This window comes from Notolepis coatsorum (assembly GCF_963971535.1).
Source record: "Notolepis coatsorum genome assembly, chromosome: 9".
NCBI lineage: Eukaryota > Metazoa > Chordata > Actinopteri > Aulopiformes > Paralepididae > Notolepis > Notolepis coatsorum.
Genome location: NC_140173.1, coordinates 49,534,896 through 49,656,791, shown reverse-complemented (window position 1 = coordinate 49,656,791; position 121,896 = coordinate 49,534,896). Strand labels below are relative to the sequence as shown.

The 121,896-nt window shown below is 41.9% G+C and overlaps 4 protein-coding genes across 5 annotated transcripts; 2 read left to right on the top strand and 2 right to left on the bottom strand.

Moving 5' to 3' along the window:
• The first annotated feature begins 306 nt into the window (after nucleotides 1–306).
• Nucleotides 307–38,030, top strand: paox (polyamine oxidase). The gene is made up of 10 exons (XM_084321375.1): nucleotides 307–549; nucleotides 7,471–7,647; nucleotides 13,722–13,852; nucleotides 16,231–16,418; nucleotides 19,832–20,013; nucleotides 20,473–20,642; nucleotides 22,290–22,375; nucleotides 26,387–26,499; nucleotides 29,582–29,736; nucleotides 37,695–38,030. The coding sequence occupies exons 1-10, from the start codon at nucleotides 390–392 to the stop codon at nucleotides 37,848–37,850; spliced, it is 1,518 nt and encodes a 505-aa protein (XP_084177501.1). The 5' UTR covers nucleotides 307–389; the 3' UTR covers nucleotides 37,851–38,030.
• Nucleotides 38,031–41,511: 3,481 nt separating this feature from the next.
• mtg1 (mitochondrial ribosome-associated GTPase 1) lies at nucleotides 41,512–63,954 on the top strand. Of its 2 annotated transcripts, none has more exons than XM_084321167.1 (11): nucleotides 41,512–41,782; nucleotides 48,206–48,272; nucleotides 48,743–48,845; nucleotides 52,354–52,440; nucleotides 52,551–52,607; nucleotides 56,627–56,717; nucleotides 56,814–56,875; nucleotides 58,492–58,588; nucleotides 59,276–59,357; nucleotides 60,166–60,274; nucleotides 61,910–63,954. In XM_084321167.1, the coding sequence occupies exons 1-11, from the start codon at nucleotides 41,680–41,682 to the stop codon at nucleotides 62,117–62,119; spliced, it is 1,068 nt and encodes a 355-aa protein (XP_084177293.1). In that variant the 5' UTR covers nucleotides 41,512–41,679; the 3' UTR covers nucleotides 62,120–63,954. The 2 variants fall into 2 exon arrangements, with proteins under 2 accessions (XP_084177293.1, XP_084177294.1); XM_084321168.1 differs by having other exon boundaries at nucleotides 60,166–60,278.
• A 2,668-nt stretch (nucleotides 63,955–66,622) lies between these two features.
• sprn (shadow of prion protein) lies at nucleotides 66,623–76,232 on the bottom strand. Its single transcript, XM_084321778.1, has 2 exons — nucleotides 76,103–76,232; nucleotides 66,623–67,460 (listed from the first exon to the last, which is right to left on the bottom strand). Exon 2 carries the CDS (start codon nucleotides 67,446–67,448, stop codon nucleotides 66,978–66,980), a length of 471 nt encoding a protein of 156 aa, XP_084177904.1. The 5' UTR covers nucleotides 67,449–67,460; nucleotides 76,103–76,232; the 3' UTR covers nucleotides 66,623–66,977.
• Nucleotides 76,233–94,838: 18,606 nt separating this feature from the next.
• LOC311234279 (uncharacterized protein) lies at nucleotides 94,839–99,596 on the bottom strand. Its single transcript, XM_084321413.1, has 2 exons — nucleotides 99,150–99,596; nucleotides 94,839–95,434 (listed from the first exon to the last, which is right to left on the bottom strand). The coding sequence occupies exons 1-2, from the start codon at nucleotides 99,409–99,411 to the stop codon at nucleotides 95,103–95,105; spliced, it is 594 nt and encodes a 197-aa protein (XP_084177539.1). The 5' UTR covers nucleotides 99,412–99,596; the 3' UTR covers nucleotides 94,839–95,102.
• Nucleotides 99,597–121,896: the final 22,300 nt, after the last annotated feature.

Sequence of the window (121,896 nt, the reverse complement as noted above, 5' to 3'; positions counted from 1 at the left end):
GGGTACACTACAATACAGTACAGCTCAATACACACAATTGTTAAGGGGATGCAGAACAGAGAAAGACTTTCGTCTTGTTTACATCAGGGTCCCCCATTTTCAATTCATAGTGCCTGCTGTATGAAGCACATTGGCAGGGAGTTTATACAGAACCAAGCATTTCACTGTAATGTACATATTATTTTATGTGACAAATAAAACAAAACTTGAACGTGTACCAGCCTGCAAGCCGGCTAGAGGGCGCCTTCAGCATAAAGAACCCAGGAACACAACACGGAAGTAACGGAAACGCACGGTCCAAAGTGATAGAAGTGAGTGCAGACCTGATACCAACATGAGTCCACGGTGGTCAGTCTGATCTAGTTATAGACCGGAGTGAGACATCAGGTATGGGTTTGCGACGGGGTCTAGACTCTCAAATAGTAATCATAGGATGTGGCATATCCGGTATTGGAGCGGCACAGAAACGTATTAAACATGGATTTCGCAATGTGCGGATCCTCGAGGCGACGGCGAGAAGCGGCGGCAGGATCAAAACGGGCAGAATGGGTAAGATTCAAGAAGGAGTTCGCCTGAGGTGAAACGGTTGTGTTGGTCGCCAATATATCTGGTTTCAAACATGATGACAGGGACCCTTAGTTAATAGAGAGATGTACGTACCCCATTAACCCAATGTAATGCGATTGTATCCCAGGATGAACCCACACACGTGAGAAGATGTGTGTGATGAATTCATGGTTAGCTGTCATCAGGCGAGGGAGGTAATGGATATTATAAAGTAGCCTCTGGCCAGAACAAACAGTACACCTACACTGCTATTTAGCTCATTTATATTTCGCACTGACTCGCGGCAAAATGACATTTTAATTTGAAACAACTGTTAGTCAGGAGTGCTATGCATATGGTTTCTCTATTATTCTATAGAGCCCCATAATTTGTACTGTTTTTTTTCCCATCTTCTTTTTTAGCGCCGCAGCTCGCGCACGTGACGTAGGCGGCTACTCGGTCACGTGATTCAGCGGGTGTTGCTGATTGGCTCGAACATTGATCGATTGATTGAAAATTGTAGAATGGGTACAATATAAAGTACAGCCGGATGCAGACCAGAGAGACCTTCGTCTTGTTTACATCAGGGTCCCCACTCCCCACTGTTTGTTTATAAACAAGAAACCCGTCTATAATGCTTCACAAGACAAACGCGTGCACCTAAAGAAAAGTCAACACAAACTATCTGGATCAATTCCTGAATTAGCCTAATTTGAGACAAGAAAATGTTTAGGCTAAGTCTTCCTGGAACTAACAAACAAGATCATTAGCGACCTTCTTGTCTCCAGTTATGTTTCTGAATTTCAGTTTAAGTAGCTTACAGTTGTTTTGTTGAAGCTGAAGCCGTAGCCTATAGCACTCCGTGGCACTGAGTGAGAATGCCAGTCAGACAGGGCTGGGAGAGGCATACTGTCAAGTCAAGTGTACCTTTATTAATCCCATTGGGGAAATTCAAGTGTCATAGCAGCATGGGGGGCGGGTGTACAGGTAGAATATGTACATAGATAATGGAATAATAGAACAAACTAATCATAGCCCCATTACTTTGCATTCATTTTGTGGCAAACCAGCCAGAGCTGCGATATGAAGAGCAGCAGATTTATATGCTCAGAAAGGACTCTTAGATCTAAACTCACAAGTTCAAATATTGGTGAATATTCAGCTGTCAGTTTAATATTATACAGTAGTGTAACTGAGGGGTACAATTCCCTGACTGTATTGTTAAGTATGGTATTAAACCACTACCTCTTGTACTTTAACTTCTGGCCATCCAGTACATGATATAGATATGATGAACACTTTCCCACCTGATGAAACGAAGTCCACACAAATGTACAAATCGAATATTTAATATAGCAAAAGGTATATACAACGTTCACTTGTTTACACTTATGATTTGAAATGCACTTGTATGGCAAATGAGTATTCGTAGGTAAATCAACATTGAATGTCCAATCTCTGGTTACGCAGGGAGTAAGTATACAACCTGGTTCTCTAGGGAACTATAGCGATGGTACTTAAATGATTATAGCTGGATACACTAAGGGGGGGGGGGGGTCCCGCTGGTTGTAAGACAGTAGGAGGGGGGGGTTAGAGAAGCCGCTGGCGGTATCCCATCTGGCCGACGATTTCTTGGGAGAATTCAAAGTCTTGAACACGGTGCCCACAGAACCTCGGTCCGCAGATGAATACAGCTGGACCCTCTGGTGGACGGTAGCTGCCGGTCCACAACGGAGAGACGTGAGGCGACCTCACTGGTGTAGAGCGCCGTCTCACCTGGACTCCTCTCCGGGGGGTAGTTCCAACACTCAGGAGTGTTGGCCGAACCGGGCTTGCCACGACATGTTGGGCGGCACGATTGAACTTGAACCTAGGGGTATGGCTGCTGGCGCCAGGTTCTCGTCCAATGGTAGAATGAAACTATTATGGGCTGTTTAGTAGACTAAAGGGATATTCAGTGCATATTGTACAAGGAATATACAGGGGATATCAAACGATATACAAATACTATTTAAATATATATATATAAATAAATATATATATTCGGTTTAATCTGATCCTTCACAACAAGTAGCCTACATCCAACATTCAATGAATGATTAACTTCTGTGGTCACATTGTGCTCGATGCAGATTAGAGTGCCTTTGATTGATTGATTGATTGAAAACTTTATTAACAGATTGCAGAATGGGTACAATACAGTACAGCTCAATACACACAATTGTTAAGGGGATGCAGACCAGAGAAAGACTTTCGTCTTGTTTACATCAGGGTCCCCCATTTTCAATTCATCAGGACATACATGACATACAGATAGTCAGTACTGCTACATCTATACATTTATGACATACCAGATTTGCAAATACAGTACTGTTTGTGATACAGAAGGAGTCAGGAAAAGGGAGTATATACATTTGACGTAGAAACTGTACATTGGAGGAGGTTGGGTGGGGGGGGGTTGGGTACACTGGGATATTGACAACCATACTGGGTAATCTACATTGGAGGTGGTCAACTTCGATGCCCAGGGAACTATGGTAACCATATGATTGTTTTAAGTTGTTCATTCAAAGGTAGCTTATACGCTGCAGTATATATTTTAAGTGCCGGACCAGCACTCTCAGATTCAAAGTTTTAATTGCAGCCTGGAACATACATGTTTCGGAACCAATGTGTTCCTTCGTCAGTGTTGATGGCTAGCAGTGTTCAATTAGAAAAAATTGTGGTTATATAACAGGGTAGGCAGGAAATGACATCGAACACAGGTGTGCCTGGGATTGCTGGTCAACTTTGACCCTAGGAAGGACATTTAAATATAGAGTAAATTCCTAAATCCAAAAAATACATAAATACCAGAAACAAAATACATCTTGCCCCTAGTTTCTAGGGCTAAATAGATGAGCCCATTGCCGTGTTTACAAAACGAAAATTCTCTTATGAGCAACCTTAGAAAACAATACCTCATACATAACACTTTCTCTGCCACGCTTATATCCATCAATGTTTGATCTCTGCCAGCACTGTAAGTCTATGGAGATGTTCACCTTCTTTGCAGGGCTATAACTTTTTAAATTGTATTGCTAAATTGACATTACTATGGCCCATTCAACATCGATTATCTATCGTTCAGGATGTAGGAACGTTTAACTTTTTCATTCACACATTCATACGAAAATACCGTCTAGAATATAAATATGTTTTTATCGTTTTCTGCAGTAATTCCTAGAACGTGAGATATAGGCAAATGCATATATTAGATGATCAAATGCCATTTGATACCGATCGACGCTATATTAAAATTTTCAACTGTACATGGTCCTAAACGTTATGACTGATCATGTGCGGGTGAACGGGGGGGGGGGGGGGGTCGTTTATAATTCCGTGATCGTCGTTAAATGCTTCATGTAGTATGGGTGATATATAGATCAGAGCAGTTTGTATGGATCATAATAATCAAAAACGCTGAAACTCACGGCAGCTTCCTCTTAGCGATGGGGGATGATACTGGAGCAAACAGATCCCAGTTATGTGATGTGATGGGGATCGAGGCGATCCATTTCCGGTTTGTATAATACTAATATACGCCCAAATCATGTCGACTATTGAGTTATGGCAACGATCCATATCCACGGTGTGTGTCTTGAGTCCCGTGACTAGGCCTGCCGCGATAAGCAATAAATCGATTAATTGCCGCGATAATTAAAATGAATGCAATGATTTTGACGGGCGCGATTAATTGCTATTTGCGCGTTTGTTTTAATGAGGCGGAACCAGTGCCCCTTGTCAGTCACTCTCCGTGTGGGTTGGCCGCTGGCGTTACTACAGAGCACAGCACGGGATTGATTGATTGATTGAAAAGTTTATTAACAGATTGCAGAATGGGTACAGTACAGCTCAATACATACAATTGTTAAGGGGATGCAGACCAGAGAAAGACTTTCGTCTTGTTTACATCAGGGTCCCCCATTTTCAATTCATCATTGAAAGAGCTCCGTGGGGCAGTAGCAACGCCACATATTTAGCTTACCTACATTTCTCAATAGTGTTGCTCCTTTTAACCAAGTAGCGTTATTTGTAGTGTAACGTTAGAATAACACAGAATAACGTTAATACAATTACATGCATCATTGTTTACAATGAACGGGTGGGGCTAGTCAAAGCACTGGAGACGGGGACAAGTTAAACATGAATTAATTTATTATAACGGGTCGTTTTCGAGTCGTGCTGCAGTGCCTACGCACCACAGCTATTCTATTATATACGGCTTTGACGCTTCCTCCTCATCGTTGATTGCCTGTAGTAGCTGCATCTAACGTTAGTAGCTAACGTTAAAACTAAAAAACACAACCAGACGAGACAAGTTGTCGGCTAGGATAATCGCAACAATACTTCCGGTCCGGTCGGTGGGCTTCAAAATAAAAGTCTTAAACCGGAAAAGACGGAGCGGTGGGCTTCAAAATAAAAGTTTTGGGAAATAAATTTCTCAATTTTTTTTTAACCGGTCGCAATAATATCGCTTATCGCGATATTTTCGGGGGCAATTAATCGCCCAGCAAAATTTGTTATCGTGGCAGGCCTACCCGTGACGATAAACGAGTGGCCGGACGGATTTAGGGGACGGACCGAGCTCAACGGGCATATCCGGTTTGGCAACTCGCCGATCAGCCACCAGGTGGCAGTATTGAAGCGTTGCAGAGTTGTGCTGGCTCAGACAGCATCAGACCAGCCTCCGTGATGGAAATATGAATACCATGGCGAAAATATGAAATATGATCAGAATAACGTCATACGCCGTGATCTGGCAGAATTCGCATGAACTTGAAACACGTCGTAAGCCGTTTCCGGTGGAGAAAGTGTTAACACTTTGATTGCCCAAGGTTAAATTCATGATATACCATCCCTTGCCAGCTCTATTTAACATGGAGAAGTTCCCCTTCTTTGCAGGGCTATAACTTTTTAAATTCTATTGCTAGATTGCCATTATTAGGGCCCATTCAATGTCCTATATGTATTGTTCATGGTGTAGCAACGTTAAACTTTTTCATTCACATATTCATACTAAAATATGGTCTAAAGTATAAGTATGTTTTCATCTCTTTCTGCAGCTTTCTCCAGAACGTGATTTATAGCCCCAAATGCATTATATTGATAATGAAATACAGTTTGATAGCGATCTGTGCCAGATAATAAATTTCAACTGGACGTGGTTCTGGAAGTTACTACACGTCATCTGATGTTGACCGGATGGGCGAGGGGGCATTTATAATTCCGTGGGCAACGTTATACCATTCATCTAATGTGGGTCATATGTTCATCATAGCAGTTTATATCGAACACGGTAATACTACACGCTAAAACTCACCCCAGTCTCCTCGGGCCGTTGGGCGATCAGCGTGGAGTAGACAGTTTTCGATTATGGGATGTTGAAATGCCAGATCTATTTCCAGGTTGTATAATAGTATATACGTCCAAATCATGTTGTTTTTTCGAGTTATTTCCACCGATCGATGTTCACTGTGTGAAGACGGAGTCTCTCTAACATTAGCGAGTGCCCGGACCACATATGGAGTGAGTCCTGCCGGTTCAAAGGTTGACATCCGGTTTCGATCTGCCGATCGGCCACCAGATGGCGCTCTTGAACCGCTAGAGGGTTGAGAGGAGATCAGCAGTGTGTCTCAAGGCTGCAAAGGGGAAATATGATTCCGATCACAGATTTTTGAAATATTGATATCAAAGACGATTTACGGCGTCCTCTGCAACTTGAGCATGGCTAGGAAAGACGCCTAAACACGTTCCCGGCAGTTAAAGTGTTAATCATGAAATCATAATAATGGGAACTCGAGTCCCATGTATTTGTCCGTGTAATTTTTCTTATGTGGGTAAAACAACTAGAGCCTTTAAATCGAGAATTAGTGAACATAAATGTTCAGTTAGAAATTCATGTCAAGTCTTCGGTAGCTAGACATTTTTCTAAATGCAAACATGCCGTTAATGATCTTAAATACATGGGACTCGAGTTAGTCCACAGGCCCTTAGTCTAGAGGGGGTGACAGGCATAAGTTATTATTGCAACGTGAATGTTATTATATTCATTTGTTCAATTGCATTGAACCAAGGGGAATGAATGAAGAGAACGTGTTAACCTGTTTCCTATAAGTGCCTTTCACCACCATTATTATGATTTCATGATTAATGATTGTTTTTATGTATGAGGTATTGTTTTCTAAGGTTGCTCATAAGAGAATTTTCGTTTTGTAAACACGGCAATGGGCTCATCTATTTAGCCCTAGAAACTAGGGGCAAGATGTATTTTGTTTCTGGTATTTTTGTAATTTTGGTATTTATGTATTTTTTGGATTTAGGAATTGACTCTATATTTAAATGTCCTTCCTAGGGTCAAAGTTGACCAGCAATCCCAGGCACACCTGTGTTCGATGTCATTTCCTGCCTACCCTGTTATATAACCACAATTTTTTCTAATTGAACACTGCTAGCCATCAACACTGATGAAGGAACACATTGGTTCCGAAACATGTATGTTCCAGGCTGCAATTAAAACTTTGAATCTGAGAGTGCTGGTCCGGCTTCCTGCTTTCTTCTACTTAATCTTCGGGATTTCAGCATCCAGTGTCAGACATTGTGAGCGCGGCCTAACTCGACTTTAAGTAACAAGACTAACAATGGTAATATAATATGCCCACTTATGAGTTACCATTGACTGTGTTGTATTGTAGGGTCACGGGGTAAACCCACCTTCTCTCGGCAGTAGGCTACTACTCATCTCCTCATTTACCATTGTGACATTTTCTTCTTCTTCTTCTTCTTCTTCTTCTTCTTCTTCTTCTTCTTCTTCTTCTTCTTCTTCTTCTTCTTCTTCTTCTTCTTCTTCTTCTTCTTCTTCTTCTTCTTCTTCTTCTCCTGTAGGGAACAACATCATTGAGATTGGCGCTAACTGGATCCATGGTCCGTCTGAGGAGAACCCAGTGTTTTGTCTGGCCCGTCAGTACGGCCTCCTGGAGCCAGCCGCTCTCACCCCGGAGAACCAGGCCATGGACATCGGAGGACATCCTCCCTGGCTCCCCAACTGGTTCAGCAGTTCAGGTCCGCTGATATCTGACTCGGTTCAGTTTCAAATGATATATCACCAAAAGGTTACATCAATGTTGAACTTTGGTAGAACTTGCTTCTTTGTCACAATATAAGTATATACTACTGGCACTCACCTTCATCAGTTCCTCTTGTGTGGGGAACAGAGATTAGCATTTCCCCTCTCCCCATTCAGAGGGCTTTCTCACTAGCCATCCGGGGTCGAATCCGAGCACGATCGCCCCAAAATTAGTGTGATGAGAACGCTCCGTTCCGTCACCGGGGACGCTGATTCGCTCCATGCCGGGACCACTTGAAAGGGTGGTTTTGGGTGCGAATCAGCGTCGCCGGCGACGGAACGATCGCAGATGTGCAAACACACTACCAAAACACGGAAGAGGCTTGCTGTAACAAGTGGTTATGTTGGTGCTAACCTGTTTGCCCAGAATAGAGTTGTATTCATACTTCAATTTAAAAAATATTATTTAGGTCTGTTTGGGATTGTAGTGTAAAATCTGCTCCAACGAGGGAAGCTGTGTTGCAATTCAGCCGAGCGCTCTCTCTCTACTCCCCTCGACAGCAGCCTGCAGCCCTGCACCCTTAAGGTGGTATAGAGAGAGCACATTATATCTTATCATAAGATATAATGTGCCCTCTCAATACCACCTTAAGGCTCTCTTCACTTCTCACATGCTTCTCCGTCTGTGTGTATGCGTGTGCCTGTTGGGCGAGTGTGTGTCTGAGAGGGAGAGACGATGGCGCTGCCAGTAAAGCACGTCATTCTATCTCATTTGATCCCGAAATGCTTTATCCGAGTGCAAGAAGGGTTGAAACGCCAGCTATAGCAAACCAACTAGGTGCATCCGCCACCTGCTGTATTGGAGTGTTGCTCTCCTCTTGTGCTTGGGAACAAAACGAGATTGTAGTGTGAAAGCAGGCCAGAGGGGGGAGTGGGAGGGGGGGCTATTGCTCTCGAGGACGGAGCGAGGACGGAGCGGACCAACCGTTTCTAATGAGAAAACGCCCTCACTATAGATATATACCCATCCATTGACAAAATTGTGTAAAAAAATTACAAGAGTCTTAAGAAGGTAATATCTGACGAGTTAAACCGTTGGTCACTATTATTAATTCCATTTTCAGACAGGCTTTCAGTAGTCAAGACCCATATTCTCCCTAAGATCAATTTTCTGGTAAGCATGATTCACTTACCGCCACCTCCAGGATTTTGGGAGAAGCTACAGGGGCTAGTATTCAAATGTATATGGCGTGAACAACATCCACGAATCAGCAATTCCACACTCCAAAACAGTAGGAAAGCAGGAGGGCTATCGGTTCCTAATTTCGAACAGTACTATTTCTCTTTTTATGCTCAGGCCGTTGCTAAGATGGTTCAATAATGATTCTGACATACCATGGGTGAATATGGAGAAGCACATTGTATCTCCATATACACTCAAAGATATCCTCTTTTCTGGTCTATCCCAAAGCTTTTGCCGAACTAAATTCGGCCCAATTATAGCACATTCAATTTATGTTTGGAAATATATTGCCGAAATGGGACAGTGGGACACAAAATGGCACCTAGATACCCCTATTTTTTTATAACAACTTCTTACTGTTGGGAGGGAAACCAGCTACATTTCCCAATTGGCAAAGACAAGGTATTCACAAACTATCTGACATATACAGTGAATACGGTCTCAGATCCTTTCAAGACATCTATAATGTCCCTAGTACATCCTTCTTTTTTTACTTACAGTTGCGCACTGCAATGCGCACTTATGGTGTCCCATGGAATCAGCCTTTACCAGTTCATCCTTTAATGATTATAGTGAGTGGCATAAATGTTAAAAATGGTTTTGTTTCTGGGTTATATAATAAAATACAAGGAAAACTAAACAGAACTACAGGTAATACCACTGTCTGGAACATAGATTTAAAGGATTACAACGCCTGCATAAATTGGCAGAATGTATGGGATAATCCGTTAACCTCTCATAATTATAATAATCAATTAACTCATTACAAACTGATACAAAGATTTTATCTGTCACCCAGGAAACTCTGTCAAATAAAAATTTTACAAAGTCCCCTATGTACTTTATGTCCGCAAAAAGTCATATGAACATACATACATATGATGTGGGAATGTCCCGGAGTTAGGGCTGCAACTAACGATTCTTTTGGTAGTCGACTAATCTGTCGATTATTTTTTCGATTAGTCGACTAATCTAACGATTATTTCTGTCACACCCTCCATCTCTGCTTCCTGTGGGCGCGGCTCCTTTTCCGGGCTCTTAGCAGACTTCTTAGCTTAACATAACAGACCGACTAAGTTTGGGGGAACTAATGGGATGACTGGGGTTGCAACAAAAGTGCAACTAGGGCTAAAAACACAATGAATGCATTTTTTTAAATTAATTTATTATACAATGCATTGACGCAAAAATTCGGCGTCGACGAGTTTTTATGATCGTCGTCGTCGACTAATCGTTGCAGCCCTACCCGGAGTACTAGCTTTTTGGGCCAAGGTTGCATTATTTCTCACTAATATAACGGAGATAAACATACCTTGTTTGCCACACATTTTATTATTAAACGATGATTCATCTCTAAAATTAACACCTCACAAAAAGAGTGTTTCTGGCCGGTTTAACGGCAGCAAAGAAAATGCTCGTAATGAGATGGAAACCACCTCATAGTCTCAATATTTACTGTTGGAAACTGTCCTTCTACGAAGTATTGAGATTAGAGGCATCCAGTGCTAGAGCACAGGGCGCAAGGACAGAATCGATCCAAATATTACTTACTGCGGCCCAGAAGGTAAAATCAGTACTCCACTAGGTTGAACACTTGTACCTTGACACCAGAGAATGAACAAAAAGCATGTTTTTTTTTGTTTTGTTTGTTTGTTTACTGTTATTGTATTTTTCCCTATTACTTTGTAACAGGATTAGAGGTTATCTAACAAACACAATTATGATTTATTTGTATTTAATTTGGGGATGTCCGATATTATCGGCCTACCGATATTATCGGCCGATATTGGCATAAAAATGTGATATCGGAAAATATCGGTTGATATCGGTTGATATCGGTATCGGAAATTAAGAGTTGAACAATATAGGTATATCGGTAAAAAAGCCAATATCGAGCATCCCTAATTTTTATTATATCCTATACATGTATGCATCATCGTTTCCCCCTTCCCCTAAAATGTCTATGTAAACCCGGGGGGCTGGGAGGGGGGTTAACTCATTTAATATATAGTGCAAATTAAGTGTTCAAATGAAGGCATCCAATAATAGATTAACCATTGTCTTACCTTAATGCAGCAAAATTTGATGAACTCTGACTCTCATCATGTCCTCTTACACTTAGAGCAAGCCCTTGTATGCCAAGATAAAGCAACATACAGCCTCAGGTGATCCGTAGTTATGCCCAGGGGCAGCCCGGTGCAGCTTCTAAATTACTTTGTTTATATGCCTTGGAAAAATACCGTATATCCATTTTGCTTTTTGAAATTTGACTCAAAATAGTGCGCTGGTGTTCGCTACAAAGGATCGGCGGGCGGAGATTCGGAACGCAGATGTTTGCTTTACTCGGCCTGCGGGATCAGGATGATCATGTGAATGATGTGATTGGCTACATTATTTAACCTGAGCCTATGCGTGATTGGTTACTGCTTGTACCTGGAATGTTAAACACCGCCACCTAGCCGACTGACACCTTCGTCGTTGACACCTTGGCCAGCGGGCTGCAGCACAAGACACACACAATAGCCAGCAGCCTGCGCACATATATTATATACCGTACTTTTCGCACTATAAGCCGCACCTGACTATAAGCCGCAGCAGCTAAATTGAATGATGTATACATATATAAGCCGCACTGGACTATAAGCCGCAGGTGTTTTAATGTTTAATTACCATATGTAATTAGCATTGGGACACAATACTGTTGGACAAATAACAAGAATTAACTCATTTACAAGTTGTATTAAGTTTAGCAAATAAGGGAACAGATAAATAACATTTCAATGCAGTCAAAAAAGCAATATTTAGATTTTTACATTTTCGGGTTTGGTCACGTCGAGTCACATATAAGCCGCACCGTTATATAAGCCGCAGGGTCGAAAAATGGGGGAAAAAGCCGCGGCTTATAGTCCGAAAAGTACGGTATACATTTCAAGATTCCCAGCATAACGATTTGTAGGGATGCACCGATATGAAAATTGGCCACCGATACCGATTGTTCAACTAACACAATCGGCCGATACCGATACCGATACTTGTGGCAAAAAATAAGTATTTGTAATATATATTTTTTTTTAATATATTTTTTTTTTAATGAAACTACTGTATATTTGTATGTGTATGTTTGTATTTGTAGGCCTCTTTACTTACTTAAAAAAAGGAAACATCAAGAAATATGTTTATGGTATTAATTCCACCATGCCATGTATCACTATCCCTCTCCCAGTATCGTCTGGCGGCCTGCAGATGGATACTATTCTCTCAACCAGAGCTTTCAACCAATGCAATAGAACCATTTTGATTGACAGTCGATTCGGCCAATTACGCCACACCGCTAGCACCCACCTCCTGCTGTTCTTACCACCAATCGGCAAGCGTTTATTCATTTTCTACTTCCGGGCATGCCGCCATTGATCTGCTTGCGAGAGCACAACAAACTTAACGTAGCTAATATGTTAGCTGCCCGCCGACCATTGCTCCACAGGATGACCAAACGAGACACAATGATTTTACTGCAACAAATGTTATAATAAAACAAAGCCTTTCTATACATTTGTCTGGTTGAAAACTTTATTAACAGATTGCAGAATGGGTAGTTGGGTACGGAATGAGCAACGGAATGGAACTGAGCTATGAACGGAGTAATGCCTTGCTTGCTTGCTATCTTCGGGTAAATAATATGCTGATGTTATTGAACGTGTAAAACTAACTATATAACGTTAATGCCACAAAACGAATGTTTGTGTCATTTTAACAGCAGATACTTTCTTAAATGCCATCTTCCCGAGAGAGGGGTGTTGACGGGGAGCTGTGATGGGTTTGCTTGGTTGTGTTATTAATAGCATTGAACAGCTAACCGAAAGCTAGCGTTAACTAACGTTAAAGGTTTAGCCATAACGTTACATTGGCTAAAGTTGGGGCTATTCATAATCCAGCAATAATGGATGCAGACCTGCAAGCAAAGTACAGCAAGTTGGCAAAGGAGTATTCCAACGTAAATCACATTTTCACCAGTAACGTTAGTCTTCTATCTCCCGGTAGCTCATGCTAGCTAACCTAGCTCATGTTAGCGTCGTCACTGAGCGACCACCTCGCGTACACAATTAATGACATGTTGCAGACGGCCATATCGGTGACAATGTTTAGCTTTTAGTGCCAAATGATAAGAGTCTGAAGCGGAGTCTCAAAAGAGAATGTTGAATATTTAGTAGTAACTTTGATGCAGTAGCTTGTGTGGGGGACTGGGGGCGGCGCCGTTGGCAGGACGCGACTGAATTTATCGGCTACTGTCATCGGCACATTCAAGCTTATAGGCCGATTGCAGTCAACAAGGCACTTATTGGCCGATACCGATACCCGACCGATACATCGGTGCACCCCTAACGATTTGGGTAGCCCTAGCCCTGGGCCTTATATACCCGCCGCCTATGGCTACACAGTATATGACTATACTGACGGACAATCTATATACTGAAAAGACACTTTTTTATGCCACTGTGGGAATTAATACGAAATGCTGATGTGAATGTCTCTTTCCTCTGAACTTGTTAAAAAAAAATAAAAAAAAATAAAAATAAAAGTTGGTAAATTTTTTTTTAAATAAAACGCCCTCACTTGCATATGTATTGGGGAACCTAGTCTACTCTAATCCTACTTCCAACACTGCAGATCCTGCTAGTATATGAAACAAGTTGTGGCTCTGTGACTTTAGCCTAATTCCTGGGAGACAAATATTGAGTAAATTGTTGTTGTTGTTGTTGCTTACTTACTTACAAGCTGGTATTGCTGAACACATGTTCCTGGTGAGAATCCTGTGTCTGCTGTGTGCAGGTCGGAAGCTGTGTGCTGAGGACATGACTCCTGCTGTGGGGCTGTTTTCTGAGCTGATGGAGGAGAGCGCAGACTTCCTGACAAAGGGAGGGGAACCCTGGCCCAGTTTGGGAGATTACATACGGGCGGAGGTACGTCCATTTCTGTGTCTCAATGGGTAGAACCGTCTATCTGAAGTACAGATCTAAGAAATGCTTACTGTATCTGGCAAAGGGCCTGTAGGATCCCAAAGTTCTTGTTGATAAACTGCATCTCATGGGGAAAATTGTGTGTCTGACTGAGAGTTAGTGGTTCTCCTGTGTAGCTGCATCCCACGGACGTTGCTAGTCTTAAGGTGCTCCCATAGTCGAGCGGACCGTACTCAGAGCGGACTCCACGGAGGTCCGCACGGACTCAAAGCGGACTCCCAAGTGCGAAGCTCTCAATTTTCTAATGCGCGGACGTCCACACCGCTCACTTGGTGTCACACAAAAAACGCAGCTCTGCGTTTTGGTTGACATCGACCTGCATTTAATGTGACGCCGATCTGCATTTTACTCTGAACACTTGCTCCGTGCCAAGTGAGAGTAGGGCAGGATCATGGTTAAATGGGTAGGATTGGTCCAGTAAAACATCGGCAGGTAGATGACGCCAGGGCTTTTTTTGCCCCCCCTTAATAGATTTTCGGGGGCTTTTTTTGTATTTCGGGGGCACCGAATTTTTTTGATAAATTAACAAAGATTATAAAACATTATCGACACTTTTTTTTACAGTCTTCGTCCCTATGTTTGATAACGTAATGTTAATGTCTCCATATATAGGGCTCTACGCTAACCTTTTCCCCAAGGAGCACATGTGCTCCTAAATAAAATCTAAATAAAAATTTAGGAGCACACAAAGAAATTTAGGAGCACAGTGAAAATTGTTCAAGTAACAGAGTTTATTAACAAACTATTTATTACATGCATATTATACTGTGCGTGTGCATACTAGGGATGGGCGTGAGTAATCGTGAGGAAAATCTGAGGGAAAAAAAATCTAAATTATTAATATTTTTTATGAAAAAAATATATAAATTATTTTCTTTTTTTTTACATATTTTTTCACATGTATATGTAAGATTATAACTGTTTGTTGGTTTCCTTAAACATATATACGTGAATGAACAAAAATAAGTAAAAAAAATATATATATATATAATAAATAAAAATCAAATATAATTTTTTTTTCTTTTTTCTTTTCTTTTTTGAGTAATACACGATCACTCGAGTATAGCATGCGATCAATCGATCTGGATTTTTCTTTAAAATGCACGTTCCTAGTGCATACTAAGGGATAAACATCTGTGCAAAGTGTCTGGGGCTTTTCTTGCCCCCCTTAACTGATTTTCGAGGGCATTTTGTAAATTTTCTAGGGCATTTTGCCCCAAGCCCCCCTTAATTTCTAACCCTGGATGACGCTAAATTTAGTTTTACTATCGCTAATAGTCACCCATTCCAATTCATATACATTTGGACCATGTCTTTTTTCATCATCTGAAGAAACTTGAGATGTTTGAATGGCTTTTCTAAATGAAGTGTGTAAAACTGCCAGTTTTATTTGTAAATATTGGAAACAGAGATAACATAGACTCTTCATTTTGACATCGGATGACGACGACATGACAGAAGTTGAACAGCGTGGGAAAAATTGTGTAAACTGGCGCGAGACATTGGTCCGCGGGTCCACGGAGGTCGCTCGACTATGAAAGCTCAAAGTGTCCACGCGGACCTCCGCGGAGTCCGCTCCGAGTACGGTCCGCTCGACCATGGGAGCACCAGATCCTCACTGTGGAAGACTATGCAACAGTTTAATGTGCTCATCATGCTGTGGTCCTTTGAATAAAAGCATCCACCGAAGTCTGTGTGGGCGTGTCTAAACAAACGGCAAGACTGCTTATTATATATATAATAATTAGTGCTGTCAATAGATTTAATAAATCTAAAAAAAATATTTTTACTAATTAATCTCACAATTTTCTGTAATTAATCTAGATAAAAAATTGCATTTTTCTACTTAAGACCGAAGCTTGTAACAGATATTTACTCGAGTAAAATCATGGAATTAATGTAAAATCAACACAAAGAAAGTATATTTAGATTCAAATACTATTTGAATAGCTTTCTTTGAATACAGTTTCTCTCCTGTGAAATACAAATGTTCAACAAAACCATCAACATTGACTCAGCTAGACCTATTTCTTGTATCCGCGGCGCTAAGATTGAAGATTTTTCACTCCATAGATTAATCTAGATTAATTTATTTTAATGCTTTAAATAATTTAAATTAATCTCATTTAAAGCATACATTTTGACAGCCCTAATAATAATATATATTATATTATAATTTGTTTTGCTGTATTCAAATAAACCATTTAAAATGTGTGTGTCTCCTGTGTGTGTGTGTGTGTGTGTGTGTGTGTGTATGTCTCCTGTGTGTGTGTGTGTGTGTGTGTGTGTGTGTGTGTGTGTGTGTGTGTGTGTGTGTGTAGGTGCCGCGGCGAGCAGCAGAGCGGTGGAATGCTGATGACCCCTCTGTGAGGGACCAGAAGCTGTCTCTGGTCAGTACCCTCCTGAAGGTGGAGTGCTGCGTCAATGGAACTCACAGCTTGGATCGGTTGGGACTGGGAGCCTTCGGCCTGTATAAGTGTCTCCCCGGACTAGACTGCACGTTCGCGGGGTCAGTACGCACACACACGCCAGACCGCATGGGATTCTAGTGCTTTGTGTTTTGTTTAAAGGAACATGCCAACATTTTGGGAAATTAGCTTACCTTCTCCAGAGAGAGACAAGAAGATAGACACCAGTTTCCTCTCTGTGCGTTCAGTAGAAAGCTATCTGGCTGCACGTTAGCCTAGCTTAGCACAATGAATGGAAGCGGACAGTGCCGGTTAGCCTAGGCATTGTCCAACTAACACCTCTCCCGAAGGCTAACCGTCACTGTCCGCTTCCTTCTGCTAACATGCAGCCAGATAGCTTTCTACTGAACGCACAGAGAGGAAACTGGTATCTTATCTTCTTGTCTCTCTCTGGAGAAGACGGTAAGCTAATTTCCCAAAATGTTGGCGTGTTCCTTTTTAAAGTGACTTGCAGTAACAGATGGGTGGGCTTTGCTTCCACGTCGGTATCAGTGGTCTGGTGTTCAACAAAACTACATATCGATATCTCGGAGTCCGTGGGGTCAATTTGACAAAAATTGCCGGAAATGCTTTAAAAATGTTTGACCCATCAACATCAGTCTTACTACATACTGTAGCCTAAGAAGACAGATACACTACACATATTCTACATTCGGTACTCAATACAACGCTGTATTCTTTTGGTGATTGGTCCAAAGATCATATCATTTGTGGGGGATGATATGTTTACTGTTACTGTGGTAAAAAACAATCCATCTGGTTCTCGGAGTAGTTTAAAGCAAACAAAGCTTCCTGTGTGGCAGGAGACAAACCTCTCATTCATTCACTGTGTGGCGAAGCCGTACGACTGAAGTCCACGAGAACCCGTACGACTGAAGTCAACAGAGAGACTTCTGCACACTTTGAACCCGTACGACTGAAGTCCACAGAGAGAGACTTTTGAACACTTTGAACCCGTACGACTGAAGTCCACAGAGAGACTTCTGAACACTCCGAACCCGTACGACTGAAGTCCACAGAGAGAGACTTCTGCACACTTTGAACCCGTACGACTGAAGTCCACAGAGAGAGACTTCTGCACACTTTGAACATGTACGACTGAAGTCCACAGAGAGACTTCTGAACACTTCGAACCCGTACAACTGAAGTCCACAGAGAGAGACTTCTGAACACTTTGAACCCGTACGACTGAAGTCCACAGAGAGAGACTTCTGAACACTTTGAACCTGTATGACTGAAGTCCACAGAGAGAGACTTCTGCACACTTTGAACCCGTACGACTGAAGTCCACAGAGAGAAGAGACTTCTGAACACTTTGAACCTGTACGACTGAAGTCCACAGAGAGAGACTTCTGCACACTTTGAACCTGTACGACTGAAGTCCACAGAGAGAGACTTCTGAACACTTTGAACCTCTACGACTGAAGTCCACAGAGAGAGACTTCTGCACACTTTGAACCCGTACGACTGAAGTCCACAGAGAGAAGTTTCTTTAATAGTTGTCATACAGAAGTACAGAATACTTTCATACAAAATGCTTCTTACTGTTACGCTCCAGAGACTGTGCTAGACAAGATAGTATCAAATAACATAGTATAGCATGTAAATTAGAAGTAGAAAATGAGGTCACAGTGTTCAGTATAGACATATGTACAATGTTCGATGCAGAATAGACGTAACTGAGTTACCATATAATATACAATACTATGCAGTGTACTAATGTACAATACTATATAGTGCAAAGCAGAAATGGGATGAGGTACAATTTAGGTACAATTTACAGTAAGGTGTACGAGTTGTAGTGCAATCCTTCATCAATAAATATAAAGTGTGGGGAGTGGGTGCTACAGTGTGTTTGTTTAAAGTGAGTGTGTGCTATAAAGTGTGGGGAGTGGGTGCTACAGTGTGTTTGTTTAAAGTGAGTGTGTGTGCGTGTGGATGTGTGTGCTATGTGCGTTTTTGATGGTTGTTGTTGTGTAGTGTTCATTGTTCGTTGAGCAGCCTGATGGCCTGGGGATAGAAGCTTCTTCTGAGTCTTTCTGTGCTCGCCTTGAGACTCCGGTATCGCTTGCCTGACCGCAGCAGTTCAAAGAGGCAGTTGTTCGGGTGACTGGAGTCTTTAATGATTCTCTTAGCCTTGCCCCTGCACCGCTTGTTGTAAATGTTCTGGAGGGTGGGGAGCCCCCCTCCAATTGTGCGTTCGGCTGAACGTGTCACTCTTTGTAGTCTGCTTCGGTCTTGTGCAGTGCTATTCCCAAACCAGGAGGTGATGTTGCCAGTCAGGATGCTCTCTATTGTACATGAGTAGAAGTTCTTAAGGATCTTCTGACTGACTTGGAACTTCCTTAGGCGCCTGAGGAAGTAGAGGCGTTGTCGTGCCTTCTTCACAACACTGTCAATGTGTGTGGTCCATGTCAAGTCCTCGGATATGTAGGCTCCGAGGTACTTAAAGCTGTTGACTCTCTCAACCGGTGCCCCGTCGATGCTGAGGGGGCTGTAGTCCTTGACCCCGACCTCCTGAAGTCCACAATCATCTCCTTTGTTTTGCTGACGTTCAGGGAGATGCTGTTTTCCTGGCACCATCCCGCCAGGACCTTGACCTCTTCCAGGTAGGCCCTCTCGTCGTTGGCAGAGATCAGGCCCACCACCACTGTGTCGTCAGCAAATTTGATGATTGTGTTGCTACTCCGCTGAGCCACACAGTCGTGTGTGTACAGGGAGTAGAGGAGGGGACTCAGAACACAGCCCTGGGGGGCCCCTATGTTGAACACTTCTGAACACTTTGAACCTCTACGACTGAAGTCCACAGAGACTTCTGCACACTTTGAACCCGTACGACTGAAGTCCAGAGAGAGAAGACACTTCTGCACACTTGGATCCATGCAATTTTCAGTTTAGCATTTAAATGATATTCCATATTACAATGTCTAATACAGTTCTCTTGATTGGTTGAGAGCCATAGTGTAAATACCATTTATAGGCTACCGTGTCTTACTAAGGCCACGGCCTATCACTGCTAGATGTTGCCAAAACAAACAAAAAAAGAGGATTTGGGGGATTTCAAATGAAAATGACATGGATCCTAAATGTGGAAGACTGCTCCTTTAGCTGTTCTCTCACTTCGGTCAGTGGCATAGAATGAATTGCATGAGACATTGATTTCCCTCAACATATAGTCATTGGCGACAGTGGCTCAGTAGGTAGAGCGGTCATCTGGTAATCAGAAGGTTCCCAGTTTGATTCCGGCTCCTCCCGGCAGCGTGTTGAAGTGTCCTTGAGCAAGACACTTAACCCCTAAACTGCTCCCGGTGAGCCGGTTGGCACCTTGCATTGCCTCCGCTGTGTGAATGTGAATGTGAATGTGAAGCACAAGTTGTAAAGCGCCTTGTATAAAAGCTGCTATATAAATGCAGCCATTTACCATCCATCACTCGTCTCTGTGACTCTCTTGCAGGGGCTATGAAGGCCTAATCCACAACTTGATGTCGGAGCTGCCCGCGGACATGGTGTCCTACGGAAGACCTGTGCGATGTGTCCACTGGAACAGGACCGGGAAGGAGGGTGTCCCTGTGACTGTGGAGTGTGAGGACGGAGAGAAGATCTCTGCCGACCACGTCATCCTAACCGTGCCTCTAGGTAGAGAGACAAACACACATTCAGCAGAGCACTGTGTGGCAACAGTGACTCTTGAAAACACACACACACCCTCTTTGCCCCGTTTCTCAAGTGTGTGTGTGTGTGTGTGTGTGTGTGTGTGTGTGTGTGTGTGTGTGTGTGTGTGTGTGTGTGTGTGTGTGTGTGTGTGTGTGTGTGTGTGTGTGTGTGTGTGTGTGTGTGTGTGTGTGTGTGTGTGTGTGTGTGTGTGTGTGTGTGTGTGTGTGTGTGTGTGTGTGTGTGTGTTGAAACTGGGACATATTTGTGGCTCGGATTCAAGATCAACTTATTGTTACGTGATGTGTGATATTTTATGACATCTCATTTCAAAGTTCAAGATTTAATCGGTTGCTTTGCGAACGTTTATTGTGCAACAATTAACCCAGTATGTACAGTATACAAACATACTGTAACCTGTTCTGTTCTATTCTATTCTGTCAGGGTATCTAAAGAGGCATTACTCTACTCTGCTCAGTCCTCCTCTCCCACTACACAAGCTGCATTCTGTCCAGAGATTGGGTTTTGGGACCAACAACAAGATCTTTGTGGAGTTTGACTCACCGTGGTGGGATGCAGACTGTGAGGCTATTTACCTGGTGTGGGAGGATGAGGTGTGTCTTGTAACATTTTATTTATTTAACCAGGCAGGTCAATTAAGAACAGATTCTTATTTACAATGACGGACCTGGTGAGGACAAATGGGCCTCTCAAAGGGTAACAGGGAAAGGGGACAAAAATAAAATGGAAAAGAGACGGATGATACTGTGCATACAACACAGAGGTAAGGGAAGTAATTCAAACTCACATCAAACAAACAACCAGATAAAAGTACAAGCTATGTAATACATGAAGCAGAACAAAAGACAAATTACAGTTAAAAGGCCGGGTGACCGTTGCAGGTGTGCATTTTTAAAGTATTTTGCATCTCGTTCCAACAGCTGGGGGCAGCAAATTGAAAGGAGGGTTGACCAAAGGAAGTGTGGTTCTGGAAAAATGATGGTCGGTTACCTTTCCTGCCAAAAGCGGAGAGTGTCCTTGGTCTTTGTTGTCTTTGTTGAACCGTGGCCTTGTGATATTTAAGCTCCATACTAATACACAGGGGTACAATCTGGATAGCTGCCGCACAGAGTGGTGAGCCAAGGGGCAGAACCGTCCATGTCAATGTACTTATTTGAGCCAGAAAGTGCCTGAGGGTGAACAAAATGTACCAAATACAGACAGGATTTATCAGCATCTGGCATGGTTTAAATCCCTGTCCTGCATTTAACCTAGGTCCTAGAGGAACATTTCAATACGTGACTGCATAGTACAGACTGACATTTACGTACACACCAAGGTTAGATTCCAATTCATTGTCATTATACAGCGCAAGTACAGTACAACCATCCCCTATATGCATCCAACCAGAGTGCAAATCTAATAGTAAAGTGCAATAGTAATATCCAATTAAATTGGGTATAAAATATATAAATTGGTACTACTGAATATAGTGCTAATCGGATGTATGTATAGAGTTGTAGTATTAATTAATATGTACAGTGATGCAGGTATAAAGACACTATGGTAGTAAGCAGTGTTGTCACGATACTGGAATTTCGAACTTCGATACGATACCTTGAAAAGTATCGATATTCGATACCATTTTCGATACCACGGGGGAAAGGTTCAATCTTAAAATGTAAAAAAAAATTATTCTCCTCAGCTTCTCTCTGGTACTATAAGAGAAGATAAATATAACACTTTTAAAACCCTTTGTTTATCTTTAGATCACACATATAAAAATAACTGTTCATCTCACTTCAATCATTTTTATTGCAGAACATGGTATTTTCTCAAGCAGACAGATGTAAACACTGTAATCTGTGTTGCATGTACCTGACAAACTTAACTGTTTGTATTAGTCATATTCCGACTTAACTGAATGCACGTGTGTGTGGACTACTGTATTATACTATTACAGGTATTGAAATGAACAATGCAACTTCCTTATACACATTTATTTTTATGAATAATTAAATATCGATATTTCGGGAAATGAGTATTGAAACCGTTTTAAATATTCAGAATCGATATGTATCGATTTTTCGATATTTTTGACAACACTAGTAGTAAGTCATACTGGCCAGCAGCGTAACTAGTAAGAGTAGGTAAGGGTATAGATATAGTATCTACAGACATGTAAAAAGGATTATATGCAGGTATGTACAGACAGACATGTAAACACCGAACACTTAAACTGTTCCGTTATGTCTCTGCAGGTGAATCTGGTGGACCAGGTGTCAGACGTGGAGAGGTTCTGGATGAAGAAGCTCTTTGGCTTCACTGTGCTCAAACCCACTGAAAGGTCAGATGTCATGCTTACCTATGTTGTGTCTGCCCTATCTAAACAAAGTAAACACTAAGTAAACACTACTTTACTCTTATTTTCATCTTTTATTATTCAAGAATGTCTGCGCTTCTTGGCAGTGCCTGCATCACATGTGTACAATTATTCAACTGTATTACTCTTTTAACCTGAAGAGTGTAACAAACTCTCTATTTTAAATGATTGCCTGGGGGCCATAAAAGAATGGATGACTTAACAACTTTCTTTAGCTGAATGCTGAAAAAACTGAAACCCTGATAATTGCCCCTGATAACCTAATCCCCAGCATCAAGCACTCCATTGGGTCTTTAAGCGTATGTACTCGGCATAAGCTAACGAATTTAGGTGTTACTTTTGACCAAACTTTGTCTTTTAAATATCATGTTAGTCAACTCGTTCCTGCTTCTTCCAACTGAGGAACATCGTTCAATTAAGATCTGTCGTATCCAAGGCAGAGCTGGAGATGGTCATCCATGCTTTTATTTCCACCCATTTGGATTATTGTATTAAATAAGTTTGATTGATTGAAAACTTTATTACAGGGTTCGCACAAGGTCCTTGAGGTGCTTAAAGTGCTTGATTTTTTACAAAGAAAATTCAAGGGCTGGAATTCCTTGAAAACACCAAATTTTTTAACAAGGTGCTTAAAAATATTTGAAATTCAAATCAACCATTCGCATTGAATGTTTTATTCATCCATGATCAAATTGAATCTGAATCAAGAAATGTTTTTTATTTTATTTATTTTTTAAATCTGACGACTCGCTGTCTCGCACGCTCCAACTGCTTTTCCTAATTTCTTCGCGTGTGATGCTCTAGCTGACAAGCAGGCCAAGAAGATGCTTAAAAAAACAGCATTTAAAAGTGAATTGTATCCTTCGAGTGACATCCTTGAAAATGAAAAATAGTCCGTAAAAGTCTTTGAATTTCATTTTGCAATGTCTGTGGGAACCCTGTTATTAACAGATTGCAGAATAGGTACAATACAGTACAGCTCAATACACACAATTGTTAACACATTGGGCGCCAGCCATTACCCTTATCCTTGTAGCTAATGTGCCAGGTTTCCATAGCATATTTTCACTGTGCGTCACTATGTTTGGAGAGCTATATCTATATTCTATATTATAGCTATGGAGACAATACTATGGTCATTTGACAGTGACTTTCTTCCGTCGAACATGCAAAAAAGAGATACTTTTTTCATGTATACGTTTGCGCGTTATCCCGTGGTGAATATTGTATAGTTTAGGAGTTATCCGGGCTAATTCCTGAAAAGCTGAGTTATAGGGCGCTACGTGAATTCTGCTATAAGCATTGGCGTTTCTTGCCTGGACACGCTACTATTTCCAAATCAAATGTATATAATAGGTAGGGGTGTAACGGTACACAGAAGCCACGGTTCGGTACGTACCTCGGTATTGAGGTCATGGTTCGGTACGATTTCGGTACAACAGGAAAAAAATATTTATAATTATTATTATATATTTATAATAATTATTATTATTATTAAATATAATAATATTCTATAGGCTTGCCGTAGTAGTCAGTGATACTGGTGTAATTCTGTGTTCAGGCATCCACTGAGTAAATTAATTGCCTACTGCACCTTTAACAACAACCTAGTTTCACTTTCACTTACAGTATAGAGAGAATTTAACTTCACGTGAAGCCGAGACTGAAGAAGACTAGAGAACAGATGACATGTTGTTACACAACAATGGCAGAGGATTATCAATATTTTGGATTTAATAGCAGCAACTGGAGAGGAGCTCAGATGATCTGGTGGTATGTTATGCTTTTATTTTTTCTCCGTTCAGCTGTGAGACTCCGCAGTCCGCCGGCAAAAGGTTGACGTGTGTGTTTTGGTTAACATTATTGGGCGAACAAGAAAACTAAGAAAACTGCAAAATTGTAATAACCCTGCTGTGTTAAACATTTAATTAATTCATCATGGTTTTGTTTTAGGGACAAATAGGCTGTAGTAAACAGGAGAGGAGGAGGGAGAGCCGAGTGCAGATGTCAGTGTGCGCTGTTGTTATTCTGTCCGCTTGTCATCTGAGATGTATTCACCGTATGGCTGGATGTACCGCACCGTGACGGCCGTACCGTAAATTCGCGGGACGAATACACGTACCTTTACACCCCTAATAATAGGTATTATGTTTCATCATGAATGCATGAAAGGGTGGGGGTGGGAGGTCATCGTTTTTGATGTAACATCAAATGTAACATGAATCAAGATAACATCTTTTTGTCTCATCTGACCTTTTAGCTTTGCTAGCTAACGCAAGTTAGTAATTTCATTGAACCACAGGAGTCGGTCACATCCGTGATGCAAAAGGCAAACATAATGCTACGTTAGCTGCATTGGAAATGAGTGGCTTGGGAAACGCAAGGGAACTATAAAAGAAGGAAGGGTCATCACATTTGAACCGATACCGGTAGCAGTTCCTGGAATTCGGTATCGGTACCCAACCAACGGTACCTTTTTTCTATACTTAACTCTCTCTAATAACAACAAATGGAATTTCAGTTGTAAAAAGTAGTCCAAACTTTTCAGTTTCAACATTGTTAATTATTTAGAACATTTTGTTATTTGTTTCATGTATTATGTTTACATTTCAACATTATCTGGCCATCCTCAGTAAATATTATTAAACTCCTCCGACCTCGTCTGGTCTTTCCAAAGACACAAGAGATGGGACAGTAATATATATATATATATTTGCAGGGGAAAGGCTCCCTCTTAGTCTAGTATATTATACTCTTATACTAAACATGTAAAAGTACCGATTGATCTAGCGTGAATCGGTACTCTGTAGTACTGATGTAATTTGGTCGGTACCCTTAAAAGCACTGAGTTCGGTACCCAACCCTAGCCATCACGTCAGAATACCAGCGTTCTATGCTCTGCTTGGTGTCCGACTTTGGTGCCAGTTCTATTGAAGCCTATGGGAGATAATACAAGAAATATACCAGCTGGGTGGCGCAGCGGATATTGCACTCGTCACCAACGCAAGAGATACCGAGTTCAAATCCGGCTGTCGGCGTTGCCTGCGGCCGTCATACTGGCTCAATTGGCAGAGTCAGCGGGTGGAAGTCGATGGGTGGTAATCTGGATGTTTTGGACAGCGACTCCTACAGGTCGGTTGGGGACGCCTGCACAGCAGAGACGGGGAATGGCGGGGGTAGTGTGAGCCTCCCACACGTTACACCTCGCCAATGAGAGTCCGCGCTGGCAGGTGAAAAGATGTGACAGGCTGCCTCCTCGTGTACCGGAGGGGACACGTGATGCAAGGCTTCTATCCTCCCTACGACCGACCTGTGGGGGGCATATGCGAGCAACTTTCAAGACAGGGGAGGGGAGAATTGGAAACAGCAAAATTGGGATGGGAGAAAAATAGAAAATAAGGAGAAAAAGTGGATAAGAAAATAAAGTATATATATACCAGCTATCTGAGGAAACGCACATCAACCAATATTGCTAGTGTCACAGCATTATAAACACACCCCGTATGGTTCTCCTCTCAGGTATGGTTCTCCTCTCAGGTATGGTTCTCCTCTCAGGTATGGTTCTCCTCACCCGGTATGGTTCTCCTCTCAGGTATGGTTCTCCTCTCAGGTATGGTTCTCCTCTCAGGTATGGTTCTCCTCTCGGGTATGGTTCTCCTCTCAGGTATGGTTCGTATGGTTCTCCTCTCAGGTATGGTTCTCCTCTCAGGTATGGTTCTCCTCTCAGGTATGGTTCTCCTCACCCGGTATGGTTCTCCTCTCAGGTATGGTTCTCACCGGGTATGGTTCTCCTCTCAGGTATGGTTCTCCTCTCAGGTATGGTTCTCCTCTCAGGTATGGTTCTCACCGGGTATGGTTCTCCTCTCAGGTATGGTTCTCCTCTCAGGTATGGTTCTCACCCGGTATGGTTCTCCTCTCAGGTATGGTTCTCCTCTCAGGTATGGTTCTCCTCACCCGGTATGGTTCTCCTCTCAGGTATGGCCACGTCCTGTGTGGTTGGATTGCTGGTCATGAGTCGGAGTACATGGAGAGCCTGCCTGAACAGGCCGTCACACACTCCATCACACAGCTCATCCGCAGGTTCACAGGTGAGCCTCACGTTCAAGTTTCAAGTTTTGTTTTATTTGTCACATATAAGGTACAAGGTACACTGTCTGTTAGGGTAGCGTTTAACTTGAGCCCAAGAGCAGAACACAGGGAGAGGAGAATGGAGCGGTTTAGGTTGTTTAATCCAAAAAGGTACCATGCAGACAGGGTTATGAATGTACAGGAATGTGCGACAGGTGCGAGCAGGAGCACTCCTCGAGATTACAGGAACGTCCAGGCGGGTGGTGTCTTGGGAGACAGCGTAGGCCGAGCGGCAGGCGATCCTGGGCACAGGGAGACAGGGTTAGGATCAGGCAGAGAAACAGACAGAGCAGCAGGTAGGTTACGTCCTCGTACCTAGGTAGGTAGGTGTAGCAACACTCGGACAGGGAGTGGCAGGAAACCTATATTACTACCTACTATGCTAATATGTCTACTACTATGCACTCAAGACTGTAGCACTCAAGTTCGACACTGTGGATAAAAGCCTCAGCTAAATGACTAAATATTAGGAATGTCCGATATTATCAGCCTACCGATATTGGCATTAAAATGTAATATCGGAAATGATCGGTATCGGTTTAAAAAAAAAATATATATATATATATATATATATATATATATTAAGGCTGTCAAATATATCGCGTTAATATCGCGTTAACACTTTGGGTGCCGGGAGCCGTCTTTAGACGTCTTTGCTGGCCATGCTAAAGTTGCCGGGGGACGCTGTACGTCGTCTTTATATCAATATTTCAAAAATCTGCGATCGGATTCATAATGTCCCTCCGCTGGCCTGAGATCCATCAGCAGGACCCACTGAGCTCTCTGGCGGTTCAGGAGCGCCATCTGGTGGCCGATCGGCGCAAGCGCTTAACAGGAAGCGCACTAGAGGTTTTGCTAGACGTCCGTATTGCTTCCGGCCACTCGGTACATGTCCCGTGACTCTAGCTCGTCACTCTACATAGCGATCGATTGCCAATAACTCGATAAACAACATGATTTGGACGTATATACGATTATACAAGCTGGAGATGGACCGGGTAATAATATATCCCATAATGATAAAATTTCTACTCGACGATGATCGCCCAACGGCGCGCGGAGACTGGGGTGAGTTTCAGCGTGTAACGTTACCGTCTTCGATAATAACTGATATTATCAACATTTGACCCACATTAGATGATTGGTATAACGCTGCCCACGGAATTATAAACGCCCCCTCGCCCATCCGGTCAACATCAGATGACGTGTAGTAACTTCTAGAAGTACGTCTAGTTGGAATTTTTTATATCGCGCTGATTGCCATCAAACTGTATTTCATCATCAATATAATGCATTTGGGGCTATATATCACGTTCTGGAGAAAGCTGCAGAAAGAGATGAAAACATACTTATACATTAGACCATACTTTACTATGAATATGTGAATGAAAAAGTTTAACGTTGCTACACAATGAACAATACATATAGGACTTTGAATGGGCCCTAATAATGGCAATGTAGCAATAGAATTTAAAAAGTTATAGCCCTGCAAAGAAGGGGACTTTCTCCATAGACAAATAGCGCTGGCAATCTATGGTATATCATTAATTTAACCTTAGGCAACCAAAGTGTTAACTCCCGATTCTATTAATGCCACTAATTTTTTTAACTCAAGATTAACTAAAAAAAAAAAAAAAAAAAACATTTTTTTTACTAGACTTCACTCAGGTGTATTATTGATGCTCTCATTGATACTATGTTTGTTTCTGAAGTGTGTGTGTATGTGTGTGTGTGTGTGTGAGATATAGAGAGAGAGGGGGGTGAGAGAGATGAGGAAGGGGCAAAAGACACACACACTGGGAGAGTGTGTGTGTGAGGGAGAGGGGGGTGTGTGATTAATCAGCCCTTGTGTGTGTGAATGTAACAAGTTCCTAACGTTTTCTTTCCCCTATTATTTCATGCACACTTTATTCATTGTTTTAAATTATTATTTTCTTTTAAGTTATTTTGTGCATCACTCTGTTTTGAATTTGATGCAAATTTGCAATGCATGAGGGTCATCCTTTTGTGTTAAATGGCTGCACAAAGCAAGCATTTGTTGACTCGCATGTTGATAAGAGTATTAGAACTTGAAAAAGATCTGTTTAAGGTAAAAAAAAAAAAAAATGCGATTAATTTGCGATTAATCGCGAGTTAACTATGGACAATCATGCGATTAATCGAGTTAAATATTTTAATCGTTTGACAGCACTAATATATATATATATATATATATACCGTACTTTTCGCACTATAAGCCGCACCTGACTATAAGCCGCAGCAGCTAAATTGAATGATGTGTACATATATAAGCCGCACTGGACTATAAGCCGCAGGTGTTTTAATGTTTAATTACCATATGTAATTAGCATTGGGACACAATACTGTCAGACAAATAACAAGAATTAACTCATTTACAAGTTGTATTAAGTTTAGCAAATAAGGGAACAGATAAATAACATTTCAATGCAGTCAAAAAAGCAATATTTAGATTTTTACATTTTCGGGTTTGGTCACGTCGAGTCACATATAAGCCGCACTGTTATATAAGCCGCAGGGTCGAAAAATGGGGGAAAAAGCCGCGGCTTATAGTCCGAAAAGTACGGTATATATATATATATATATATATATATATATATATATATATATATATTTTTTTTTTACCTTTATTTACCCAGGCAAGTAAGAACAAATTCTTATTTTATCTATTGTCAAAAGTATGCATAATGTTGTGTTAATTCCACAACAAGAGATATGTAATGTTAATTACCTGAAATTATTCCGTTTTTGGGGGGGGGGAAACCCTGCATATATCGGTATCGGTTGATATCGGTATCGGAAATTAAGAGTTGGACAAATCGGTATATCGGATATCGGTAAAAAAGCCAATATCGAACATCCCTACTAAATATAGAAATATAACTGCTTCAATACGGATTCACTAGTTATGTCTGGCTCAATTATGATATACTTGTGATATATATGTGATATATTTAGCTTTTACGAAGCTATGGTACATGTGTTTATGAACCAGGCGTTGAAGTAGAATGTGACTGTGTTTAGGGAACGCCACCATCACTCCAAGGAGAACCCTTCGCTCCCAGTGGTACCATGACCCCTGGACCTGTGGTTCATACAGCTATGTAGCAACAGGCTGTTCTATACAGGACATCAACAACTTGGCAGAACCCCTGCCAACACAAGGGGCAAAGTCACAGGTACACACACACAGGACATTTACCAACACACTTATCTCTTTCTAACACACACACATGCACAATCGCATCACTCCCAGGCATACATACTGTATCTACACACACTACCTGCCTCTCTCTCTCCACACATACTGTACTACCTCTCTCTCTCTCTCCACACATACTACCTGCCTCTCTCTCCACACATACTACCTCTCTCTCTCTCTCCACACACACTACCTCTCTCTCTCTCTCTCTCTCTCTCCACACACACTACCTCTCTCTCTCTCTCTCTCTCTCTCCACACACTACCTCTCTCTCTCTCTCTCTCTCCACACACACTACCTCTCTCTCTCTCTCTCTCCACACACACTACCTCTCTCTCTCTCCACACACACTACCTCTCTCTCTCTCCACACACACTACCTCTCTCTCTCTCTCTCCACACACACTACCTCTCTCTCTCCACACACACTACCTCTCTCTCTCTCTCCACACATACTACCTGCCTCTCTCTCCACACACACTACCTCTCTCTCTCTCTCTCTCTACACACACTACCTCTCTCTCTCTCTCCACACACACTACCTCTCTCTCTCCACACACACTACCTCTCTCTCTCTCCACACACACTACCTCTCTCTCTCTCTCTCTCTCTCTACACACACTACCTCTCTCTCTCTCTCCACACACACTACCTCTCTCTCTCTCCACACACACTACCTCTCTCTCTCTCTCTCTCTCTCCACACACACTACCCCTCTCTCTCTCTCTCTCTACACACACTACCTCTCTCTCTCTCTCTCTCTCTACACACACTACCTCTCTCTCTCTCTCCACACACACTACCTCTCTCTCTCTCTCTCCACACACACTACCTGCCTCTCTCCACACACACTACCTCTCTCTCTCTCTCCACACACACTACCTCTCTCTCTCTCTCTCTCTCCACACACACTACCTCTCTCTCTCTCTCTCTCTACACACACTACCTCTCTCTCTCTCTCCACACACACTACCTCTCTCTCTCCACACACACTACCTCTCTCTCTCTCTCTCTCTCTCTCTCTACACACACTACCTCTCTCTCTCTCTCCACACACACTACCTCTCTCTCTCCACACACACTACCTCTCTCTCTCTCTCTCTCTCTCTCTACACACACTACCTCTCTCTCTCTCTCCACACACACTACCTCTCTCTCTCTCTCTACACACACTACCTCTCTCTCTCTCCACACACACTACCTCTCTCTCTCTCTCTCTCTCTCTCTCTCTCTACACACACTACCTCTCTCTCTCCACACACACTACCTCTCTCTCTCTCTCTCTCTCTCTCTCTCTCTACACACACTACCTCTCTCTCTCTCTCCACACACACTACCTCTCTCTCGCTCCACACACACTACCTCTCTCTCTCCACACACACTACCTCTCTCTCTCTCTCTCCACACACACTACCTCTCTCTCTCCACACACACTACCTCTCTCTCTCTCTCTCTCTCTCCACACACACTACCTCTCTCTCTCCACACACACTACCTCTCTCTCTCTCTCTCCACACACACTACCTCTCTCTCTCCACACACACTACCTCTCTCTCTCTCTCCACACACACTACCTCTCTCTCTCCACACACACTACCTCCCTCTCTCTCTCCACACACACTACCTCTCTCTCTCTCTCTACACACACTACCTCTCTCTCGCTCCACACACACTACCTCTCTCTCTCCACACACACTACCTCTCTCTCTCTCTCCACACACACTACCTCTCTCTCTCCACACACACTACCTCTCTCTCTCTCTCTCTCTCTCTACACACACTACCTCTCTCTCTCTCTCCACACACACTACCTCTCTCTCTCCACACACACTACCTCTCTCTCTCTCTCTCTCTCTCCACACACACTACCTGCCTCTCTCTCCACACACTACCTCTCTCTCTCTCCACACTACCTCTCTCTCTCCACACACACTACCTGCCTCTCTCTCCACACACACTACCTGCCTCTCTCTCTCCATACACACTACCTGCCTCTCTCTCTCCATACACACTACCTGCCTCTTTCTCTCCATACACACTACCTGCCTCTCTCTCTCCATACACACTACCTGCCTCTTTCTCCACACACTACCTCTCTCTCTCCATACACACTACCTGCCTCTCTCTCTCCATACACACTACCTGCCTCTCTCTCTCCACACACACTACATGCCTCTCTCCACACACACACTACCTCTCTCTCTCTCTCCACACACACTACCTCTCTCTCTCCACACACACTACCTCTCTCTCTCTCTCTCTCTCTCTCTCTCCACACACTACCTCTCTCTCTCTCCACACACACTACCTCCCTCTCTCTCTCTCCACACACACTACCTCCCTCTCTCTCTCTCCCCACACATACTACCTGTGTGGAATAATACATTGATTCCCAAACTCTCATGTAAAGACACCCCCCTCCCCTCCCCTTTGTCCCCTATACTATGTCCCCCCCTCACCCAGTTGACCTAATGGGACCCCCTCCTCCCCCTTTATCACTATATAGGGCTCCTCCGACAGCATTCTGGGTCTCTACCTGGGTCATTTCAGCTGATCACCTAGGGCGAGAGCCTCAGCCATTCTCTCTAAATACTATGTGTATATTTCTATCTGTCTGGCTAATAAACCTTGTTATTAACTGGACCTCGGTTGACTGAGAACGTTCTTCAGGATATCCACAATATCCCACACCGGCCTCTCTCTCTCTCTCCACACACACTACCTGCCTCTCTCTCTCCACACACACTACCTGCCTCTCTCTCCACACACACTACCTGCCTCTCTCTCTCTCTCCACACACACTACCTGCCTCTCTCTCCACACACACTACCTCTCTCTCTCTCTCCACACACACTACCTCTCTCTCTCTCTCCACACACACTACCTCTCTCTCTCTCCACACACACTACCTCTCTCTCTCTCCACACACACTACCTCTCTCTCTCCACACACACTACCTCTCTCTCTCTCTCCACACACACACTACCTCTCTCTCTCTCTCTCCACACACACTACCTCTCTCTCTCTCCACACTACCTGCCTCTCTCTCTCTCAACACACTACCTGCCTCTCTCTCTCTCTCTCTCAACACACTACCTGCCTCTCTCTCTCTCTCTCTCTCTCTCTCTCAACACACTACCTGCCTCTCTCTCTCTCAACACACTACCTGCCTCTCTCTCTCTCTCTCAACACACTACCTGCCTCTCTCTCTCTCTCTCAACACACTACCTGCCTCTCTCTCTCAACACACTACCTGCCTCTCTCTCTCAACACACTACCTGCCTCTCTCTCTCAACACACTACCTGCCTCTCTCTCCACACACTACCTGCCTCTCTCTCTCTCTCTCTCTCTCTCTCTCTCAACACACTACCTGCCTCTCTCTCTCTCTCTCAACACACTACCTGCCTCTCTCTCCACACACTACCTGCCTCTCTCTCCACACACTACCTGCCTCTCTCTCTCTCTCTCAACACACTACCTGCCTCTCTCTCCACACACTACCTGCCTCTCTCTCTCTCTCTCTCTCTCTCTCTCTCAACACACTACCTGCCTCTCTCTCTCTCTCAACACACTACCTGCCTCTCTCTCTCTCTCTCAACACACTACCTGCCTCTCTCTCTCTACACACTACCTACCTCTCTCTCTCAACACACTACCTGCCTCTCTCTCTCAACACACTACCTGCCTCTCTCTCCACACACTACCTGCCTCTCTCTCTCAACACACTACCTGCCTCTCTCTCCCCACACACACTCAATCAATGCTCCACATGTTTAGTCTACTCTGCTGTATAAATACTTTGTTTGTTCACCATTCAACAGATATGTGAGCTAGAGCCATTGCTGTAACCTAGGTCTCTCCAGGTTGCAACATTTCATTCTGTCAGTAAACTATCCTTAACACTTTCCGTGCCGGCCGTGTTTTCCTTTTTACCCCCTTGAATGCCGCCACCCACTTCAATGATAGCGCTCTCATATTTGTGAACGCATAATCTATGTCTAAAATATAAAGATTCCGTGATAAACAGCCTTTACTGGAATATTCTGGAATACACAAAAAACTGTTATTTTTCTGCCTATTTATGAATAGTTTTCAAATAAACGCTGGATTATCAATAGTATATGATTGTGTACTTATGCACGCTAGAGAAGCGAGCTGAAAATCGAATCTCTCATTTCCTGATCAGCACACACACACACACACACATAGGGCAAACGCTGATATCTCTGTGAAAACAGCTCTGATTATCCCAAGACTGGTAAAATAGATTCCTTACCTCAGATCAGATGTTCCCCAAAAAGATTATTCCAATTCGTGATCGCCATTCCAAATATCGATCGCGTTTATTGATCCAACACTGCATACTGGAAATATGTGTTCCACGCTGTTCTGATAGTCCACAATGAGTCCGATGGGCTCGGATTACTTGCCTGAGAAGTAAAATGTGGATTCCGGATTTTTCTTCTCATCAATTTTCATTGAGTCCATTCCAAAATGGTGCATTACCATCCGGGAGACGATAGGGGGCGGTATTTTCCCAATGGAGCTCGGAGAGAGTTTGCAGCACTGACGTGATACTAGATTGATGAAATATGAATTAAAATCGCTAATAATAATTTTAAAAAAAAGCGCTATATCGCGTCGTTGGCAATAAACGGTCGGCATGAACAAACGACAAAGCGTTGTTGGCATTGAAAGTGTTAATCAAAGATAATATCTGGTCAAATGATCCACATCAAACACACACACACACCTTGGTATTGACAGGCCACAGTAGGCCACACCCATTTGATACAATTCTGTCCCTGGAATTATTAGGTTTAATTTATTACAGAATTTCCCTATTTCACTTTGGCAGAGGGAGGTTAACAAGTCACAATCAGGGTTTTGCAATTTGTAGCTAATTCTTTATAATTGCCTATTTACAAAGTGTAATTTCAATACAGCTCTTGTTTTTTTAATGAGAGCAATTACCCCCCCCCCCCCCCCCCACACACACACACACACAACAGCCATGTAAGATCAAACATGAAAAGAATCAAAATAGTCATTATTATGCAATAAGAAAGGGGTTCTTAAACAGTAATGCCAATAAATGTTCTTGGGGCTTTTAATGCATTTTTATTCTGTCCAGCAGCACCTACCATTTAATAGCTTAATAATAATAATAATAATAATAATAATAATAATAATAATTATTATTATTATTATTATTATTATTGTAGTGGCTATTTGTCAACAACAAACAATAAAACTAAAATCCACTGAGGCACCAGGCAGCGAATCTTACGCAGATCAGGAAGGAAGTCCATTGTCCAGACAGGCATTGACGGTTTTGTGGCATTTATTGTGATTAAAGAATATACAGCAAAAAGATGTAGAACATTTTTGTTTTCTTGTCTCTCCCTGACGCTGGTAAAAAAAAACATACACCTTCCCTGGTGCCCACTGATTGCTGTTGTCCTCTAATCACCTAAATACACCCAGCTGTGCTCCCCAATTACCCAAACCCCTTCAAAATAAAACAACTTAAATAATATGGCTGTAAACAAATTAACTCTACAAAACCACATAACAAATAAATATATTAACACTTTAACTGCCGAAAACGCCGGAACTCGTCATTCCCCGTCATGCTCAAGTTGCCGAGGCCGCCGTAACTCGTCTTTGATATCAATATTTCTAAAATCTGTGATCGAAATCATATTTTCGTTCCGGAGCCTTGACACACAGTGCTGATCTCCTCTCAACCCTCTAGCGGTTCAAGAGCGCCATCTGGTGGCCGATCGGCAGATCGAAACCGGATGTCAACCTTTGAACCGGCAGGACTCACTCCATATGGGGTCCGGGCACTCGCTAATGTTAGAGAGACTCTGTCTTCACACAGTGAACATCGATCGGTGGAAATAACTCGAAAAAACAACATGATTTGGACGTATATACTATTATACAACCTGGAAGGGGATTTCAACATCCCATAATCGAAAACTGTCTACTCCACGCTGATCGCCCAACGGCCCGAGGAGACTGGGGTGAGTTTTAGCGTGTAGTATTACCGTGTTCGATATAAACTGCTATGATGAACATATGACCCACATTAGATGAATGGTATAACGTTGCCCACGGAATTATAAACGTAGAAACTTCTAGAAGCACGTCCATTTGAAATTTTTCATCTGGCACCGATCGCTACCAAACTGTATTTGATCATCAATATAATGCATTTGGGGCTATAAATCACGTTCTGGAGAAACCTGCAGAAAGAGATGAAAACATACTTATACTTTAGACCATATTTTAGTATGAATATGTGAATGAAAAAGTTTAACGTTGCTACACCATGAACAATACATATAGGACATTGAATGGGCCCTAATAATGGCAATCTAGCAATAGAATTTAAAAAGTTATAGCCCTGCAAAGAAGGGGAACTTCTCCATGTTAAATAGAGCTGGCAAGGGATGGTATATCATGAACTTAACCTTGGGCAATCAAAGTGTTAAATAAATGTGAAAATACGGAATAGCTCCCACAATAATAATGAACGTTATTTGTATAGCACCTTTTAGGCTTGGGCGGTATTACGGTATACCGGGGTATTTAGAGATACCGACGGTATTGAAAATCAATACCGTCTAAACGGAGTTTTGTTGTAGTGCACACACGCGCCAGCAGAGGGCGAGACCAGTCCTCACTAATGGAGCGAGCCATGCAGAGCTGGTTGTCTTCTACACACAGGAGGAGGAGGAGGGGAACCCCGCTTCAGTGGGTGAAATTAAATGACACACGCTTACCGTTGCTGGTGCTGCGGGCTAACTGGCTATTCTGAGAGCTAACTGTAGTGTTGTGTACGATCACAACGGTGTTCACGCTTTACGGTAATGTTGCGACAGTGCTGTGAAAATACCGTAAAGCGTTGTGGTAACGAGAGTGTGTGTTGTTGTTGTGTGTAGGATGCTGCGGGCGAGCTGCTACCATTCTGAGAGCTTAACGTTAGCACTAGAGCTGTGGGCGAGCTGCTACCATTCTGAGAGCTTAACGTTAGCACTAGAGCTGCGGGCGAGCTGCTACCATTCTGAGAGCTTAACGTTAGCACTAGAGCTGCGGGCGAGCTGCTACCATTCTGAGAGCTTAACGTTAGCACTAGAGCTGTGGGCGAGCTGCTACCATTCTGAGAGCTTAACGTTGGCACTAGAGCTGCGGGCGAGCTGCTACCATTCTGAGAGCTTAACGTTAGCACTAGAGCTACGGGCGAGCTGCTACCATTCTGAGAGCTTAACGTTAGCACTAGAGCTGCGGGCGAGCTGCTACCATTCTGAGAGCTTAACGTTAGCACTAGAGCTGCGGGCGAGCTGCTACCATTCTGAGAGCTTAACGTTAGCACTAGAGCTGTGGGCGAGCTGCTACCATTCTGAGAGCTTAACGTTAGCACTAGAGCTGCGGGCGAGCTGCTACCATTCTGAGAGCTTAACGTTAGCACTAGATTGCTGCGGGCGAACTGGCCATCTCCGTGATTTGTTTACTTGGTAACACGGGTTGCCACCCCCCCCCCCCCCCCCCCCCCGCTGATGATAATGAAAGTCATACCGTCATATACCATATACCGGGGTATTAGGTAATCAAGGTATAACGGTATGAAAAAAGTCATACCGCCCAAGCCTAGCACCTTTCATACAAGAATTGCCACCCAAAGTGCTGGACAGCAGTGATATACACACAAAATAGACATAGGCATTTGCATAAAATTAGCAGAGAATTGATAAAAAAAAAAAAGCCCCCGGAAAATGTTTAATAGATTCCTGTCATTAAAATGTATGAAGAAAAAACAATAATAGATTTGTAAATAAATATGCATGCTTTTGTATTCAAGTATATATACCCCCCCCCTGGGTCTGGGAACCACTGTTGTATCTCCTCTTGTCTTGTCTGCTGCAGGCTCTACAGGTGCTGTTTGCTGGAGAGGCCACTCATCCCTGCTTCTACTCTACCGTCCATGGAGCCCTGCTGACCGGCTGGAGGGAAGCGGACCGGCTCATCTCTCACTACTCCTCCTCCTCCATGCCGTCCGCTCATCTCACTGCAAAACTCTGAACGCAGATGGTTTCAACAATACTGGGATTCTGATGTCCTGCGGTCAGTTATGTCTGAATAATGACCGCCGTGGACAATAACGGACCGCTGTCGAGCATTTTATTTACGCTGCCAAGGCGATGATCGCAGTTCTGTGGGACTATTTGGCGAAAGTTTGTAATAAAATTATTTTGAAATCAATATTTTGTGTAAAATTATTGTTGTCTTTGGTAGGTAGCTGTGTAATAAGTGGGATAATCCTAGATATGTCCGCTTCACGTCAGGGTGATCCTAGATCCCTCCACCTCACGTCAGGGTGATCCTAGATCCCTCCACCTCACGTCAGGGTGATCCTAGATCCCTCCACCTCACGTCAGGGTGTTTAGATCCCTCCACCTCACGTCAGGGTGATTCTAGATCCCTCCACCTCACGTCAGGGTGATCCTAGATCCCTCCACCTCACGTCAGGGTGATCCTAGATCCCTCCACCTCACGTCAGGGTGATCCTAGATCCCTCCGCTTCACGTCAGGGTGATCCTAGATCCCTCTGCTTCACGTCAGGGATTATTTTGCAGTAATGACCGGCATGCTGTACAACATTATCCTTACTGCACTCTTGTTATAAAGGGATTTTATATTTTATTGAATGTGTGTTGATTCTCACTGAACGTGTTGATTTTCACTGAATGTGTGGATTCAAACTCATGACCCGATTCCTCCTCCACTGGTATTTTTGTAAGTGATTTGAAAAAAGTGGATCTCTGTTAATCATTTAATATTTGTTTGTATGCCTTTCCTGTGAAAAGGTTTTCAAAGTGAATTAATTTATCTTTACACAAATTCTTACAATGTCAAATGCCTCCGCTTCCAAAACATAAAGTGTTCTCAAGACGGATGCCATATCCTCGTGTTTGTTTTTTAGTCAATATGTCATTACTGTATTGTGCAGTTTTATGGTATGCTGCATTAAATCATTTAAATGGCTAATATATTATATATATATATATATATATATATATATATATATATATATATATATATATATATAATATTTCAAGGCCGAGAGGGAGACAGAGGAGACATGCAGAACAGACATCTGGCAGAATGCGATCTCATGCCACCACTCAAAAGTCATGGAAAAAATAGTATACGAACAGGTCGAAAAGTACCTTGTGGAAAAAAGTCTAATCTACGAATTCCAATCTGGCTCAGAACATCCCACTCCACTGACACATGCCTTCTCTATTTAAACGACTACATCAAACAAGAGGTGGACGCGGGCAAATACTGTGGCATGGTCATACTGGACCTACAAAAGGCCTTCGACACTGTCAATCACTCCATTCTGATTGACAAGCTAAAAGCAATTGGTTTTGATAGTCTTATCAGTGAGCTGGATGCAATCCTACCTGGAGGGGAGAGAACAGATGGTGGAGGTAAACGGTACTCTACCCCCCCCCCCCCTCACAGTGAGCTGTGGTGTTCCACAAGGAAGCATACTAGGACCGCTACTGTTCCTAATTTATGCAAATGAAATGTCGTCAGCTTGTGACTGCAACTTGTTCCTGTTCGCGGATGACTCAGCCCTGCTGGTCTCTGACAAGAACAAGTTACAGGTTGAAAAAACCCTCAGCTCGGAACTAGGCAAAATCTGCATCTGGCTCGCTGATAACAAACTATCATTACACCTGGGTAAAACGGAGTCCATTCTCTTCGGTTCAAATAACAACTCAGCAAGACCGACGGCTTCTCAGTTACAGTGGGTGACAATATTGTCACAAGGAAATATGAAATTACATACCTAGGTTCCATCCTAGAGGCAAATCTTTCCTGTGACAAAATGGCATCCAATGTAATTAAAAAAAAAGTCAACCAACGAACTTGATTCTTGTACCGGATCTCCTCTCTGGTAAACAAGAATACCCTGAAGACTCTGGCAGGAGCACTCATTCAAGGGTACTATGACTATGCTTGCACCTCATGCTACCAAAGCACCTCAAAGGCACTAAAAACAAGACTACAAACATCTCAAAACAAACTGGTCAGACTACTGCTTGACCTTACTCCTAGAACCCACCTCACCCCTGCCCACTTTGACAACCTAGGTTGGCTTAGAGTAGACGACAGAGTACAGCAACTTGCAATGGGCCTGGTCTACAAGATACACTACACAACTAAGGTACCCATCATGTACATGTCAAAATACTTCCCAAAGGTCAGTGAATACCACGATCACAACACCAGGAATGTGAATCACTACCCACTTTCAAAACCACTCTCAAAGAACACCTACGGGAGACTGCAATTCGAAACTGGCCCCTGTAAATGTCCTAACCCAACCCCCTATGGTTTCGTCAATATTCCAATGTGCAGTTTTGCTTGTACAGTTGTACAGTTTCCCCTACCCAACCCACCCAACCACCTCCAATGTACAGTCCAACCCCCCACCCCACCTACCCAACCTCCTCCAATGTACAGTTTCTACGTCAAATGTATATACTCTCTTTTTGTATCACAAACAGTACTGTATTTGCAAATCTGGTATGTCATAAATGTATAGATGTAGCAGTACTGTCTATCTGTATGTCATACGATGAATTGAAAATGGGGGACCCTGATGTAAACAAGACGAAAGCCCATTCTGCAACCTGTTAATAAAGTTTTCAATCAATCAATCAATCAATCACTGGTACCCGAGACGGACTACGGGCTACGGTCCATTACATCTCCTGGCACAATTTCCTTAATTTGACATTGTGCAGTGAATGAATGAATGAATGAAAACTTTATTTAACAGATTGCAGAATGGGTACAATACAGTACGGCTCAATACATACAATTGTTAAGGGGATGCAGACCTGAGAAAGACGTTTGTCTTGTTTCCATCAGGGTCCCCCATTTTCAATTCATATAGACATATATGACATACATGACATACAGATAGTCAGTACTGCTACATCTATACATTTATGACATACCAGATTTGCAAATACAGTACTGTTTGTGATACAGAAGGAGTCAAGAAAAGGGAGTATATACATTTGACGTAGAAACTGTACATTGGAGGAGGTTGGGTGGGGGGGGTTGGGTACATTGGGATATTGACAACCATACTGGGTAATTTACATTGGAGGTGGTTGGGGGGGGGGGGGCGGGGGGCACACTGTATAAACAAGTAACACTGTACATTGAGGGGGGGGGGAGGAGACACTGTACAAACAAACACAATTGTACATTGAACTATTGACAAAACCATACTAGGTAAATGACTGTACATTGGAGGGGGTTGGGTTAGGACATGCAAAACAGCAGCTGTTTGGTTGATGTTTATCTCGCAAAGCCAAATCTCTGGTTAACTTATATCCCGAATTTCCACCGGGATAAATAAAGTATTTCTATTCTAATCTGGTGTAGTGACTACAGTATTGGTTCGTGTTCATCTTCTGACTATGTTGTGTAGTGGGAGGGAACTAATGATCTGGCACCGCGGCCAGAGGGGACATCTATTGCGGTTGCACTGGCTGTGATTCATTCATTACTGTGCTGGCGATTCATGTGCTTGTGTTCTTGTTTACTGACGTGGCTTTGTACATTAAACAAACATTACGTTACCTCCGTTTATTCCTCTTTCCTCCGGGCACTACACTATTCTATTTGCGAGAACCAGCGGAACGTAATCTGTGTGACTACAGGTTCCGGTCGGCGTGTAAACAATGTAACGCACAGCATGGGCATGGCTGTACAGCAAGACATAGATATATATATATATCTATGCAGCAAGAATCCAAATAATAGCGCAAAGTCTTGAACTCGTGAAAGGAAAGTGCACTTCGTTGTTATAACAGGAACTATGAAACTTTACCATGCACTCCGCAATGCAGAGAAATTTCGAAGCTTTTTCGACTTTGGTGGACGCGACATTGCACATTGGTTCCCCGGACATATGGCTAGAGGTGAGCCCACTAGAATCTGTCACGCTGTCAAACAGTGACCTCTGGGCAAGAGAGCCAACTGATTCAATGTGCGTTCCTCCAGACCTCTCTCTGCAGAGCCTCCCAAGTCCAACCTACACATTAAGATGTAAACGACGCAATACCAAGAGAGTGACTCTTGCTTAGAGGTCGCGGTTTGATGACGACATTACAGATTCTACCTTAACATTATATTTTAAGATAAGATGATTCGGGTGTTATTTGAGGACACATGATGGTTGTGTGTGTGTGTGTGTGTGTGAGTGAGTGAGTGATTGATTGATTGATTGATTGATTGATTGATTTGGTCCAGTAGTTTTAACGTGCTTCCCATGGGTCTCTAGCCAAATGAAAAATAGATTCATTTAACTATAATTTCATCTACAAGGAACAACATGGCTTAATATGAATGAATGAAAACTATATTTAACAGATTGCAGAATGGGTACAATACAGTACAGCTCAATATACACAATTGTTAAGGGGATGCAGACCAGAAGCATGTTCCCCGTACCTGGCTAACTGAGTTAGCCGGATAATTTCCAGCATAGCTTGACTTAAGCCAGACCTTTCTGTTCCCCGAAGTCGGATTTTCTAAATCACCATGGTAACGGATCAGAAAGTTTGAACCTGGTCCGGAGCAGGGTTAAGTTCAGTTAGTTAGTTATATTTCTCACAGTCTAGATCCCATTATACCATTCTGAATTATGTTGTTGTGCTTCGTTTTCCTAGAGGGGGCTTTTGAAATGTATAATAATAGAACTAAATGCTGATAATAAATCCTATTCAGCCTATAGATTTACTTTGTCCTAAATAAAATAATGCACGTCATATACGGCGCTCGGAGTCGCGATACACGCTGCATGTGGTTATTTTAATAACGGCGCATTGCAAATGTGAATCCCGTGGGGATAAATGAATGAAATAGGGATGCCCCGATCGATCGGCCACCGATCGTTATCGGCCGATAATCAGTATAAATATGCGATCGGGGAATTCCGATAATTAGTCATATTCGCCGATCGCAGAAACTGATCAAGTGGATATCTCACTCGCTTGTCTCAGACGCACAGGACCTGCAAACTGCTCCTCCTCCCTAGCCCCGCCCGTACCCGTGTAGAGTTTGTAAACACAGAGGAGGCGGACCTCCTCTGCTGAGTCTAGATAGTGCATTCGACCTGAGCTAACGTTAGCTACCTAGCTATCGTTACTGTTTAAAGGATAACTCCACTATTTTGGGAAATTAGCTTATTTAACATCTTCCCTGGAGTTAGACAAGAATATGCATACCTTTTTTGTCTCTGTGCGTGCATTTTAGCTTTGGGAATAGATGCTCCGTTAGCATAGCTTAGCTTCATCACTGGAAGTGAGGCAGGACAGTAGCCTTACAGTGCCTTACAGTGTATTGCAAGGTCTGACATTGACCAAACTTGATATGCATGACCTTGGTGGGCTCTAGGTCAACTCCTGAAAAGGGGGTCAATGTCAGACTTTGCAATCAAAAGTTAGGGGGCTAATAACCCTTGCCATAATTTCAGTGCGCCCCTAACTTTTGATTGCAAGGTCTGACATTGACCCCCTTTTCAGGAGTTGACCTAGAGCCCACCAAGGTCATGCATATCAAGTTTGGTCAATGTCAGACCTTGCAATACACTGTAAGGCACTGTAAGGCTACTGTCCTGCCTCACTTCCAGTGATGAAGCTAAGCTATGCTAACGGAGCATCTATTCCCAAAGCTAAAATGCACGCACAGAGACAAAAAAGGTATGCATCTTCTTGTCTAACTCCAGGGAAGATGTTAAATAAGCTAATTTCCCAAAATAGTGGAGTTATCCTTTAAACAAAATTACCCAGTCAACTATTCACTTTTAGTAGGCATTGTCTAACGGTATTTAGCCGGCTAGCTACTGATAGCTCCGGATATCAACAAATGCCCCAGGAAGTCTAGTAGTCCATGTTGATATCTCCGTTAGCTTGCGTTAGCTGACGTTAGTTAACAGTTCAAAACGAAATGTCCGATTGAACTAAATAGTTGTCTTAACGTCATCTAGCCGGCTAGCAGTAGCTACAGATAGCTCCTGATATCAATGTCTTATAACATTGATTGAATGCGTATTCGAGCTGAGGGCTTGCTGAATGTGAAATGACCAAAGCATAACGTTACCAATAGGGTCCCGCTGCAGCGTCGGAGAATCCTTTTTGGAGCTGGAGGCTACTAGAGTACACACAGACAGTGGAGCTGTTTGCAGATAGCAAGCATTTTGACTTGTTGCGTGGTGGCGATGTCTCGCAGATAATACAAGTACAAGTCTAATTATATAATATATATATTTTATAAAAAAAAAAAAAAAAAACTTTTTATATAAAATAATTTTTAATTTCTTTTTAATCAAAAACGATCGGTATCGGATCGGTATCGGCCGATATGGCTCACGACGATCGGTGATCGGTATCGGTGGCAAAAAACGTGATCGGGGCATCCCTAGAATGTCGGGGCATCCCTAGAATGAAACCTATCGGCCGTTTGGCTCTGATTAGTTTCATATATTCTCTGCTGTAGATTTGCTTAACGGAGCGCCCGGATTGTGTTTCATTCAAGCATAAAATTGAAGTGTCTATGCGTGGATTGTGGTGTTTGTGGATTATGAATTACGAGGAATCTGAGGATTGTTGAATTGTATCATCACTCACATGTTATTGTGATATTGTAACTGGGATTAAAATGTCTGATGAGAATGAGATGCGCTGTTTGACGGATTTGAGCAATTGAATGAGCCGTTGACATCACATTAATGCATTTGAGAATAAAGAGATAAAACTTCATTCAAAAGAAAAATATTCGAAACATGGGTCTCTTGTATTGATGGATACACAATGGATATATCTCGTCTGGCACAGTGGTGCAACGGCTAGTGCTCACTCCTGTCAAGCGAACGACCCTAGTTCGAAACCCCGCGTTTCCAATATAATTTTTTTGGAATATAATATTAATGACTATATATAGAGCTGCCGCGATAACCGCATTACCGCGGTATCGCTGTTGCATCACGCTCACCGCAGAGTTAGGCTGAATACCGCGTCACCGCTGTTTTTTATCATAATAATAAAGTTGGCTTGCGGCTCTGCAGATATACCCTACTCGGTTCCAAGCGACCCTATTGGGTAGAAGTGGTACCAGAAAAGTCATGTGAAACATTGCAGACCACTGACTGGTCAGAAGAGAGACGCGTCACACTTTGTAGCCTCTGAACGAAAACAGAACGCCGGCGCCGCCATCTTTACTGCCTCGCTAAGGATGCATTTCATTCAGGATTTGTTTGCGACAGAACCAAGCAATAAACAAAAAAGAATGGATTCACTGTGTATTCTGCCTTATTTATTGATGAAACAAAACCGACATCAACCCAATTTACCACCGAGCGGAGAGTTTAGTGTCACAACAAGATCGCTGATGTGTTAAGTTTGTTGTTGTTATTAGCCTAATACTATCGTCAGCCGATATACACGAGAGGTAACGTTAAACCCGGGTTTGCTTGGTAGAATACACAATGAGAGGTAACGTTAGCTTTGGCAGAATAGACGCAACGAGAGTCTGGTTAATGTTGTTATTGATTGATTGATTGATTGATTGAAACTGTGTTAAACTCTGGCTTGCTGCAAGCCCTCGGACATCTATGCCCACGGAGCTTTCAGTGTACACAAGCGAGCGGCCCCGCCTGCATCCCCACACAGAGACAAACGGAGTAGTACCTGGCTGCAGTGGAAAAGGAACGAAGTACCAGGTGCCTAAAGCGGGTCGAGTCGAGTAGGTACTATGCAGTGGAAAAGCGCCATTAGACTAGAGGCAGGCTATAAGAGTAGACTACTAAAAAAAAAAAAAATGCATTCAAACTTATTTTTTTTTGTGCGCACTGTGCGGTAATAACCGCGGCGGTAGGAAATATTTCGCAAATTCGTGCGGTAAGGAAAATATCAATACCGCGGCAGCTCTAACTATATACGCAAAAGTAGCCTAGTTTTAAGTTAAAATATTATAAATCTACATGCATTGAGGATGTCATTCTTTATATAGCTCTCAAAGTGCACCAAATTGAAGCATTTACATTGCAAAAAGAAGCAAATAAATTAGAAAAGACGGGGATTCGAACGCGGGTCGACTGCGTGAGAGGCATAAGGACGATCCATCACACCACGGTGCCAGACAAATAAAACATCCACCATACATCCATCAATGGATAAGAGAGCTGTATCCTTATTCTGAAAGATATTTCGATAGCAAGATCTCATTTGATTATTCAATCCATAAACCTACTGCCAGCAGGCACGTTTAAAGAAATATAATCTGATTGATTGGGGTAATGAGGGACTTAAAATTAGCCTATAGATTATGCATTTAACTTGTCGGCGAGGCTATTGAGCCGTACTGCATTACTGTACCCATTCTGCAATCTGTTAATAAAGTTTTAAATCAATCAATCAATGCCGTTAGGAAATCAGGATTTCTGCTATCGACACCTGCTGTCTTTTGCAATTATCCTGAGTCTCAAGTCTGGTTCGAATGAACGAGACTGAATCCACCTTCGAGGAACAGGAAAATCCCGGATTCAAACATCGGGTTAATTGAATCTGGATAATGGGACTCTTGATCGACTTAGTTGAACCAGGTACGGGGAATAGGGCCAGAGAAAGACGTGTCTTGTTTACATCAGGGTCCCCCATTTTCAATTCATAGTGTATTGTACCCATTCTGCAATCTGTTAAATAAAGTATTCATTAATTAATTCATTCATGAATGAATGATGAGCACGAACAACCTTCCCAAAGCTCATGGAACAGATTTTACATAGTGTTGTGAAGGGCCAGATTAAAAGCTGAGAATCTACATTTATTGTTTTATATACCTTGTATATTATTTATATATACACGTTATATCCCTTTAAGCCTGCGTGTAAATCCTAGTAATATTCACTTTCCTTATGGATAATGCCCCCTGACGGTGGCGCCAGGCAGTCTCGCGCTCAGACAGGTTCAAGGGCGAGTCTGGGCTAGTCAGGACATGCCCTTGGCAGCGCATTGATTCCGGGCAAGTGGTTAGGTTTTGGCACTAGAAAGCCACTTAAGTATATATATGGCGGCAGGTGCGAACAGTAGCAGTTCATCGAGTCGTTCATCACGCAGTGTGATTCTAATGTAGTGAGAAGTAGTTCGTCTAACAGAGCGTTGAGAACCACGTGCGAAGTGAATAGTAAAAGTGTCAGATTTAATGCAGTAACGTCAAGTTCGACTTAGCTTAATGTGAAGTAAAGAGTCGTTAATTATTGTGTATCGTGCCAACAGCAGTTCGTTCGTGTGCAGCATTACCCAGCAGTTCGTTCGTTTAGCTAGTGGACCTTAGCCAGTGCGCGTGGACTAAATACATTGGTACCAGCACACGAGGAGGCCTAGTCGGAGAACCTACTGGACATGTGCACAGGAGAACCGACGGCGGCGATTGCAGAACCAGTATTGGTTGGATTATATTGATTGTGGAACGTACTACCTGGAGAAGAGCATCGTTAATCTCCACTGTCGTTTGGATTTAACCACCTTGAGGATCTACATTCGGGCTGGCCTCATGGACCGAGGCTAGCTGGCTATCGTCATTGCTATCGTGCAATTGGATTACAGTTATTGCTTTTGATGCTGAGCTTTGGATTACAAGGACTGGCTTCTGTACGTGAATCCCCTTCTTCTTCAATTGATCAGACTGAGTATCCGAACATTCCTCTCTCCTCCAGAGCTTACAACTCTGGGAGGAACCCATTGTCTCCAGCTGTACCAGCGTTGCCCTCTATAATTGCCATTCTACGCCAGGCGGCGTTAGCCTAGTACCCCATCGTAGGAATTATTCTATTCCCATTGACTTATGCTACTGACTGACTTTATGCCTATTCTTCGCCATACAAGCGCGACCCTAATTCTCATATCTGTAACATTTACTGCATAATAATAAATACCCTCAAATGATATTTCTTTGTCAGTGCCGTGTTATTATGAGTGTCTGCCATATATTAGATGTACTGTCTGGCCAGTAATACTAAGTACATACCTAGCAGTGGTTTAATCTATCACAATCTTTAATACAGTCAGGGTTTTGTAACCCCTCAGTTACACATAGTGTTCACATCACATGGTAAAGGCTAGTTATCTGGGTTGGTGATAGTGTTGGTGATAATGTTCACAATTATTGACTGGGCTGCCATTGGTGATAGTAATAGCATAGTTTATATGGAATCCATTCTTAAATTAGGTGGTATTCCATGAGACATTTTCATCCTTAATTGCCAAGCCAGACTGAGCCGGTATAATATAACCTAGCCTAATCCGCTACGATTCCTCAGAATTCTCTCACATCTCTCTTTGCAGGACTCAAGCAAATGAAAGCCAGCCTCAAGAATGTGGACTGCATCATAGAAATCCATGATGCCAGAATATCCTTTTCATCTGTGGCTGTATTATTTAGAGTGGGGAAATATCATGTTACCTTTTGGCAAGTTCAGTGAATCTGCAACCAGATCTGTGGAAGCTGTATATCATTTAGTCAAATACTGTCTGTTTCCGAGGATGTTTGTGGTGATGGTGGTTGTTGGGGAATGACAGGCCAGGCACGATACACTCAAGCAGTGAAAATAACTATTGCATGCAAGACAAGACAACCATTGTTAATTAGTTGCTGTATCAGTGTGGTAAATATATTTGTAGTGGGCCTGTATTGTGGGATGCTGGAAATAAATATCTAGTAAATCTTGTTAAGTGTCTATTTTGATGGGAATCATCAGTCTTATCAATTCAAGTGTCTGGTATCAGGGTGTTACTGCCATGAGGAGACCATTGCACTACAGAGGTGAGGAGAATGATGATTGCTTTTGTTTCTGACATGTTTCTTTAACGTTAGCAGAACATCCCTGTCTCAGGAAGAAACCCTCAATTTCAGGAGAATCTAGATGTCAGACCTCACCTACTAGTTCTCAACAAGATGGACCTGGCTGATCTATCCAGCAAGAAGGTACAGTAAACCTGCTACTACTACTAGGGGTGGGGGGGACATCGATACGTAGTAGTATTGCGATACTTTGCGTGGCGATACTGTATCGATACAGGGACGCCAAGTATTGATATTTAATTTTTATTTAAATTTTTTGTATAAGGAAGTTGCATTGTTCATTTCAATACCTGTAATAGTACAGTAGTCCACACACACACACAGGGACCGAAACTAGAGAGCGCCATTGGCGCTCAGTTTTTACGTTTGGCGCCTCCCACTGAGAGGTCTGACCGCCGTGTGGCGGGCAATCAAATAGTCATGTGAAAATCATGATCCAATTCTTTAGCGGAGTTCTCACTCGCTGTCTCAGCACAGACATGCAGCGCACCGCGCACTGCTGCTGCTGCTGCTGCTCCTACCCCTCCCCACCTGTTTCTGTATGCCTGCATGTAAACAGAGGCTATTGCCTCCGACAGTCTCCGTGACGTTAGTCTAGTCAGTGTGGGACCTTCGTGAGATAACGTTAGCTACCGTTACAAAATGACCCAGTCAACTATTCACTTAGTTTAATACATGAGGCATTGTGTAACGTTATCCAGCCGGCTAGCTACTGATAGCTCCCGACATCAACAAATGCTCCAGCAATAGTCCAGTGCATAATACCTCCGTTGGCTAGGTAGCTCACTAGTCACTACGAGATGTCGCAGTAAACTAAATAGTTCACTGAGGCGTTGTCCCAACGCCATCCAGCAGTAGCTACAGATAGCTTCTGACATCAATGTCCTACAACAACATGCGTATTCGAGTCCCTGGCTTACATCGCATGAGTGAGGGCTGCTGAATAGGGCCCAGCTGTAGCTCAGGAGAATCCTTTTGCATGCTGAATGTAGCGTTTAGGGTCCAGCTGCAGCGCCGGAGAATCCTTGCTGGAGCTGGAGGCCACTCGAGTATACACACAGACAGTGGAGCTGTTTGCAGACAGCGAGGTGGCGATGTCTCGCAGATAACACAATCACAAGTATGATTATATAATATATATATTTTATTTAAAAAAAATTATATAAAATAATAATACATTTTTTTTTATCAAAAAAAGGTTGGCAGGTAAGAAATATGCTTGGCGGGTAGATTCTTCCCATCTACCCGCCACTGGCCGCCGGCCGGTGAGTCAAAAAGTTAATTTCGCTCCCTGCACACACACGCATGTGCATTCAGTTAAGTTGGAATATGACTGTAATACAAACAGTTCAGTTTGTCAGGTACATGCAACACAGATTACAGTGTTTACATCTGTCTGCTTGAGAAAATACCATGTTCTGCAATAAAAATGATTGAACAGATGAACAGACTGCTTTATTTTATTAGATAAAACATGTTGACAGTTTTACTTTGCAGTTGAAAAAAGGTAATACAATTTTTTATTTTATTTTTTAAGAATATCGCAATATTAATATCACAATACTCAGCATATCGCGATACTATCGTACCGTGACGCAAGTATCGCGATAGTATCGTATCGTGAGGTCTCTGGCAATTCCCACCCCTAATTACTACTGCACCCTAGCACATTGTAGCCTGCTACTACTACACCCTAGCATATTGTATCCCAACACCTAGCAAGTACAGTAAGCCTGCTACTACTACACCCTAGCACAGTGGTTCTCAAACTACGGGTCGCAACCCAAAGTGGGGTCGCGCATTGGCAAGTAAATAATTTCTTTTTTAATGTTCTGGCGACATATTTTGGCTCGTTTTATAAATGTGTATTGATAACATAGTGCTGTAATTCAAATAAATATGCATGATCAAGTGCAACAACGTGTGCTTTTATTTTGATATTCCTTAGTTCCACATTGAAATTACATAATACATTAAGTGTGGGGTCCCCAAAGAAAAATCCTAAATAAAATAGGGTCGTGGTATGAAAAAGTTTGAGAATCCCTGCCCTAGCACATTGTAGCCTGCTGGTCCCCGGGGCGCGGCTCACGTTGACGCCCTATCTGCTCCCGGCTGCCCATGGGGGGAAGGACAACGGGATGGGAAAAGTGCAGAGACATTTCATCTGCGACTCAGTGCATGTGTGTGTGTGTTCCTGTGGGTCGCCCATCTCGCGTGTGTGTTAAAAACTGCATGACAAATAAAGACTTCTAGTCTAACAATTATATTATTATTAGCACATTGTAGCTTGCCTCTACTACACCCTAGCACATTGTAGCCTGCTACTACTACACCCTAGCACATTGTAGCCTGCTACTATTACACCCTAGCACATTCTAGCCTGCTGCTACTACACCCTAGCACATTGTAGCCTGCTACTATTACACCCTAGCACATTGTAGCCTGCTACTATTACACCCTAGCACATTGTAGCCTGCTACTACTACACCCTAGCACATTGTAGCCTGCTACTATTACACCCTAGCACATTCTAGCCTGCTGCTACTACACCCTAGCACATTGTAGCCTGCTGCTATTACTGCTGCTATTATTCGATTCAGACTCAGATGAGGAGAAAAATGATGCCCACATGGAGATGTTTGCGCCTATAGAGTCTGACTTGGACAGCAGCATAGACTCATCATCAGAACAACAGGTTTTGCGGTAGGGCAGGGTCACGCCGATGGTCATTTTGTCGTCTTTCCGCACAGAGACCCCCTGTGAACAGAAAGTACAAAATGGAACTTTCTCTGACCAGTTCAAGTACCAACTGAAACAAAACCAAAAGCCATTTAAAACAACCCAAGCCAGTAGATGTGATGAACATTGTTACTCAGCTGATAGAGTTGTGCCCTTCCTGATGACTTGTCGTACAAAACTTGTAAGTCGCTTTGGATAAAAGCGTCAGTTAAATGACTAAATGTAAATGTATTACACACCCTAGCACATTGTAGCCTGCTACTACTACACCCTAGAACATTGTAGTCTGCTACTATTACACCCTAGCACATTGTAGTCTGCTACTATTACACCCTAGCACATGGTATCCCAACACCTAGGTCAGGTCTGTGAGTGGGGCTCACTGACGAGGAAATGAGGTCCTTGGAAAAATCCTAATCAAACTAGGATTACAGCAATAATGTCTCCTTGTTAATTATTATGAAATAAAAGCTTTTGGGTGGCACAGGGCAAAGGCCACACAATAATAATAATAATAACTTCGTTTTTTATAGCGCCTTTCAGAAGACCCAAGGTCGCTTTACATGGGGGGGGGGGGGGGATGACAAATTAACAAACATAGTGGACAGACACAACATATACATATAAAGTGATATAAATGGTTGTCATTGACAACCTCACGAGCAGTTAGACTTTTATGTCACTCTTTTCTGTCACTCTTGAGGCATGAAATAGTGTTGGTGCTTTGTCGTGTTAAAAAAAATAAACAGTACGGGATCACCTGTCAAGGAACCTCTGCTCTAGCGTGTCACATTGTTTCGCCTCATTGTTCTGCCAACCGGGACACCGTCTTGAGTTTATTGCTTTTCTGACATGACGTCCCAAAAATAAACATCTTTCACTGTCCTTGCAGAGGATCCTGAAGGAGCTGGAGAGAAGTGGGGTCAGAAACGTCATGTTCACAGACTGTCTCAAACAGAGCGACGACAATGTCAAAAAGGTGAGAGAGAGGGAGACAAAGGATTTGAGGGTTCAGAGGGACTTCAGACGAAGGTAAACTAAACAGACTGTTGTAATGTCACTAATTCTGTCAGTCGACTCTGTTTTTAGTTAATTCCAAATGTGATGAAGCTGATTGAGAGCCAACCGCGCTTCAACAGAGAAGAGGTGAGATGACCACAGATCTGAACAAGTAACCTCTGTAACGACATGGGTGCAGACAGAGACATATCAACAGCATATGTAATTTTATTTTGCACATTCTGACACGCAGCACAACACGGTGTGTTGGCCTACTGTTGTCCTATTCTCTGAATGTACTGTCTTGTCCTGCTGTGCCTTTTTGTATTTTTGTATTTTATATTATGACATTTTATGCTTTGATTGTACAGCACTGGTTGGCTCTTGAGTTCTTAAACGTGCTTTATAAATAAATGACTTGACTTGACTATAAGATAAGATATTCCTTTATTGATCCCCTCTGGGAAATGGGGGCATCATAGCAACATGGGGAGGGGAGGTAAAGTTATGGGCAGGGTAATAGTAGAAAGACATAAATATAGGAAATAAAAATAGTCTTATATATGAATATAAAAATATGAGGAAAAAATAAACGGTGTAAACAATATAATTAACTCTGAATATAGAAATATGAAAAATGTGTAAACAGTTACATTTCACCCTATTTCACTATGACGCTCCTATGTAGCTGAACAGAACGCCTACTTCTGTCTCATGCAAGAGGTAATTGCCACTTGCTCTCGTAAACAACAAGAGATGAAAGACCACGAGATTAAACATTAAAGAACTCAACTTCGGCTGTGAATGCTGAACACAGCATGATGTCAAGATTCATGTAAGATGAATAAGAAGTGCTGTGTGATGTGGTGGGTCGTGATCTGAGACTAGAGCTTCAGAGAGCCTCATCATAGATACTAGGGGTGGGGGAAAAAATCGATACGTAGTACTTGGGCTGGGCGATAAAACGATAACTATCGCGATAAATTATTTCCTCGAAATAAACATGAAACGTGGTCGCAAAGTTTCGATATATCGATTTTCCAAGCTTGGATATGAGCACACGCACTAACAACCAATCAGTGAAGGAGATGGCCGACAGTGAAGGAGACCCGCGGTGCACCTCTGGGTAGAGAGGTAGGACTCTAGTAGTAAACAAGGCTGGCTAGGATAACTAGCTTGCACGGCGCTATTCTATATATTTACGTGCCGAGTATGTGTGTGGGCGTGAATTCTGAGGCCACGTTTATAGTAGTGTGGGGTATACAGTGGACGTCGTTTCAATATATTGGGGCGGAAGAGAGTATTTTAGGGTAATATTTAGTACATTGTCATGGAATACACCGCTTAGAAACAACAGGCTGGCTAGGATAACTAGCTTGCACGGCGCTATTTTATATATTTACGTGCAGAGTATGTGTGTGGCGTGAATTCTGAGGCCACGTTTATAGTAGTGTGGGGTATACAGTGGACGTCGTTTCAATATATTGGGGCGGAAGAGAGTATTTTAGGGTAATATTTAGTACATTGTCATGAGATAGTCCGCTTGTCGGCTAACTGCTAACGTGCGCGGACTGATGACGACATCAACATTCGCAGCAGCAAAACAAGTCTATTATATATATCTATGCTATTAATAGCCCGTCCATCGCTGCCGGGCATAAGAAGTTAATTAAACTTGACAGACATTATATCGACGATAATTATCGATATCGAGTTACCGTACTTTTCGCACTATAAGCCGCACCTGAATATAAGCCGCAGCAGCTAAATTGAATGATGTGTACATATATAAGGTGCACTGGACTATAAGCCGCAGGTGTTTTAATGTTTAATTACCATATGTAATTAGCATTGGGACACAATACTGTCGGAAAAATAACAAGAATTAACTCATTTACAAGTTGTATTAAGTTTAGCAAATAAGGGAACAGATGAATAACATTTCAATGCAGTCAAAAAAGCAATATTTAGATTTTTACATTTTCGGGTTTGGTCACGTCGAGTCACATATAAGCCGCACCGTTATATAAGCCGCAGGGTAGAAAAATGGGGGGAAAAGCCGCGGCTTATAGTCCGAAAAGTACGGTATATGAAAATAATTTTATAATTTTATCGCAATAACGTTTTTGGCCATATCGCCCAGCCCTACGTAGTAGTATCGCGATACTTTGCGTGGCGATACTGTATCGATACAGTATCGATGTTTAATTATTCATAAAAAAAATATATATATATATATATATATATATTTATTTATTTTATAAGGAAGTTGCATTGTTCATTTCAATACCTGTAATAGTCAGTGTTGGGAAAGTTCACTTTCTACATGAACTAGTTCAGTTCACAGTTCACACATTTTAAAATACTAGTTCAGTTCATAATTCAAAATTTTGAACTAAAGTTCATGGTTTCAAAAATGAACTAATTTATAGTTTATAGTTCTTTTTTCAATACGTTGCTGCGAGCTATTGTCAAATGTATTGCCACAACCCATAGAACCACAGAATACTGGCATTTCCATAACGCTTTGCTGCCGCCCATTCAGTCCACACTAGTAGCAGCTACAGCTTTCATCTCTACAGTATATTTAAAAAAAAACATGAGGAAAGACGTGCTGCTTGAATGGTCTTTATTAAGTATAATAATCTAAATATACTTAAAGTACCAAAAGTGAAAGTAGTCATTGTGCAAACATATAACATATAAACATGTGCCGACATAACTATGTACTAACACAACACGAGGTAGGAACCAGGCTGAGGTATGAAACTAAGGTTGTACCTCAAAGTTCAATATTCAAAGTGCAAAACATTTACTGACTTTAACTAAAACTCTTTTAAATGTTCATACGTCATAGAGTCTGACTCTGAGCGAGTGCAGAGCCTTCTGAAAGTGCGAGTGCTGCTGCTTTACTACCAGACTCCCCGAAGCCCCGCCCAGAGCGGTTGCCAGATTGGGTGGCTTTCCGCATTATTTTGAAGCCTGTTTACGGTGTGTTTTAACTGGGTTTTCGGCTGAAAGGCATATGAAATCTGGCACACTTTTGAACGCTGTTATAATATAGTGCTGAGAATGAACGCACTTTTGAACGCCGTTATACAGCGCTGAGAATTAACGCATTCTCAATTACGTTCATTCTAGCGGAAATACAGTACGTTCAGTTCACGTTCGCCCAAAATACGAACGCGTTCACGAACGATCGTTCATTGAACGCGTTCAGGTACATCACTGGTAATAGTACAGTAGTCCACACACACATGTGCATTCAGTTAAGTTGGAATATGACTGTAATACAAACAGTTCAGTTTGTCAGGTACATGCAACACAGATTACAGTGTTTACATCTGTCTGCTTGAGAAAATACCATGTTCTGCAATAAAAATGATTGAAGTGAGATGAACAGACTGAACTTTATTTTATTAGATAAAACATGTTGACAAAGTTTTACTTTGCAGTTGAAAAAAGGTAATAAATTAAATGTGATAAAAAAAATATATATATATATAATTCTTTCGCAATACTCAGCGTATAGCGATATATTTAGTATCGCGATACTATCGTATCATGACGCAAGTATCGCGATAGTATCGTATCGTGAGGTCTCTGGCGATTCCCACCCCTTATAGATACAGTGCATGATTATTCAATGGAGGTCTCCACTCATCAAATTCCATATCTGCAAAAACACCTCCCATGAGTGCCAAACATCTGGCATTTATCATTTTCATTTGTCATGGTCAAATCAACTAATAATTCAAATTAAACATTTTGTATTGACATTGACTGTATAGTATAATTATTATGGGCATACATACCCTCATCTGCACCTTTGTTTACACAGTTTATTTTCTTCATATTTTTACATTCCAAGTTAATTATATTGTTTACACTGTTTATTTGTTCATATTTTTATATTCAGATCTAATTGTATTTCCTATATTTATGTCTTTATGTCTACTAATACCCTGCCCATACCTGTACCTCCCCTCCCCATGCCGCTATGACGCCCGAATTCCCCCCCAAGGGGATCAGTAAAGGAATTTCTCCTCTTATCTTAATTCAATTTAGAATTATCTTGTTACCTTGGCTGGGAAAAGACTTTTGAACATGTCGTCAGTGAGTTGAGAAACAGCTTGATTTCTTTCCCTCTCTAACTAAACCTTCAGGACACGCAGTACTGCCTGATGGCCATCGGGGTTCCCAACGTGGGGAAGTCGTCTCTCATCAACTCCTTACGGAGAACAAATTTGAAAAAAGGTGCACAGTCCTTTGCATCTTTGAGTTCCTATATCGAGTGTCATTCACGTTCTCCTCTCTCTAACGAGTATAGTTTTGATTTGTCTCTGTCTCCAGGTCGTGCTTCTAGAGTGGGCGGAGAGCCGGGTATAACCAGAGCTGTGCTGACTAGAATTCAGGTTGGTGCTTGTGTGGCGTGGCTTTTTATTTCAGTTCAGTTTTGACTATTGGTCAAAGAGATTTTGTGGGCATGCGCATGTGTGCGATATTGTATGTAGGTGTGTATCTGTTTGTAGAATTTTGGAACCTATGGGACCCGTTCTAGTGACTGGCTGGTCCTTAACACTTTGCCGCCCGACCATGAGTTTATACGGGTTTCGAATCCATGCGTTGTGGACAGAATCACGTATATAGCCGTGGCAAGTTGTTATTGCTTTTATTCCATTTTATTAACCGGGTCAAGGTCGCGGAGCGGCACTGCATATTCCCTAGTCTGTGAATTCGAGAAGATGCAATACCGGCCATATCCTCTTAGGGGCGCCATTGTGCTACTGCAATGTGCCCTGTGGGCGAACGGATGACTTTATTTTTTTTTCTTTCAATGGAGATTTTTAGTACCCGGATTCTGAATCAGCATCATGTACCGTGGATTACGTTTAGAATCGTAGATTTCACCATGGAATAAGGGGATTTATCATCAGCCAATGGACATATCGATCTACCAGATGCTGATCGATAACGGGGAAATGCTCGGGGGTATCCCACCGGCTCATGGTAAGATCTTTTTCACATAAATTACAGCCAGATCAGAGCTTGCTATGATACGCAACCAGCCGAGCAGCGTATGTGGCTAGTTACACAAACACTGTTATTGGTAATCAATAATAATAAACAACGTCCCCCGCCCCCCCCCCCCCCCCCTTTTGATGCATACATGCTTTGGGACTGTCCCGATGATATGCAGTTTGAGTTATTTCTTTAGCATCTATAAAACGGAAATGCCGTTGGATATAACGTTAGCAGCTATTAGCCATTTATCTAGCCTCCCAGTAAATATACGAGACAAAATCCGCTATAATGCTTATATTCATGGCGCTATAAAATGACAACCTATTGATGCATTTTTTTTCTTTATGCCATTATGAAGGGACGGTTTATGAACTCAATTGACAATGAGAATGGACAGATAGCAATACTATAACGTATAGATTTAGCTCTACAAAAAGACACAGGTCTGTTTACAAAAGCTGGTCCTCAACCACTATATTAGACGGGTCCCAGCGGTCGCCAATGTGTTAAGGTCCCCAGAGTTTGCTCTGAACAGGGTAAATCTGCATTTCGTTATGATGCCCCTCTAGCTCATGGAATGAACTCCAACAGTCCTTAAAGCTTGATATTCTACACTCTGTTGCAGAGTTTAAAGCCTTGATCTCCAACCTCTGTCAATCAAGTTGTACATGTTTTAATTGATTTGTTATCCTTGCTCTTTGTCTTGTCTTGTTGTCTTATTGTTATGATTTTATATGCTGTGTGATTTTTATATGCTTTAAAAAAAATTAAACTTATTTCTGTATGTACACATGATGTGCCTGTAAACATCCGACTGTCGGGCTACTACACATTATGTACTTGGAGAGGTCTAGTGCCTGTATTATTGACTTATCCCAAACCACACACCCTTTTCTTGATCATCCAATCACAACTGCTGCATCAAGGGAAGCAACAGTTGTGATTGGAGGATCAAGATAAAAGAGGGCGGGGTTTGATATAGTTCAGTGTGGTACCTTTCCCCCAGGTGTGTGTGAGGCCCATCATGTTCCTATTGGACACGCCAGGAGTCCTGCCTCCTAAAATTCCAGACCTTGAGACAGGAATGAAGCTGGCTTTATGTGGTAAGTGGATTCAATGGAGATCTCCACTCATCAAATTCCATATCTGCAAAAACACCTTCCATGAGTGCCAAACCTCTGGCATTTATAATTTTCATTTGTCAGGGTAAAATCAATGAATAATTATATTATAATTCATTATAATATATATATATATATATATATATATATATATATATATATATATATATATATATATATATATATATATATATATATATATATATATTATTAATAGCAGAACTGTATATTTGTATATTCTTATAACTTTTTTATCATGTCTAAAACCATAAACAAGGTGGCCTGTTGGGATGTTAGATCCTAATGTGAAAAACGGTGATTTTATATGTCTGCACTTTATGTGCAAATTCTTTACCTGTCTTTTTTCTGTTGTGAAGCACTTTGAGCTGCAGTTTCTGTATGAAAGATGCTATACAAATAAAGATTATTATTATTATTATTATTATTATTATTATTATTATTATTATTATTATTATTATTCTATTGTATTATTTGTATGTTTGCACACTCGAGGCGGCATGGCCACCTACATTTCACGACATGTCTTGTGTCGTATGTGACAAATAAAACTAGTGTGATCTAGCATCAACCCTGTGTCATTATGCATGAATATTGGTGTCCCTTCTTTTTGGGAGACGTCATGTGTAATTGTTTTTTGTGTCTCTTCAGGAACTATTCTGGACCATTTAGTGGGTGAAGAGGTTATTGCTGACTACTTACTCTACTCCCTCAACAGACTAGAGAAGTTTAGGTGAGAACGAAGATCCTCCACCACATTATAACTCCCGCTATCTTTATCTAGTATTATACGTGTGAAAGCAGGATATCCCCTCCAATACAGAACACAAGCAGGGCTTTCCCCCGGATCTTTAAACAAGATGGTGCTGAGTTGCGATTAGGGGGTGGTCCATGGATTCCATGGAATGTTCATATTGTTGTCATGGAAATGAAACATTGGACACAGTGCTGTGAATCAGAAAGTTGGAATAATGTTTATCAAAACTGCCACCAGAAGAGAGTCTCCTGCACCAAAACTTGATTTCCATGACAACCTAGGGCTGGACGATTAATCTGGTTTAATTTTCAATTTAAATGACAATTTTTATAATAAAAAAAAAAATGACAATTTTGGCTTTGCACGATCATGACAACAAGATAATCGAGATAAGAAGGTTATTGTGCCGCGTGCCAGTGTGTGCTACCCCCCGTCCGGGAGGCAAATACATTTGCAATAAAGAAATCCATTTGCTGTAATTTGTTTCCTGCAACTTAAGGATAGTATATAAGGTTGCACAAAACACGTATGCATACACACACACACACACACACACACAGAACCAAGCAATAACGTATTAGACAATGAGTCTGTTTCTAAGCTGGCCCCAAGATTTCACTGCAAAAGAATATTTTTCTTTTTCTTTTAATGTGCACACATTTGTGACAACGGGCTACCCCGTTCCCATACAGAAGCACTGATGATGGTTATTGTGTGTGTGTGTGCGTGCGTGTGTGCGTGTGTGTGTGTGTGTGTGTGTGTGTGTGTGTGTGTGTGTGTGTAGTTACGTGGAGAAGTATAACCTCACAGAGCCCAGTGACAACATCCAGCACGTCCTCAAGAGAATCGCTGTGAAACTGGGGAAGACTCAACGCGTCAAAGCCATCACTGGAGTGGGTGAGGAACGGTTCATATAGTCATGTTGCATCACAGTAACGCTACACACCATCACTGGAGTGGGTGAGGAACAGTTCATATAGTCATGTTGCATCACAGTAACGCTACACACCATCACTCAAATAATTGCCAACCATCAGCTTGAGTGTATTTATGCCCCGTCTAGTCTGAAAATCAACTCTTGATTCCTGAAAAACGGCTATTGATGTTCCTTTGAGCAAGGCACCGCCGACTTCTCCATTGGACTTACTCAATGGCCAAGAATGCAAGGTGTGGAACTATTTCACGTAATGATGATCGGCATTCAAGGGCTTGTTCTGTCGATGGTGCTGCTGCTGTGTGATCACGATTATAGGAGACAATGATCATTATTTTGCATTGTTTTAGGTCTTGATCATTACTTAGATTCAGATCAGCCTGCAGGTTAAATCCCATTGCAATACAGCACATTAAGCAACATCCATCTCGTTGTACGACTGATCTGGGTACTGCAAATCCAATTATTTGTCAGACGATAATCAGTCATTACAAGATTTATGTACAGCGACCTTATTACTTTCTGTAAAAAAAAATCTTTTTAAATAATAACTTTCGTACTGTCTTTTACTATCATGCACTTTGCTACTAAGTAATCTACCTTGCCTATATTACTACCTACTATGCTAATATGTCTTTACTACTATGCACACTAAGACTCAAGTTCAAAACTGTTTGACGAACAATCAGCTGCCAGAGTTGTACCCTTCCTGCTGACTTGTTGTACAGAACCTGTAAGTCATTTGGGATAGAAGTGTTGGCTAAATGTACATGTTGTAATGCGAGAAGTGTGCCTGTTTTGAGGAAGCACCACCCTTATCCCTTATCTTGACCTAGTCGTCTGCATCTTCCCAACAACATGACGGGAACCTTTGAAAAGAAGGTCGTTAAGGAACACCCTTCATTTTCACAATTGCGTATATCTTTAAAATCACTGTAGTCTGTCTCAAGAGTATCACACAGGCCCGGAGCATCGGGAGTTTTCCCGGTGGCCTGGCCTGCACAGATTAAAAAAAAAAAAAAAATATATATATATATATATATATTATTCTTATTAATATTGTTTTTGCCCGCAGTCAGGCCACTGAACTTAGAAGCAGGCCAGTGTTTCTAGTTGCGGCGGTGTGAGTTAAGATAACCTAGGTGGGGAACAACCGCGACAGAGGGTAACGCAGTCTAAACTCACACAAGTTGGAGAACTATCTAAAACAGAAAATCCATCGAAATCAGTGTTGCTAATCATTGACACATGCTAGCCTGTAATAATCCCCCCCAGAAAAATCCACTTTGCATTTGATATATTGAAAATATTTAAATTTGTTTGTTTTTTTAACAATTATTTGTAATGCCATCCCAAACACTGGCATTTAAATGGTACAAATTCTAAAATTCCTGCACCAGAATGCAGGAAATTAAGTCTTTGTAACTAAAATGTTCCTGGTGGGGGACCCCCAGACCCCCCATTTAAAAAGTGGCCTGACTGGGGCTATATTTCGCACTATATTTCCTGGCCTGAATGATTTCCCCAGTCCGGCCCTGGGCTCACACGTCAGTATAGTATAGTAATGACATGTCCTGCTCTCGTCTCCCACCAGGTAACATCACCATCACCATCCCCAACTACAGCGCGGCTGCCTACGACTTCATCAGATGCTTCAGGAAAGGAGAGCTGGGAAAAGTCATGCTCGACTGAAGTGAGCCAACATGGACAATCAGAGTGTCTTAAACAACGTATCCGGCACCTGGAAGCAGGGTTAGAAATGAAGGAGGTCCAGGGGGACGGTGTCCAGCCTGGAAGCTGTTAGACACGACCCAAAACTGTATGCTAGTATGCTAGTACAAACGCAAAGGAAGAAGCACTGCTTGGGACTACTGTATATAGTTCAGACGGGTGCTCTTCGCGGAACAGGCAGGCTTGACAACAAACAAACAACCAGAGCCAGACCCCTGACTGATATATCACAGAATGTCTTCGCTGGGAAATAACTGCTTCTTATAATGATTGGGATGAACCCCCAAACCCCCCCCCAGAAATGATAGACTCAAAAGCACGCCAAAGTAGAAAACCATATTTATCGAAGAGTCGGCACATAAGACAGCCACAGCCAGCTGTCAAACAAATGCGCTGTCAAACCTGAGGCAGATGCCAGAACATTGTATCCCTCCTACAAGTCTTTAGGTTGAATAAAGTGTCATCACCTAATTCTGCCTTGAGTTATTCTATCGCAGGCAACATGGTCAACAACATGTATCACAATGTGTTGTTTTAGTTTTCAGCTCTATGATGATGATGATGATGATGGTGTGTCATTTTCCCAATAGACACGATGACACCGCGATGACGGGACGTTTTTCTTACTTTGTAGCTGAATCGTCATACCGGCCCAAATTCAAAATATTCTGTTGTCGTTCAATTAAAACTGTATCTCAAGCCCCGCCCTATTTTTCTCCGCCCTCGTTGAGCAACAGTTGTGATTGGATGATCAAGAAAAGAGGACAGAGTTTGAGATTTCCCTTATACATTCTTTATAAAACTGCTGTAATTTAAAACATTTAGCAGATAAAAGATACAGTTGTGTGTGTGTGAGAGAGAGAGAGAGATGTGTGTATATATATACACAAACATCCCAGCCCTAGTCTTACTCTCCAGAATGAAGGAAGCAGACATGTGACACAGTTTGTACAAGGGATGTGTTTATTAGCATAAAGACAGTGTGGTAATAAAACCTGTATTTATTCTGTGGAGAATCTTGTTTTCAGTACAGCATTGTACAGTATGTAAGTATATATAATAGTTATATATAATTAATAATATAATTATAATAGAGTAGTGCACATACAGATAAGAACAGTCTGGACCCTGAGCGTCTACTGGAAGTGGAAAGCTGCTCTGTGATTGGTGGATTGACTCAAGAGACCCTGCATAACAGTCATGGGTGGCGAGGAGTGTGGTCACATGTATATTTACATCCCATTTTGTTTGTGGAGTGATTCCATTTTTGATTTCTTCCATGTAAACTTCACATGGCTTGTTTACAATAACCCAGATAACATTATATCTGGAGCATGAGAAACCCCAATATGATAGCCAGCATATGCCGATATTAGCCAGGATACGTTTTCACTACGATGCGTTTATCTTTAAATACTATAATGTGAACACACTGGGTGAGAGCAGCAGCTTGTTTTACAGTTATGTCTCTTGACACATAAACCATCCAGTGAGTTCAGGCCATAATACCAACACCATAACACCACAATACCAAGGACAACTGGTTTTCATGTAACATGTACATATGACACTCGTGGTTACCCCCGCGCTTCATTTCCCCTTTCCCCCGCCCTCTATTCTAGAAAGGGCCTATACTCGTGATAATCGACCTATCTCAAGCTCCACCCTGCTTTCTTGATCCTCCAATCAAAACATTGGACACAGTGCTGTGAATCAGAAAGTTGGAATAATGATTTATCAAAACTGCCACCAGAAGAGTCTCCTGCACCAAAACTTGATTTCCATGACAACCTAGGGCTGGACGATTAATCAGGTTTAATTTTCAATTTAAATGACAATTTTGGCTTTGCACGATCATGACAACAAGATAATCGAGATAAGGTTATTGTGCCGCATGCTGGTGTGTGCCCCCCCCCCCCCCCCCCCCCAGCCCAAAGTTTCAGCTTGTGTTGACTTGAGAGGAAGGAGGGTGTTTCTCCAGTTATTTTTAAATGTCTTTGGTAACTTGTAGAAGATGACAGAAAGGTAGCCTTTGGTCAAGAAGAAAGGCAAAACTTAATTCAGTCGTAGTCATGTGATGTTTTCAAATCAACGAGTAATCGTGTATAATGATCGTGATTTCAATATCAATCAAAATATTCGTGATTATGATTTTTGCCATAATCGAGCAGCCCTATGACAACATTATTAAACACGTGTACGGCGGCCATCACAAGGAACGGCTCTTCTACCAGTTCAGTTTCTACTGTGTTTCCAAATGTTTTAAATTCACACTTTTCCTTCCTCAACAGTTGAGACACTTGACACTAAAAGAGAGTTATACCAACAATACATGTAATTAATAGGTACCTGTATTTTTATGACATGTATTTTATTATAGCCTACATCTACCACTGCACATAAATCAGGTATTCACTTTGTTTTGTTGTGATTCTTCCCAACATGGGGGTGCGTAACCATTGGATACCACTCCCAAAACATTCCGTGGAACAGACAAATAAGTCAGTTATAACAGTGTTGACCACATAGGCACAATACAGCTGGTGTTGACATGTGGGATGGAGTCCTGTTAAAAGCATTTGACTCTGCTATTTAAACTTAAAGGGAAGATCCACCCTAAAACTGAATTTACATCATCTTGAATGATCTTGGGACAGTTAAACCTGCAGTAGGTAACTTCTAATTAACATTTTGTTTGAATTCTGACACACACAAATAAATCTTAAAAACATTGTTACCGATGGGTAACATGAAACAAGCCTTGATACTGACTAATCAAATGCCTCCTGAGCATTTTAAGCGTGGCTCTGGCTTCTGGCCAATCAAGGGAGGTGTCAGGGAAAGGCAGAATATCATTGGCCACAGTGGTCGTCAATCACACTGATGTGAGGGGCTAGAAGAAACATGGTGGGCGAACTTAATGCGGAGTGGCATAAATAAGATATGAAAACAGCTTGTGTTGTGGATATTTTTCATCTAAATATATTTTCAGACATGTACCACAAGACAACGTTTCTATGTTAAAAAGGACATAATTGTGTCATTTGACAGTAACCATGGATTGTTATTGGATTCCTCACCATTTTTCAAGTTACCCACAGAAGTCCCAATCTTTAATGTTTCTGACCGTACTGTATGAATGTGAGGTAGAATCACATACATTCTTGAAGTCTTTTACAGCCACAAAATACAGCGAATACAATTCATAAACTCATATTGACCTGTGAATTTGTCTATTGACAATTAATTTGTGTCAGACTTTGAGGGCTCATAAAAGGTTTTGTTTGAGCTATTACGTCCAACTGAGTTTCATTTAAATGTAGGGCCTACACCTCGGAATCAGAAGCTGTATCCATATCCCCTTAAAATCACCATGGTTACTGTTCTAGAGTCCTGGGAGTTCCATTATTCACAGCCTGTGGAGCAGCTCTAGGATTTCTCTCTTGATAACATCATCACTAGAGTCTCACTGGTGTTCAGTTTAACCCGTTCACGGCCACACTGCAAAGGGTTAACCCTTGCACGACCACACTGCAAAGGGTTAACGCTTTAACTACCACACTACAGAAGGTTAGCGCTTTCACTACCACACTACAAAGGGTTAACCCTTACACGACCACACTGCAAAGGGTTAACGCTTTAACTACCACACTACCGAAGGTTAACCCTTTCACTACCACACTGCAAAGGGCTAACGCTTTCACTACCACAACTACAGAAGGTTAACCCTTTCACTACCACACTACAAAGTGTTGACGCTTTCACTACCACACTACAGAAGGTTAACCCTTTCACTACCACACTACAAAGGGTTAACGCTTTCACTACCACACTACAGAAGGTTAAACGTCTTTAGTGTGGTAGTGAAAGGGTTAAGAAGAGACTTGTTCATCTTTGCAAATCGAAACGGAGCTGCGCAGTATTAACATGTGAATTATATTTCAGGGTGGAGCTTCCTTTAAAGGAATGGATAGTCATCTGCGGTGAAATACTTCTGTACTGTAAACAAAGGTAAAACAGCCTCTTTGGGTGCGTCCATATAGGGCTAGATCTAAGCTTTAACTCTTTCACTACCACACTACAGGTTAACCTTTCACTACCACACTACAGATGGTTAACCATCTGTAGTGAAAGGTTAACCTTCTGTATTGTCGCAGTGAAAGGGTTAACCCTTTGGTAGTATGGTAGTGAAAGGGTTAAGCCTCCAACAAGTATTTACACACGGCATGAATACATTAATAACAGTGAGTCGTGTGATGCTGGCAGTATAGCTTGCGTTTTCTCAGCATATGAAAATAAAGCCTTTTATAATATAGATTTTGGCATCACCATTGTGTTTGCTTCACACACACTAGAGAGAGATGACTGATTTGTCAGCTTATTATGTCCTATTATCGCTGGGGTGGCAACCTATAAGCTAAGAAGATATCTGTGACAATGAATTATGTAATATGGCCCCCAGAATTCTATTAGACTAAAGTGGATGAAGAAATCTGGTAATGAAGAAAATCTCACCATGAATCTTAATCCTTATATTGGCACCATGGATGGGCTAAATGTAAGGACTTAGGTCTACAGTACATTGAGGTGTTCAAGTTTGTGTGATTTTTCAATCCCTACATGCTGCATTACTGACCTTCACAATCCTGGACTCTAGCCAGACCTGTGCATCGGTCCAGGGTGATAAATCAATACCAGCCACTTGCTTCTCAAATTTGATTGTGGCTGTTAAGTTTGTCTGCTCTCTCAGCCATTTGGCAAGAAACCCAATATCTTTTGGAGGTTATTTTCTATTACAAAAAAATTGAACGTTTAATTTGTGGCTGGTAAACAAATTTTTTAACGCATCGGTGTGGCTGGTGTGCGCCGACCATACCCACTGTAGTAGGTTAATCCTATAGAAAAGCCCAACATCACAACGTCAGACTCATCTACCATATACTGTCCAATAGGTATCCATATTTGGGAGAAAACGTTGCAATGATGATAGAAAACACTTGTGTGAGCGATGACACATTTTTAGTTGATCGTGACATCTGGGCATCAAAGTAATTGGTCCTGTTGGAGTAGTCCAGGTCTTCCTCCGAGCTGTCGGCGTTGCTACGGCGGAAGGCGGACGCGTACCATCGATCCGCGGTGAGCGCCACCGCCACCGCCGCGCCTGCAGCCGCCGCACTCGCCACACGCACCGCGGATGAGCGCCCCCGCGAGCGGGTCGCGCCGTAGGCTCCCCCGCGGTTATTGTTCCCCCGGCTGGAGGAGCTTCGGGAGGAGGTGCCGCGCGAGGACCCGCGGGCTCCTCCACGGCCACCACCCTTGGAGAGCACCGGCTCACACAGGAAGGCGGAGAGGAGGAGACACGTCCAGCATGTTGCGACCACCGGGTTCATCATCACTGCCATCTATCGTACGCCCTGTGGGTGGGACGGAGAATTGATTGATTGATTGATTGATTGATTGATTGAACATTTTATTAACAGATTGCAGAATGGGTACAATACAGTATGGCTCAATAGTCAATACACACAATTGTTTAAGGGGATGCAGACCAGAGAAAGACTTTCGTCTTGTTTACATCAGGGTCCCCCATTTTCAATTCATCATAACACCAGGGCCGGATTAACGACCGGGCCGGCCGCGGCGCGGCCTGTGGGCCTCTAGTGATGAGGGGCCTCCAAAAATAAATCTTAAATTTAAAAAAAAAAAATGGAGACCCCTCGTCACTAGAGGCCCCAACATTTAAAAAAAAAATTTAACTTTAATTTTTAATTTTTTTGAAGGCCCCTCATCACTAGAGGCCTTTTGGAGGCCCCTCGTCACAAGAGGCCCCAAATTAGTATTATTTTTTTTTTTAACTTTTACTTTAAATTTTTTTGGAGGCCCCTCGTCACTCGAGGCCTTTTGGAGGCCTTTTGGAGGCCCCTCGTCACTAGAGGCCCCAAATTATTATAATTTTATTTTTACTTTTATTTAATTTTTTTTGAGGCCCCTCGTCACTAGAGGCCCCAAATATTTGTTTATTTTTTTTTAACTTTTATTTTAAAATCTTTTTGGAGGCCCCCGTCACTAGAGGCCCCACATTCTATTTTTTTTTGTTTTCTTATTTTGGAGATCGATGTCATACTGTGACACTGAAATTAAAACATATTTCATCAACTAAAATATTTAGTCAACAAAAATATTTCATCAACTAAAATATACAGTACGTCACACCCTGCCGTCTGCAAGTGGCTAATCTTGAGTATTTTTTCTCCTCTTCATAAGAGTTTGAGGTTTTCCGTTTGAGGTAAAAACAGCAATAAAAAGTCAAAACTTGCATCTCCACATCCCAGCCCCGACGCCTGAATACTTTTACCAACGGATTTCCAGTTCCGCGTTCGCGTTCTGTGCTCTGATTGGCCACCGACGTTTCTGGTAGCGCCAATCGTGTGACGCCTCTTTCTTTCACCGGTTAAGCTTAGGCACTCTTTCGAAGTTGGTTAAGGTTAGAGTTTGTCTTAGAGCAGGGCGATAGAACACCAGCCCTGATTCCATACTCTAACCTTAACCAACTTCGAAAGAGTTGCCTAAGAAACGTCAGTCAATATTTCTATTGTATTTTTTTTCTTTTATACATACATACATACATACATACATACATACATACATACATACATACATACATACATACATACATACATACATACATACATACATACATACATACATACATACATACATACAGCCCCACCCCCACCTAATAGACAGTCCCCTCCCCACCGTATGTAATGTATAATATTCTCTCCCCACCGTATGTATATTTCTCTCCCACCCACCCACCCCCTCCTAATGTACAGTCCCCTCCCCATTATATGTATATACTCTCTGTCAGGATCTATGGGTAACAGTACTGTATATTTGCATATCATATATGTCACAAATGTAACAGTACTATATACCTGTATGTCATGTATGTCCCTATGCCATAAATGTCATGATGTCATATATGTTGTGCATGTCATACATGTCACTATGAATTGAAAATGGGGGACCCTGATGTAAACAAGACAAACGTCTTTCTCTGGTCTGCATCCCCTTAACAATTGTGTGTATTGAGCCGTACTGTATTATTTGTACCCATTCTGCAATCTGTTAAATACAATTTTCATTAATTCATTAATTCACAGATAGTAACACAGGACAAAAACACATTTCAACCCCCTCCCTTCCCTAATTATAATTTAAATTGACATTCACGTAAAAGTAAGCTTACTATTCTAATATTATATTCTTGTCTCCAAAGTGTGTGCATGTTTTTTTTCTTCCTGAGGATGGCGCCATCTCCCATCTAAACATGATGTGTTTCTTTTCTCTTCTTGATTGATTGATTGAAAACTTTATTAACAGATTGTAGAATGGTACAGTACAGTACAGTACAGTACAGCTCAATAATTGTTAAGGGGATGCAGACCAGAGAAAGACTTTTTTCTTGTTTACATCAGGGTCCCCCATTTTCAATTCATCATAACATATATGACATACATGACATACAGATAGACAGTACTGCTACATCTATACATTTATGACATACCAGATTTGCAAATACAGTACTGTTTGTGATACGAAAAGAGTCCAGAAAAGAGAGTATATACATTTGACGTAGAAACTGTACATTGGAGGAGGTTGGGTAGGTGGGGGGGACTGTACATTGGAGGTGGTTCTGTAAGGTTTGGCTCTTTCCCCACCACGGGCTTCTTGAAGTACTGTGATGATTGGTCCGCTGCTCTCCCACTCGCTCTGTCCCTTTAAGTTTTCTGTTAATCATTTCATTCCCCTATTCACACGCTTCTTCCCAGAGACGTCGTTGATTGGTTCTCTCCTGTCCACACGCTTTTCAATCACCTCCCCCAGCTGTCACTGCTTGTCAATCAATCAATCCCGTATTATTTATACCCCGTTTCCCCACTCTAGTTTTGTTGGATCGTTTTGATATTTCTCTGTTTGCATTCTCCGTTCCTGCTGCTGCTGCTGTTTTGCTCTCTGTGCTTTACCTCCAGGATATTCCAAGAAGCCTTCCTCTTGGACACCTTTTCCCCGTGGCGACGCGCTCGCTCCGCTGCTGTTCCAGCACTCATTACGCACTACGTCTGGGTGAGTTTTTTACTGACTGTCTTGATCTAATTCCGTTTTCGTGTGTTTCTATAACACTGAAGATTACCACCTTTTTTATCAGACAGTCACTCACCCAGCGATCGCCTTTTTGTTGTTCTCACTGGGATAATATTTTTGGGACTTTACATCTCCCACTGTGTGTTGTTCACACCGAAGATATTATTCACATTGGATTGTTTTTTGGACTTCACTCTCAGTGTCTATTTTTGCACCGAAGATTTTCACTTGGGATTGTGTTTTGGAACAGTGCTCACTGTGTGTATTTACACGAAGAGATTCACTTGGGATTGTGTTTTGGAACTTTGCTCACTGTGTGTATTTACACAAAGATTAGTTCACTTGGATAACTTTTGTATTTGGGTACAAGTCACCTCTCCTGTTCTCCTGCTCGTTCCACCTGCACCCTTGTTGACTCGCTCCCTCTCTCTCTCTCTCGGTCCCGCAACACTTCGGAGATTCTGCCGAGAGAAGTCTGCAGAGCGGCTCAGACGTCAGCATCTGCTACCCCCTACTACCACCACGGGAGAAGCTGCAGAGCAGCAGAACATTTTCCCCCTTGCTTGTGTACCTGTCTTGTTTGACTTGACTATTCTGTGCTCATTAATTAGTCTCAATAAACAAGCCCTTGTTTTTGGCAACTCTGAATTCCTACTCTCTTGTGTCGTGCGTTTGGGGTCGGTGTCAAACCATAACAGGTTCGGTGGGTGGGAGGGGTGGGTGGGTGGGGAACACTGTACAACTGTACAAGCAAAACTGTACATTGGAATATTGACAACCATACTTGGTCATTTACTGTACATTGGAGGTACATTGTTGTGTTAGCACATTTACAGGGGCCAGTTTTGAATTGCAGTCTCCTGTAGGTGTTCTTTGAGAGTGTTTTTGAAAGTGGGTAGTGATTCACATTCCTTTACAGCTTTGGGTAGGGCGTTCCACATTGATGTGGCATAATTGCAAAACGTGCTTAGTCCCTTGTTTGAGCCGAATCTGGGTTTAACATGATTTGTGGAGCTCCCTCTGGTGTTGTGATCGTGGTATTCACTGACCTTTGGGAAGTATTTTGACATGTACATGGGTACCTTGGTCGTGTAGTGTATCTTGTAGACCAGGCCCATTGCAAGTTGCTGTACTCTGTCGTCTACTCTAAGCCATCCTAGGTTGTCAAAGTGGGCAGGGGTGAGGTGGGTTCTAGGAGTCAGGTCAAGCAGTAGTCTGATCAGTTTGTTTTGTGATGTTTGTAATCTTGTTTTTAGCGCCTTTGAGGTGCTTTGGTACCATGAGGTGCAAGCATAGTCGTAGTACCCTTGAATGAGTGCTCCTGCCAGAGTCTTCAGGGTATTCTTGTTTACCAGTGAGGAGATCCGGTACAAGAATCGAGTTTGTTGGTTGACCTGGGCTTGAACTATGACCTCTGCCAGTGGGTCTTGGACTTCCTGACGGGCAGACCCCAGGTGGTAAGAGCAGGCAACTGCACCTCCTCATCCATCACGCTCAACATAGGGGCCCCCCAGGGCTGTGTTCTGAGCCCCCTCCTCTACTCCCTGTACACACATGACTGCGTGGCACAGCGGAACAACAACACAATCATCAAATTTGCTGATGACACAGTAGTGGTGGGCCTGATCTCTGCCAACGACGAGAGGGCCTACCTGGAAGAGGTAGCGAATCTGTCACAGTGGTGTCAGGAGAACTGCCTCTCCCTGAACGTCAGCAAAACAAAAGAGATGATTGTGGACTTCAGGAGGTCGGGGGTCAAGGACTACAGCCCCCTCAGCATCGACGGGGCACCGGTTGAGAGAGTGAACAGTTTCAAGTACCTCGGAGCCCACATATCCGAGGACTTGACATGGACCACACACATTGACAGTGTTGTGAAGAAGGCACGACAACGCCTCTACTTCCTCAGGCGCCTAAGGAAGTTCCAAGTCAGTCAGAAGATCCTTAGGAACTTCTACTCATGTACAATAGAGAGCATCCTGACTGGCAACATCACCTCCTGGTTTGGGAATAGCACTGCACAAGACCGTAGCAGACTACAAAGAGTGACACGTTCAGCCGAACGCACAATTGGAGGGGGGCTTCCCACCCTCCAGAACATTTACAACAAGCGGTGCAGGGGGAAGGCTAAGAGAATTATTAAGGACTCGAGCCACCCGAACAACTGCCTCTTTGAACTGCTGCGGTCAGGCAAGCGATACCGGAGTCTTAAGGCAAGCACAGAAAGACTCAGAAGAAGCTTCTATCCCCAGGCCATCAGGCTGCTAAACGAACAATAAACACTATGCAACAACCATCAAATGCACACAGCACACACACCCACACGCACACACTCACTTAAACAAACAACACACTGCAGCACCCACTCTCCACACTTTAGATCACACAAACACACTTTATATTTATTGATAAAGGATTTGCACTACAACTCGTACACCTACTGTAAATTGTACCTAAATTGCACCTCATCCCATTTCTGCCTTGCACTATATAGTATTGTATATTAGTACACTGCATAGTATTGTATATTATATGGTAACTCAGTTACGTCTATTCTGCATCGAACATTGTACATATGTCTATACTGAACACTGTGACCTCATTTTTTTTACTTCTAATTTACATGCTATACTATGTTATTTTATTTCATACTTATCTTGTCTTGCACAGTCTCTGGAGCGTAACAGTAAGAAGCATTTTGTATAAAAGTATTCTGTACTTCTGTTTCAAGTTTCAAGTTTCTTTAATAGTTGTCATACAGAAGTACAGAATACTTTTGTACAAAATGCTTCTTACTGTTGCGCTCCAGAGACTGTGCATGACAAGATAAGTATGAAATAAAAACATAGTAAAAATTAGAAGTAAAAAAAGAGGTCACAGTGTTCAGTTTAGACATATGTACAATGTTCGTAGACGTAGTTACCATACAATATACAATACTGTGCAGTGTACTAATATACAATACTATATAGTGCAAGGCATAAATGGACGAGGTGCAGTTTAGGTACAATTCACAGTAGGTGTACGAGTTGTAGTGCAAATCCTTTATCAATAAATATAAAGTGTAAGTGTGTTTGTGTGATCTAAAGTGTGGAGAGTGGGTGCTGCAGTGTGTTGTTTGTTTGAGTGAGTGTGTGCGTGTGGGTGCTGTGTGCATTTGATGGTTGTTGCATAGTGATTATTGTTCGTTTAGCGATTATTGTTCGTTTAGCAGCCTGATGGCCTGGGGATAGAAGCTCCTTCTGAGTCTTTCTGTGCTCGCCATAAGACTCCGGTATCGCTTGCCTGACGGCAGCAGTTCAAAGAGGCAGTTGTTCGGGTGGCTCGAGTCCTTAATAATTCTCTTAGCCTTCCCCTTGCACCGCTTGTTGTAAATGTTCTGGAGGGTGGGAAGCCCCCCTCTAATTGTGCGTTCGGCTGAACGTGTCACTCTTTGTAGTCTGCTACGGTCTTTTGCAGTGCTATTCCCAAACCAGGAGGTGATGTTGCCGGTCAGGATGCTCTCTATTGTACATGAGTAGAAGTTCCTAAGGATCTTCTGACTGACTTGGAACTTCCTTAGGCGCCTGAGGAAGTAGAGGCGTTGTCGTGCCTTCTTCACAACACTGTCAATGTGTGTGGTCCATGTCAAGTCCTCGGATATGTGGGCTCCGAGGTACTTGAAACTGTTCACTCTCTCAACTGGTGCCCCGTCGATGCTGAGGGGGCTGTAGTCCTTGACCCCCGACCTCCTGAAGTCCACAATCATCTCTTTTGTTTTGCTGACGTTCAGGGAGAGGCAGTTCTCCTGACACCACTGTGACAGGTTCTCTACCTCTTCCAGGTAGGCCCTTTCGTCGTTGGCAGAGATCAGGCCCACCACTACTGTGTCATCAGCAAATTTGATGATGGTGTTGTTGTTCCGCTGTGCTACGCTGTTCCGCTGTGCTGTATGACAACTATTAAAGAAACTTGAAACTTGAAACTTGAAACTTGACTTTTTTTATTACATTGGATGCCATTTTGTCACAGGAAAGATTTGCCTCTAGGATGGAACCCAGGTAGGTAATATCTTCTTTCCTTGTGACAATATTGTCACCCACTGTAACTGAGAAGCCGTCGGTCTTGCTGAGTTTGTTATTTGAACCAAAGAGAATGGACTCTGTTTTGCCCATGTGTAATGATAGTTTGTTATCAGCGAGCCATATGCAGATTTTGCCTAGTTCTGAGCTGAGGGTTTTTTCAACCTGTAACTTGTTCTTGTCAGAGACCAGCAGGGCTGAGTCGTCCGCAAACAGGAACAAGTTGCAGTCACAAGCTGACGACAAATATTTGCATAAATTAGGAACAGTAGCGGACCTAGTATGCTTCCTTGTGGAACACCACAGCTCACTGTGAGGGGGGGGATAGGGTACCGTTTACCTCCACCATCTGCTCTCTCCCCTCCAGGTAGGATTGCATCCAGCTCACTGATAGACTATCAAAACCAATTGCTTTTAGCTTGTCAATCAGAATGGTGTGATTGACAGTGTCGAAGGCCTTTTGTAGGTCCAGCATGACCATGCCGCAGTATTTGCCCGCGTCCACCTCTTGTTTGATGTGGTTGTTTAAATAGAGAAGGCATGTGTCAGTGGAGTGGGATGTTCTGAAGCCAGATTGGAATTCGTAGATTAGATTTTTTACATGATGACATACAGATACTAGACAGTACTGCTACATCTATACATTTATGACATACCAGATCTACAAATACAGTACTGTTTATGAGTACAAAAATTGTCTAAAAAAGAGAGTATACATTTGACGAAGAAACAACATTGGAGGAGGTTGGGTAGGGGGGGTAGGTGGGGGAACGCAACGTATCCGTGTCAGTCAAAGTCAAGGTCTATTGTGAAAGTTGAAATTACGTGTCCCTCATTTATCCCGGTGTATATAAAAATACATAGACAATGTAAACAAAAGTAAAATATACAATATACAAACACACAATATACTGAATATACACAATATACGTATATATATATGTTTGGCCATCTTTTATCAATGAATGAATAATGGAAATAATTTCAGTCAAAACCACAGAAAATAGGGTTTCCCCTCAAACATGAAGCAATAATATGGATGTCTGAGAGAGGGCTGTTGGTGGAGGCTTAAGTATTCCTTCAGTTTGCATAGTTGTGGTAAAACATAATAATAATAATAATAATAATAATAATAATAATAATAATAATAATAATAATAATAATAATAATAATAATAATAATAATAATAATAATAATAATAATAATAATAATAATAATAATAATATCGTAATTAATCCTAAAGTATGATTCACAGTTCACGATTTCTAAACCAGATGTTTAGGGCCTGTTTTGGCTGAAGAGGTGCGTGAATGCATCATAGATTGTTTGACATCTCTTAGGACTTAGGTGACCATGAAGGGTACAGAATAGTATAGAGATCGTGTCTGTTATCTCGTTAATAAAGGGAAAATGGCTCCTATTCTGCTATTGGTTCATGCTCTTCTAAGCAATCGAAGTAGGTCAATTTAAAAATAAAGAACCAGCAGAGGCTGCTCTTTCTGCGGCGATGATCTGTCGACATATAGGCTACAGATGATGAATAAACGGAAGATCATGGGATCGAGCATATAATTTTTATGAACATATTCGAATAAGATTCACAACTGAAAAATGTAGGCCTACTCGCGCATTAAGTTCACGAATGTGAAGAAAATATCCTTGAAAAAAAATGCATGCATTGATATAGCACAAAAGATGCCGTCGCACGCTCAATTCACCGTGCATAAATTAGCCTATATAGGTAGCCTATATACATCAATAAATAAACACACGAATCACGCCATGGTACAACAACAACATACACGGTACACCTACAAATGAACAACATTATACTGATGCAAGCTTACCTTTTAAAGCAACAGCAATTGTCTTTGTTTTCGGTTATTTCCCCCCAATCTTTCTTGATTGTGTTGTTCTGTCATTCATTCGGGTTTAATGGAAATCACGCACCGGCACCGACGATGGAGGCGCGCTCACAGTCGCACACAACTGTCTGCTTGAGCGCGCGGCTCGCCCCACAGCCTGCACGCGGCTCGTTGCCATGCAAAGGTCCTGCTCCTCCTGGGAGAAATTATGCAACAGAATTTTGACTCAAATTAATATGAGATTCAAAAACTGAGCCTATTCAAATGATAGCAGGAACGTACATGCCTGCACATGATGAATTGAAAATGGGGGACCCTGATGTAAACAAGACGAAAGTCTTCCCCTGTACCCATTCTGCAATCTGTTAAAAATAACATTTTCAATCAATCAATCAATCAATCAATCACAGATTGAAAGCAGCCATTCGTTGGCTGATAAGCAGATAGATTTCTGTCCCCTGATAAATGTAATGCCATCTGTCATATAGGCGTTTCTCGTGCAGTAAACAAACATGTTCATATTTTCAAAATGGGGGCGACAGGCTGGGAACTATAGATTCGAGCTTCAAACATTTACCAACAATATTCTGTTTGAATTTGTGTTTGAATTCATATAGGTGATAATGTATAGTCGATAAGGAAAATGGAGATTTGGAACAAATTTGTCAATAACTTATGTAAACCTTTGTATACCAAGAGAAAATATTTAATGCGCATGCAGCTAGCCTATGCTATTTTTTCAGAAACCCCCTGCACTCACTAGTTGCACACGTGCACAACTGCACACTTGGTGGTGCCTTGCTCAATGGCACTTCAACAGTAGTTGGGGAGGGGAGAGCCTTCTGGCCACGAGCAAACTTATCTATCTTAGGCTACTACTATACTGACCCTTAACAGGCCTTCAAGGAACATTTTTATCTTTAAACATAGGGCTGTCAAAGTTAATGCTAAGATTAATTTAAATTATTTAAAGCATTAAAATAAATTAATCTAGATTAATCTATGGAGTGAAATTTTTTCAATATAATATAAGAAAGCGGTCTAGCTGAGTCAATACAGGAGATAAACTGTATTCAAAGAAAGCTATTAAAATAGTCTTTGAATCTTTTTTTTTATATTTTATTTTTTTATTATTTTTTAAACAAACACATAAACATAAACATGACAACATAAAATTAGATATACAAGCATTAATTAACAGTGCACATCCAATGAAATGACCATTTAAATAAATTTAATATACAAGGTATACACCTAATACTTGCTATACCCTATACATATATGCTCTCGCTCGCTCGCTTCCCCCCCCCCCCCCCCCCCCCCCCGGGACCCCCCCTTGGATAATCCATCCATCATCATTCGCTCCTAACCAGGCACTACCATTCAAATGCTAGTTTTTATTCTCTCAGACTCCACCACTTCTAACCACCTTGTAATTTTGGATTCACTGAGACCCAAAATTCTTGCTGTAGATATTGCTAGATAAATCACTTCGAGATATGTAAGAATCCAGACCTTCCGGAAATTTTTTTCCGGTTGAAACCATCGTGATGCTATCAGCTTTTTAGCCACTGTGATACCAGATAAAACCAATCTCTTTAGCTGTATAGGGACTGCAAACTCGAAAACATCATTCAACGGTAATACCAGGTCTGGTATATCCCTCCTCCAGACTGAGTCTAGGTGGAGGATTTCATACGAGGACGTTAGTAATTGATGATAAAAATCTGATACAAAACCTCTCAATGTCTCTCTTTCATAGAAGAATTTGTGGTATCTGTGGTGTTCAATTGGTATCCTTAATGGGACACCATGAGCCTTCAAACATAACAATAACTGTGCGTAAAAATAATATGTGGAACTGGTGAGATAAACATTTTTGTGTATTTCCTCATAACTACAAAAACCCTGTTTGTTGAAAACATCTCCTAATGTGTGTATGCCTTGCTTTTCCCATCTAGGGAATCTTATAGGTCGTTTTCCAATCAGGAGTGCATTGTTATTGAATAAGGGAGTATGATTATGCCATTTATGTGGGTTAGAATATTTTTTGTGTGTTTCACGCCATATCCGGATCGCATGAGTAATAATGGGGCCAAATTCCAGTTCGCATTGCTTAATTGATAATTTGGTGTATACTATGTCCTGCAGTCTATGTGGTGCTACTATATTTACTTCTAAATTTCTCCAGGATACTGATGCTTGGGGATCAAACCAGGTTGTCAGTGGTCTTAAAGTGTACGCCTTAAAGTAGTGGAAAAAATCTGGAAATGCCATACCTCCGTCGGCTTTATTTCTCTGTGCGGTGGATCTTTTTATACGTGGTGGTTTGTTATTCCAAATAAATTTGTATGCGGAAGAGTGTAATTTTTTCCAGTAACCATCTGGAGGGGGTAACGGTAGCATTGAGCTGATGAAGTTGATTCTAGGTAAGACATCCATCTTAACTATTGAAACCCGTGCCTGTACTGAGTTTTTAAGTTTTGACCACCTGTCAAAGTCGTATTTTATTTTATTTTGGATTTCTATGTAATTGTGCTTCACCGTTTGGCTTATGGTAGGGAATACTTCAACTCCCAAACATCTAAAGTGTTTATCCATTGGTATTTCTACTGGAAGGAGTATATTTTTTGCAGGGGTGTTAAGTGGAAGGAAAGCCGACTTTGGCCAATTTATCTTAAATCCCGATAGATTGCCAAAGTCATCAATCAACTTGAGAAGATGAGGCATTGCGGTGTTAGGGTTTTGCATGAACAGTATTACGTTGTCCGCATATAAACAAATTTTGTGTTGTGTGCCCTTGATTACGATTGGTTCTATGAATTGGGATTGTCTTATATATTGTGCTAAAGGCTCTAATGATAAATCGAATAGTCCGGGACTAAGAGGGCAACCCTGTCTAGAAGAGCGTGATACCGGAAAGATTTCGGAGGTGATTATACCTGTTGTAATCATGGCCGATGGGTCTTTGTATAATACTTTAATCATATCAATGAATCCTTTTCAGGGGCGGCTAGGTGGTGTAGTGGGCAAGGCACTCGCCACCAGTGTGGAGACGCTAGGATTCGCGTGTTCGAATCCAGCTCTCCACATTGTTTTCAGTTTAGCTGGTCGTCCGCAGTAATACACATTGGCCGTATTACGGGGAGGGAAAACTGAAGGGTGGGGATCGAACGTTGTGAACAAGCGACTCCTACAAGTCGGTTGGTGCGCCTGCGCAGTAGAATCAGGAAGTGTCGGGGGCAGCGTGAGCCTCCCACGCGTTACTCCTCGACACTGAGAGATCGAGCTGCGCAGGTGAAAAGATGCGACTGCTGTTACCTCAAGTACCGGAGGGGACTTGTGCTATGTATGACTTAGTCCACATTGCAGCCGGCTTGTGGGAGGCAAGAAACAGCGTTCGTGACAGGGGAGGGTTGAATTGGATGATACGAAATTGGGATGGGAGGAAATATAGAAAAATGGGAGAAAAAGTGGATAAAAAAAAAATCAATGAATCCTTTTCCTAACCCCATCCTTTCTAATACTGCCCATAGATACGACCATTCCAACCTATCAAAAGCTTTCATCGTATCCAGGGACAGCATCGCCTTAGGTGTGGTGTCGTCCTTGCTGGCATCTAGTATGTGTAGTAATCGTCTTATGTTATCCGTGATCAAATGAAGCCAGTCTGATCCGGATGAACCAAAGACGTCATATGCTTTTGAAGTCTGATGGCTAATACCTTAGAGTACAGTTTGATATCGGTTCCGAGGAGGCTTAAGGGTCTATAACTACCGCACTCGTGGGGTCTTTGTCTTTTTTAAGGAGGACTGTTATGATTGCAATATTGTCGTTCTTATGGAAGTTCCCCTCCTTGATTGAGTATAAAATCATATTAAGTAATAGGGGTCCAATTACGTCCCAACATGAGAGGTATACATTTCTGGTGGGATACCGTCTCTTCCTGGAGCCCTACCACTTTTCATTTCAGATATGGCCTCCCTGAGTTCATCTAGTGTGATGGGTGTTTCTAACTGTTTAGCGTCATCCTCTGATAGTTTAGGGAGTTTAATTTGATTAAGATATTTGTCCATTTTGTTTTGATCGAAGGTCGTTTCTGATTTATACAAGTTGGAGTAGAACTCTTTGAATGTCTTTTTAGTGTCTGTAACAAGTCCTTGTTGTGCTTTAATTGTAGTTATATCTGCAAATTTTGCGTTGACTCTTAATCGCATAGCTAGTAGGTGACTTGGTTTAGAACCTTGAGAATAATTTTGTTGTCTTGTGCTACGTATTTGTACTTCAGATTGTTGTTTATAAATAGCATTAATCTCTTTTTTTACCACATTAATTTGATTTTCCAGTCGATCCGAGTAGTTATATTGTAAGGAAGAAAATAACGTAGAGTAAAGCGTTTCCAGCCCTGCCAGTTTTGAGCAACGATTTTGTTTGCGTAATTTGGAAGAAAAGCACCCGGTAAAATCCTTGATCATTCCCTTTACCGACATCCATAATATTCTGGGGTCCGGCACCGATTTCGCATTCTCTAGTAGGAATACTGAAAGAGCTTTTTTGAGTTGTGTAATGAATTCCTTGTTATTCAGCAGTATCGTGTTAAATCGCCATCTTGGGGCTCGGGATGACAGTATACCAAATGATCCTTTTAGGAGTAAAGAACAGTGATCTGATAATGCATTGGGTACCATTTCCACTTCATAGTTAACTTGACTATATCACTTCATAGTTATCAAATAGTCTCGGGGTTGCAAAAACATAATCTATTCTGGAAAGTGTGTTATGTCTTGCAGATCGACAAGAGTACTTCCGGGTTGTGGGGTTGAGTGATCGCCATAGATCATTTACACCTGTATTCTTCGACCAATCCTTTAACGCATTAGATGCATTTTTTTGTTCGTTGGAAAAGGTGGGATAAGATTTATCCAACCCAGGATCCCAAATAGCATTAAAATCTGCACCAATTATAAATGAGTATTCTGGAAGGTCTAACATTGTTCTGGTAAGTGTAGTGTAGAAATTAGCTTCGTATAGATTTGGGGCATATACCGCTACTAATGCTATTTTCCTATTCCTGTGTACAATCTTAGCTATGGTTATCCGACCATCTGCATCAGACCATACTCCCTTCAATTGAATATTCAACTTCCGTTTCACGACTATAGCAACTCCACGGGTTCTCGTTCCAAAGGAAGAGTGACTAATGTTATGGTATATGTTGTCCGCTAACGTAGCTTTGTCTTTCACTAAAATGTGCGTTTCGCTTAAAAGAGCCACATCAACCTGTTTGTTTTTCATCAGTGTGAGCACGCTTTTGCGTTTATGTTGATTATTTATTCCCCCAGTATTCCAGATCATTATATTCAAACTAGCCATAATCTATACATATTGTTTTGTATTTGTTGGTAATACTTCTGGAGTGCGAATTCACAATGGATTTACATCCTACTATTGAGGTCCCGTTGAGAGCCGAGCATAAAAACATACATATATACAAATAAACCCCTGATCCCCCCTCCCTTACAGAGCCGTACAAGGTACCTATTTGATACCTCCTTCGCGTACAACTTCTTCCTATCCTGCACCTCCGGTCAGCCCAGAATGAGCAATTTATCCTGAACTTTCCTATGTATACCATAGAATCTATACTTTTAATTCTAATTTAATAGAATGTCACCTGTGGCCAAGCCACTCTCCCGTCAATGTAATTAAACAAAATGAAAAATATACCTCAATTAGTATACTCATTTAAACCTATTTTTTTTAAACCTTCTACTAACATGTATTGGTTAGAACATTTCAGAATAAAGAAATAAAGAATAAGAAATAATGATGTTTAGAATTAACTATCGAAACCCATAAAGTCAGGGAATAACTACTTAAAATTTCCCTTTTTTTTTTTAAATAACTTTGCATGTTTACACATCTAAATGACAAGGAGATTTTTAAATACTTGTATGCAGATCGTCCCCCGTCAAGAGTGATCATTAATCTGTTATGGTGGTCGTTGTTCTTCACATCTATTTCATGACCAAGTCTCATATCGTTGTTATTTTCCGGGGCCATCATTGAAAAAGGCATTGTATTCCAGGATGCTGTCAGCCGCTCATGACTTGCAGATTGTTGTTGTAATGTTCCAGTACATTCCTCGTGTCATAGAACAATAATAATCCAGTGTATTCCAGTATATTCCATTATGACTCATAGCCTTCAAGTAAAAAAAAGAAAATAGAAAATTCTAGAATGTTCCAAAATAGTCAAATCAAATCATGACCTGCATATTACCATGAATCTATATGGTGTTTAGCGTTTTATATTAAATTACTTATCCCTCAATGTTGTCAAAAGCTTGTATGATGCCGTTTTTGATGTCCATGCGATTGTAAAGCTATCCAGAAAAGATGAATCTTGTCATCCACTTTTTATATTCTTCATGTAATCTTCTGCCGCCTCAAGCAAACGTAGCACGAATCTCTTTCCATCTCCCTCCACAATGGAAAGAATAGCTGGATACCGTAGGACGGGGTGTCTACCTTTCTCATATCTGATGTACTACATCCTTGTACCGGGCCCGTAGAGTTATGGCTTCTTTGCACATGTCCTCATAGAACCACACTTTTTCCCCTTTGTATATCAGTTTTCCCCATTTCTTGCGTGATTCCCTGATGATCGTGTCTCTTGTTCCAGTTTCCCGTAGGCTAGCAATGATCACTCTTTATTTGTTGTTGTTGTAATTTACGGTGCCTATTCTGTAGCGTTTGTCCACTATCGGTTCTGTAGGTAGGATTTCAGGACCTAGAATTTCGACTAGCACTGCAGCAAACGTGGCATCTGTGCATTTGACTGATTCATCCAAACCCACTATACGGAGGTTAAATCTGCGGGCGTGACGTTCGATTTCGAGCAATCTGACCGTGTTTTCCTCTTTGTTGTCCTGGATCATCTGCCAAAGCTGTTTGTCCCCCACTTGCATCTCCTTCGATACTTTGGCGATATTCTCAAATAATTCCTTATTCTTCTCCTCTTGTTTCAGTGAGTATTCGATCCCAGTATTTGCAACCGCCGTTATGCGATCAGATTGTACTACAGCCTGTGCATTGATGTCTTCAAGTTTAGCCTCTATAGCTAACTTAAATGCGATAGCATTAGCTTCGGCTCTCTCCACAGCTCTAGCTATATCACCAGCCTTGGCATCAACTTTATCAACCTTGTCGGTTAAGATCTTTATCAGAGTATATAGTGCAAGGCAGAAATGGGATGAGGTGCAATTTAGGTACAATTTACAGTAGGTGTACGAGTTGTAGTGCAAATCCTTTATCAATAAATATAAAGTGTGTTTGTGTGATCTAAAGTGTGGAGAGTGGGTGCTGCAGCGTGTTGTTTGTTTAAGTGAGTGTGTGCGTGTGGGTGTGTGTGCTGTGTGCATTTGATGGTTGTTGCATATTGTTTATTGTTCGTTTAGCAGCCTGATGGCCTGGGGATAGAAGCTTTTTCGGAGTCTTTCTGTGCTCGCCTTAAGACTCCGGTATCGCTTGCCTGACCGCAGCAGTTCAAAGAGGCAGTTGTTCGGGTGGCTCGAGTCCTTAATAATTCTCTTAGCCTTCCCCCTGCACCGCTTGTTGTAAATGTTCTGGAGGGTGGGAAGCCCCCCTCCAATTGTGCGTTCGGCTGAACGTGTCACTCTTTGTAGTCTGCTACGGTCTTGTGCAGTGCTATTCCCAAACCAGGAGGTGATGTTGCCAGTCAGGATGCTCTCTATTGTACATGAGTAGAAGTTCCTAAGGATCTTCTGACTGACTTGGAACTTCCTTAGGCGCCTGAGGAAGTAGAGGCGTTGTCGTGCCTTCTTCACAACACTGTCAATGTGTGTGGTCCATGTCAAGTCCTCGGATATGTGGGCTCCGAGGTACTTGAAACTGTTCACTCTCTCAACCGGTGCCCCGTCGATGCTGAGGGGGCTGTAGTCCTTGACCCCCGACCTCCTGAAGTCCACAATCATCTCTTTTGTTTTGCTGACGTTCAGGGAGAGGCAGTTCTCCTGACACCACTGTGACAGATTCGCTACCTCTTCCAGGTAGGCCCTCTCGTCGTTGGCAGAGATCAGGCCCACCACTACTGTGTCATCAGCAAATTTGATGATTGTGTTGTTGTTCCGCTGTGCCACGCAGTCATGTGTGTACAGGGAGTAGAGGAGGGGGCTCAGAACACAGCCCTGGGGGGCCCCTATGTTGAGCGTGATGGATGAGGTGCGTGATGGATGAGAGCTGTCAGCGTTTTGAAATCGGGTGAAGTACTCTCCATGTCTGTCTCGGATGACGTCGTAGGAATGTTAGAATCCATGAGATTGTCGAGCTTTTTATTCTCTATAGCTTCTGCTTTCTCCTTCACAATAGAGCGCGTCACCGCAACGTCTACCGTTGGAGTATCTGCTTCACGGCTCTTTGTATTATCTTTCTTTGCTGGCATGTTAATTTTCCCTGTTGATATAGTTAGTTGAAGGTCTTAGTTAATATATACGTCGAGGTTTAAACACATTAGTGTTGTATAAAGTAGGTTTTTAAGCGAAATTAACAAAAACTGGAGCGGAGCTTGTGACCAATGCGACTGTCGCATACTGTTGTCAAACCGGAAGTTAGTCTTTCAAATAGTCTTTGAATCTAAATATACTTTCTTTGTGTTGATTTTACATTAATTCCATGATTTTACTCAAGTAAATATCTGTTACAAGCTTCGGTCTTAAGTAGAAAAATGCTATTTTTAATCTAGATTAATCTAGATTAATTACAGAAAATTGTGCGATTAATTAGTTAATTCTTTTTAATCTATTGACAGCACTACTTTACACTGAAAGCTGAAGCAGGCTAAGGAGAACTATAAAAAGAAGGTGTAGAGGAAGCTGCAGCACAACAATACCAGAGAGGTGTGGAGGGGAATGAAACCCATCACTATAAGCAGGTAAACTGCCAGGCAGAGGGTGATGTGGACAAGGCCAACGAGTTTAACCATGCAGTTCTGGTTCGCTCTGTCCCTGTTGTCCATGCCCGCACCAACCCCCCCCCCCTCCCACCTCTCCAGCAGCAGCCCCTCCCCCTGCACCATCTCCTCCTCACTGCTGCAACCCCAACTCTGCAGTCTCACCCCCTTATCCACCTAGTCCCCCCCCTGTCACCTAGCCACCCCCTGTCACCTGCCCCCCCCTGTCACCTAGTTTTCCCCCCCTGTCACCTAGCCCCCCCCCCCCCCCCTGTCACCTGCCCCCCGTCACCTAGTTTCCCCCCCTGTCACCTAGCCCCCCCCTCTGTCACCTAGTTCACCCCCCCCTGTCACCTAGTTCCCCCCCCCCCCTGTCACCTGCCCCCCCTCCTGTCACCTAGCCCCCCCCCCGTCCCTCACAGTAGATGAGGTGAGGGTGGAACTGAGGAGACTGCGACCAGGAAAGGCGGCTGGGCCAGGATGGCGTGTGTTCGAGGCTCCAGAAGCTCTGTGCAGACCAACTGGCTGAGCCGCTCCAGAAGCTGTGTGCAGACCAACTGGCTGAGCCGCTCCAGAAGCTGTGTGCAGACCAACTGGCTGAGCCGCTCCAGAAGCTGTGTGCAGACCAACTGGCTGAGCCGCTCCAGAAGCTCTGTGCAGACCAACTGGCTGAGCCGCTCCAGAAGCTCTGTGCAGACCAACTGGCTGAGCCGCTCCAGAAGCTGTGTGCAGACCAACTGGCTGAGCCGCTCCAGAAGCTCTGTGCAGACCAACTGGCTGAGCCGCTCCAGAAGCTCTGTGCAGACCAACTGGCTGAGCCGCTCCAGAAGCTCTGTGCAGACCAACTGGCTGAGCCGCTCCAGAAGCTCTGTGCAGACCAACTGGCTGAGCCGCTCCAGAAGCTCTGTGCAGACCAACTGGCTGAGCCGCTCCAGAAGCTCTTCAGTCAGAGCCTGCGGGTCATGAGGGTGCTGGTCCTGTGGAAAACATCATGCCTCGTGCCGGTACCCGCAGCTGGGCGCCCGGCCGAGCTCAACGCCTGCAGACCGGTGGCCCTCACGTCACACATCATGAAGACACTGGAGAGGCTGCTTCTTCATCACCTGAGGCCACAGACCGAACACACCCTTGACCCCCTGCAGTTCGGGTATCGGGAGCACACCGGGGTGGAGGACGCTGTCCTCTACATGCCCCACCGGGCCTACTCCTACCTGGATGAACCGGGGAGTTATGTGAGGATCATGTTTTTAGATTTGTAGTCTAGTGGTGCATTTAACACCATCCAGCCTGCCCCTCCACAGGGGACTGTTCTTGCTCCGTACCTGTTTACCCTCTACACGGCAGACTTTAACTACAACACGGAGTCCTGCCACATCCAGAAATATTCGGATGACACAGCGATTGTGGCATGTGTGAGGAAGGGACAGGAGGGGGAGTACAGGGACCTGGTGGGAGCCTTCAGCGACTGGAGTGAACAGAACGGCCTTCTCCTGAACGCAACCAAGACCAAGGAGATGGTACTGGACTTCCGCAGGTCGCAGCGGACGGCTTATCTCCCTGCACTCGCGGACTGAGCGGCACAGGAGGTCCTTTGTCCCCACAGCCATCAGACTGTTCAACAACTCAGTCTAGTGCGGGGGACCTTGACCTGTGGCTGTTGGTTGGTTGTTTCCTGTTCCCCACACCTGTTTTATACACCTGTTTTTATACACCCGTTTTTATACATCCGTTTTTATACACCCGTTTTTATACACCTGTTTTATTTATCACGTTTTTCATTATTATTACTGGTAGATCTGATGTACTTGAATTTTATCATGTGCTTACTTTTTAATTCATGATGCGGACATAGTTGGTGATTGAGAAACTGTCTTTGTCTTTTTCATTGTCTGTATTTGTCTATTGTTGTGTGAGCTATGAGACCCTGAATTTCCCCTATGGGATGAATAAAGTATCTATCTATCTATCTATCTATCTATCTAGTTTCAAGTTTCTTTAATAGTTGTCATACAGAAGTACAGAATACTTTCATACAAAATGCTTCTTACTGTTACGCTCCAGAGACTGTGCTAGACAAGATAGTATCAAATAACATAGTATAGCATGTAATTTAGAAGAAGAAAATGAGGTCACAGTGTTCGGTATAGACATATGTACAATGTTCGATGCAGAATAGACGTAACTGAGTTACCATATAATATACAATACTATGCAGTGTACTAATGTACAGTACTATATAGTGCAAAGCAGAAATGGGATGAGGTACAATTTAGGTACAATTTACAGTAAGGTGTACGAGTTGTAGTGCAATCCTTCATCAATAAATATAAAGTGTGGGGAGTGGGTGCTACAGTGTGTTTCTATCTATCTATCTATCTATCTATCTATCTATCTATCTATCTATCTATCTATCTATCTATCTATCTATCTATCTATCTATCTATCTATCTATCTATCTATCTATCTATCTATCTATCTATCTATCTATCTATCTATCTATCTATCTATCTATCTATCTATCTATCTATCTATCTATCTATCTATCTATCTATCTATCTATCTATCTACCTATCTATCTATCTATCTATCTATCTATCTATCTATCTATTTTCTGTGTATTGCATGAGGGCCTAAACCTAACCAGTGTTGCGTTGCTGATATCAAAACTGGTTGCACGCACGCTAATGATGCCACGTGCATGCGCGCTACTGTTACCTAACCCTTAAGAGAAACTTCCGCTCTCTGTGGCTGCCACAGCGTCTAGTGAGGGGCTTGCTCCGCGGTTGCAGCTGGAGGCTATTGTGCTAAGCACTACTGTGCATGAGGATGAGGGGGGTGGGGGCTCTCTCTCTCTCTCTCTCTCTCTCTCTCTCTCTCTCTCTCTCTCTCTCTCTCTCTCTCTCTCTACGTTCAATGATTAGATTTAAAGTATCCAAACGTTGTGGATGAGGGGAGGGGGGGGGGGGGTACGGAAGCCCTAAGAGGCCATACATTCATACATTTTATTTACTCCATTTTCCCATGATAACGAGTTAATTGAATTTGTTTTCTCGAGATCTCGAGTTATTTATGTCATTATCTCGAATATACTGTGAGGCGCGACAGACCCAAAAAAAACAGTCATCAGAAGCACAGAACGGCATGAGGTGGATTTAATTAGAAGATCTGATTCTGTGCTTCTTTAGCGAACATTTAATAGCAACAACATGCTTACAATCAGACAACCGGTATTTCACAAAGCTGGCTAACTGAGTAAGCCTGACTTCTGCACTGAGTAAAACCTGGAACCTCTTCAAATCTGGAACATGGAACATTTCAGTCTATTGCTGCTTCCTCTCTGCAGATGGCAGACTGCATCCAAGTACAGTCTTTTCAGGACAGAGGAGATTCAGTCTTCTTAACCTTCAAGTTCTGATGGTTGAGTAGGTATTTTTTGGAACCCCTTCAGTAATATTCTGTATATTATATATATGCTATATATTATATATCTACCCTCAGATTTCTCACAAATGATATACAACATCATTGTGTCCTTTATGAGAAGGTTGGTTGGTCCTTGCTGATGGAGAGGTGCAACAAACTCAAAATTTTGGAACTTATGAAGCCTGACTGGCTGGCTTTTTGTAAGCTTCTTTCTGTATGTACACTCGATGCGATTTTAAGTTGCCTGGTTTGAACATTTAAAATATTAACATCACCGGAAGTCTACCATCTTCTGGGTTTTATTGAATATGCTTAACATGGTTATTTACTCAGGAAGTGGATTCATACTTTACTCCCAAAAACTACAACAGAAGGCGTGACTTCACTTACGTTCTCTACGACCAAAACAATCACGAAAGCGGTCATTTTAAATCCCAATGCTGACAATGGGCCTTACACGTGTAAGTAGATTAACTGTTTACAAACAGTTAATCACATGATGTAACCTAGTTAGATGCTGCATATTGCTACTGTTGAAACTAATAACATGCAATGTGATTTCTTTCTTCCACGTAAGGGGCAGGGCAAAAACTTTACTTCCCAACTGCACAGTAGAAACTGATTTTTGTACCTACTTGGTGAGTAGCTTCTGTCTGATTCTGTAGGTACTGATCGAGGGTAGTAGGGTTAGTAGCTTCTGTTTGATTGTGTATGGTACTGAGGGGTAGTAGGGTTAGTAGCTTCTGTCTGATTGTGTAGGTACTGAGGGTAGTAGGGTTAGTAGCCTCTGTCTGATTGTGTAGGTACTGAGGGTAGTAGTGTTAGTAGCTTCTGTCTGATTGTGTAGGTACTGAGGGTAGGGTTAGTAGCTTCTGTAGGTACTGAGGGTAGTATAGGGTTAGTAGCTTCTGTCTGATTCTGTAGGTACTGAGGGTAGTAGGGTTAGTAGCTTCTGTCTGATTCTGTAGGTTCTGAGGGATATCAGACATGGCCATGGAGTTGATGGTTGCTACATGATTGTTTTTGCCAGGTTGTTTCCAGTGTAATCCGAGTTCCAGGTTAGCAAAACATTTCCAAACATTAAAACATTTGTGTTTTTGTTTGTGGGGCTGTCCCCGACTAAGGATTTGGATGGTCGACTATGATTGGCCAAAATGTGCCGTTAGTCGACTATTGGTCGAAAAAAAAAAAAAGTATAATATTTTTTATATTTCTTTTACATTTTTAATTTTACATTTTTATTATTCCATTTGGGCTGTGGGGGGTGCTTAATGTCTGAAGGAGTCGACTGAAGGCTTCTTGTCCTCTGCAAAAGCATGCAATTGGTCCACTGATGGATACATCTTGATATTTGTCTAGTCTAGTGGACTAGACATTAGATGGGTGAAATCCTCTTTCAGTGCCTCTGTGCCTGTTTTCGTAGGCAGTTAGCCTCTGGTATGTGTGCCATTAGCGTTAGCCACGCTTCTAGGTCTCTTTTCTTTAGGAAAGAATGATACAAATATATATATATATATATTTAATTTTTAATTTTTTATATATATTCGACTAAGAGGTTGGCCAGTCGACTACGGCTCCTTTCGACCGATTAGTCGACTAATCGACTAATAGGGGTCAGCCCTTTTGTTTGTTTGTTTTGGCAAAACTGACAGTAGAGGCCTCCCTGCAGTGCTAGCAAGTGGAAACAGCTGTGCATTACAAACAGCCACTTCCTGGAAGTTCCGCCTGGGTGTCCTCCAAGTATGTTGTGGGCAGGGTTCTGTAACAAGGGTTTTGTCACTGATGCAGAAGTAAATAACCACTGGAGAACTGACTGACTGACTTACTGAGTGGGTGACTGGCTGAATGGCTGACAGACTGACTGACTGACTGACTGACTGACTGACTGACTGACTGACTGACTGACTGACTGACTGACTGACTGACTGACTGGTTGGCTGACTGATTGACTGAGAGACTGACTGATTGAACATTTTATTAACAGATTGCAGAATGGGTACAATACAGTACGGCTCAATACACACAATTGTTAAGGAGATGCAGACCAGAGAAATGGGTCCCCCATTTTCAATTCATAACATTTATGACATACACAACATACAGTTATACAGTACTGTTACATCCAGACATTTATGACATACAAGATATACAAATATACAGTATTGTTTATTTACAGACAGAGTTTCTAAAAGAGAATATATACATTTGAGGGGAAGGAAACTGTACATTGGGGGGGGTTAGACATTTACCGGGGCCAGTTTCGAATTGCGGCCTCCCGTAGGTGCTCTTTGAGAGCGGTTTTGAAGGTGGGTAGGGATTTACATTTTCTTAGGGCTGTGGGTAGGGCGTTCCACATTGTTGTGGCATAATTGCGAAATGTGTTTAGTTCCTTGTTTGAGCCAAATCTGGGTTGGACATGATTTGTGGAACTCCCTCTGGTGTTGTGGTCATGGTATTCACTGACCTTTGGGAAGTATTTCGACATGTACATGGGTACCTGTGTGGTGTAGTGTATCTTGTAGACCAGGCCCATTGCAAGTTGCTGTATTCTGTCGTCTACTCTAAGCCATCCTAGGTAGACAAAGTGGGCAGGGGTGAGGTGGGTTCTAGGAGTAAGGTCAAGTACTGTAGTAGTCGGACCAGTTTGTTTTGTGATGTTTGTAATCTTGTTTTTAGTGCCTTTGATGTGCTTTGGTACCATGAGGTGCAAGCATAGTCATAGTACCCTTGAATGAGTGCTCCTGCCAGAGTCCAAGAATCTACAAGAATCTAGTTCATTGGTTGACTTTTTTTATTACATTGGATGCCATTTTGTCACAGGAAAGATTTGCCTCTAGGATGGAACCCAGGTATGTAATTTCATCTTTCCTTGTGACAATATTGTCACCCACTGTAACTGAGAAGCCGTCGGGCTTGCTGAGTGTGTTATTTGATCCGAAGAGATCAAACTTTAGATTCAGGTGTAGGTTTTTTGAACGGTCTCTTCATAATCTAATCTTGGAATACTAGAGTTCTATAAGCAATTTCAACCTGGGCTATTTCAACATAAACATTGGGCTACAACTGACTTCCCTGTCACTTGATGACATTAGCAAACACTCATAACACAAAATCAACTGCAGTCCAAGCTATTTCCTTGCAATGCGACTATTGCGTTTAGTGGCCAGTAGCCACCGTAACATCATCATTCAAATAGTCAGCTCTCAAAATTCTAGTCTCACATGCGAGACGGCACACCTGAACGTTTTTTTTTTCTTTTTTAAAGATTTATTTATAAAGAGGCCCCCCTTTCAAACCAAATCTCTCCTGACCAGTCAGCCAGTGGTCGTTCCACCTGCCAAGAGGGATATTTAGGCTCACAGGGACCACAATCACAGCCAGTTGTCTGCATATAGGAGCAATATTCCTTTAATAGAATATGAATTGTGTCACACCAAAAGATTCTGAGTACAGTAGAAGCTCATAATTCAAAAAGGGTAAATTAAACCGAACATTAGCACAGTGCAGGAAACACAACCAACAATTAAAACCAGCATTCTTCATAGCAGCTCGGAGAAGCTCACATTCTGGGCCAGCCTCCTGGACAGAAACAAATCTAGTCTTATATTTCACAGGTTTCCAATAGGTTTCTGCTTAGTGCAGGCTTGATCACTGTCTGAAAGTATATAGGCTTATATTCGACTGTAAAAGAAAAAAAATACATGTAAGTATCTGATCATAATGTTCTAAAATACAGGGTGAAAATTAAACATGTACTGACACGGTTACAGTCATTTATCAACAAGAAATATATCATCTATCTAGATTAGGGGGGAACTTTCTTTAAAAAAATTAAAAAAATTACATGCAAGTATCTGATATATCATAATGTTCTAAAATACAGCTTATCATGTGAGAATTAAACATGTACAGACACGGTTACAGTCATTTATCTACAAGGAATACCATCCATCTAGATTAGGGGAGAACTTTCTTTTAACTGTAGAAGGGGACATTATTATGTCCAAACGGTAAGGAGTACATGTGTAATCCCCCCCCCCCCCCCCCCCCTGCTCCTAAATAACATTTCAGACTAAAGCGAAATCCATACAGAGACAAACCCAGTTACCATAATATGTCCCCTTTGAATTATCCTTAAAGGAGCAGTTCACCCAAAATTCTAAATAACATATTTTTCTTCTTACCCAGAGATGTCTGCCGTCACTCGGATACAATGGAGGTGACTGGCACTCGGTTTGTGGCAGCGTGCACAAAAAAACACTAAAAACCCTCAAAAGACGTCTCTTCCAGAAATCATGACCTGGTTTATTCAAAATAATCCACAGACCTTGTTGTGAGAACTATTTCCTACCAAAATACATCCCATAATAATGAATTTATTTTATATTGGGTGAACTTTGATATTCAGAAAGTCTACATTCATAGAATCACATGCAGTTTGGAGTGAAATAATGTGGAGCCTGTGTAGCCGGGCTCATATTGCCATCTCTGCGTTGTGTTGAAGTTCGACCCCTGTTAAGGGATTGCCCCGAGTGAGTCTCGAACCCGGGTCTCGCGCACCGCGAGCAACATCGCAGACCACTAAATTCACCTTTTGGTAACGTGTCTGCCTTTTATGGGTGGATGAGTTTACTTGCAGTACCGCTACGTGCCACAGTCACTTCACAACACTTGAAGTCCATCATCATGACTGTGGATATACTCACGGACCTCCGTTACACCTGCTTTGCCATCATACAGTATATAGCCGCTTTCAAAGGCTACGTTCACAGTGCTAGCCTTGGTGCTCAATTCTGATTTTTTTGTTTGTTTGGCTGTTCACATTATTTTTTAAATGTGGCCAATATCAGATTCCAGTGTGAACTGGTCACGCTCCTGAACTGATCCGCATGCACAAATGAACAATAACGGAGATTATTCATGAGCAGAGGAGTGAGGAGGAGGTGAGAGACATTTCATCTTTCAATATGCTTTCAAACTACATGAATTCTGACATGACTACAGACTGAGATCGCATTGCAAAAAAATCAGACCTGCATCGGATTTAGAACCGCATATGAAAATAGTCCCAAATCAGAATTGAAAATATCAGATTCCATGTGATTTGTGCTGTTCACACTGAAAAAAACAGATCTGAGTCACATTATGAGCAAAGAAAATCTGATTCTGGCCACTCTTGCCTGCAGTGTGAATGTAGCCAAAGTAACAACCTTTTTTGAATTTGTTTTAAATAAATGCATTTTCTATCTTAAAATGAATGTAACTACTTCAGTAAACGTCTAGAAATACCAATACCAATCAATGAAATTAAACAATATCATGTTATTGTATATATTAGGCTACATCAGGATCAGTGGGCAATATATATTTGTCATTCAAGTTGTCCTAGCTTGAGTCATCTTCAGTATCCCAAAACAGACACCAAGGCAGTCCGTTTACACTCATGGTGTAGTTAGTCAATGGTGAATGATTATGCATTGCTCTGCGACACTGCGTGTGTGTATGCATGTGCATGCGTGCATGCATAAATCAAATCAAATCAAAATCAAATCAAATGTATTTATAAGGCCCGACAACACACGTTAATGTCCCCATGGGCCGTACAGGTCTTCTTTAAACAAGTCAAGAAGAAAACATAACAATAAGTCAAGAACAGAACAAGAACACCATAAGGTCCAAAAAATGTACGATAAATGCAAATAAATGAAAGATACAGCTTTGCATGTGTGTGATAGTTCACGGTATGCTGATGAGTACATTTCAAATAGAAAGTTGTATTTATTGTAGTTGAAATCTAGTAATCCATGCACGAAAATATTTTTTTCAGCAAGATTTTGTATTTAAAATGATCTCTTTGGTGAAACAAGGCTTTCATTTTGGGCGGAATCAAGGGTTTGTTTTAGAGTTGCTCCCCTAGTGGTCAGAAAATCATTATTGCAGCATTTTTTTTTGCTTCATGCAATTTTTCTCCCATCTCCCAATTTTGTCATTAAGCCAATTCCTCCTGATTGTTGCACTGCCCTACTGTCGGTCTGGGGAGGGTAGACTACCACACTCCTCCTCCGATACATGTGGAGTCGCCAGCCGCTTCTTTTCACCTGACAGCGAGGAGTTTCATGCTATCTCCCCCAGATCCCCTCCCTGCTAAACAGGCGCCCGACCGACCGGTAGGAGTCGCTAGTGCAACAACCAAGACTTATACTCCACCGGCTTCCTGCCAATGGACCTGTCTCAAAACCCTGCCCTCTTTTCTTGATCCTCCAATCACAGCTGTCGCTTACCTGTGACTTCCTCGTACAAACAAAGTTTGTACGAGGAAGTCCGAGGTAAGCGACAGCTGTGATTGGAGGATCAAGAAAAGGGGCAGGGTTTGTTCGTAGGGACGTCTGACCAAGCCGGAGATACTGCTGTGAGGAATTGAACCTGGGCCTCTGCGGTGGTAGACGAGTGCTTAGATCTCTCTAGCCTACCCAGACGCCCCAGTTATTGCAGCTTTAAGCTAAGACAAACCAAGCTCACTGCCAGCCACCATTTTGGATTGTCGTCCTTTTCTAGCACTTTCTAACCTTCCTCCCCCTCCCTGCCTGGACTAACTGAGATTTCTCTGCCAAACAGTGGCCAAGTATGGGGGGCACCTGAGGACCCTATCCTCCGTGACAATCTGCACACAGAACAGTGGTCCCGTCTGCCCCGTGTTGAGTTGGAGTGTGACGTCGTAGCGGAGGCCACAGTCCCGGGCGAGCGTGGTCGGACCGCGGTGCCGGTGTAGTGAAGTTCCAGCCACTCGAAGCTCCAGCTGCTGCTGCTGCCGCCGTCCGGCCACGGGCTCGTCCGCCGGCATCATCACCACATACGCATTCTTCAAACTCTCCCCGGGGACGCACTGCAGATGCATCGACCAACAGTATCTGCCACGGTCCCCTGTGGACCAAAGCCATTTAGGTTAGATTAGATTAGATTCAAATGTGTCGTCATCGTACAGCACAAGTAACAGTATACAACGAAACAAAGTTGGCCTCTAACCAGAGTGCAAGGTAACGTGCACAACAATATACAGGACAGGGGTGTAAAAAGTGATTAAATGGAATACAATTAAATAAAAACAAAGCTATTGCGTAAATATGTAAATCTGATGTACAGTATTAGTACAAGTATAAATATACTATGGTAGAGGCCATACTGGCTAGCGGTATAACTAATAGGAGTAGCTTTGGGATATATACAGATATAGATATTATTGTAGCCAATTCGTTGTGTGCTATAGGTTGAGTGTGTGCTCTCAAGTGGCAATTTTTGTTGATAGATTGCCATTACATTTAGTTGAAAAGCGTTGCTTCAATTGATTGATCATTTTGATGTGCGAAACGGAAAGGCAGCTGTTCCAAGTTGAATACAATACCGACAAGCCTGAATGAAAGGAGAATGACGGTATAGGACTCATTCAGAATTGTTACAAGCAAAATGGAAAAAGATTGTCCTTCTAACAAAAAGGATACAGGTAGATCCTGCTAAATAAAGCCTTCATCAGCTCTGCTAATTCACTATCACAATGAGTGACCACTGTAAGAAAAAAGAAGAAAAAAAAGATTTCACAGGAAATTCACTGTATTATTTTACAGATTACCTTTGTTTTTCTACTTTAAGTGTAAATACCATAAAAATACAGTAAATTACCTTTTATCAAAATATTAACCATTAAATAATGGTTGTAATCTGTAAATGTATTTAATTTGACTGTAATTTGACAGTAAGTATTTGGAAACCATTGATGCCAGACATTTACAGTTTTCTTGCAGCTTTTATTCTTACAGTGTGGACTGGAAAGTAATGCAATGTCAATCAAAGTGAAGAGGAGGAGGGGCTTGCTGTGACAAATTAAACTAATGATGATATTCAGCCAAGTGACAGTGCTAATGTGGGTGGTAGAACAGCATGCCGTGGAGCAGAGGCTGAAAGGGCCTTATTCAGGAAGCCGGGGGCTCAGGAGGAGCAAATCAGACGTAAGTGAATTGGTTGCAGTGCAAAGTCAAATTGCAGAGGTTCCAGAGCTCATTCAGATGGAATGAATTCATATCTGCAAAGTTGAAAATGCAAATCAACTCTCAGACCCTCTGCTAAAGAATTTTGTTCCACATCAAACCAGCAACGCAATCATCCACCAATAGGAGGCAGCAAAGCTGCAATGCCAGTCACAAGGATTCAAGCTACTATCATTTCAATCCCCTACCCTACCAATAGGAGGCACCAAAGCTTCATTGCCCAAAGGAACCATTTCACAAGGGGTTGGACCAAAGGCTCATGCTCTCTGAATCCCAAACCAAGCATGCCTCAAGGACCTCAGAAAACCGTCCACACCACACCTCTCACACAGGACCCTAGTCAGCGTGCTGCCTTAACACAAACCAATATTGACCAAAGCAATCTTCTCCATCATGGAAAGGCAAACTTACATAACAACTAGTGCAACAGTAATCCTCACTCTACCCACAAGGGATATACCAACTTTTGATGGAGACCCTTTTGAGTACAAAGCCTTCATCAGGGCTTCATTTGAGCATGGAGTGTAGGGAGAGGCTGCTAGCAACGTAGACACCAAAGGACAACCCAGGGAGCTGGTTAAGAGCTGTCACCACATGGCGCCTGATAAGATAAGATCATTCTTTAGTGTCTGTTGATACATAAATTAGTTTGCATGCGTTATAAAAAAGAAAAACACATGTTACAGCATTGACAGACATACAGACAAGACATCAGAGAGACAATGTAATTAACCCCTTTCTCAAGTTCAAGTTCAACTTTGTTTTATTTGTCACAAATAAGGTACATGTACATTACAGTGAAATCCTTCCCTCCCAACCAACTTTATTAATTTGATGTGGCATAGTCCCATAAGTCCAAGGTTATTTCGTATAGCACAGCCCTTTTATAATACACTATCCAGTGTAGGTTGCAACCACATTTCTATCCTACTTGTTAAGTATTGAATGTGGCACACATTCGTTTTTGAATCTTTTCAGTTTCCACTTGGGGGATCTGAAGTGCTTATGTGAGGGTAGCAGCTCTTATTCGGTGTGTATTAATGTGAGAGATCTTCTATGATTCTATGGGCCATTCTCAACATATTTGTAGTGCATCTTGTCTAGTAAAAAAATCTGGAATCACTAGTAAATGATCAACTCAAAGCTTTTCTATCAGATTACTGTGTATTAAGCTCACGTCAACTAGTTTTAGGACAAAACATAGCACTATCACAGCCACAACTCTAGTCTAAATTAGTATCGAACCTTGACAAAACATTTGTCAAAATCATTTGACACAGTTGATCACTCTCTTCTACTGCATAGGTTAATAAATGTTGGTTTTGACACATTTGCCTGCAAATGGATTAAGAGTTATCTGTCCGAGAGACTTCAGTGTGTGAAAACGGCAAATATCCAATCCGAGTGCTTGCCCATACAAAAGGCGTATGGGTTCAATCCTGGGGCCGGATATATACAGATATAGATATTGTTGTAGCCAGTTTGTTGTGTGCTATAGGTTGTGTGTGTGTGTGTGTGTGTGTGTGTGTGTGTGTGTGTGTGTGTGTGTGTGTGTGTGTGTGTGTGTGTGTGTGTGTGTGTGTGTGTGTGTGTGTGTGTGTGTGTGTGTGTGTGTGTGTGTGTGTGTGTGTGTGTGTGTGTGTGTGTGTGTCCTGAAAATGGTGTGATGTTATTGGTGTTCTACCTGTGCACTAGTGGGCGTAGGCAGGTAATCACAGTAGTAGTCGCATACAAAAGGGGATCACAGGTGTATGGAATCTGGGACTTTCATTTTGGCAAGCCACAGTTTTTCAACCGTGCGTGTGCTTGTGCTGTTTGGTCACGAGGTGTTAGTATTTTTCATGTTTCTTTTTCTCTATATGAGCTTGTCCACATTTATTATTCCCCCCTCCCCCCAGTCTTTTGTAGTGTTTTTAACAAATAAATTGTGAAAAGTATTATGTCATGGCAGCCCTCAGTTTTTGTACCACCACGCCTTCAAATTCTCTCAAGTTTTTGTTGATAGATTACCACTACAGCTATAGTATACAGTATGTACATGGCACATAGTGTATATGTATACAGGTATGTAAACAGGAATATATGCAGATATATTCATGCAGATATAGATACATATACAGTATATAGGATATATTACAGTGTTAATGTGCATGGCTATCATACAGAGTTACATGGGTAGACTATAGTATGAGGTAGGTATAGTTTTATTATGATTACAGTGTAAGGCAGTTGCAGACAGTGAAGGCAGTAGATGGGGTACCGTTAGATTGAGTAGTTTGAGTATAGGCAGCAAGAGTTCAGAGTTCAGACGGTGTGGGCAGCAGAGCCTAGAGTGTGGGCATTAGTATAGACAAATACAGGTGCCATATGAAATGGAAACTTTCACATCTATATCCCGCTACTCACTTTAGGCTGAGAAATGCAATGACTTCACTGACTGGATGTATACTTAAGTTATGATTCTCACAGAAAGAAAACGTGTTGCAGTTTGCACAAGATGGTAGGAACTAGAAATGTGTTATCAGTGTGAGAAAGTATCCTGTATCCTGATATTCGATACCCTTGGCACTCCTGTAGTATTGACAATGTATTATCACCTTGTTTGGAATCTTTCAGGCGCGTTGTCCGAGTATCTTGGAGCTGCATTTTTTTGCCGTAGACCAGGGCGGTGCACTCCATTAGACATCTGGACGGCAGGGTCAGTACGCTGGGGATCTTTCTCAGTAGACTCTCCTTGCCTGTGCAGTCAAACGCCCCCACACCCAGGAGAAGGGTGGACAATATGCCACAGAATGCCCAGACAAAGAAGTATCTATGCATTCTGCCCATTGCCGACGCTGAAATGAGAGCAGGAGCCATGGTCTTTGCCTCCAGTCTTGCTTGTCTTCTTGTGCCGACTAATGTCTTAGCTACATGATTCAAGGATCTCAAGTGAATTTACTTCCAAAAGACGTCAAGAAAAAGAGGATGTTGGATGTTTTGAGAAAGAAAGCATGCACAGCAGGCTGAGATTGTGGAGCTTTTTCTGAACTGCGTGCGCAACGACTCGTGTGCTACTCTCTCCCTGAATGACGCTGGCCTAGCGTGTGGACTGTGCCAACATTTCTCCCACTCCCCCCTTAGGACTTCAGGCTGTTACTGCCAGACTGCTTATAAAACATGTTTCATTTGACATACTGGGACAACAGACACCTGTGAAATCACTGTGAAAGGTCAGGTCACCACTAGTCTGGATCGGCACCATGAAACTGTGGGTATAATCATGCCATAATGCCTAAAACCAGGGGTGTAAAGTACTTGAGTAATTGTACTTCGTTACAATACTTAAGTACTGTTTTGGGGGATTTGTACTTTACTCGAGTATTATTAGGTTTGTATACTTTTTACTTTTACTCCATTACATTTAAAAAAAAACATACTTTTTACTCCTTACATTTAAAATGCAGACCTACAAAGTACAAAGTACAAATCTCACAGGTCCAACCATTTTAATTAGTATATTTTAAATGTTTATCTGGCCTAACGAATGTTAACGTTATTAATCCTGCGACCGCAGGTAAACAGCCAATCAAATCCCCATCAATGGAAAATGAACCCGCCCATACCCATGTTGATTGGTCCTTGTGCAACACTATAAAGCGGGGATCTTTGATTAAACACCTGCTATCAGAAGAATAGACAGTCAAATCTGCATTATGCTGTGGTTAATATTGTGATATTATTCAGGGTACTCCAGTATTCTGTCTTTAATATTGTGATATTATTCAGGATAATCCAGTATGCTATGGTTAATATTGTGATATTATTCAGGCTGTGATGTGAATGCCGTCCATGTTAGTTTACCTTCAATGGAGAAGTGCATTAAATAATTTTTATGCAAAGAAAAGTGTCCTCTGTTCTTTCATTCCAGCCTTGCCTAAACACCAGCTGATGATTTCACTAATTGGCTCACCTCTTCAACTAACTCACCTGGTGCAATGTACTGTATAGTTAAAAATGTAAACTTGGCCACGATGGAATGAGTTAGACCCCTGGTCTATCCCTTAAAAAAAAATACTTTTACTTTTTAGTACTTAAGTACATTTAAAATAAGTACTTTTTTACTTTTACTCAAGTGTGTTTTTAGAAAAGATACTTTGACTTTTACTTGAGTCATATTTTGAGACGGTACCCATACTTTCACTTAAGTATAATTTCTGGGTACTTTTTACACCCCTGCCTAAAACTGGGGGACCCTGATGTAAACAAGAAAAAACTTCTTTCTCTGGTCTGCATCCCCTTAACAATTGTGTGTATTGAGCCGTACTGTATTGTACCCATTCTGCAATCTGTTAAATAAAGTTTTCATTCATTTGTTCATTCGTTCATTCATTCGTTCATTCGTTCATTCGTTCATTCGTTCATTCATTCATTCATTCATTCATTCATTCATTCATTCATCCATTGGCTGACTATTTAGTTGGATTCTCCTCCCCTTCCGCTATCTGTGACACTTTTTTGCAAGGAGCGCCGTCGCTTCATCCGGGGCTCAGCTAAGGGAACTAGAAGAGAAGGAAGAGTCATCATTGCCCACCTTTGCGCGTGACCCAGATAATAAGTGATCCCACGAGAGTCACAACCACAACCCAAACTATTATAGACCTTATTCTGGTGTCCGACAGGAGTAGGGTTATCAACAGTGACCAAAAGTATGACCAAAGTAGATTGGTCTAATGTTCTGAATTGTGTTGAAGTCAACTTCAAATCAGCATTTTTCTTTTTTAAATAGTAGATCGTTTGGCCCCATTTAAGATGGTTAGAATCAAACAACGTACCGAGCCTTGGGTAACTGATGAGATTTTAAAGTTGATTAAGTTAAGGAATTTAAGTTTAATTCATTTTAAGAAAACTAGGGATGAGACAACTTTTAATGAGTTTAAAAAATATATATAAATGAAGTGAACAGGACAATAAAACTGGCTAAGAAATCCTTTATGTGTGAAAAGCTAGTAGAACATAAAAATGATTCACGCAAGCTGTGGAAATCCCTGAAAGAGTTGGGTTACAGAAAAAATTTATTGGAACAAAACCCAGCAGCTTTAGCCTGGATATAAAAGGTTCTACCATATCTGATAAGGTGGAAGTGGCAGAATGCTTAAATTATTATTTTACTTCTGTGGCAAGCAACCTGGTTAAGGATCTCCCTTGCCACTCTGGCACATATGGTGCATCACATGTTCAGAGTTTTTATCGTCAACAAGGGCTTCAAGCCAACTCCTTTTAGCAGGGTAATGGAGAGTACTGTTCTCAAGAGGCTAAATGAACTAAAAGACAACAAAGCCACAGGTCTCGATAATATACCGGCCAGGTTCTTAAGGGATGCAGCTGAGTGAATTTCACCTGCGGTAACTCATATCATTAATCTTTCCATAGAACAGGGCATGGTACCTTCTGATTTTAAAAGTGCTAGAGTCATACCCCTCCATAAGAAGGGAAAAACATCTGAAAATGGTAACTACAGACCAATTTCAGTTTTAAGTGTTCTATCCAAGGTCATGGAAAATATTATTCACTAGCAGATTAATGCATTTTTAACAGGTCACAATATTTTATTCGAACTTCAGTCAGGTTTTAGACAATCCCATTCTACGGAAACATGCCTCCTTTATTTAACGGACCGTTCAGAAGGACCGATCAGAAAAGAGGTTGACACAGGCCACTTTTGTGGAATGGCCTTGCTCGACCTCCAAAAGGCCTTTGATACGGTCGACCATGGCATCCTGCTAATGAAATTAAAGGCCATAGGCTTCAGCAGGTTGTCAATTGAATGGGTAAACTCCTATACCTTTCGGGAAGGACCCAAGTGGTCGATATAAATGGTACCCTTTCCTCCCCCAAGAATGTTAGCTGTGGGGTCCCTCAAGGGAGTGTGCTAGGGCCACTCTTTTTTTATTATATATTAATGACATGAAATCTGCCTGTATGTCTGACCTGTTTTTATACGCCGATGATTCTGCCATTCGTGTGTCTCACAAAGACCTAAGAGAGGTAGAGAAGACCTTAAGTAAGGAGCTTCAGAGTGTGGGAACATGGCTGGCCGACAATAAGCTGTCTCTCCACCTTGGGAAAACTGAGGCCATACTTTTTGGATCCAAAGTAAAGCTGCGAAAGTCCCCAGGGCTGAAGATCCAGGTAGGAGAGTCAGTCATTGCTGGTAATGATTCGGTAGTGTATTTAGGATGCACCTTGGACAAATATCTCACAGGGGAGGCTAGGCCTTGAAAGCCCTGGCTAAAATAAGCCATATTTATCAAATTATTTTATGTGCTTTAGGGACACCCACTCCTATGCAACCAGCCTATGCAACTGACATCAAACTTTGCAATTTCAAGAGCTCAATGGGGAAAAATACCTTTCGGTACTACTCTGCAGCCTGTGAGTGGAATAAACTGCCAGTGTCCATAAAAAGTATTGACTCAGAAAGAAACTTTAAAAAAGATATGAAGAAATGGCTTAGTCACACAGGATAATGATATATGCAGGTGTGCTGTAGACATTGTGTTTGTTTGTGTTATTGCATTTTTTTATTCATATTTACATTTTCACAATGCTTGGGAATTGTATTTATATGTCTTATTTGTGCATAGTGCATACTAGTCATCTTGTCCATTGTCCATTGTGAGGACCACAATGGAAATAAACCGTAAGGTTTTATTGTGTTTTAAACCTCTACGATTTTAGATTATATGTGATGGCTGTACATGTTGTGTACCGGTATTGTATGTAATTTTAGATTGTCAAATAAATTCAATCAATTCAATCAATCAACCAATGGTGCCAAGTGTGTAAACTTTCAGTTTGGCCGACGTTTTGTTGAATGGGATCAGCCGTATCCCCGTTTATGACCTGTCGTTTAAACAGGTTATTACCTTGAATGTCAAAATCATCAACTATTTGTTGCATTGTTAGCTAGCTAATTTCTCACTTTATATGTATATGTTGTGTCTGTCCACTATGTTTGTTACTTTGTTATTCCCCCCCCCCCCCCTATGTAAAGCGACCTTTGGTCTCTTGAAAGGCGCTATATAAAATGAAGCTATTATTATTATTATTATTATTATTATTATTATTATTATTATTATTATTATTATTATTATTATTATTATTATTATTATTATTATTATTATTATTATTATTATTATTATTATTATTAATGTTTTGTACATCGGTTGCTGTATATTTCCTCAGATAACTTGTATATTTAAAATTAAATACAGGCTGCAATAGAACTGGCACCAAAGTCTGGCACCAAGCAGAGGAGAGAACGCTGATATTCTGACATGATGACCCTTCCTTCTTTTATAGTTTCTTTGGGCTTAGCGCCGCCCAGGAAGAAATACAAACAAGCCAGAGTATTTTTTCGGAATGATAAGGGGTTCAGCCAGACCTTTCCCCGGCACATAGTGTGGGAGAGAGGTCTGGCTACACAAGACTAGGTCACCACTACTCATTGTTAATTTAAAAAAATCACATGTTTGTCCTAATTTTTTTTTAAATAAAGCTTGCTGTGAAAATAATTGACACTAGTCTGTATGAGAAAACAGATATATACTTTTGACAACAAATTCATTTTGGTGACCTTTATTCAAGAATATGAGCATGTAATCATCGATTCGATACAAAGAATCAAAACGGTGTCATGGAGCACAATAAAACACAAAACATTTGAATTGAAATGGTGCATTCGTGAAAAAATAATATAAGGCTTACTATATATTGTAATATATCATTGTGATAGCATTATGGAAAAAACATGAAAAATATTAACTGTGAGGTAACGTAAAATTTGTACAAGAAATAATGCCTAAGTCATAAAATGGATAAATATACAACATATGGAAAACACACGACACAAGCATGAAACCGGAGAGGTGTCTGTTCGTAGCCTATAGTTCTAGTTTAGGAGGTTTGAAAACTGATAGACAAGAATATGGTCAAAGGATAAAATAACAACTCTTACTCTCTTGTTACAAATGTAACACAAGCATATACTATTTCAGCTCAAATTAAATGGCCATCTTGTCTTTGATTAGTTTGGACTTTACTCAGTAGAACAAACGTTTTTTTTTTGTTTATAGTTTTTCTGTGCTTTTTTTTGTTGTGGGGTAAAGACTAAAACACGTTTGTTTCGTCTACCAGACCAAACATGAGAAATGGGGCAATAAGAACAGACTGGAAAAGCACACCAAAGACATCCTCTCTCAGAGACAAAGCAACATGTGCGAGTGGAATGTATTCAGTGTTTTGGAAGAACAGGGAACAACATACTGTACAGCATTACTCTCATTGGGGGGTGGAAAAACTTAAAGCTGAACCATGTAGTTTTAGGATATGTTTCTACCGACCCAAACATCCCCCAAAAAATAAGATAAGATAAAATATTCCTTTATTGATCCCCTTGGGGAAATTAAAATAACATTTTAGCTTCTTTGTATAGTATCCAAACAGAGTATCTCTAATTTCAAATTGAGACACCTTATATACTGGATATTCAATACTTTTATTATTATTACTTCATTTTATTATTGGTGCATTGCATTGCGCCAAAAATAAAAATGTTACTCAAAGGGATAGTACTGTTTTTTTGGAGGCATGACCCTATTTCCTATACTTCCCAATGATTATGTTGATCGAAGTCCTTTCTTGGCACAATGCATTCTTCACTAAGTCCAGCTATTACCTAAGGCTAAGCCACAAACTAATGCAAATGCATTGAGGCCAAGCTCCTGTCTGCACAAGATGACTGAAGCTGACTGAAATCTACATGGTGTGCTCTGTGGAGTACATTTCAGTTAGCTTCAGTCAGCTTTACACACAGGAGTTTGACCCCATTGACTTTGCATTAGTATCTGGCTAACTAGCCGGAGCTAGTAGAAACAGCATGGATTGTGCTGAGAAAGGATTCTACCAATCGACAACGTCATTGGTAAACTGGAAATATGATGGTATCTTTAAAGGGGCACTATGTCGTTTTGTGAGGTTCAGAGAAGTGAATAATTTCTAAGGTATATTTTCATAACTGTCCTCCATTTTATTCCTGGAACACTGTTTCAAGCTAGAAAGCTTCCTGAAAAGTTACTATTTCATACATGTCTTTACAAAGGCAGGGCCTGCAATTTTGTTAACAAACATTTTCTAGGCTTAAGTTTGGTTCACAGTGCCAACTAATTATTTGGTTTTCATTTATGATAACATGAGATAGAATAATTCTAAGAATTAGAGTAAATGTCTTTTGCAGACTCTGCAAACAAAACCCCCCTCCTTCGAAACTACATATGCACCTTTAACATGTGCAATGTAGCTCAATTACAATGCTTTTATTTAAAATATAATGCATTTGTGGGGAAATAACTGTATTACACAGAACTGAGTTGGAGACAAGTGTCCAGGGGGATTTTTCTTTGGACGGGCAGTCGGGCACACAGTTCACATTTTTGCAGGGAACATTCAGTCTGTTTTGCTGCCTTGCCAATTGCAACTGAAGCCTTGGGGAATTGTGAAATATGGTTGTCTAAAATAGCCCAGGGCACTAGAATAACAGCATTTTTCACAATTATGACTACAAGTTCATCTCAGTTCATGGAACTGGATAAATATTTCCTTTTTAATTGGCCATAACTTGAAAACTTTAGAAGGATTGTAAAATTTGCAGGAAACGGTGGGGGCTGACGTCCTATTGTCGTCGTCGATTGATTGATTGATTGATTGATTGATTGATTGAAAATTGTATTAACAGATTGCAGAATGGGTACAGACTGTACAGTACAGTACGTGGCTCAATACACACAATTGTTAAGGGGTTGCAGACCAGAGAAAGACTTTCGTCTTGTTTACATCAGGGTCCCCCATTTTCAATTCATAACATTTATGACATACACAACATACAAATATACAGTTTATTTACAGACAGAGTTTCTAAAAGAGAATATATACATTTGAGGGGGAGGAAACTGTACATTGGGGGGGTTGGGTGGGGGGTTTGGACATTTACCAGGGCCATGCAGTTTCGAATTGCGGCCTCCTGTAGGTGCTTTTTTAGAGCGGTTTTGAAGGTGGGTCGGGCAGCGAGACGTCACCTGGCACACAGCCACATGTGCGAGTCAGCTGCACGGAGGAGATGACCACGGCGCTGAGGTCATCCATGTAGACAAACGGCAGCATGGCCTGGGAGGTGGACTGGCAGCATGGCATCTGGATCAGTTGAAAGAAAACCAGTTTAGATTGGCACCATTTCATTAGAATCATTAGACGACTAATGTTTTTTGTTTAGTTTAATTTGTTTTTACAGTGCATTTTACAGTGTTTTTAGTAAACTCAGCTAACTTAGCAAATTAAAATGTATCAAATGGAAATATTGTGTCCAACATGTATTCATTTGTATACATCCACATTATATTAATGATGTAAAGCTTCATTTATTAAATTCAATTCAGACTTCAAATCAACCTATTGAGAGCGCATTGGGCTTCTTGTAGTTTACCCTACCTTACCTTGCTTTCTGAGAAACTCTGTTTCTGGAACAGAGCTGGAACATCCTATTTCCAGTGACTATAGACAAAGCAAAGATATCTCTTCTGCCAGTAAAGCTGGGCTCTCTCAGTGGAGTGAATTTCCTCTTTATCCAAGTCTTAAAGATACAGTACAATGTTCAGTCATACATTGCTTATTGTGTTAATGTCATGAGTATAATCTTTTGTCCTTCTGTTCACTAGACACTATACACTGTAAAAATGTCCTCAGGAGTTCCTTTCAGATTCCCTGGGTTCCCCAAAGAACCTACGAGTGCCTCAAAGCGCCAAATGGTACCTGTGAGAACTTTTGGGGATTGACTGATGGGCCAATTAAAGCAGCTAGATGTGACTGATTGGCCAATCAGAGTAACCTGTGTGTATTATGCAATATAAAGCAGATTGAATATCTGCAATGGCTTGATTTAGTTGATATCCAGGTGATTACCTGGTGGACTGGACATTTCTTCACACCAGAAGGCTTCTTCACTGGCTTCAAGTCATCTATAAAACCTTACTTGGTAAAACACATCTCTACCTCTCCTCCCTTCTGCATGTCTCCACTTCTGATTACAACCTAAGGTCCAGAAACTTCATCAAACTCACCATCCCCAAAGCCTGCACGGTTTCTGGCCGCAACGCTTTCCGATTTGCTGCTGCATCTGACTGGAACACCTTACAAAACTTAAACTCACTGCCCTCACATCGCTCACTGCTTTTAAACAAAATCTGCAACAGATCATAACAGACTGCTGCACCTACTGACTGCCTCCCAATCGCACGCATAGCCCTCAGACTCTTCTCTCCTCCCCCTAAGCCTCCTCACCGACCTCCCTCCATCTCCCCCTTTCTTCTCTCTCTCCCTCTGGTTCTCACTCTCCTTTTCTCTTTTTCCCTCTCTCTCTTTCCTTCTCTCTCCCTTATTTATTGTAATTTTCCTTGTATACTATTGCTACTGTAATTTTATATTTTATTTACTTGTATGCATATACATAACATTTTGGTAAATTTTACATCAACATACTGTACATAATGTTCTTCTGTTAATAAGAAATGCAACATTACATTTCATTGTACTGTATCTTTAACATTGACCAGATTCCATCTGTCATAGAATCGATTTTCCAAGTTGTATTTGTGCTGCCAATTTCTATGCACGTGTGCAGCCACCGTTTCTACCATTTTCAAGTGGTTCGGGATCACGTTTGTCTATCCTACCTGTGTGTCGGTGTCCTGGGCATTGGGCGCGTCTGGCAGGCAGCGCGAGGTCAAGTCACATGCTGCACACTGGACATAGGTGAAGCTCTCAGGATAAATAACCCAGCTGTCCCAACCGAGATCTGTCAAATAAAGGATATAACATGGATTACTATGTACAGTAATAAGAAGAACAGATATCCAGATACACACACACCCACACACACACAAATATACAAATATACACTGTAAAAAATAAATGTTTTTTCATGGGAAATTCACTGTATTATTTTACAGATTACTTTTGTTTTTCTACTTTAAGTATAAATGCCATAAAAATACAGTAAATTACAATAACAATAAAGGTTGTAAACTGCAAATTTATTTGATTTTACTGTAATTTGACTAAGTATTTGGCAAGTAAGTATTTTGACCATTGATGCCAGACATTTACCGTTTTCTTGCAGCTTTTTTTCTTACAGTGTATGAGCGCACTTGCATTTATTACATTTTCATGTTGACCATTTTTCCCAAACTGATCTACATTTTGTGTTTTATCATCTGTTAACATCAATATACCTCAAACCCTTCATGACTTATAGCCATTTACTTAACAAATGTGTTCCATAATGTACCTGTGTTATTTATAACACACACACACACGCACGCACGCGCACGCACGTACGCACGCACGCACGCACGCACGCACACACGCACACACACACACACACACACACACACACACACACACACACACACACACACACACACACACACACACACACACACACACACACACACACACACACACACACACACACACACACACACACACACACAGAGAGAGAGAGAGGGGTACCTTTCAAGAGGATCTGAGTGGCCATCTGACAGCACCTGGGGCCAGTATTGCTGTTATCAGCAGTTGTCCCAGAACGGACATCAGGAACTGGGAGGGAAGGACACAAAACATTCAGCACAAAAAGGGTCTATTTTCAAGCCAAGTCAAGTTGCAATGTTCTATTAATTTACTTGTAACTAGTGGTAACTCCAGAGTCCATTTATGATGCTAAAGGAACATGCCAACTTTTTGGGAAATTAGCTTTATTGCCATCTACCCTGGAGTTAGACAAGCAGATACATACCCTTTTCTTCTCAATAGGCTTAGGGAACAGCCGCACCGTTAGCCTAGCTTAGCGTCATTCACTGGAAGTAGGTGTGCCAGTGTAGCCTAGTTCCCAACAGTCACGAAATACACTCCAAATACAACTCCAAAACTTTCCTGTAAACATCTTGTGACCTGTGTATTTACCACGTATTTCAATAAAATTGAAATAATTAGAATTTTTTTGTTTTCTAAGCAGATATATACTCTGAGATATTTTTGGCCAAACCACTGCTGCCTGGGTGCAGTAATTTCATCACCTCAAAAGCCTCGTTTAAAAAAACAACAACAGGGCTTTTGAGGTGATGAAATCACTGCGCAGTGGTTAGGCAAAAAAATTTCAGAGTATATATATTTATTTTTATTTCTCCACGTGGTAAATACACAGGTCACAACATGTTTACAGGAAAGTTTTGGAGTGTATTGGGGGTGACTGTTGGGAACTAGGCTACACTGGCACACCTACTTCCAGAGAATGATGCTAAGCTAGGCTAACGGTGCGGCTGTTCCATAAGCCTAATGCATGCAATGAGAAGAAAATGGTATATATCTGCTTGTCTAACTCCAGGGTAGATGGCAATAAAGCTAATTTCCCAAAAAGTTGGCATGTGCCATTAACATTTCTGACCAGCTCCATAAAACAGATTCCCATCTCACCTTTTAACCAACTTAATTCCTAATTACTTTCACAGGTTATACACGTCTTCACAGCATTTATGTGAACCTTTAAGCCACATTTAACTGAAATGACAGCACTTGCTTTTAAGAGAAATAACCACAACTGGTGTATTATTGTGAATTATCAAAAAACTGTGACTTGTTTCTGGTCTCTCTCTCTCTCTCTCTCTCTCTCTCTCTCTCTCTCTCTCTCTCTCTCTCTCTCTCTCTCTCTCTCTCTCTCTCTCTCTCTCTCTCTCTCTCTCTCTGATGAATAAGGGAACACAATCATTTTAGAAGGGATAGAATGAGAACAGTCAGAGAGAGGAAGAAAGACAGCCAGATTGAACTTTGCACCATGTTATGTCTGTGTGCCAGAAAGTTTGGATGTTATGGTTCTCATGGGGAGAGCTGATGTACTTCTTTGAAGTAAGGTGAGTGTGTGTGTGTGTGTGTGTGTGTGTGTGTGTGTGTGTGTGTGTGTGTGTGTGTGTGTGTGTGTGTGTGTGTGTGTGTGTGTGTGTGTGTGTGTGTGTGTGTGTGTGTGCGTGTGTGTGTGTGTGTGTGTGTGTGTGTGTGTGTGTGTGTGTGTGTGTGTGTGTGTGTGCATATGTGTTACTGTATATCATGCTGACACACCTGCACTGTCCTGGGTCCTGGAGGTGATGGCGCTAAAGGTGCTCCTCCATTGCTCTCTGATGGTGGTCAGACCACCAGTAGGCAGCTGGGGCTCCATCTGCAGGTTGAGAGCCCCGAGAAGAGCCTTCCGGACGGCCTGCAACAGCTCCCCCTGGCATCTGCAAACACACAGCGCCAACCACAGGGTCAGAACTCAGAACGTACCGAGCATTACTACCTCATAACGGAGAGTATTACATGATAGATAATTGCCTACTGTATGTTGATGTTAGTTTTCTCACTCAATGCTGTGTGTCATTGTTGGCCAGAATCACCTCAGAATGTACAACCACAGACCTGTATGTTATTATGCGTGCAGCTTGCCTTTTCTGCCAATCTCCATTGAATCTGATCCAGCTAAATCAAACCACATTCGTGACACTGGGCTTAAAACCAAAGGTGGATTGGGTTTAGATTGGGAAGAAATACTGGAAAACAACACCTTTTTAGTTCAAAGTTCAAAGTAAGATTTCTTTCATTAGATTCTTTCATTTCCCTAAACTGACCAAAGAATGATTCACGATTCACTTACATCCTTATCTGTCAACACTTGTCAATAGCGAACGAACACAGGACATTTATCTATGGCGTGTGGACGCATTCTGCATACCAGACGTTTAACGAGACTTAGAATCCAGCGGTGCAGGTGCGTATAGATTGTTGCGTCAGACTACACGCAGTCAAGAGAGACCAGCGCTGTGTGCACATGATAATGAAGAGATATGCAAATTGTTCAATAACCACAGTTGTGCATCAATACCAGCTGCGTGGGTAAAATGAACAGACTAATGGATTAATTGACATCTCTCTCAACCCTCTTCAATGAACTGTGGAGCCGGTTTAACAGACCCATGGCTTTTTCCCATGTGGCCAGCTTGGAGACGTTTAGTCTTGAGGAATGATTGATGGTGCTGGTTTGATGGTGGAACAGCATGTTACGGTACTGATGGCCATTACTCTTATAATACTGCAGGTCATCGTGAGCTTGTATCACTGCCAGGACCTAATATCTAGGAGCGCGCTTTTGGCCACAGCAAGCATACACCAACCTGAACCTTGTGACGGGTTACATGATATCATAATATAACATGCATGATTATACTGCTAGCCTTTGGCTGTTTTTGAAAACTGGATGACCCCTGCAGCCTTCTAGATCACCTGCTAAAATTCAACAGTTTTCATAGACGAGGAAAGATTACTCCGGGTTAACCCTATGCAAGTTGCATGTGGCAAAACTGTGAGGTTGAAAGTCCACTGGTAACCTGCTCTTTGACCACGGAGCCCTTTGGCTGGGGTTAGGATGTGACAACTAACCTGCTGTTCTTGGGACCCGGAGAGCCGGGGGATGTGACGGATTCTTTCTCATCAGCCGAATGCAGGACGAACGCCGTCCCCAACGAACAGCTCAGGAGGACCGTCAGGACAAAGGTGGTAACGGACATGTTGGAAACCCACGAGCGTACTACTGTTTTGGTAGTTCTAGTTGGTTCTGTCCTTCTAGTTGGTGTAGTTGGTTCTGCCGTTCTGGTTGGTGTGGTTTGGCGGAGGAGACAGTGATAACGGTGGACTGACAAGACAACGTGTGATCCAGTGTATTTTGTCGTAGTGGCCTGGGAACGGCCTGGGAGCGGCCTGGGAACGGCCTGTTTAATCTCCTCAAACCCCAGGTTGTCCTTGAGATTTTTTACATTGTTGTCTTATTGATGCTAGCGTGTGTGAAATAGTTGGAGGAGGTCAAGCAAAATGATGAGAGAGAGAGAGAGAGAGAGAGAGAGAGAGAGAGAGAGAGAGAGAGAGAGAGAGAGAGAGAGAGAGAGAGAGAGAGGAACGCTGGGAGAGAGATACCAAATACTCTTGCACCTGTGTGTGTGACCAGATTGTAGAAGGTCTGTTCTATCACCACCTCCCATGTGTATTTTCCCCCACAGTGATTCGTGAGTCTGGCCAATCAGTAATGCCAGACCCCTATAAACCTAACCCTTACCTTAAAGAGACCCTTATCTTAAAGATACCCTTACCCATACCTTAAAGAGACCCTAACCCTTACATTAAAGATACCCTTACCCTTACCTTAAAGAGACCCTAACCCTTACATTAAAGAGACCCATACCCTTACCTTAAAGATACCCTAACCCTTACCTTAAAGAGACCCTTACCTTAAAGAGACCCCAACCCTTACATTAAAGAGACCTAAAGATACCCTAACCCTTACCTTAAAGAGACCCTTACCTTAAAGATACCCCAATCCTTACCTTAAAGAGACCCTAACCCTTACCTTAAACTTAAAGAGACCCATATCCTTACCTTAAAGAGACCCTTACCCTTACCTTAAAGATACCATAACCCTTACTTTAAAGAGACCCATACCTTAAAGAGACCCATACCCTTACCTTAAAGAGACCCATACCCTTACCTTAAAGATACCCGAACCCTTACCTTAAAGAGACCCATACCCTTACCTTAAAGATACCCTAACTCTTACCTTAAAGAGACCCTTACCTTAAATAGACCTTAATCCTTACCTTAAAGAGACCCATACCCTTACCTTAAAGAGACCCTTACCCTTACCTTAAAGAGACCCATACCCTTACCTTAAAGAGACCCTTACACTTACCTTAAAGAGACCCATACCCTTACCTTAAAGAGACCCTTACCCTTACCTTAAAGAGACCCTTACCCTTACATTAAAGAGACCCATACCCTTACCTTAAAGAGACCCTTACCTTAAAGAGACCCTAACCCTTACATTAAAGATACCCTTACCCTTACCTTAAAGATACCATAACCCTTACTTTAAAGAGACCCATACCTTAAAGAGACCCTTACCCTTACCTTAAAGATACCCGAACCCTTACCTTAAAGAGACCCATACCCTTACCTTAAAGATACCCTAACTCTTACCTTAAAGAGACCCTTACCTTAAAGAGACCTTAATCCTTACCTTAAAGAGACCCATACCCTTACCTTAAAGAGACCCTTACCCTTACCTTAAAGAGACCCATACCCTTACCTTAAAGAGACCCTTACACTTACCTTAAAGAGACCCATACCCTTACCTTAAAGAGACCCTTACCCTTACCTTAAAGAGACCCTTACCCTTACATTAAAGAGACCCATACCCTTACCTTAAAGAGACCCTTACCTTAAAGAGACCCATATCCTTACATTAAAGATACCCTTACTCTTACCTTAAACTTAAAGAGACCCATATCCTTACCTTAAAGAGACCCTAACCCTTACATTAAAGATACCCTTACCCTTACCTTAAAGATACCATAACCCTTACTTTAAAGAGACCCATACCTTAAAGAGACCCATACCCTTACCTTAAAGAGACCCATACCCTTACCTTAAAGATACCGGAACCCTTACCTTAAAGAGACCCATACCCTTACCTTAAAGAGACCCTTACCTTAAAGAGACCCATATCCTTACCTTAAAGATACCCTTACCCTTACCTTAAAGAGACCCATACCCTTACCTTAAGGAGACCCTTACCTTAAAGAGACCCATATACTTACTGTACCTTAAAGATACCCAACCCTTACATTAAAGATACCCTAACCCTTACCTTAAAGAGACCCTTACCTTAAAGATACCCTAATCATTACCCTAAAGAGACCCTTATCCTTACCTTAAAGAGACCCTAACCCTTACCTTAAAGAGACCCTAACCCTTACCTTAAAGAGACCCTAACCCTTACCTTAAAGAGACCCTTACACTTACCTTAAAGAGACCCTAACCCTTACCTTAAAGAGACCCTTACCCTTACCTTAACGAGACCCTTACACGTATCTTAAAGAGACCCTAACCCTTACCTTAAAGAGACCCTTACCCTTACCTTAAAGAGACACTTACACTTACCAGTTATAATTTTTGGAACCCTAGCCCCATTTGTAATCATAGTAATCATAATTATCACAACTACCTACCTCATACTATACTGCCCTGCAGAAGCTAACCGCATAAACTATGCAAGCAGTGAAACTGAGAAAATGGCTTTAAAGTTATTTGACTATCCAGTGATTTTGTAGTTACTGTAATTCTGTATATAATCTTTCTCTAAATCAGAGCAAGTGCTGCACAATCTGTAAAAGGCTATAGTCTCAATTCTGGGGGATAACATGTGAACACCAAGGCAGTGTGTAAGTGTTAAATCAAACAACTGTATAGACGACAACAACAACAACATGTGAATACAACCATGTTCCTCTCATGTGCAAATATTGAGCATCTTCCATCCAAGGATGGCCCATACCTTTTTTACTTTTAGAAATACCTGCTTTACCTTAAAATCAGAGAGGGTATGAGACATCAAGGCAAAAACGGATGGCGAAGATATTCTATTGAGCTTTGGCTTTTTATCAATCCATCGTAGGAAGACAGGATGTTGGCAGTAACAAGCTATATTATAGTGGTGAGAGAAATAATTGAAAATAGCTTTTCTTCTGTTTGCGATTCTGCATTGATGCACAAAATCCAATCATCGATTATCTTAATCAAACAGTTTATGTATTCAGTGTATGTATGTAGTAACCTATATTGGAGTGCAGGCCTGATAAGTATGTCATCACGAGACGTATTGAATTGGATCAAATGGAAATCGCGATTCATCAAGAATCCTTTCACAATGGAATCGTAGCCCTAATAATCATAATGGAGGTGTGAGGTGATAGGAATGAGGAACACCATGTGATAGAAACACTTGGGAGACACAAGCTGTCCAGACAGTTCTGGCTGGACAGACAGCTGCTCTCGTTTACAACTCCCCACTCAACTCCCCACTCAATGGCCTGGCATTAAAAAAATACCCAATCTTCCGGTGATAACCAGAGAAATAATATTATCGCTCCGCACCTGTCGTTCAAGGACAGGGGGTCTGGAGGGCAGCAGAGTAATGTGGAATAACTGTATCCACAGTAACACAGAGGAAGCCAGGCGAGGATTACATCAGTCAGTGAGGCAGCTTCCACAGCGCTGCAAGCTAACGGGAGTCAGAAAGAGCTGGCTCCTTCACGTCCCGGGGTGCTCTATCATCACCCAGGCCTAAACTAGGTCACAACAAAGTAAACATTTCACTGTGGCCTGAAGTGAACCCATGAGGTACGTGTCTCAAATTGGTGCCGCCTGGTAAATATCAAACCATAACAGAGAGGCCTGGTAAATATCAAATCATAACAGAGAGGCCTGGTAAATATCAAACCATAACAGAGAGGCCTGATAAATATCAAACCATAACAGAGAGGCCTGCTCCATGTTGAGAGGAGACTAGTAGGAACTTCCTTTACCCTGACCAAACAAAGCATCTGAAAACGAACGCTACCCCTTGTAAGAGTTCATTTCAGACAGAGGTACTGCTATGTTAACTTATTTCACAAAGCAAGTGATATATCACATGAGATGACATGGTGATTTCGAACTGATGGCTCAGTGTGGGTTATTATTTGAACTGAATGCCTGCAGCACATAGAACTGCCCGGCATATACGTAGGATTGGGAGGTATACAGAAAATGAAGGTATACCGAAAAGGAAGGTATACCGTTGTGGATCCATGCAAAAAAGTATGGATTTTTACTATACCATATAGAAATCATAACATTATACATGTATTTTTGGTTAATCTGTTCATTTAAAATGTAAATTTTTTGGGGGGATAATTGTTTCATCAAAATATACCCTTTGCCCTACATGACAGTTGTATTACAAAAATGCATCAGGAAGATCACACTGTGATTTACATTGTGATATCACTTTTATATCACATCGCCCAGCCCTGCATAGACATACTTGTGTTACAACGTTTACCACACTTGGTCGGCTCTTCATGTGCTACCTTCAGGTTGGAAAGTTGTCCGCCCAATATACCCCTCTTCTATAGTTCTATGGATATATATCCAACACCGACTAGCTGTGCTCTGAGAGGGTGCACTGAAACAGTTATGACAAATCAAATGATAGGCCTATACTGTATATCTGAAGCTGAAAAGATTCAGCTCAAGGGACACCAACAAACTGAACAAGCTGAAACAGGGCTGATTGATTGAATTGATTGATTGAAAACTTTATTAACAGATTGCAGAAAGGGTACAATACAGTACAGCTCAATACACACAATTGTTAAGGGGATGCAGACCAGAGAAAGACTTTCGTCTTGTTTACATCAGGGTCCCCCATTTTCAATTCATCATAACATATTATGACATACATGACATACAGATAGACAGTACTGCTACATCTATACATTTATGACATACCAGATTTACAAATACAGTACTGTTTGTGATATAAAAAGAGTCTTGAAAAAGAGAGTATATACATTTGACGAAGAAACTGTACATTGGAGGAGGTTGGGTAGGTGGGGTGGAGGGGGGGTTGGGTAGGTGGGGTGGGGTGGGGGGGGAACTGTACATTGGAGGTGGTTGGGTGGGTGGGGTGGGTGTGGGGGGGTTGTACATTGTACTGTACATTGGATTATCGACAAAACCTTACTTGGTCCCAAGAAGAGGGTCTTGTGTATTATTGGGTTAGGACATTTACTGTACATTGGAGGGGGTTGGGTTAGGACATTTACAGGGGCCAGTTTGGAATTGCAGTCTCCCGAAGGTGCTCTTTTAGAGAGGTTTTGAAGGTGGGTAGTGATTCACAGGTGCTCTTTGAGAGTGGTTTTGAAAGTGGGTAGTGATTCACATTCCTTTACAGCTGTGGGTAGGGCGTTCCACATTGATGTGGCATAATTGCATAATTGCATAATTGCTCCAACTCCATAGTGAAGTTCGCAGACGACACAGTGGTGGTGGGGCTGATCTCGGACAACGACGAGAAGGCCTACCGGGAGGAGGTTGAGGTACTGGAACGCTGGTGCCAGGACAACAGCCTGCTCCTGAACATTGGTAAAACCAAGGAGCTGATCGTGGATTATAGGAGAGAACAGCAGGAGACACACACACCACTGATGATTAACGGGGCTACCGTGGACAGGGTGAGCAGCTTTAAGTACCTGGGGGTCCACATCTCAGAGGATCTGACATGGTCAACACACATAGACACAGTAGTAAAGAAGGCGAAGCAGCGCCTCTACCACCTGAGACAGTTAAGGAAGTTCAGAGTATCGGGGAAGATACTCCAGTCCTTCTACTCAGGAGCTGTAGAGAGCATCTTGACCGGAAACATCACTGCCTGGTATGGAAACAGCACGGCACAGGACAAGAAGGCCCTACAGAGAGTGGTGCGCTCAGCCGAGCGTACCACGGGTATTGCACTACCTCCCCTGCAGGTTCTATACAACAAGAGGTGCAAATCCAGAGCCTGCAGAATAATGAAAGACCCCCACCACCCCAATAACAGCCTGTTCCAGCTGCTGAGGTCAGGCAGACGCCTGCGAACCCCAGCTACTAGGACAGAGAGGCTTAGGCTCAGCTTCTTCCCCCAGGCCATCAGAGCCTTGAACAATGAACATTGAGTGCCACAGAACACTGAACTATCCACACACAAGCACACATGAGCACACACACGACACGCACGCTGTGCACGCTCACACACTAGCAGCCACTTTAACACTTTAACATGAGCGGGCACACACTCATGCCGCACACACCCACACTTATGGCCAAAAGGAAAGGCCACTTTAAATTAGTATAACAACAGTAACAGTGTATTGCACTACCAAAGCTACCTAGCATGTCCTATATGCTCTGTAAATAACTATGTACAGATACCGAGATGTCACACCATGTTACCTGTTACCTGTTTATTGCACAATGTTGTTTTTATTGGATTCTATTATATGTTGTACCACTGTATTGCACATCGTTGCGGGCAAGACCACCCGCATTTCATTGTATACTTGTATGCCGTGACAAATAAAAACTCTTGACTCTCTCTTGATTGCGAAACGTGTTTAGTCCCTTGTTTGAGCCGAATCTGGGTTTAACATGATTTGTGGAGCTCCCTCTGGTGTTGTGGTTGTGGTATTCACTGACCTTTGGGAAGTATTTTGACATGTACATGGGTACCTTAGTCGTGTAGTGTATCTTGTAGACCAGGCCCATTGCAAGTTGCTGTATTCTGTCGTCTACTCTAGGCCATCCTAGGTTGTCAAAGTGGGCAGGGGTGAGGTGGGTTCTTGGAGTAAGGTCAAGCAGTAGTCTGACCAGTTTGTTTTGTGATGTTTGTAATTTAGTTTTTAGCGCCTTTGAGGTGCTTTGGTACCATGAGGTGCAAGCATAGTCGTAGTACCCTTGAATGAGTGCTCCTGCCAGAGTCTTCAGGGTATTCTTGTTTACTTGTTTACATGACTAGCTCCATGATGGGAGTCGAGCTGATCAAAGAGAAGGTGACAGAGAGGAGGACGAGAAGGAAGCTGGCCACTATCCTGGAGAACCCCTCCCACCCCCTCTATGAGGAGCTAGCCAAGACGAGGAGCACGTTCAGCAGCCACAGACTCAAACCCCCCCCCCCCCCCCCCAGACACATAACTCGAGAACTATAGGAATGTCTGACTGTCTGAAGTATCTGATTCTTAACCACCAAAACCTGCACTGACTATAATGTATGTATATATGTATGTATAATGCACACGCAGATTTATATATCGCACACGCAATACACATACGCACGCACACACACGTGCGTAAGTATCCTGAAACTGTTAATAACAAAAAATGTATGACCAAAGTTCATCCCCCTCCCCCCTCCACAGGCTCGGGAGGGGAGACTAGGGAGGGGAGACTAGGGAGTCCATGCTGGATCACAAAGACCCTTTCATCTGGGGGGGGGGTTATTATCTCAAACACTACTCTACTAGCTGTATTTTAACATTCGTTACACAACCAAACACAAACATTAATTCATATATAAATGAAAATCATGTAATTTGTTATAAGCGACCAGGTTGGCAACAAGGAACCCCTGATTCCTATTGTTTCTTGCTGCTATGTGCCTCAAACCCGGGTACTGTAGCCATTATCATCTACTGTATGCAAATATTTAATGGCAAAGTTGTAGAAGGCTGGATGTGTGTTCAGTCTCGATCAGACAGGTGTACAGTACAGTGCTTCCATCTGGCAGAACGGGGGGGGGGGTTGTTTGATACTCCTCCTCCCTATGATGGAGCAATCACGTATCAAGTTAGGTGTAAATAATAATAATAATAATTATTATTATTATTATTATTATTATTATTATTAATAATAATAATAATAATAATAATAATAATAATATAATAATAATAATAATAATAATAATAATAATAATAATAATAATAATAATAATAATAATAATAATAATAATAATAATAATAATAATAATAATAATAATAATAATAATAATAATAATAATAATAATAATAATAATAATAATAATAATAATAATAATAATAATAATAATAATAATAATAATAATAATAATAATAATAATAATAATAATAACTTGGATTTATATAGTGCCTTTCAAGAAACCAGAGGACACTTTAGAGGCAACAAAAAACAAGGAATAAACTAAATAAATAATAATAACAATAAACGACTAGAGGTTTTCAGGGCTGTCTTGAAGGATCCCAAGGACGTGATGGAGCGGATCTCAGCCAGGAGAGAGTTCCAGAGGGTGGGGGCCACCACGCTGAAGGCTCTGTCCCCAAAGGTTCATAGTCGGGTGTGGGGGATGGAGAGCAGTTCCGTGTCTGAGGATCGCAGCCTCTGGGAGGGGTGTAAGGGTGGAGGTCAGTAGGTATTGGGGGGCATGGACGGATTTGTGCCAATATCACAATGTCAGACCCTAATTGCATCGCTGATTTGGCTTGCATTAGAGGTAGAGGTACCAGAAGATAACACATAAAAAGCTGTCTCCTAAATGGGTAGGACTTTGTCTTTTACACAGGCACTATTGGTAACACTGTGAGATTGCTGGATACGTCTCACACAAACTTGCTTTGCGCTGAATATACAGATAAAAAATAAGGTCAGAGCACCTTCAACTTGTAAAATACGGTCCAATATTTACCTTGATTTCTATGATTCCGAAATTAATTCAGCCAAAACCTGGGTTTGGGTGAATGGAGTGTGTGCCCACTATAGTCTACACCAGTGGTTCTCAAACTTTTTACACCAAGTATACCACCTGAGAACATAGCTGGCTCTCCAAGTACCACCATATGGCCGACGTTAAAATACAGTCTATTCAGCTATGCACAGTTCACGCAGGAGGCAAATGTATTCCTAATACCATTATTTATTGTTAACTTTTGTCAGACACAGCCACAATGTACAAAGGGGTAGCACTAGAACTAGCAAACTCTTCCACACAATTCATACAATGCAAGGGGCATTGAGAACATAATAACTAACATTCTCACATAGCAAGTGAGAAAATTAAGAACAACTGTATTTCAGCAAATGTACTTAATTCTCTCTCTCTCTCTCTCTCTCTTTCTCTCACACACAGCAAGCAATTGTCCTTCATCCTCTCTCTCTCTCACTCTCACTCTCACACACATGCACGCACGCACGCACGCACACACACACACACACACACACACACACACACACACACACACACACACACACACACACACACACACACACACACACACACACACACACACACACACACACACACACACACACACACAGAAACTGAGATAGGGAAAGAGAATAAATTAATGGTGTCCTCACTTGAAGCCTTAATATTATGTTGATCTTGAATAGAAATGGCATGTGCATCATATCTGCTCATCTGTGTTCTCCTGACTCCATTGACAACTCACATAAGCAGGGCCGGACTGGGGAAATATAGTGTGAAATATAGCCCCAGTCAGGCCACTTTCTAAGTGGGGGTCCCCCACCAGGAATTATTTTGTTACAAAGACTTAATTTCCTGCATTCTGGTGCAGGATTTTTTTTAAATGTTTACCCTTTAAATTCCAGTGTTTGTGATGGGCATCACAAATTATATAATTTTTTTTTTTTCTTTTAAACACATATTCAATACATTTTCTAATTGTAACCCTTTAAATGCCAGGGGGATTATTACAGGCTAGGCATGTGTTAATGATTAGCAACAACACAGATTTTGATGGATTTTTTGTAATGTCAGATTTAACAACAACT

Excerpts from the sequence above, each read along its gene's own strand:
- LOC311234279 (XM_084321413.1), bottom strand. The coding sequence starts at position 99,411 with ATGGCTCCTGCTCTCATTTCAGCGTCGGCAATGGGCAGAATGCATAGA. Across the intron at positions 95,435-99,149 it reads CCTGAAAGATTCCAAACAAG|GGGACCGTGGCAGATACTGT; the intron begins GTGATAATACAT and ends TTTGGTCCACAG.
- sprn (XM_084321778.1), bottom strand. The coding sequence starts at position 67,448 with ATGGCAGTGATGATGAACCCGGTGGTCGCAACATGCTGGACGTGTCTC.
- paox (XM_084321375.1), top strand. The coding sequence starts at position 390 with ATGGGTTTGCGACGGGGTCTAGACTCTCAAATAGTAATCATAGGATGT. Across the intron at positions 13,853-16,230 it reads GAGATTACATACGGGCGGAG|GTGCCGCGGCGAGCAGCAGA; the intron begins GTACGTCCATTT and ends GTGTGTGTGTAG. Across the intron at positions 20,014-20,472 it reads CATCCTAACCGTGCCTCTAG|GGTATCTAAAGAGGCATTAC; the intron begins GTAGAGAGACAA and ends CTATTCTGTCAG.
- mtg1 (XM_084321167.1), top strand. The coding sequence starts at position 41,680 with ATGAAACTTTACCATGCACTCCGCAATGCAGAGAAATTTCGAAGCTTT. Across the intron at positions 41,783-48,205 it reads CCCCGGACATATGGCTAGAG|GACTCAAGCAAATGAAAGCC; the intron begins GTGAGCCCACTA and ends CTCTCTTTGCAG. Across the intron at positions 60,275-61,909 it reads GCGTCAAAGCCATCACTGGA|GTAACATCACCATCACCATC; the intron begins GTGGGTGAGGAA and ends GTCTCCCACCAG.